Raw genomic sequence first — 142385 nt, forward strand, 5'->3', positions numbered from 1 at the left:
AATTCTTCATTATTAGGTAACAGAAAGCAAATATGCATAGTCTCAGGCTACTCTGTGTGGGACAAGAGGACAGACAGGGCCTGGTGGCCTTTGCCCAAGATCATCAGACTGAACGCAAATTTGGTGGGTGGAAGGGAATTGGAGACATAGTTACCGGCCTATTTTGGTTCATTCATTTATTTATTTTTTCAGTCCAGTTTAAACTGTGAGGCTCCCTTGAAACAGAAAATAGTCTCCAGGGTCAAAAAGGAGCAAAGTGCTCACAGTCCGAGTCCAGCTTCTCTCCCATAATAAGTAACTAGGAAGGCCATTAGTTGATCAATTAATCAATTGATTAGTTCTTGGGAGCATCTATTTTTTTTTTTTTTGCCTAGTCGTCTGCTAAGTGTTGTGAGGAACATGAGACAAATGTAATGCATAATTTCTCAGCGGTGTTTATGTCATCTTCTGCGCCTTACTGTGTGTGCGCGCGTGAGTGTGAGTGTGTGTAGGGGGGAGAGTGTCCTGTTGGGAGCTGCGGGTGGGCAGGGCGTCTAAGGGCGATTGTTAACCATTCTAGTGTAATTGCTTCCCTCTCGCTTTCTGGGCTGTATCAGGCCGATAGAGGCTCAATGCAGCTTCTTTCTTTAGTCCCCTCCCCGCCTCCCCTTCCCCCAGGTGCTTGACACACCTGAGTTCCTTTTATGAAGCATTTCCATTGTCTAAAGATTGGTCCACAGACTGAGCAGCCTGGAGGTGGCGGGTTTGGGTGTCTTGTTCTGAAGGGTGACATTTGTGTGATTTTTTTTTCCTGTTAGCTCTGCCACACCGGGAAGGAAGCCCTTCAGGGCTTGGCATCCATGCAGGTCTGGCAGCCTAGAGCCGGTTGGGGTGCATGGTTATCTACTGGGGACAAAGGTGGGCTCAGGCAGCACAACAGGTTGGGAAGGGTGCCCCTTCCTGAGAGCACTGAACTGACTTCGGAGCACTGGGGGTGGCAGCAGCCCCGGGTTTTTGGGGGGCCAAGCCGCACCCACCCTCCAGCTGCAGCGGGGCTGGGCTGGGCGTTTGAGAGAATGGGAGTCACGTGTCCAGCTGGCTAAGCCTGGGAGACCCCAGCAGGCCTCTGCTTTGGGGCTTATTGATACCCGTGTAGAACTAGATCATCGATAAAAGACATGAGCACTGAGCGTGTGGAAAATGTGAGACTTCTTACCGGGGCGGGAAAGAATTTCGTGCAAAGGAAACTCAAATTCTAGTTTTTGCTCCCTGGGCGCTGGGCAGAGCGACCTCGGACCCAGACTCCTGCGCCTGCAGGGGGTCTGCAAGGGGAGGGCTGGGCTTGTCCGGGACCGGCCTCTAGGGGAGAGAGCGCGACACCTTTCCCACGACCCCACCCTCGGGGCGATTCTCCGAACCTGGGAATCAGAGTCGCGGGAAAAACCACAACGCGGGCGGGACTGACTGCGCGGCTAATTGGTTTTGGGGCGTGGACGCGGATTTTCTGGGCTAGAGGGTACGCCACGAGCACGTGCTCAGGCTGGGTCTGCGTCTCCGGGAGCTCGGCCACCGGGGGAGCCAACCTGCCCGCGGCCTAGGGGGCCGCCGCTGGGGATCCCTCCTCTGCGGGGCGCGGGGCTGCGATTGACCCGGGGGTGCGCGAGGGGCGGAGCTCGGGGGCGCGCGGGGCTGAGCTCAGGGGCGCGCGCGGGGCTGAGGCCGGGGGCGCGCGGGGCTGAGGACGGGGGCGCGCGGAGCTGAGCTCGGGGGCGCGCGGGGCTGTGTCCCGGGGCGCGCGGAGCTGCAATGGGCGCGCGCTGGGCTGTGCCGGGGGCGCGCGGGCTGGGGCGCGGGGACCACGGCGGGAGCGGGGCGTTCCTCTGGCGTAAATTGACTTAACCTGCGGTGGTTTGCGCGGTTTCCTGGGCCGAGGCTGCGGGTCGCCCACAGGGGACAATGGGCTGGGATTCCAGCCACCGGCCGGAGGAGCCCATCCGCCGCGGGGGACACTCTGCACGTGTTGGCCGAGCCCGCTTTTTATGTGTAGCGCACGGTGGCGTCGTTCTGCGCGTTAACCGCTTCCTCCAGGGGGTGTTTGGGGGGGAAGCCTGACCCGTACAGAGAAAGGAAACGCCAGCCCCTCGCCTCCTGCGCTTCCCGCGGACGTCCGTGCGTCTTGAACAAAACCGTACTTTTAGGGGCACGAAGGTGATCCACCGAAAGTGACGAGAAGGGCGGCGCGAGCTGGGCGGGGGACGGTGACCGCGGTGCCCGCTGCCCGCTCCCCCTGCGGGCGGCTGAACCCGCTCCACCCCCTGGAGCCAACCGCCAGGGGGGGCCCCCCCCCCCGCTCCTTTCCGGGGGCAGGGGGTGCGGGCTGCAGGCGCGCGCTGTCATTGCGTCCCGGTTTCCCTGGAACCTAATTTCCTCCAGGAAACCGCATTAGCAAGTGTGTCCAGGTTGCAAAGTGGACGGATAAAGCCCATTTAATCCCCAATGTTCCACATCGCAGCGCACAGGGCCCGGTAATGCGCAGCCCGTCGGCACGTTCCCAGCCCGGGCCTGAGAGCTCCGCGCCCCGGTGGGAAAGTTCCCCGCGAATCCCCGGATCAGCCAAGGAATGCGAGGGGCGGCTGGGGACCCCCTGGCTGACACCCTGTGCTGGGGGGGGGGTGTTTACCTGCAGAGCACCTGCTCTGGTACAAACGCCAGACAGCATTTGAGCTGGCAACTGAGAAAAGCCCCTCCTTGGTTGCAGCGTATAGTTTATGTTTCCTACGGGTTAGAATTTAAAAGGCACATCAAATCTGTTTTCTTCTATCACAGATACGTCTTTATACTTGTACCCGGGGGTATGTACTTCACAGACGGCGTCTGTCATCGGGGTCACCTCTAAAGCTGGTCCTACGATTGTTTTCCTGTCCTGGGATTTTATAGTACTTATTTATTTTTATTAAAACATTAAAAAAATTTGATTTTAGAGAGAGAAACATTGATGGGAGAGAGACACATCCATTCGTTGCCTCCACAGGCGCCCCCACCTGTAACCCAGGTATATATCCTTGACCGGGAATTGAACCCTTGACCCTTGGGTGCTCAGGCCGACGCTCGAACCCCTGAGCCACACGGGCTAGGGCGGCCACCGGGGCAATGTATTTGGAAGGCAAGGAGTCGTGGTCTCCGTCGGATGGATGGCGATTGTCCCCTGAGCATCACGGAGGCGGGCGGGCGCCCCCTAGAAGCCCCGGAGAGCGTCACAGCATGGTCCTGGGTGTTGCCCCCCATCTCTGGCTTACAACTGACAACCGCTGTGCTGGAACTTTCCAGACTGGAGGCCAGGCAGGACGCCCAGGGGCCACCCTCCTGTGACGTCCGCTCTGGCGCCTGCTCTGGGGATCTGGAACGATGCTGCCGCCGGCCTGGGGTACCTGACCAAGGTCTCTGATTATGGACATTAATAATAAACGTTTTGGATTTTTATCGGGCCATTAAAAAATATGTAAGTGCTTGAATACCGAGTCTTTATCGTGGCCATTTCTTGAGAGTACTTACCTCGTTGTTGGTGGTTCACGTAATAAAAAATTAAAAGCACTCGACAATAATGAATACATTACCTCTAATGAATATGTGGAAGGGAGCGATGTTTTCACGAGACAGTTATGACTTGGCGTGGTGTCCGGGTGGAAATAAATGTCCCCGGGCAGATGAAACGGGGCTGCTCCGGGCTCCACCCTATTTCTGGTGGAGGTTTCGTGGTACCATCATCAAAATGGTTCTGGTTCCTCCAGTAAAAACAAAAGTCACTGAGCCCTGGCCGGTGTGGCTCAGTGGGTTGGAGCGGCGTCCGGGGCACTGAAGGGTTCCGGGTTTCGATCCCTGGTTGGGGCTCATACGGGAGGCAACTGGTCGATGTTTCTCTCTCTCCTTCCTTCTTGTCTCTCTACAATCAATAATAATAATAATATAAAAACCAACAAAAAACATGTCCTCTGGGGAAGACTAAAAAATAAATAAGTAAATAAAATAAAGGTTTTGCCAGCACCGGGAGCATCCACAAGGAGCCTCATGCAGAAGGCACGCAGGGAGGGCCCTGTTTGAAGCGGGGACAGGGGCCCGGCTGGGGCCGGGTCTCCCTACCTTCCACCCAGGTCCCCTCCCTCCTTTCTCTACCGCCCCCTAGTGGCCCTCCGTAGGGAGTCCAGCCGCCTTCTGGCTGCTGGGGCGTCTTCAAAGCCGGTTCTCCGAGTTTTCTCTCTTCCCCCTTTTCGGTGGGAAAGTTGGAGGAGTGCTGAACGCAGGGACCTAGAGGGAAGCCAGGATTTCCAGAGCGAAAAAGACCTGGATCCAGTTTCCTCTTCGACTCCCTGCTGGCGACTCTGGAGCAAGTTAACTATCATCTCTGAGCTCCCCCCACCCCCCATTGACAACAATGACAAACTAGTATGACATCTGTAACCGAAGATGGCTGTGAGGAGCAAGCGAGGTAATACGCACAGCCCTGGCCGCCTGGGGAGCGTCAGCCAATCTCGGCTGTTAGGATGTTGACTCGTTTCAGGTTGAGAGACCTAAAAAAAAAAAAAGTGAGACATCGCGGGTGGTGTAGGGCCTGACACGGTTCCTAGGCGCCTGCCCTGCAGAGACAAAGTCACCCTTGCGTCGGGCACAGTGTTTATCGCCGCTTTGTTTGAAGTGGTAGAAGGCTGAGCACCGCCCAAGGCCCACCGGCAGGGAAGGGTCGAGGGGAGCGTGCGTGTTACCTGGTGGAATATTATGCACCCGTTACGAAGAATGCATCATCGCCGCATCCGCTAACCTGCAAAGATGTAGTCTTTAAAGACCAAAGCAAACTGCTGAGACAGGGGTTAGGACCCCACTTTTGTGAAGCTGGATCTCTCTCTCACACACACACATCGACTGTTTAAGGGACCGAGTGACCCTGGAGAACTGTGTGCACAGACCCCGCCCATGCTGTCAGCAGGGATCGCCTTCTGGGGGTGCAGGGAGATACGAAAAAGCCCCGATCAAAGTCTAGAAAAAAACAACAACCCATGATGGAGACATTCAATAAATATGAGGACACAAAAGTTTGACCTCTGGCATCCCTTAAAATGTAAACAATGAAAATGCAAATAAACGAGATTGAGACGGAAACATGAGTGAAATAACAGGCGAGGGGGTGATGAACAGAAAAAAAAATATGGGCGCAGAACAGTGTCATCCCGACAGTCAAACTGACGCAGTGGCGTTGAACACCCAGGGCTCCGTGCCCACGGGTGGCAGGGGGCGGGCGGGAGAGAGCAGGGGCGTCAGAAGGGAATTTAAAGAACGAGAGAGACGGCAGGAGCCTTGCCCAGCGAGCACAAGGCTCCAGGAACCCAGGAGTCCGACGAACTCAATGCTCTGCACCTGTGGTTAAAACGTGACGTCAGGACTTCCCCGGGGTGGCTACGGAAACAGCAATTATTGTAAAAGCTGCACAGAGCAGGAAGTGGCCTGGACGGAGGGTCAGCTGTTCCTCAGGGTTGGCTGTGGCCGTAACCCAAGGGTGACAGCGGTGAGCCGGTCACCAGAGATACAGTAATGGAGGTTCAGGAAGGCGAGACCTCCTGGGTGTCGTGTCAGAATCGGGACCCCCCAGACCTGCCCTCTGGGGACTCGGTGTCGCTACTGTGATGACCTGGGGGGCGGACCGTCAGCCCTCAGTGCTCGCTCTTGCAAACCCTCAGGGGGGTCACTCGGGGGGGTATTAGCTATGAATTTGCTCCCTTAAAGAGCGGCTTTGAACCTTGGCTGGTGTAGCTCAGTGGTCAGAGCTTTGGCGTGCACACCGAGGGGTCGTGGGTTCGATTCCTGGTCAAAGACATGTAGCTGGGTTGCAGGTTCCATGCCCGGCCCTGGTCGGGGCGAGTGCAGGAGGCAGCCGATCGATGTGTGTCTCTCCCATCACTGTTCCTCTCTCTCTCCCTCCCCCTCCCCCTTCCACTCTCTCTAAAAATTATGGAAAAAACATCCTCGGTGAGGGTTCACCAAAAAAAAGAAAAAAAAGAGTGACTTTGAATTTCTGTAATTAAATTAACAGGTGGTCTGAGAGACGCCACGTAACTTCCCCGGCACCGAGGCCTGTTTTCCTGGGACGACTCTGACTTGGCTCTTTGCCCCCTGCTTTGCCCGGCGCGCATCCCCCGGGCCCGACGGCGGGGATCCTCGGAGCGCCGGACCCCGCCCAGTGGGTAAGTCCTTCCATTTCGGTAAACAGCCTCCAGAAACAGATGCAGCTGGGAACAGGCGGTTTGCTTGTGAGGACCCCAGCCTGCGGCCCCTGCGGGCGGACGGTCTCACCGCCCAGCGAGGTAGCTGACTCCCCTCTTTGTCTGCTGTCCCCCGACGCGTCGCATTCCCTCAGGGCAGCGATTTTCCACCCGTGTGCTGCCAGAATTCTTAAGACACGGGGTGACACCTGACAGTTTAGTAAGGGGCACTGACCTTGTTTCCCGGACGTTGTCAGATAAAAAAATGACAACAGCCAACACAGTAGCCGTCTGCTGTGAATGAATCCAAAGGACACCTATTTTTTTGTTTTTTTTGTTAGATGGGCAAAAAATATATTTTTTGGCATGCCACAGAATTTTATTAATTAGTTTATGTGCCATGAGATGGAAAAACTTGCAGATCGCTGCCTCAGGGCACAAGCCAGGTCTTGTGACCAGGCCGCGTTTGGCCGGCCTGATGTGGGAGCCGGGGGACGTCACGCGGGGCGCGGAGCGGGTCTGGTCACGCTCGGGCCCGTACAGCCCGGTGTGGACCAGCCTGGTCCCGAGCCCTCTGGCTGATGGAAACCCTATTACCACAGCGGCCGGGGCTCGGCCGGATCGCGTCCGCTGTGATGGCTCTCATTACAGTTAATGAGCTGTTCGTATTTCCATTAAGGGACTTTTTAAGGGTTTATAACCTGGTCATAACAATAATTCGTGTTAGCCCCAAACGGCAGTAACAGGTGAATGGCCCAGTCACGACTTCTGCTCTTGTTAACGTGACCTGGGCGGGGGCGGTGGGTTCCGCCGTGTTTGTCGCATACAAGAGGAAACACTGAGGAGCTAGAAACCGTCCCCTGTTCTTTCTTCTCTTACAATCAGATTGGGCGACAGCTTCATGTTTGGCCGGAGTGGGCGGCAGGTGATGGGTGTGAGGTCAGAGCGGGTGGGGAGGGGATGTCACCCCCCCACCCCGGGACTGAGGGGCCCCATAGAGACTCCGAGTGACGCTCGGAGCATCACGATCGGCCGTGACGTTATAAAAGCTCACTTGGGCCTGTGGGAAGAATGTGGTGTCCAGGCCGGGCCGGACGTCATGTCAGGAGATTGTTGTAGGAATGCAGGCAGGTGGCTGGGGTTCGGGTCAGATGTCTAGCCAACGAGGTGAGACAGGGGTGCCGAGATCCTAACTCTAGCGCCCTGTTTCTTTGCAAAGCTGTGCCACTGGGCAATGGCTGGGTATGGGGCCCATGCTGTCGAATGTCCCAACCCTAAGAAAATCCATTTCATTATTGCTAATTGATCAATAAAGGAAAGATTACACCCAGGGGTTAAATTACTTGTTGGCCGAAACCTCGGAAGCCAACTGTGACAGTGTTGGCTGTTTGGGGACATTAAACGGCATCATTTCTGACGCCTCCTGTCCCCGCTCCTCCGCGCAGCTTCGGTACCGGGGTCGGAAGCTGGCCGGGGGGAGGCGGAGTGTCCATCACGGCCCATCACGTCTGTAATTAAACTCTCTTCTTATTAAGTCAGACATTCCCAGACTCCTGCCTGCGCGGGCCGGGGGCTATTTATCACGGGATTTCAGTCCGCTTCTCGATAAAAATGCTGCCGTATCGCTGCGTTCACGAGATCCAGGGACTCTGAGTTTTAAAGATCCGTGGTTACGGGCGCGCGGACGTCAGCTTCCTTACTGACCCCGACTTTCGGAGGCGTCTGTGGCCCTGTGTGTGACACCCCGACCTTTCCTCCTTGAGGCGCAGAGGCGTCGTCTCAGCCTCTCAGGGGCGGTTAGTGTGGGGAGCAAACAGTGAGCACTGGGAATCTCCTCGCTGCGGCCAGAGCACCCCCGGGGGCCCCCAACACCCCGACGAAGGCGGCAGCCGCCCGTTAAACACAGAAGCGTTTCGACGGAGGGCCGCAGCCTCGGCGTGGGGACAGCCGCCGCTTTGCTGACGGGGCCTCGCTGGGAATTATCCGTCGAGTTATTAATTTTCCCTCCACGGGGGCGGGGGGCAGTTACTAAGTAACACCTGCGAGACTGAGACAAACACAGGTGACCTGAGTTAACAATGTCTCTTGTGGATAAAAGGATACTAAGTATTTAGTGGTCACTGTCATTGTTGCTTCGACCTTTTAATACAGTGGGATTCAAGTTTTCCATCGTCACTTCGTGTCTGTCCCGGCGGTTGTTTCGTCCCTCTCTTTCCCTGCCTTCTTTTGGGTAAGTGACGTAGCTTTTAATATTGCGTTTTATCTCCTCTGTTGACCTTTATCGCCACGTCAGCGTGTGTGTGGTTGCGGATGCGTTGGGCATTTTAACGTATCCCCGTCTGCCTCCAAATCGTGTTTTACTAACTCACCGTCGCTCCAGTTAATTTTCGATAGGACCACGAGGGAAAAGAGATCGATGCCGGGCCTGTTATATTCAGGGGAAGATTAGCCGTGTTCAGATTTGCATTTTGAAATCAATGCGGACGCGGGGGCCTGCTCTGCCTAATCGCAGAATCGATCGCGCGGCTCGTGGCGAGGGCGCGGCGGCCGGCGGCCGGCTTTCCTGAGCATTTCGTTCCTTCAGAGACAACTCTTGCTTTTCTTCTTTGAAAGAATGAGTGTAAATGGAGAAAGCGAAAGTCAGCGTTTAGCAGAAATCTTTGCATAAAGTGGGGTGGAAGCAGGCCTGGGGGGGGCAACGGCCTTGTTTGACATCGAAGGGGCCGGGACTCGGAGCCTCTAAGACGCGGGTCCCAGCTTATGGAGTCTGAGCTGAGTAACAGTCTGCGAAACCCATTTTCTTGGCTACTAAAGGAACAATTAAAAAAAACCAACAACACTGGGGGGGCCTGGCCAGTGTGGCCAGTTGGTTAGAGCATCGTCTGTGCACCGAAGGGTTGCCGGTGCGACTCCCAGTGAGGACCCGGGGGCTCGGTCCCCAGTAAGGGGCGTGCGGGAGGCAGCCGATCCCTGTTTCTCATCGATGTTTCTCTCTCTCCCTTCCTCTCTCTGAAATCAATAAAAACATTAAAATATATATATTACAAAAAAAAGGAACACGGCATAGCCGGTGTAAACACGTGAAACCTCCTGTGTTGACCAACAAGATTCTTTTTTGTCCCGTTGGCCCAGGTCCCTACCTGGGCCACAGGGTTGGAGGGACTGGGGCCGGCCGGGGAGGGTTGGGGGTGGAGTCTCCTCTCTGCTTGATTTTCTAGCACTGTCACTGGGGGTGCCAGTCAGGGACGGAATATCGCTGTCCTCACGGTCTAAGGCCAGGGGTGGGGAACGTATACGGCCCTCGAAATCCTTTGGTCTGGCCCTGCCAAGGCCTCACCAGGGAGAAGCCGTCCCAGCCATCCCATTAGGGGCGAGTTAATTAAACGTTTGACCGAATAGAGCAGGCAGGTTTTTAAGTTGATAATTTTGTGTGGCTCGAGAACGATGTTATAAATATCCGAATGGCCCTTGGCAGAATAAAGGTTCCCCACCCCCGGAGCGGAGGCAAAAATAAGCATAAGCCAAAGGGAAATTCAGAGGAAAGGCAATTACAACGCTTAGGATTAGGCGAGCTGTTGGTTGACATCACCAATCCTTCATTCAGCCGCTCGGCCGTTCTTCTCAGCAGAAGAGGTGAGTGAGACCGACCGGCCGGGGACCTGGCCGTCGGGGTGAACAGAGCCGTTCATGATGAATGGTGGCTCTTCTCAGAAACTGCTTCATGCTACAGTTTTTAAATTCCTTCCCCGAGGGTTTCAAACAACAAAAAAAAACATGCCCCTTTCTCCGTGTGCTTCGGTCCCGTTTGCTCCTCAATTCACCTGGCCCCTTGCGGGTCACGGAGGTCACTCTGGGAAATAGATTATTGACTCGTCCTAAAATATTACTCCCAGGAACGGTCAGCCTGGGTCAGTCCCGGAGAAATAAAGTTGGTGTTCGTCCCGGTCGCTCGGAAGAGTTTCAGCAAATGCAGAATTTCAACGACGTGGGTGTGTGTTCCGCCCTCGTGAGCACACATATCTGTGCAGCAGAGGGGCTGCTTTCTCCCATTGCCCTGCTCCTCGCACCTGCTGTGGCGTCCTCTGCTCGAGGCAGGTGTGTCCTCAGGGCTCTGAACTGCAGACACAGGGAAGGTTTGCATTTCCTGCTGGGGGGGGGGTCCGTGCACCCCCCTGCAGCTTCAGTCTCGAGCCCGGCGTCTCCTAGAGTCCAGCGGCTTCTGAAATGACGTGTGCACTGTGGACACGCAACAGGAAGATGTGGTATTTCCTGTTTTTATCTCCTCCCCTTTCATTTACCTAATTTTCATTTTTTAAAAATATGTGTTTATTGATTTCAGAGAGAGGAAGGGAGAGGGAGAGAGAGAAACATCAATGATGAGTCATGGGTCGGCTACCTCCTGCTCGCCCCCTGCTGGGGGTCGAGGAGCCTGCAACCCCGGCCTGGGCCCTGCCCTGGAATCAAACCACGACCTTCTGGATCTTAGGCCGACGCTCAACCGCTGAGCCACGCCGGCCGGGCTCCTTTTCATTTTTGCACATGTTTTGTATCACACCTGAGGAGTAAAGGCTCACACTTCCTTACCCACAATCCCGGGGTCCAGAGGCTCAGAAAACCAGACGGTATTTTGCGGTTCTTTTGATGACTCTCCTGAACTGACCTGAATCGTGTGCCCAGGTGTAGCTTTTATCTGGCACCATGGGGACAATCAGACATCTCCCTGCAGAGGTGGGGATGTGTTTCCTCCTGGGGTGCTGCCCTGGGACCCCCCCCCCCCCGCCACGGGAATGTTATGTAACTAACGCTTGCTGTATGCTCCCTATGACTTGGCTAAAATCGGAAAACATCTGAAGCTCGTTTAGCTCTGAGGATTCTGGGAGAGGGTGTGGGGCCTGTGGTTGTATATAGTTTACAGGTGAGAGAATGTACACAGGTAGGGGGTGCAGGCTCAGAAGGCGTGTTCCCAATAAGGGCTGGGGATCAGAGGATGGTGGGGTGAGTCCACCAGGCCGGGACCTGTGACTCTCACATCGACCGTGTCAGGACCAGGGCCTCGTGGGGCGGGGCAGGGCGGGGTCCACCTTCGATGACGTCCACAGAGCCCCGCTGATTACCCACCTGAGGCTGAAGACAGGCTGGGAGAAGTATGGGGTGAGGTGGAAACCAAAGACACGGAAGAACAAAGTCCCACGTACCTTTGTGAGGAAGTCCGGGGACGTTCCTGATCGGACATCTCCCGGGATGGGGAACTCAGGGCTGAAGTCTAGAAATTACAGTTTGTGTCCATGTAAAATAGTATATAATGGTGGTGAAATTTTAAAAATAATTTTTAAGTAATGAATTTTTGACACTTAATGGCAGCAGGTATTCATGGTTTGACTCTGGGGGTCGGGGAGATACATGGGTCTGGATATGAGTCATGTAGAGATTTCAACTCTGGCCTCTTGTGACAATGAAACCACAGTAACAAGAACGAAATGATTAAACACGGGGGGACCCAGTGGCATCCCAGATGTTTTAAATGAGCTTCCCTCGGCTTTTTCATGCCTTGTCACGGTGTTTGTTTTACACTCAGCACCGTAAGAAACAAACTCAGGACAGTGCCGACGGGTCTTGCCGGTAGACTTTGTTGCCGTAACATCAAAGACACAGAGGCCCGAGGGCGTCTGTCAGCTACGGGCTTAAATGTCTGTCCTGGCGTTCACGCCGTGGTGGCCGAGGGGCCGTGCTGCGTTTGCTCCTGGCGTTTTCAGGTGACTCTGGGGACCATGAGTGTCACTCTGACTCCAGTAAGTAATGCCGGACACAGGTAGACGCACCCGACAGGCCTGAGCACCTGCGGCGGCCGCTCGGGGCCTTTCTCCGACGAAGGCGATACATCAGCGCCCGGAATCCGCCGGAGCCGAGAGGTGACAAGGGAATAACATCCCTTTCTCTCCCATCGACAGGAGCAATAACTCCTCGGTCTCAGGGGACAGATTGTAAAAGCCAATAGCCAGGAGCCGTGAAGCAGGGAGCAGGGAGGGCAGGAATACGGAAAATTAAAGAGGGAGTGGAAATTTGGCGTGAGGCTTCAGTGAGATGGAACGAGCCGTCCGACGCCCGTCTTTTAATTGCCGCGGGGTTGGCGCGGGGTTCGCCCGCGTTGGTGTCGGTCGCTTAATTGCTTTAAGCGGGTTGTTAAAATCGTGTACCTCGCATCTGGGTGGGTCTGTGCTGAGCGTATATGTTTTACCCGCGAATGTTGTAAGACGCTGATACTTAATATCTGGGCATCTTGGATGTCATTGTTGCAAAGCCTTTATTGACAATGTATTTTAAAATATTGCTACAAAGACAGACTCCTGAGTCCCTCAGACGACTTAAAACGTTTAACCTGATGTCTGTGTTTCTTTTCCTCTTGCAAACTTGTGTATTTACTGCGTTGGGACAGGAGAGTGTCCAGTTCATGCAAGTCGCAGGCGGGGTTTTTTAACAGTTAGAATCTCTATTTTCAAGTAACCTTCAAGACGACCTACATTTGGGCGACTTCAGTCTTTGAATGACAACCAGTGACACACAGACAGGTCTGTCGTTTTCATGAGAGCCTCACGGTCTCAGCCCCTCCGGGAATCAAGGAGTTTTGAGGGCCTGCGTTGGGCTTTGAATTCAACGTACGGCACAAGGGAGAATTTCCGAGACAGACGCCTTTGAATGCCGCCTGCTTTGGAGAAAAAAAAAAAACACCTCTCTGGTTTTTAAACGGGGCCTGGTGTTTAGTTAAATCTCCTTCGGGCTCAGTTCACTGAAGGTGACAGGAGGACTCACTCGAGCTCCCTGAGCAGTAGACGCGACAGTAAATTTTTCAGGCGGCGGTGACAGGAGATCTTGTTAGAGGAGCGAGCGCCGGGGGTCAGGGCGAGCCTGTTGACGACTGAGGCAAGAGAAGTGAATTCATTCTGCTTCGGGCACTTTGTCAAGTGCCAGGGGCTCCCCATTGAGAACCAGTCACCCGTTCTCAGCTCGCAGCCCTGGAGGTCACTCGGTCGCTATAAATCACCTCCCGCCACACGGGATGAAATAGGAAAGAGGGATGCTGCCCTGGGCACGGGGGTGACGCCGAACATCCCACCACATGTTGCTGGGCAGTGCAAGACCTGCTCCGGTATCGATCCCCCCGGATCAAGTCATTAAAATGTGCAGTTTTTGTTTATTGGAATGAAGCAATTAAATGGTTCAGTTATGCCAGACCTCACCTTTTCTGATGAAAACTATTGATTTCTTGCCACAGCTTTATAAGCGACAATATTTTTGATTACTCTTGACAAACCTCCTTGGAGTGTTAATTAAAATTGTACCAGATGAGCAGGTGCGGGAGATCATTAGACGCCCCGGCCCACCCGTCCGCGCTCACTTTCTGCAGCCTTGCATAATAAACGGGGCGCAGGGGGGATCGATACCTTCATCAGCAGAATTAGCGTCTTTGCTTCCTAAGAAAGCAGGTGACGCTCCAGTCCAGGTACTTGGAGGACATGCTCTGGCATTGCCGGCGCCGTAAAAATGCACTTACTATGTTTGGCTTTAATGTTTTCAGTATCCAAGTGGTCGCTGGTTTTGTCTCCAAGGTGGCAAATATTTCAACACATATTTATACGGAAAATCGAGCAATAAAGGAAAGCTCTTTATGGGCTTATGCAGAGGAAGTCGTGAATATTAATATGAGTCCATTAAATACTTTAAAGAGACGTGCAACATGATTTCAAGAAATTTTACTGCCCTGACCGCTTTGGCTCAGTGGTTAGAGCATCGGCCCTCGGATTGTAGGGTCCCGGGTTCGATTCCGGCCAAGGGCATGGACCTGCGTTGTAGGCTCCATCCCCGGCCCCCGTCAGGGCCTGTGCGGGAGGCGATCAATCAATGTGTCTCTCTCACGTTGATGTTTCTCTCTCCCTCCCCCTTCCATTCTCTCTCTGAAAAGCAATGGGGAAAAAAATGTCCTCAGGTGAGGATTTAAAAAAAAAAAATTTTACCACTTGTCTTTGAGACGTATGTGAAATATGATTATTTGGGAATCTGTTTTCTTAAAGACCACATTCTGTTAATCGGTCGTCGCACTTTTTCTTGTAGCTATGATACGACTGTTACATTTTAAAAATGAAAGATAATGATTGTTTATAAAACAGAGGCAAAGAACATTCATGTTTCTCAGGAACAAATGACCTTTGCATTCATGCTATTTGTCCTGAAAGTCGATTTAATGATTCATTCATTAATAGAGGCATCGAGGGGGGCGTTTTTCATTGTTGTGTGATAAATACATAGGATAGACGTCGCCGAGATTCGGCGGCAAACCCTCTGTGAGCGGCTGACACGCACAGCAAGGCCGCTCGTAATCTCTCAGACTCAGAGGCCCCGAGAAGAACTTTAAAAGGTCATCGGGTCCAATCCCTTGCTGCCGCAGCAGCTGTTTAAAAATGCACGATTTTTCATCAGTTTGGAATTTTAAAAGGGACTAATGAACTTATAAATGCATTATTTACAATGTTCTGGTCACGTGTGTCTAACTGGAGATAACAGACTTTGAAATGATACATTGTTTTTTGTTTTTCTAAAAAAATCTCATCTCCTCAAAGTAGAATGTCTCCTGGCTTACAAAGTCTTGTTCCACTTAATATTCTTTTCTTTTGATTAACAATCAAGTTTTATGTCTCAGGGAAATGTATACCTTTTTTTAAAAAAATATATCTTTATTGATTTCAGAGAGAGGGAGGGAGAGAAACATCAATGATGAGTCACGGATCGGCCACCTCCTGCTCGCCCCCTGCTGGGCATCGAGGAGCCTGCAACCCGGGCCTGTGCCCCGACCGGGAATCGAATCTCGACCTCCTGGGTCCTAGGTCGACGCTCACCCCCTGAGCCTCGCCGGCCGGGCTCTCACCCTTGCCTTCCGTAGGTGAAGGGGAACATGAAGTTCCTAAGAGCTCTGACAGAGTGTGTTCGTACTAAAACCTAATCCACTCTTTCCAACACGTTGCACCGATAGCAACTGTAATGTCACTTAAGCAAAATATTAATAATAAAAAACACAAAACAGCTTCGTAGGACCTTAGAATTCTAGCCTCTCGTGGTCCCAGGAGAGCCAGACTGGCCGCAGGGTGTGTCGGGGCACCCGTGGCGCTCGTGTGAATTGTGCACGTGGTCACGTGGGTTCGTGGAGCCACCTCTGTTTCTGTCACTCCTGAATCGTTGGAGGGGCCCGAGGGGCTTCTTTCCTTAGGAGATGCACACACGAGGCATGGGGAGGAGAGGGTGCTTCCAGGGACTGTGTCTCCTTTCCGTGTGTGGCGAGGGGTCCCGGGCGCTGTGTTAGCGGCTTGTCTGCCAACAAATCCCATGTCCCCTGAGGCCCGTGGCTCTCTCTACCCCGCTCCGTATGAAGACCCCCTCCTGCCAGCAGCCACGCTCTCCAAGCTGCCTCCGAGAACTTTGGCACCGTTTTCCTAACCTTTCCAACAATAAAAGCAAAACCCGCCTTTGATTTAAAAAAAAAAAAAAAAAGCCAGAGGACTCTGGCGCACAGCCACGAAGGATGCAGGCGGCTCGGCTGCGACTGGACGGAATATCCCAGCACACACTGGAACATTCTCCGCGAGGTCCCCAGAGTGGGCCTGGGCCCTTTGCTGGGGACGCGTAACATATATCAACTGTCACCCAGTGGCGGTCCGGTTGAACCGAACACAATGGGACATCCAGATGTCTAAACAAAGCGGCCGAGTGTTCGCTGCTATTAAAAGCCGTTTACATCAACTTCCAGGATTTTATGCCGCAGAGTTTACACGGTGTCACCGCGGAGGCGCTTGGCTCTGGCCACGCTGGAGACCCGCCGGCCTTTTGTAAACTGTTGCCTCACTGTCCGCCCCCCCTCCCCCCGGGGAAAGTGAACTCAGAGACTGAGTTAGCACGTTGAATACTGTTCAGCTAGTCATCCCCTTTCCAACTTCTTTTCTTTAAAAAAACTACATTGATTTCAGAGAGAGATGGAAACATCGATGTTGAGAGTCATTGATCGGCTGCCTCCTGCATGCCCACAACCCAGGGGGCATGTGCCCTGACCGGGAATCGAACCCCGATCGCCTGGATCCTAGGCCGGCCGACGCTCTAACTGCTGAGCCACACCCGGCTGGGCCCTTTCAAACGTTTTAAGTGACCTGCCCCTGGTTCTGTTTTATTGATCCTGAATTTCAGCCTGGGCCCTGGATCCAACAAAGCCTCCCCTCGGGGGGAGTGAGTCGTGGGTGGGAGGGGAGGGAGGGAGAGGACACCCGCTCTCTGCCTCTGCAGAGGGGCCCCCAGCCCCCTTGGCTCCTCGCTGGGGACGTTCATGCCCTGAACGGCTTTGTTTTCTTCCTTCCAGAGGCTCGGTGTCAGGTCCTGTCGCGTTGGGGTCTGACATCCACGAGCGACGGACCCGCATCTCCCAGTCCTCTCCCTCTGGCCCCTTGCTGGCGTCCCCGGTACGAATCCCACAGCCCCTGCTGCCCGCCAGAGCCCTGTGTGTTACCACGGACGGTGAGCCCAGCGTGAGGGACGCCGGCTCACTTCTCCTTAGAGGGGACTCTGGGAAGACTGTGCCTGGGTTCGGCCTTTGGAATCCCCCCAATCTCCTCTGTCTAACACACCTCAAAAGACTAGTAAATTCTACCAGCGCACTGTCTGTTCATTTGCCCTCAAAGTACAACAAGAACAGAAAAGAGCCCCACGCGGGCAAGCTCAATAATTAATTTGAATAATTACTGTCTCTGCAGACAGGTCATTTGGACACGGTTTTATGTCCTATTTGGGTTTTATTTTATGCATTTATAAAATAGTGCAACACCATTGGTGGTCCCCTTTCTAAGTTACCAGCATCACGCTTTCTGGTGTGTTTTTAAAGATGGGTGAGCTCGTAAACGATTAAACTCTGATGCTTAAGAAAATATGATTGGCTGGCCCATCTTCCCCAGAAATAACCATTGTTTTAAGTCAAGATCCAGGTAGGCGTCCGACTATGTCCCACGCCCTGACTCTGAGCTGGATTTTACTGATGATTTGCAGCCTTCCCCCGGGGGACTCCCCTCCGTCGCATGGGGACACTTCCAGTCTCACAATTGTCCTGCAAAATCTGAGCCTTTCATTAAATTTGAGCAGAAACAGTTTTTGAGCGCCTGGGTTTTTACGGGGTTAAGGATCTTCTCTGCACGATCACATGAGATTTGAAGCTTGAGTTCCCGTGTTTATTTTTATTTTTATTATTTTATATATCTTTATTGATTTCAGAGAGAGGAAAGGAGAGGGAGAGAGAGAGATAGAAACATCAATGATGAGAGAGTCATTGATCCGCTGCACCCCGCAACCTGGGCATGTGCCCTGACCGGGAATTGAACCCCGATCTCCTGGATCCTAGGCCGACGCTCAACCGCTGAGCCCCGCCCGGCCGGGCGAGCTCCCGTGTTTAAGTTTAAAAAATATATATTGTCTGTAAAAAGTTGATTGAGAGCAGTTACATTCTGTGTACATGACGGAGCCCCCGGGACCCCCCCTGCCCACGGTTCCGTCCGCTGCTGTGCCCAGCAGGCCGCCTGGGGCACCTCTGTGACCTGGGTCAGGGAGGTCCTGTTCCTGGACGCTGGTGAGCGTGGTATTTTTTTTTTGTAAGTGCCTGGGAGCAACTGGGTGGGATTCTGAGAAAATACGGGTGGTGCAGATGTGAAAAATAAAATCAGCAAAACAGGACCGTCAGCGCCTGCCAAGGGTCAAGCTCCGTGCCCACCGCCGGCCGCCCGGCCGCATGCGAGGGCCGCTTTCCTGTTTACGCCTCTGCAGAGCTCGGCTTCCTGCGAGCCCGCCGTCAGCCCCAGGGTTTTCCGCACACCCCGGGGGGACGTCTTCCTAAAAAGGCTCATTATTTATCGTCGGAGTAAGCCGTCGGAATTCGGCTAATTCCTGTTTTACCTCGCCCGTGCAAACGCTGTCATTATCCGGGGGAGATGGTGCTCCCTCACCTGCGCCCGTTTCCCCGAGCCTCGGGAGGCGACCTGGTCGGGGCGGCTGGGAATGGGCGGATGCCACCGCGGTCACCTCCCAGCTCCGGGGGGCATCACCCGAGGCTGACAACCCTTAACACCTGTCGAGCTATTTGAAGTTCTGGGCACGGTCTGGTTGGGGAATCGGTCAAAACTTAGCAACCTCTGTAGCTTCAGTCAAACACTGAATTCGCTGCAGCTCAGCTGGAGTTACGGTTTTTGGCTGCTTCCAGCCCCTCAGGTGTCACTTCCCCGCGCGGCTCAGAGATTCCTGGAGGGAGAGTGGTTCCCGCTCAGGTAACGCGACAGGTTGCTTTACAGTCAGCCCTTCCCAGGGCTGTTTTTATCCCCCGCCCCCTCTATTTCCTTAAAGAAAATGTTCATGAATTGCCTTCGTTTTCTGTGCTTATGGCTAATTGATTAAAAAGCAGTAAAAATTCGGCGTCTGGGCAGGTTCGGCACAATCAGCGTATTTATAAACACGGCTTCGTGAAACCGGGGCCTGGGATTCCGCTGGCCACGGAACGACTAAACACTCGGTCCTCGGGGGACGGGCCCTGGCTCCGCGACGCATGGGCACTCACGTTTCATCCCTCACCCGGAGGGTGCCCGAGGAGGGCTTCTCCCCGTGGTAATCAAGGCCGCAGCCGGGGAAGAATTACCCCCCTCCGGAGGGTACATCCAGACGAGACGAGCCGTCTCGGAAGACTGCCCCGCTGTCCGTGATAACGTCACTTTAACCAAATTTGACTTTCCTAGCTCCCTGCCAAGACGTTTGTTGACTCTTGAGAAAAATCTTGAGACTTCTAAATAACTTGTGCGTGGACCCAGGAGGACACTTCTGTGAATGTTATGTTATCTTTTTTTCAATTGCTTGGTATAAAGAATGTTATAGGATTTATTTGGTTCACCACTCACAGTTTCGACAGGTTTTGGGGTTGTTTTTTTAGTAATTTTTAAATATGTTCAAAGCTGTAATGGAATTATTAATACTCACAGGTTAAGCCTTGAGAGCGGCCAGTTCCCCTGGTCTCGCTGGTACCTCTCGCCAGAATACTGTGAATGGTCACCTGTTTTTTTTAAGAAAAAACAAAAACAAAAACACTCTGGCCGGTGTGGCTCTGTTGGTTGAGCTTTGTCCCGTGCGCCAGGAGGTCGCTGGTTCGATTCCCGGTCAGGACACATGCCCAGGTTGGGGGCTTGATCCCCAGTCGGGGGGCGTGCAGGAGGCAGCCGATCGATGTTTCTCTCTCTCCCCCTTTCCCTTCCTGGCTTTCTAAAATCAATAACAACATATTCTTAAAAAACAACAACAATCACAAAAAACCAGCTGCTCAATCTCCAGCACCTGTCATTTATACAATATCGATTTACTTTAAATTTTCTAAACGAATGCACATTTATTTCATTTTTATGTATGATACCATCTCTTTTAAAAAATGACGACTCTGCCTTCTACTTTCTCAATGGAAGATGTTTAAGGCCTATCTTCTTGCTGTCCCATTGGAAAGGACACCGGTCCTAGCATTCCCTTTCTCTTCTTCTTATTAAAAAGTGCCGGCCTCACTGACGATGTTTGGATGGTGTGTGCCACTGATTTGCATCGTCTTGCTCTGCGGTGCACACTCCTACCCCATCCACCTGTTCGGAAGCGATTTAACATCACTGGAGCGTCGCACACAAACTCGTAACATTTCTTGCAACTGTGTTTCTGCAGAGATGGGGAGAAGATAGATGTTTCCGATGCCTCTGCCTTAGGACTTTCTCAGTTGCTACACGAACTTTCTTGCTTCCTTGTTGCTGAAATTCAGACTCTCGTTGGATGGAAAACTTCCAAAACGCAGCGGAGACCAAGAGGGAAAGGCGAGGCAGGCGAAAACACTTTCAGAGCAGCCTTATAATTTAGGCTACCGGTAAATTACTAGGAAGTTGTGCAACCGCTATTTAATGGACACAGACTAATTATAGCCCAGAGTGGGGAGCCCCATCCTGCGGATATACAATGTAATTCCTCCCAGAGAAGCAATAACATGCTGTTAATACCATTCCATATTCGCTTATAGACCCTCGATTTCAAAGGGCTTTCTTAAAAAGGGGCGTGGCCAAGGACCTGCCTGTGGCAAACTGAGCTGTGGACTTGTTTTTTTGTTTTTTTTTGGTAAATGGAGCCACATAACTAAAAATTCTGAGTCCCACTTCTCTACTCAGTGATGTTTGTATTTTATAACAGCCACCTTTATTATTAATGACAACAATAGTTACAAAAGCCAGCAATTATTGAACCTCTACTCGTCGCTAAAGGGTTTATACACCTGAGCACTTTGAGCCCACAACCCCTTTTCTTCTGCCCAATTTGCCACAGATGTCCCTTTTTTGATTTGGGGATCCTCGTCACCCTTGCCTTTCTGGCGTGGCTCTGCTGTCCTTCCCCAGGCTTTTCCATCTGCTGATGGAGACTAAGCTGATCCCAAGCCCAGGGCAGGAAGCGCCGGTGCTGAGTCACCATTCCTGCTCTAATCTGTTCTCTGGCAGCCCTTCAGCCCAGAGGAGGAGGAAGGGACAGAAAATTCAGTCCCTAGCCGGGTACTCAGAACGAGCAGGGGCTTTCCTGCCCAGAGTGTGTGTGGGGGGAGGGTGCTCAGAGGGGTGGGTGACATATGCTCCAATACCAGGGACAGAGTAAGAGATGCACCAGTGTAGAAACCAGCTGGTACAGAGCAGGTGGCCCGATGCTTTTACCCTCACAGTGTGGCAACCCCAGAGAGTAACAGTGTAACAGTGTACCTGAGAGTAACAGTGTAACAGTGTACCTGAGAGTAACAGTGTAAGTGTACCTGAGAGTAACAATGTAACAGTGTACCTGAGAGTAACAATGTAACACTGTACCTGAGAGTAACAGTGTAAGTGTACCTGAGAGTAACAGTGTAACACTGTACCTGAGAGTAACAGTGTAAGTGTACCTGAGAGTAACAGTGTAACACTGTACCTGAGAGTAACAATGTAAGTGTACCTGAGAGTAACAATGTAACACTGTACCTGAGAGTAACAGTGTAACACTGTACCTGAGAGTAACAGTGTAAGTGTACCTGAGAGTAACAATGTAACAGTGTACCTGAGAGTAACAGTGTAACAGTGGATCTGAGAAACGTAAGAAACACGCTCCACCTGGGCTGCGGCTCCCTAAATGATGATGATTTTGAAGTTTCTTACAGATTCATTTTTAAATGTTGCATCCAATGGGCTGTGGTTATTAGAATGTCAGGGTTTTTCTACAAAGGCCTGCTTTGGGGTCAGCTCCTTGGCCGCGGTGCTGTGTTCCCCGTGTGTGTATGTGTGTCTGTGTGTGCGTGTGTGTGTGTGTGTGTGTCCATCCAGGCCATTCCCAAGTGAGGGCAACCCTTGTTAGGCAGTCGAGACTCACCATGAGGATCTAGACTAAAAGTTCGCCTGTTATTATTGATACAGGTATTGTCATAATTGGCACAATTATATGGTTCTCTCTTTTTTTCTCTTTCCAATTCTCATTGTGCTAAAAATAGTGGGGATTTGAGATTTAGATTTAAATCCCTCTGACATATTGGGAAAAGCTTCACCTTGTGAACCCGCGTGCAAGTACACAGCCACATGACTACCAGGCGGAGAAGGCAGGACCGCAGGTGGCTCAGGTGGCAAAGCCAACTCACCTGTAACTTTCCTGAAGGACATTTCTGCCCAGATACAGTCTAGGCCCCTTTGGAAAGTTGGCTAGAAAATGCTGGAATTACCCTGGAAAAACGGCTGGTCTGTGACTACGCCGTGGCCACATTAAACCGGAGATCCCGGGGAAACACACAGAATCCTACATTCAGCGGCGATGCTACTTTTTATGAGATCTGGATAAGTTATTTGAGAATGAACCTGAGAGCAGGGCACCTCGTCAACCGTGGAAGAAGAACGCACCAGGAAACCGCTCGACGCCTTTCAGGAGAACTCGCGTCCCGGCCATTCCTGTGAACACATCCTTTATTGTGGAAACTTAAAAAATCGTATTTACCGAGAATAAGTTTTTAAAAACACAAAACTTATCTTGATCTTTCTAGCCATCGCTACGGTTTTGGGCAATACATCATGAAAGGCCCGGCACTCCAATGATGTATGGACGCCATCGATCACCACAGTGCCGTGACTTCGCTGATATATGAACGTCATACATCGTCACGGCGCCATTGGCCTCGTGATGTATTACCCAAAACACTGCCGATTGGTTAGATCAACACACAGGGACCTGTGTGTCCGGGACAGGAAAATGGCAAATGGTTTTGGACCAAAACACAGTTGAACTTCTCGGAGTTGGGTCACCAACAAAAGCAGTCCTGTAAGGTTGGGTGGGTTTCAAAGTCTCACTCAAGAGGGCGGCTTGAACTGCAATGAAGGGGATCAACCATATCACATGCCCGGGGGTCCGCTGTAGACCCGTGCCAGGGCCAGGTTTTCACATGGGGGTTCCACCCGGCACCACTGGAGGGATCAGAATGGAAGAGGGAACATTGAGAAGCACGTGGACCACCCTCGAGTTACGGCAGGTCCTGACTGGACGGGCGCTGGGTTGACACGGGAACGAATCACGCCGATATTTGCTGAGCACCTTCCCTGGGCTGAGTGTTGGGGACTCGGTGGTGACCCAGATTGGAAACCATCTCTGTGCTCTTGGGGTGTGACGTGTAAATTACCTCCCACCTCCGCACATGAAGGACCAGGAGGTGCGTGACGCTGAGCGGGACACGGTGCCGCAGGCAGGGCCCGGGCAGGGTTTTATTTCCTCTGACCACCTCGGCCGTCCTGCCGAGCACAGAGGTGGGCTTTTGAGGGAAGTGACACGAGGGAATGAACGCAGGTGGCCCGATTCCAAACCGCCTGCCCGGTGGCGGACGGCTCAGGCTGCTGTGCGGGGCGGAGAGGAATGCAGAGCAGCCCCGAGAGCAGCACCCCGAGGAGGGGAAGGCGGTGATGGAAGAGAAGACGGGTGGAGAGCGGAGGAAAGGCTCGCCTGGAGTGAGGGAGCGTCTGCCGCGGCGTGAAAACAGGGTCAGCCCTGGCCGGTGTCGCAGTGGTTAGAGCGTTGGCCACTCACTGAAGGGTCTCGGGTTTGATTCTGGGTCAAGGGCACATATCTTGGGAGGTCCTGACTTCTGAGTAGGCTGAGGGAAGCCGAGTGGGTTCAGGGAAACTCCTGTCTTAGGGACCTTTTCTCCAAGTACATTCATGAGAAACTGTGTTTCAGTCAGTTGAATTGTACCTTTGGTTTCAGCTCAGTGCAACTTGGAACGAGCTTATTAAATACCAATAGAAATGCCCTTGCTTTCAGAAGTTAACTTTTTGTGAAAATAATGGCAAATTGGGGTCTTTTAAATGCATATTCGAAAGCACAGATGTCTAAGGAAGAGCTGAGGCTAAGGGTGGATGACGCGGGGAGTGGGGGTGCGGGGGGGTAGGGGGTGCTGCACCCCTCTCCTTGGGTTCTTCTCCTGGATAAAGCGGCAAAGACTGAAGGGCTGCCCTGGGACTGAGGTAACAAAGAGTGTGTCCACCTAGGAAACGCACGGGGCTTTGGCCATGGGTCGGAGGGAGAGGGAGGCACAGAGGCTTCCAGACTTGGGCTCGTTCAGCCAGATGGATGCGCCATTCACTGAGCCCGGGAACCCTTGGGGAGAACTGAGTGTGGACAGGGGGCCTTGTCTATTGGATTTGGGCGGCCTGAGTGTGAGATGGTCAAGAGGCAACACTCAAGAAGGGAACACGTGGGCCTTTGAGGTTGGGACCAGGACGGGGAGAACATTTGAGCCTAGGGAGGAAATCGGAGACGCAGTTGTGGCCGCTTGTGATCTAGGGGGTGACTGAGGAGTCAGTGGCTCCCCTTTACTGTGCAACTATTCATGCTCTCGAGCTCATAGAAACTGATTGTTCTTGAAAAAGGTGCACATTTCACACCCCGAATCAGCCAAGAGCCCGGCTTTCGGTGGTTTTAGAGTTCACGCCCCGACCTCCCCACCCCCACGGCCTGGAACGGAATGAGCTCTGCCGAATCCAGGCCTGATTCTCCAAAACCCCCCGTCACCTTCGGGCCCCCCTGCCGCCCACCTCTGCCCACCTTCCTCCCGCCCCACAGGCACTCGAGTGGCAGTCACCCCGAACAGTTCGCAATTATGAAGGATTTATGAGCCATCAGGGCTGTCTGTGCCCCTGCGCGTCTCCGTCGGGACTGTCTCTCCCTCCGTGACCTCTCTCTTATGTGTATTTTAAGATGAAACTCACGAGCCACCCACCAGGTCCCACCCCACCCTTCCCCCGGGCCCCCAAAGAGCCCGTATCTGCAATAGCATCAAATGTAGATAATTTTTTCTTTTCAATATAAATGACTTCTAAAATAGGCAGACTAGAGTTTTAAAAACATTTTTTTTTTTTTTTTTTACAAATTAGCTTAGAATTGTATACTATTTCAGGAATAGGGTTAAAAATCTGCATGGCGGAATTATTGGAGAAGAAATGAAATTGCATTTCTTTCTGTTATCCACATGGCCTTGCTTTCCAAACCTGAAGGCGAGTGGAATCACCTGGAGATCTTGTTAAACTGCAGGATCCGTCAGCAGGTCTGGGACGCGGCCAACGCTCCGCATTTCTAACCACTCGCAGGTGAGGCTGCCGGTCCGCAGAGCACGCGCCTCAAGGAGCAGGGACCTGTAGCCTAAGAAACAAGGCTAAGAAGACGTCCTTTCTAGAACAAGTTTAGTAAATAGACAGGAACCATTTATTCGAGAAATATTTATCGCACGTCTGTGAAGGATCACGAAGCGTATTGATGTTGGGGTTCGGGGATGGCAGCCAGCGCCAGGTGGGAGGAATCTCCCGGTCGGATGAGGCAGAAGCCACGTAAACAGTTACAGCAGCCACAGGTATGGGGATAGGCTGGCTCTCCGGGGGCCAAGTACTGGTTAGTTTTGGGGGGGAGGTGATGACGCCGTACGATGTGACGACAGGCGGTGGGGAGAGGTGCCCTCCCCTCCCTCCATCTCTGGGAACCTCATGGTTTCTCCAGAATGCCCCCAGATATACACCTGCTGCATGTGCCCCGCACCCCAGGATTGCAAAGCCACGGTCACGCCCTTCCCCGACCTCCACACCCCTAACCCAGCAACCACCGAAGTCAAGGCCCTGAGCAGGCACCGGCCGGATGACTCGAGGCATTTTCCACGCCTGACCCCTCGGAGAAAAACCCTGGTGGGGTGTGTGTGTGGATCTCAGGCCTTTACTCTGCTTATTGGCGACCAAAGAAGCAGAAAGAGATGATTAACCACAAGCATTTTCCTAACCGATTGCACAATTGGCAGGCTTTCAGTTTTCCTGTCCCCCCCCCCCCGCCCCGATGATAGCGAATTGTGCTCGAACGTGTAGAAACACGTGTGGCTGCCGAGCTCCGGGTCCCCGCTCGGATCCTCGGGTCTGCGGGAGGCTTTGTTGAACGTCCGATTATATTTGGGAAAGTTTCCTGCTGCGCCGGAAAAACAGGAAGTTGGCATCTCCGCGGATCGTAAATCAAAGCTGGATGGAAAGCCCCTGATTTTGACTCTCCTGGTGCCATCTGAGCGGCCGCTGAGCCCGTGAAATAAACGCAGGAAGTTCTGAGGATGCTCCAGGGAGCTGAACAAACTATACAAACGTATAAAATCACTTCATATCCAAGCCCCAACATCGGTGCCTTATTTGGCCACAGTTTTCCACAGAATGAGGTGCTACAGTGGCATTTTAATATTAGGGGGGGAGCACACTTCTAATTGTCACCTGGCTGATCCTACATTACAGATTGTTTCTTTTTTCCCCGTGTAACACTTTTTTTTTTTTTTTTTTAATCCACATTTTGAGCTCATACCCTGGGCTTGTCTGCTGGTCTCTATCTGAGCGTCTCCCCCTCCATGGTCCTCTGTTGTTTAGCCTGATGCCGTTGGAAGCCGCACCCGCATTTAAAAACCGCCCCCTCCAAAAAATTCTCTCCGGACACCGACGTTTCAGGCGCCCACCTGGCTGGAAGAGGCGCCTGAGTTTCAGTGTTGAAAACAAACTGGGTTCCGGTTAGAGTTCCGTGGACTTCGAAACGGAACAAAACAAAGAAAATACAGCATCCAGACCAGCGCCCTCAGGAGTGGCCCCGGGGGCGGGAGCCTGGGGGGGCCTCGCTGAAGGCCGGGGAGCCTGGCCCCTGTGGTGTCGCTGGGCTGGGCTGCATCCCGGGAGGTGGGGCTGCAGGACAGGGGGACAGGGGGACAGGGGGACAGGGCCTGGCTGCTGGCCAGGTGAGGCCGGTGCTGTGCTCTGGCCAGTTGAAGGGTTAAATATAAACCAGGTGTCAACACGTCTCCTTGGATAGATGAGTCTGCCTCCCCTTGGCTTCTCCTGACTGATGTGGCCCGAGGACGCCTTAGATCTAGTGTCCCAGGGAGCCTGGCCCGGGACCCGCAGGGCCCAGAGCTCTGTCCCGCGCTGGCCGCAGCTCAGGAGCGGCATGTGGAAAGCCCGGCACCCTTGGGTCTACGGGGTTCTCAGCCTGTCTACACACATCCACCATCGCAGCCCTATCTCAGTCCCCAAGTTATTGACCCTCTAAACACAGAACCAATGCCTTTGAGAACAAGGAATCCCAAGGGTATTTATTCTGAGTGACTTGACTATACACCTCCTGTCTGGGGCTCTAGGAAATGGCCTTTATTATTCCAGGGAAACGTCAAGACCACTGAGTGTCCCGGACGGTGACCTGTGTTAGGCCGAGCACCCTCTCCCCCGGCTTCTCATAAAAACACACATCAGAGGTGGCTTCAGAGAGAACGTCAAACTCAGTTAGAGGGACGGACCCCGTCAGAGTCACTGGGAGCATCAGATGTAACAGTCACTTGCCGTCGGCTGAGCCGGTGTTTTCTCCGGCTGCCTCGTGCAGACGGGTTTAGTGACCTCAGGTGTGTGGTTCTACCTGACCGCGGTCAAGCCCCAGCCCTCGCCACAGTGACCCCTGCTGGAGGCGGGTGGGACTTTGAGAAACGCCCTCTTGACCATAAAAAAAAAAAAATGTATATGACCACTTACAAAATCATTTAAAAAGATTATGTTCTAGCCCGACCGGTGTGGCTCAGTGGTTGATGGGCCCAGGCACCAAGAGGTCCCTGGTTTGATTCCTGGTCAGGGCACGTGCCCAGGTTGCAGGCTCGATCCCCAGCAGCGGGCGTGCAGGAGGCAGCCGATCGATGTTTCTCTCCCTTCCATTCTCTCTAAAAATCAATAAAAAAATTATTTTTTAAAAAGAACTGAAGTTATTAGGGCACAGTAAGCTCTACACAAAAATTAGATTTGGCAAGATTCTTCTGCCCATCAGTTATAAGTGGCATGTTTCCTTTTGTGTGTCCTCGCCGAGTCGCCGAGTTTAACGCTTCAAGTATCGACCAAGGACGACGGATCACCCCACAAAATACCCAGAGAGGAAAAGCATCTATTTGCATGGACTCTTTTTGACTCCACTTTTACTCAAGAGCTTCAGTGTCCAGTAGAATGAGAGCATAAAGACTTTTTTAAATGACCAGGCTGGGTATATCAATATTTATTGAAATACTGAAAAAAAAAAAAAATTCCATGTTGTTGAGATATCCTGGCAAGTACGGACACAGCAACGTGTATTTCACTGATACAGTCAGAAAACGGGAACAGGTAACCGACTTCACACTCTACACATCGCGCGGACGCGGGTCTGAGGAGGCTGGAGGTCAGGGACACAGATACGCAGACTGTACAGGTCGGCCGTTAACACGCACACAGACCAACAGTGACCAAGAGGCTGAGCCAAAACCCCGCCTAGGGGGCCTGCTTTTCCCGACACGTCCCGTCATCACGAGGCCCTTGCTAAGGAGACGTCTGGGTACACAGGTGGACTGGACACATCTTACCTGCCGGCTTCGGATGGGACACACTCTGTGTTGCTCACGGTGTAATTTACTGGGCTAACGACTTACCAATATTTGACATTTCTTAGGTTTTATATGCATTGGGGACTACTGTATATTTAAACTAAGAAGATGTGGTACTTTTTTTTTTTTTTTTTTTTTGCAGTTTCAATAGCTCCCAAATAACTCACCCGGCCCCCAATCTCCGAATTGCGCCCATTGGTGTCCCAGGTATATGATGGGACCATCTCATTCACTGCCGACAGTCTGTGTCTTGCAGCCGACTTGTTCTGGACGGGAGAGCGTGCTTTGGGTACGGGCTCGGACCAGCTCGCTTCCATTGCCCTTTGAGCCACGAAGAGAACAGAGGTGCCCCAGACCCCACATGAGGAGCTGTGGACACTCGGCTTGGCCAATGTGCACCCTCTGCGTGGAAGCGTATTCGAAGTGATTAATAAAAATAATAAAACAACCCTCTTTGGACACACGGACGTGGTAACTAATATCTTTGGTATACACTTTACACTTGGAAAGCAAACCCAGGTAGGACGCCACCCTTGTTCAGTCACTTGAAAACAGGGAGCCACATGTCACATAATTTACAATAGAAACATTAAATAAACTACAGAAATAATTATGAAGATTTACAGACATTTAATCAAGTGAATGATTTTAATTCATTAAGACCCTTCTCCGTCCCTGAACTCATGTTCCACTAACTCGAAGACATGCTACAAGTAAACACATATGTTTGGTTTCTTTAGTCTTGGCTATATCTTATACAGAGGTGAAACCACGGAACAATAAATTAGCATCATAATCGTCTACAGTCGAAACTATGATATACAATATAAATAAACTATTCCAAAGCCAGAAACATTTATGAAAAAAAAAATTAAGGGACTAGGAGATACTTTCATTTTATTATTATTTTTTTTTTACAGTTTCTACAAGTGATTGTGCCGCCAATAATCTCAAAAAAATTTAAAAGTCTAAATGAGATTCCTGGTTCTGATTTTAGTGTCTCACGACATACAATAATTAAGTACAGTTAAAAATAATTACCGATCAGAAAAATAACATTACGGAAATTACTGCTTCAGCTGCTTTGTCCTATCACGGTTCCCTTCCCCGCCCCCCAAACAGGACCTAAGGAATGTAAACACTATATTTTATTTGACTTTAAAGTGTTAATACTTTATTTTAAATGCTGATTCACATCTGCACAGCTACCTTTCGGGATTGTGAAGTAAGGCAAGACTTCCTGCGGCATTCGTTGCATGTTAATAACACTGATAGCGACGTCTGGAGGGTTCCTGGGGCAGTTCTCTGCCCTCCCGTATTTGTTCTACAGACTTTGGTCTATGGGTGGGAAAGGCCAGTGTCACCACTCTTTCCCTTTCCCTTCTGGGGAAGATCTAAATCATTGTAATATCTTTCCAGCCACATGTAAAAAAATAATAATAATCGTTTCCGTTCTGTGTTAGGGGATGTTCGATATCGAGTCGATCAATTTATAGCTCCCCAGGCTTCATTTTGTCTCAGACTCCTTACAACTGTGACTACGAGACATCCCAGCAGAACAGGCCGTGAGTTTTATTTTTCAATGTACTACAAACTCGGGTGCTTACACAGACTGATGGATCCTAACAAGCCTTTGGGCCAGAATTTTTTTTTTTTTTAAATGAATTTCAACCATGCGGAAGCCACATCGCAGTAACAGTAGCAGAAATGAGGTCTCGCCGACCTCAGCCGCGGCCTGTGAGCTTTGAAAGTTTGTAGCCACTTTCCTTAGTGTTCATTAGAGCTCGTATCAGGTCAGAAGAGGGACACTGCCTGCTTTTTTTTTTTTGCTTTTTTTTTTTTAACATTATGAACACATGACAAAACAAACCAGGACGTATTTTAAAATGGCAAGCTAACGTGTTAACAGACTGTTCTTAGAAGCTGTGCGCGGGTCTCGGACACAGGCTTTCAAAATCAGGCGGCTCAGGATTGGGCGGAGCTTCCAGTGGGTGCGGCTGAGTCCTCGGGGTAGGTTCCCCGACGGGTCTCGGGGCGCGGAAGGTGCTGGGTCCCCGGAGGGAAGGGAGGGGGCGAGTCCAGGTGTAGCTGACGGGTTCCGGAGGCTTGTTCCAGGTCCGCTTCCCCGAGGAGGAATGCTGCAAGCTCGGATCCCCCGCGGCGGCGGCCTAATTAACGACACAGATCAGTCCTTCAATTTCTTCATAGCGGAGATCGGTTTAAATATACAAGAATCGCTCAGTCCGTTTTTCACTCTGACGTGGGGTCGGCGTCCGTCGGGGAGCTCGACCCACCCCGTGACAGCGTCTCTCTCGCGTGGACGGACCGCTCTGGGGACTCGGAGCTTTGGATTCACAGTTGACAATACAAATACCCTGATACATCATTTATTTGCTATTAAGTATCCGATTATTATGTCTTTTTTTTTTTTTTTTTTAAATGCAATGCCTTTAAACCAAGTGTTGCATCAGTGTCGCTTGGAGCAGTCCAGAGTTGTCGGTTTTCCTTCCTTCCTTCCTTCCTCCCCCCGCCGGTCGCCGTCGGTCGGAAGGCGGCTCGGCCGGCTCAGGCGCGCTTGGCGTGCAGCATCTCGATGAGGAGGTTGTTGTAGGGCACGTCCCCGTTGAGGTGCTTGTAGTAGAGGTATTCCTCGGCCTGCATGCTGATGGCCCGGATCTCCGGGAGCCGCAGCAGCAGCTGCCCAAACTTCTCCGCCTGCTGCGGGTAGTTACACATGGTGTAGTCCAGCAGGGCCGCATGGACTTGCTCCTGGACCCCTTCCACCAGCTGGAAGTTCTCGAGGTTTTTCACATCTGGATAGAAAGAGAAAGGAGAAAAAAAAAACACACACACTTTCAATGGCGTTTCATTTCTGCTGTGTTTTTTAAATCTTTCCCCGAGGAGTGGGGAATGTGTTTTTCCATTGATTTTAGAGAGAGTGGAAGGCAGGGGGAGAGGGACGGAGAGAGAAAAAGATCGATGTGGGAGAGACACATGATTTTGGTGGCCTCTGGAACATGCCCCTACCAGGGCTGTAGGGGATGGAACCTGCCACCCAGGTGTGTGCCCTTGATGGGGATTCGAACCCATGACCCTTCCGTGTGTGTGGGCTGGCGCTCTAACCACCGACCCACGCCGGCCGGGGCTCAGCGGCGTCTCATTTGTGTTTACTACAGGCAGGGGCTTAATGCGTGGAGGAGGGCCCTCCTCACAGACAGCCCACTGCCTACGCTGCCGAGTGTCCGTGAGCCCCACTTGCCCGGCTTCCCGGGAAAGTGTTCCAAGAAGGGCCCCGGAAGAACATCCGGTCGAAATCCGCCTACACCGCACATCAATTAGACACCAGCGGGTTTCGAGCAAGGTCAACTCTTCTCATATCTTACGACGGGGAGAGGTCGAGGGTTCCAAGAGAAGAGAGATCATTATATCGCCGGCAAATGAGTCCCCGGAGGGAGACCGATCCGAACCCAGTGTATTGCACAATTCATGTAATTTCGTATTAATTTTTCTGACCCAAGGTGAAATCTGTGTCCAGGGTCTGATGCAGTTAATTCTAATAAGAAGTGACAGGGTTCCTGTTTCTGTTTGACACTTTCTAAATGGCTGTGAAGGCCTCTGACTCGCCGAGCCCATGCTAATAGGCCATCTGGTACACTCCAGTGACTGCCCGCCGAGCGCGCGCTGCTGGGGACGCTCGGAACACAGAGCCCGGTGACTAATGATCTTGATCAAATGAGAGCCTGTCCTGTGGGCAGAAGAGTCGCCAGGACGGCCGGCGCCCTTTCACCCGAACGCGGTGTCTGGAGTCTGGGACTTTGCTCTGCTTTCCGCCCTGGGTCACTCGGATAGAGATGAGGACACTGGCCCCCCACTTGGCCTCGCTCCTGGGGACCATCTCGTTGTTTTAAGGCATCTGCTGCCCGAGTGGTCCTTATAAATACAGAGTGACCAGAGACAGAGTCAAGAAAAAGACTGACACACAAACACACACACTGACAGTGAGCTTGGAAAATGGATACATTGTAATTTCTCTTCTGAATTTTATACAATGTATCTATAGAAGCCTCTGGGAAAGAGTGTGTGTGTGTGTGTGTGTTTGCACACATCCTGCTAAGGAAGGAAACCATGGCAGCCACCCCCCGCCCCGCTTCATTTTCTATTTTGACAAAAATCGGAACGATTCTGAAGAAAACCACGGAATACGGTGACTCAAAGGTTGAATGTACCAAACTCAGTTCGCAGTTGCCATAGTAACTCCTGCCCAACAGTTCAGGCTACGAAACAGCGGTTCTCAGGTGCGCGTCCAGCCTGGGATCTCCGGACGCTTTTAGAGTGAGGCCGCCGAGCGCTTGCTGACGGGACGCGCCCACGGTGATTTCCGTGTTTACATCTGAGCCACAAGTCCGGGCTCAACACGCTTCCCCCTGTCCACCCCCAAATCTCTGCCCCAAATTGAAGGCAACGAGGAGCTGGTGTTGAAATAGATACTGTGAGCCTTGGATACCACTTTTATTTCAAGGTGAGATGGGAGAATCAAAAATAGTTGGTAGCTTATGAGTGAAAGGACGCAAAGGCCACACTGTCAGGAACTCTGGCCTTTACATGGGCAGCCAGGTTGTGTCTACCTGGCCTGTTACCACCCGTCCCACCTCCCATGTATCTTACTGAAGATACTTAAGCATTACTATACATTATTTAAAAATACTTACAAGTATTCGTTACACTTGGTTCAGTGCTACAAAATGGAAACAACTGGAAACACCTGGATGCACCGGACCTGGGCCCTTGACAGAAGAACCTGCCTTCACCTTGGCTTTGCCCTCCGCCCCGCCCGCCACCCTTCCACGGGCTCAGCGGGTGACCCACACAGGTCCTTCGTCTGCACCACAGCAGGGAGCCACGTCCCCCCAGTGTTTCGGCGGTGTCTTACGCTGGATCTCAAAGTCGCCTGTGTTTGGCACGGGCCATGTGCTCCTTCGAAATGTACACGAGCCTTGTTTTATAACACGACTTAAACACAGGCTAATGAACCCCATCATTACCCATTCCCGGTTGAAGATGGTAAACAAGACAGACGTTTGCTCAAGCCCTTTCTCGATAGCCTTTAAATTTTGATGACTGGCCAAGCACTTGCTGTTGCTCCTCTAAGTACCCGTCTCTCATCTATTCTATTTTATTCACTCGGGGACTAATTACCAACTTTTCATATGAAGCCGCATTATGAGCAGCTCGCAGTGGGATGCTCAGATGTTTTCCATCCTTATTGGAGAGTAAACCCTTAGGTCTTCTTGAATATATTACATCCCCAGCTTTGCAGGCGGCGTGCGCTGTCAGAAGATGAAGACGCTGGTTTCTTGCCGCCCTGGTACCTGCCACGTGGCACAGCCCTCGAACCCTCCCGTTCAGCACACTTTTCTGTGGCGGGTCCTTTGCTGAGCATGGGGGCCGGGGGGCTGGGAGGCCCCCGTGGAGTGTGCTGTCTTCTGCTGAGAAGACGATTAGCTTTGTTAATTTTCCACACGTGCGATAAAAAAAAAAAATCTCATCTTGCCCTTTAAAAGATCTGAAAGTGGGGAACACGTCTCCTTGAGGTTCTGGGAGGGACGGCCATCCGTGAATTGGTACAGTTTGTCCTCAGGAAAACCTTTGCTTTGATAAGCCGGACAAGGAGAGAGGAAATGAAGTTTCTGTAAGAAATTCATTTTTGAAATTATTTTTAAAGGGCTGCATTGCAATAATTTGCAAAAATGGTTTCTTAAGAACATTTGGAGATCAACATGCCGGTTCTCATTCGCTTACTGGAAGGCGAGGACTGTTTAGGGGTTGGGGACAGATAGGGACGCGGAGTGTTTTTAGTGCCGACGTCTGAGGCTTGCAATTTCCAGCAAAACTTCAAACTCAGGACTTTAAATCTATCACCGTTGAGTCCTTTAAAAATATGTATGTGTGGTGTGTCTGCTTATTAACCTGAGAGCTCTTTTTAGCAACTAGAACATACAATTCAGCGCTCTCGTATGCAAATTACTGATAAGAAAACACAACCCCAGGCAAGAGCTGTGTGTAAAAATGTGTGCATATAGCACATGGGTTATTTATGAACATAGGAATAATGAAACATAGTAATGCCTGCAGTCAGGTGTAAGTTTGTTCTTTCTATGTACATAAATAACACATATGCTACATGCACACATTTTCCACACAGCTCCTGCCAGAGTTACATTTTCATACCTTCATGTGTATACAATGTATCAATTCACTCATGGACTCACTCATTCATTCATCCTGACAGTCCTGGGCCAGGGTCCCGGCGGGCTGGCCATGGGGGTCACAGTCCTTATCACAGAGACTGTCCCCCAGAACGTGAGTGTCCGCTCCCTACAAAGCGGCCCCTCCTTGGAGGAAAGCTTGTCCCTGGCTCCCACGGTCGCACCCTCATGCAGGTTTTGAGTCCTACGTTGGCATCGATCGCCATTCAAACACTTTCGTGTTTCTTTGCAAAGTTCTCTCGTTCTCCGGAATCAGCTATGAGGGTCAGTTCTTGCAGGCGGTGAGTCGGGACTATGAATAAACCAGCGTTACCATATGAAAGAGAATTAAACAGGCGGGTCCAAGTGGGGATACATTAAGCCAAATTTCAGCTCCAGTTGTTGAGTTTTAAGCCCGCGCTAGAGGTCTGGTTTGCCTCGGGATAAATCCAGCTTCCCAGCTAATCGAAAGGGGAAAACCGCCTCAGGTGTGATAAAATTTACAAGAGAGGCTGCGGAACAGCTCTTGTTAAAAATATTAGCTTAAAGGCATTCTTATCGTCTTTGGGATGAAGACTGTATTTGCATTTAATTATTTGATTTCAAACTTTTATGAGCTGGGATCAAATATTAGCTCAGCCAATTAAAATAGGACTCGGCGTGCGTGTGGCTGAGAGCCCGGGATTGCGAGTTACTCGATAGTGTCTGCAACTTTCTGGCTGACTTTCTAAGGGATCAAAAGAGGGAGCATTTGAGAATATAAATGTGCGTTTAGTGGACAAGGTATCACATTCGGACAGTTGACGTGAGACATGTTTCCACGGTGCGGCGTTGGTCCAGGCGATGAACACCGCTGGGCATTTGCACCCACGCGATCAATACTGCTTCATAATTCAGCATTTGAAAGAAATCCCATTCTTTTAAAGGGCTCATGGTTGTCCAGGGGCCACAGCGCAGTTGCAGCGCCCGGAGCAGCTTCCTGTGAGGCTTTGTGCCCCATGGACGGCTGGCTCCAGCCGGCTTAGGCCTTAGAGGTGGCGAGGGATCTGGGCTCCTGCAGAAGGGGGACAGGGAGGAGCAGGGAGGAGGGTCCCCCGGGGAGAGAAGTTTGTGTGCAGCCTCAGAGCAGAACACGCTTCAGAAATCTCCTCAACGTGGAATTGCTGAGGAAAGGCCTCCAACAATCTCTGTGACATCACCGGTTTGTTTGAGAGCCTGTATCCCGCACACCTCGATGCCACAGGGGGCCGGGCAGGAAACCTTGTAAAATCTTTTGTTGGACTCAGTCCTCTGGCTCCAGGGCCAGGACATGGCAGGACTACCCGGTGCCAGGAAGACACAGGTGTCGTCTTCACTGGTCCTCCCCCTCCCAGTTCCCTGGGTCATGTGGCCCTCGGGGCCATCTCTGCAATGAGTTGGCTGCAGTCCCTCCGGTGGACGTGTCTTTAGATGTGAATGAGCCACGAATGTCCTGATCTCAGTTCTCGCCTCATTCACTCGTTTCGACACGAACATAATGTACTTGTCATTTGAAAGAACAAGTATTGATCATTTTAAAAGAATGAAACACGTGATGTTCACATCGATACAAGGATGCGTAACAGGGCAGGGAATTTGGCCTCCCTGGCAGCAAGGAGTATAGGACCCGGAAACCACCACAGTGTCCCACAGCGTTTGCCAATGAGGACTCAGCAGCATGAACTCCACTCCAACACAGGCACTCTACTTGGGTTTCAGTTTTGGTAGGAAGTTGAAAGAATGCCGGTCGGTTTCCTGCTCTGAGCATCTAACGCCTGAGAAATAAATTCCAGCTAAAACCAGCAGCAGAGGCAGAAATGTGGGGTATTAAGGGGATCGTTAATGGTTCGTCTATTTTAAAATTTTAAACGTGGAAGACCTTTCATAAGCTGTTTTCTGAAATGTAGGCTTATTGTATGTATTACAATTTCTGGGGGTGAAACCTGTATCAAAGTCCTTTCCTCTGTTTATCTAACTTCTCCCAGCACCTCTGGCAGGTCTAGTCTTATCTTTCCTGAGAGAGACACACAATGAATTAATGAGAGAACTGGGAGGAAGAGTAGGTATTTATATTTTACATCTGATGCTCCCAAGCTCTTTTAATTGTACCTCATGGTGCCAACTTTAGAGAAAGAGTTGGGTCGGGGTCATCAAAATAGCGTTTAACTACATGTAAATTCAGCCCAGTCGACTTGCTCTGAATTAGCGAGGTTTATTGTCCATTGCATGTTCTGTTTCTACTCATATTAAAAAGTAGCATCACAGTCAGTAAAATTCTTGCAACTTGTTGCCACATAGGGCTGTTATTTATATACGTCTGGGTATTTCTTCAGTTTGTAGTGTTACAATACAACTGTTCTTTAAGAGCTACATCTACTTGTTACTTCTTATTACATTGTTTCCCTTAGCTTATTACAATTCTGCTCAGTAAGATTAGATGTCGAAATAAAGGGGGGGGGGGGAATCATTCCGCTGACCAATGCTTATTCTGGACTGTTTGGGCTGTAAAAAGAAAAGAGAGGTCTTCAGAGTAAAGAAATACGGGGAGAGGAAGCCGATTACCCAACAAGATCATTCGAGCCAAATACTGACCAAATTTTTGCATAACTGAAATTAATAATTCATCCAATGGCTCAGGGATATGTATTTTTATGTGAAAGGCAGAAAATCCATAGCACTAATTTGTTTTTATATTTTTTAACCATGCGGTAGAGAAAAATAACAGGAAAGTTTCATTTAAAAGAGCTTGAAACATTTTGCCAAGGAAGCTATCCTTTAATTTTAAATTTTTTTTTTTTTTTTGGTGTGTACCCACAGATGTTGCTAAAACGAGGTCATAGTGACACTGAAACACCTTATATTGGATCATACTTGCTTTACAAAATGTTACACTCAATTCTAAGCCCTGTACAGGAAGGGACCTAAGGATGGGTGGTCACCACAACCTTTCACACCCAGATATCATTAATTTACAAGCTGGAAAATATTTCTGCTCTGGCGAGTTGCACTGTCGCCAACTCCTGATTATTTAGGGAGTTACTGGTCCATGCATTTGTACAGCTGGGGACAATGAAACAGGTGATTTTAAACCACAGCACTGGCCACGTGACCTTGGAAGGAGGAAGCTGCTCTCGCTCCCAGTTCCCTCATCTTTTACGTTTTAACACTGACGACCACAAGGTAGGACAGGAAAGTCTGGCTATACAGGGCCCTTGGTCATCTCATCTCCCTGCAGTGAGGACCAACCTCTAGCCACCCGGTGTAGTTCTAGGGACGCTCAGACATGGTTCCTTCTGAGCCAGGGTGTCAGCGGCTCCTACAGAGAGTGGCCCTAGTGAGACCTCAGGAACCAAGATAGTGATTCTCTGAGCTGCTGACCTTTCCCTGCGCCTCCCTTGAGGGAGGGTTCAGGTCCATGGACATTTCTGACATGATAGGGAATGAAATAATGGGTGTGTGTTGGATTTCCTACAACCTCTCTCTCCCCCCACCCCCGTTTATTTGTTCCTTTGCGATCGTCTCATTCTCACCACCTTCTCAATTCCTGAATGAAACCCACTCGTTCACTGTATGTATTTTTTAAAAACATATGAAACACCTACTACAGGTGTTGATATCTGACCAGCGGCCGCTCTGGCGGGGAGCCAGATGAGTTGATGGAGATTTTCTGTCATTCTGAATTCCCCACTAATCTGACCCTGCTGGGCATCGAGGGTCTGGCTTGGAAAGCCCCTCCGGTGCCTGATATCCTGCTCCTGGCTGTCCTGCCGAGGACCCGGCGACATTTGGATCAAACATTCTCCCGGGTGGCTCAGGGGGAGGAAGCACCGGTGTGTTTGGTATTAGGGTTCAGTCTGTCTCCGGAAGGTTTCTTTTTAACTAGGGAGATAAAGTACATGAGAAGAACATTCATTTGCTGCCAGATGACAGACTTATTAAAAAGAGGGAAATATGAGCTTAGGTTACACAGACTCTGTAATCCTACCTGGTCAAAAACCTCCCAAATGATACCCCATTGTCCTTAGGGCTCCAGTTATAGTTAGAAAACCACAGCTGAGATAGGTTAAAAAGTAAAGAAAATACGACGTGTAAACAATATGCAAAACGCCAACCGGAAGACAGCAAAAGAAATAAATGAAAGTAAGACCGTAATTAGTGATCGCGAGGGTTAACCAAGCTTTTCTCAATCCTCTATTTAATGTAGTGGCCGGGGCTGAAAGCCAGTTCATTTTGTCATCAGAATGTCAACAGGAAATTTAAAAATTCCCTTTTAAATTTCTGGTTGCGTAGAAACATGGAAGGGGAAAAAAAAAAAAAGAAAAGAAAATCCTCTCTCTGCAAACAAATCAAACCACTTGCTCAGACTCATCAGGATTTTTAAATGGTGTTCGGGGAGGTTGGTCTGCTGAAGGTTTTTGTTGGTTTGTTGTTTGTTTTTTGGTGCTGTGATATTTAAAAATATATATTTTTGTTGCTCTTTAAGACTCGAATGCAAAAAATCAGCACAGGCCAAGTTCCTACCTTCTTGCGAAAAGTGTGCTTTGAGAGAGAATTAAACTTTGCACCTCTGTACGTCTGGGCGCTAAATCCCAAGGGTAAGACGTTGGCAGTGAGGCCACAGTCACGGTTTTCAGAGTCCTTGCTCAGCCGGGTGTTGAGCTCATGACGATTGCGCCATCGACTTCAGGGTGGGGACTATAGTCAACCTAGGAAATATTAACCTGGCGCTCACACCCACCGTCCAGATGAGCTTAAGACAACAGTTGCAAAACAGGACACACGGGGCTTGTGTCTTCATGTCCATTTGGACAAGGCTGCCTTCATTTTGAAAAATCATTACGTCCCGTCTGTGCCCTGTGAGTGGCTTTCCCAGGCTCTCCCTCCTTCCATTCCGAATAAAGCTGTCTATTTTAAACTCCCCACAGCTGATTTGTTGGATTCCGCAGTTTTTCGTCTCATCTGGAGAAACCCGTCACGTGTCACCTTCCTTGGCGGCGAGCACCTAACGAGGCGTGCTCCTGCAGCGCGGGGCTCCCGGCTTGATGTTCACAGTAAAGAAAGCTCGCTATTGATTTTTCTGTAGCTGCTTGTAACTATTATAGTTGATACATCAATAGAAAAGGAAAGCACAATGTTTCACGGGAGGCAGAAAATCAGAGGATTTGTGACGCTCAGGCGGTAAATCATGGCGCAATCTCAGCCACAGACAGATGGTACCTGCTACCTTGGAACCCACAGCTTTCCTTAAAGAGACTGTCCTGTAATCGCCTGATCTGTCCTCATAGAATGGCGCCAAAGGACACGAGACAATGTATCATCCTCTGAAGGAGGCTCTTTCTTCCTCTGTGGGTGGGTGTGTGGGGGGGCCTTTCAGCTCGTTGGTCGGCCACCGGGAGCATCCCTTTCCCCTCCTCTTTCTAGAGCTGAAATGTCACAGACTTCAGCAAAGCTCAGAGCATCGGCCGCTTCTGAGAACAACAAACAATAGGGAGAAGAAAGCTGCCATGAATCCTTAACTCCCGAGGGCCTGGAATGGAAAACACGAGCTCAGAGCCCGTGCCCAGAGTCCCATGACTCCTGGGTGATGCTCTTACGTGATCCGAGATGTGCTCGAAAAATGTTTGGGGCATCAGGGACGCCTGCATTCTGCCTTTACAGAGCCTTTTAAAAACTCCTGAATCAATAACAGACCTCTAAATGGGTGTGCTAGCTTACTCTCTGTCTCCCTCTCTCCTTTTCTCCCTCCCTCCCTCCCTCCATCACCTTCATGAGCATTTATATACACGAGGTTAACTCTAAAACAATTACACCTATGCCGCACTTTCAGTGTTTAAGCCATTTTACAAGTATCTCGCGGTCAGTCCATTAATTACTGGAGCTTTGAGCATCGTCTGAGGCTCGCCCCCATCAGACGTATTAATTATTTAACAAGGAGCCATAGTTTTAAGTGGTGCTGATACTACTCATCCAGGATTTTCCTGCTGTAAACAGAGAGGCATTAAATATAAATGACATTTTCTAGAGCCCAGGATTGTTTCTGTCTTACACCAGGTTGAGGCTGGTGATGGATAAACGGGTTTACCTACTGACTCCTTGTATGAATAAATAGCACAGTTTCCCATTTCCTGTAATAAGTGTCTACCAAAGATGAGGAAATACGAGTTAGGTTCTTGGTTTTCCATTTGATTTGGGTTCCCTTTTATGTGTCATTCTGGTGGTTGAATGAATGGGGCAGCATAAAAGGAAGTGTGTAGAGAGGGCTTCTGGGAATTGCTTGACACGACTTCTAATTAATGACTATTTCATGTATCCAACCATCCATCCACCCATCCATCCATCCATCCATCCACCCACCCACCCATCCACTCATCCATCCATCCATCCACCCATCCACTCATCCATCCATCCATCCATCCATCCATCCATCCATCCATCCATCCATCCATCCACCCATCCACTCATCCATCCATCCATCCATCCACCCACCCACCCATCCACTCATCCATCCATCCATCCATCCATCCATCCATCCATCCATCCATCCATCCATCCATCCACTCATCCATCCATCCATCCATCCATCCATCCATCCATCCATCCATCCATCCATCCATCCACTCATTCATCCACTCATCCATCCATCCATCCATCCATCCATCCATCCATCCATCCATCCATCCACCCACTCATTCATCCACTCATCCATCCATCCATCTACCCACACTCATCCATCCCTCTTCCTCATACTACATGGAAAATAAATTCTGGGCATAGTAAACACCTAAATATGAAAAGCACAGTGTTAACATATTTAGGAAAAAAGCTAAAGGCAAAGGGATTTTATGACTTTAAAGGCAGACAAAGGTTTCTTAGAGAAACTACAAGAAGCGAAAACCATCTAGGAAGATACTGGTGGATATGGCTACATCTGCGAAAGAAAAGATACATGATACGGTGAAAGGAAAAGCCAGTCTAACCTACCCTTATCTAATCTTTTTAAATCTAATCTTATCTACTGAAGAGGGACCTTCAGATCAATAAGGAAAAGCCTAGCTTCCAATGGGCAAAGGACAGGAACAGGTACTTCAGGGAAACAAATAAAATGAGTCCGAGTCAGCGGAATGCAAATGGAAACAGTAACAACAGAGATGCAATTACAGTGCCCAAGATACAGAGAGGCGAGAGTTCCTGGTTACTGTGGCCAGTAACAGCCACCTGGAGGATGATTTGGCAATTTCCAGCATCGAAAAGATCTGCCCAGCCATGTAGTCCGGGAAGACGTGTAGAAAAATGTCCCCTTAGCACTGTTTGTAATAAATGCCCATCAGCTGGAGTCGATAAATTGTGGGGCACGTTAAATAATGAAATACCACAGGGCAGCGAAAACGGTGACCGGGCTGCTGGACCTGGAGCCAAAGGGTCCGTTAAGATGTTTTTAATCCCAGAAGCCTTATTTTTTGGTGAGATAAGGACAGGCTTCTGCAGCTACCTCTTTGGGAGAGGAAGTTCCTTGAAGTTATAATTAGAAATGATACTGTTACAGTATCCACGCTCCAGCCCTTTGAGCCCTTTGGATACAGGCCGTCCTGGACAACGGCCAGCACATGTGGCCATCCCATTTGTCCTGTAATTCCTTGTGGCCACGATAACAACAATAACTTCTTTAAATTTGTGTTGTTGTTTTTTAAAAAGAAATTGCCAATTATTGAAACTCTATCCTGACTGAGAGTATTAGGAATATACTGATGATTTTATGATGAAATTTGTGTTCTGGTGTCCTGAAAATACTTAAACACACACACAAATTCATCATTTCAGCTGCATTTCCTGCTCTCCCACTCGACTCAGTCCAGTCCCTGAAGTCTGAAGCCGGCAATAGGAGGAGGGGAGAATCTGCTAGTATTAGTATACACAGGGTGTCCCCCCAAAATGTATACACACTGTAACAGCTGACAGCTCAATTTTGAAAATGAAATGTATTTTAGTAAACACTGCCTTTATAATTATTCAAAGTGTATACATTTTTTTGGGACACCTTAGTAACTACTGTTAATATAGTTATTAATAGTAACAAGTAGTTACTATTAATAACTATTAATAAGGTAACATAGTATTCAAGCCTTCGGTCTTTGCCACCGAACCACACCTACCACCTCTGGGATGGGAAGCTAATTAGGGAGCCCTCCCCCTTTCCCCCCACCTTCTTGCATTATTCAGACCCAACGCAAGAGGCTCCCTCCCTGCGGGGTACAGACGACGGCCACAGGTCTGAAATTATATGAGTGGCAGTAACAATCATATAAACTGAAACTCTATCCTGACTGTGAGTAACTATGTTCTCACAGGACAAATAGTGGAAAGGACTGTTTCAGATATGCTATCAGTGCTTATAAATATATGGCCAAGACAGAACAGAACGGTACACAAGTAGAATGGGGCCCTTCCCCAGGAGATGAGGCAGAATTGTCCAAATTGAGGTCGGCGTTGTCGCTCGGGTCACCCTGACCTTCACGGACTGCACGGAACTCCCTGTACCCCGGGGACGCTGGGCGAGCCGGAGTGTGTGTGACCGCGGGAGACAGGCCTTCCACCCTGACGATGACATTTTTAGATTCAGTTCGAACGGACGGCCAAGAAATATCTAGACCTCATTTTGAAAATAATGCAGTAACCATGGAAACCCACGTCTGGGCCCTTTTTCTCTACGTGGACCCCAAACGTTTCAGCTCGGACCCTCACTCTGCATGGCGGCGGGGGACACGTCGCCTCGCCGTTCGTCTCAGTTTCCTTGCCTGGAAAGGACCGGGGCTGGCCCCTGGCAACCGAGCAGGTCCTTTTCTAAGGTACAGAGCCAGAGCTCACGGCTGGATGCGCTCGCTGGGCTTTATCAGGAAACCGGAGAGAGGGTTTGACCGATGGCTGGGCCGGGAGTCACGGACTGACCGGCCTGCTCCAGATCGGACTCGGGGCCCAGAGCGAACCAGCGTGTGTGGGATCCGGGCCGACACGCTGACGGCCGAGAGTCAGGCCAGGACAGAACTGGTGCTGAGCTGTTGGCGTCGGGGCCGCCGTCCACCGCGGCGGCTCCCCATTGGTCACCAGACCCGTGCGCCTCTCAAAAGCCATCTCCCTAAACAGTAGCACTTAGAGAGATGACAGTATCAGTATTAACACCTAAAAAAATAATAAATATTTTTAGGCACACGCTGTGCAGAAATATGCCTAAATAAATGCTATTCGGGCCATTATATTCTCGGGCCGGCAGATAACAAACGGCCATCGCCTCTTCTGCGGCTGTAAACACATATCGATTATGTTCAAACTCAGGACTCCATCCAAAATGAGTGATCTCTGGTCCTCGATAAACTGCCTTGCTCACCGCAAGGGAAAAAACCCCACACAACACCTATTACGGTGCATTTAATTAAGACAGGCATCCAGTTTATGTGCCATTATTTGCTTCTGCCAACTCTCCCTGGTGTAAATATTGAGCGGTGGCACCGCCTGAATGCTAATCAATGCCTCCCGCCTCCCCGGGGGCGAGGATGACTCACGCCGGAGGAGCCTTTACCTGCCGCCGCCCGGCACAGATAGGAAGACGTGGGGAGCCCCTGGCCAAGGGTCTGGTGAGGGTTTTTCTAAATTAGAGCGTCACACACGAGGAGGTAAAATGGAGACAGAATGCGAGTTGTAAGAAGAACCCCGGGGGGGGGGGTCTGCGGTGCTTATCTGACTTCATGGGGAACCAGGGAACCAACCCGCATGCTTCCTCCGGCCCCTGAAGCGTCGATTATTTCTCGCTTCTATGAGGGACAACGTCTTCCATTCACAGTTTAGAAACTACCCGAACTTCACTGCCAGTTACGTTTTCCCTGCTCCTTTAAAAATAAATTCTTGGCCAAGGCTATTTACTTCTGATCGGAAGCCACGTGTGTTTTTTCTTTAAACAATAAACAGCCACAGTTTTAAAGGACGTTCAGGCTCCTTGGTCCCTGGTGCCCAGGCTGCCGAGATAGTCAACGTCCGTTACACAGGAGGGTGTGCGGTGGGTGCACAGCCCCAGGGCTCAGGAAGATAATCTGAGGTTCAAAGGCTGAAAGTACTTCAGAGCTAACCCCCCCCCCCCCATGAAGAGAATAATTTAGAAACACGAGGAAGGAAAGATAAATGTGGTGAAAACTAAACATAGCTCCTGGTCCATCTCAACGTCTTCAAGTGACATGCGGTGATTCAATTAATTCAAGATACCCCTGGGGCCCGGCCGGCGAGGCTCAGCGGTTGAGCATTGACCTGGGATCCAGGAGGTCGCGGTTCAATTCCCGGTCAGGGCCCAGGCCCAGGGTGCAGGCTCCTCTATCCCCAGCAGGGGGCGAGCAGGAGGCGGCCGATCAATGACTCTCATCATTGATGTTTCTCTCTCTCCCTCCCTCTCTCTGAAATCAATAAAAACATAATTAAAAAAAAAAACAAAAACCACTGGAGTGAGATAACTCGATTCTATCACCAAGATGCTATAAGATCTCTTTCCCGTATATCACCACATTTTGCATTTAATTACGGATCAAACGCACGCGCTGAGAAGACGAGGCTCTTGCCATAGCCCAGACGAATCTGCACGACTGCAGCGAGCGGGGCCCAGGCTGCCGTCCCTTCATTTTCTAAAGACCCGTCTGGGGTGAGGGACGGAGCTCTGACGTGGCGGTCGGCCCGGAAACCGCCCAGGATTCCGTCCTGGCGCGGTCGACCTTTGAACGCCACGGCTACGAAATGCTGCTCTCTCTTTACATTTGGGGTAACATTTCTCGCCGCTATATTTATCACATTTTCCAAACGGGGAAAATGTTCTTTTCACTCGAAATGTTGACTACACGTGAAGAATTAACTCTGCTTCTATTACTTCAGACTCTGCTTTTATTAGCAACAGTTGTGCGGTGATGTCAAGGAGAATTTTCAGACCAGCGTTCCCAATTTGGAGGGCAGGCACATCTGGTTTACTTTGCCGTTTGTTTTACTTTATTTCTTGGGATATGAATTCGCAGCTATCTTGTAACTGAAGACTAAAGATAAAACATATGTTGGTAAATCTGATTTCTGCGTTTTCGTGTGTGTGTGTGTGTATTTTTTTTTTTCCATTCAAGGGAAGTTGCCTCCCTCAGCCGCCTGCCAATACGTAATAAATGGACTTGGCAAAAAGTTTATTTAAGTTGGCTTTATTAAGCCAACGAAACACAGAAATCAAGGATGGGACAGGCAGAAAAATCTGTTCCTTTGAAGTCAATAAAAATCCATCTCCTTAATCCCCTTTTTATTGCGAACCGTGCTGATTTTTCTCGGCCGACTCGCTGGGAACCTTGATTTAGCTAATCTGTCTTGTGAGTTATCTGTCTTCTCCAAAGCCTCCCCCAAAGAAGCACCCCCCCCCCCGAAAATCGTCATCTTTCACTCGGGCGCAGTGGTGCCTCCGGTGACGCACACCTTCTGGTGAATCCAGAAACAGGTTCCTAATTATTATGTACATTTTACAAGAATAAACTCAGCCCGGGTATCGGGCCGAAAGGAAAAGACACAGAGACAATCGACAGCGAGCGGCGAGACGGCCAAAATCTGATCCCACCGTCTGTCCTAAGCTACGTCCGCTAAATATCACGTTACTGTTGCCTCCTCATGGTGCCTGTTAAGGAAGAAAATTCGGGACTCGGACCAACAGCTCGTCTCCCACATCCCGCCCTGCCCCCGACACAGCTCGGAGCCGCGCAGACAGACATACAAACCCACGCGGGAAGGCCGGACGGTTTGACGAGAAGGGCGCCGTCTCAGCAGAACAAACACGCGTTCGGCCCGGCAGGCGCCCCAGGCCCGCCCGACGCGGGAGAAAGGCCCCTTACCTAAACTAAAGAGCACCAAGAACTTCAGACACACGAACTCCCGCTGGTCAAACTGGAGGGAGCGCAGCTTTGCCACCAACTCCTGGGCGTGGCTCATGAGGTTGTTCAGCGTGGCCCCGGCCTGCGACGCGATCACGGAGTAGTCCACCTGCAACACAGAGTCACGGCGTCGGTGGGTGAGGCCCGGACCCGGGGGCCCAGAGTCCACTGGAGGCCTTTACGACGGACGCGTGGGCAAAACCAGGCGGCCACGCGGATTAATGACCGAGGCGGCCGTCCCCAGGGAAGCAGCCGGAGACACGTTCTGTGATTATAAAATGGACCACAGCCTGGCCTGGGTGGCTCAGCCGTCGGGCATCATCCCATGAACCAGGAGGTCGCTGGTTCGATTCCCGGTCGGGCACATGCCCAGGTTGTGGGCTCGACGCCCAGCAGGGGGCGCACAGGAGGCAGATTCTCTCTCATTGATGTTTCTCCCTCCCTCTCTCTCTCTGTAAAACAAAGACCATAATTATTCTGATAAATCTAATTATTTTGATAGCTTTGTAGGGGACAGGTTTTCACTAAATTTTACAGATACTTAGATGCATGCTCATATATATATATATATATATACCTTTTTTCTATTGTAAAATTTCACTGTCACATACGATGAGGTTTTTAACTCTCAACCATCAAAGAAAAATAGACCGTCCGTTAGGAGTGAGCCAGCCCAGCATTCTGCGTGCTGCTGAGTCGGGCACGAGGAACGTGAAGTGTTTTTCTATTTTTATTTTCTGAAGAGACGGCATTTTAAGGCCCCCACTGGCGTGGAGCACGGGCGTGCCCGCGAGGAGGGAAGCGCGTTTAGGTCCCACGCTGGCTCGCTGCCCACTCGACAGCCACGGCTGCTGCCTCCACGTGGTTATTAATTACGTTTCTCTCCAACGCCAGCCACGACCTTATTTATAAAAAAGCAGCTTCTCGATTGAGAAAGCAAAACAAAAAAAGGCCGATTTCCTTTTTCAGAAAAGGCGACGCACCGATTTCGGTTATTCACGGGGACGCGGAAACTTCCGTTTATAAGAGTAAGACGTCGGGGTGGCTGCCAGAGACCCAGTGCAGCCCGACGGGGGGCCCAGGCGTCCGGCCCTTTTTCACCCGTGAGCTCTCGGGCACGCGCGTGCTTTCGGGGGCGTTTAAAATTGCAGCAGCAGCAAGTCTGCCTGGGAGGCGAGCGCCCCGTGCCCGTCGCCCGAGCTGGCTGTATGAAATTTTTATATTTATTGACATTTCATTACCATAATTGACTGCACTCTCCTCTCCAGAAGGCACAGGGCCGCCTCCCGGGCAGCAGAACTGGTCCCTCGAGTGGAATTTGCAATTAAAAACAAGGCAAGACGGATTTTTTTTTTTTTTAATCGTGTAAATATGATGAGCTGAATTTTTGGCTTTAACTGGGGCATAGCGGGGTGCAAGGAAACCTCCTTCCAGAGCGAGAAAAATCGCACGTCGGCGGGGGGACGGCCCCCGAAGGTGTCAATCAGTTCACGGAGAGGAAACTGCGCGTGAAAGAGCCTGGCTGGCCGCGGCCTCCGGGGCCTGGCCCTGCTGCGTGGCCACCAGCCGGCCTCTGTCCGCCCCGTCTCAGCACCAAGGGTCCTAAGAGCTCCTCTTAGTGAGAAAAACCAAGTACAGGGCGACCTGAGCCTCAGCCGGAAGCCGACGCAGGGCGACCGACTGCCCAGCACACGGGGACATCGGGACGGTCATTTTGCCAGGTTCTCCTCCAAGGAACCTGGAGTTCGTATTACGCAAAGTGGTGCCTGAGCCCTAAATCTTTTATCTTTTTTATTTCAGAGGGAGGGAGGGACATCGATGGGAGACAGACACATCGGCCGGCTGCCTCCCTCCCGGGCCGGGGATGGAACCTGCCACCCAGGCACGTGCCCTTGACCGGGAATCGAACCCAGGACCCTTCGCTGCTCAGGCTGATGCTCTAACCACGGAGCCACGCCGGCCCAGGCACGGGAGGGCGGCGGGTTCGATTCCCGCCCCGGGCGGGGAGGGTGCGGGAGGCAGCCAGTCGATGGGTCTCTCTCACATCGATGTTTCTCTCTCTCTCTCTAAAAATCAGTGGGAAAAAATACCCTCGGGGAAAAAACCGCTTTGTGGAGCTGATTTCACGAAAAGGAGAGGCTCCGCTTGCTCCGTGACGTCCAGCGAGGCGAGCGTCTGGCTGACCGACGCGCCGTCAGTGTGCACCCGGGTTGCGGGGAGAAGGGGGGCAGGCAGGTGACCCACTTTAAAGGGGGCGTAGTCAATGCTGTCGTGAGCGCCAGCTGTGGGGGTGCTGGGCTGCAGTGACCCCCGCGTCAGGGACACACGTCAAATCACCACGTCGCACACCTGAAGCTGACGGAACGTTTTACGTCAGCTGTCACTTTAAAATAATTTTTTGAAAAAAAGTGGGGACGCCCCCGACGGGGCAGCTCTGTTGGCTGGAGGGTCGTCCCCAGACGCCAAGGTTGCGGGTTCGACCCCCGGTCCGGGCACATGTAAGAATAACCAACGATTCATCAATAAGGGGAGCGACAAATCGATGCTTCTCTCTCCCTCCCTCCCTCCCTCTATCTAAAAATCAGTAATTTTTTTTTTTTAAAGTGGGGAAGAGAGAGCTAGAGGAATTGGGGTGCAGGAGGGGTGTGAGGGAGCGACCCGGCCTCCACCGGGAGGTCCCCTCCCTCGGCCGCGATGGCAGAACCCCAGGCGGCGGCGACTGATACCGGGGCCCATAAATACCATCTATTCCTTGACTGTTCTTGGTCCCGAGCATCCGAGAGACAAGAAATGCACCCTCTCTCCTCTTTAAATGGCAATTACGTCTACCCGGGGCAGCACTTAAGGGAAAATGAAACGTGAAATAAGGGATATTTCTGAAGAGCCAGAGTGAGTGCTCTGAGGAGAATGGTACGGCCCTTTTCATTTCTGAAACCCAGAAGGAAATGAAATCACATTAATTTGTGGGCTGAGTCTTGCTTTTCTAATGCAGCTCCCAGCTGGGCAGGGACGGGCGGGCGGGAGGCCGGGAGGGAGGGGCTGGCGGAGAGCCGGCGATTAGGCTCTGGAAATGGGTACATTCCCGCCGAAGACTTGGGTCACCCCGGGCAAAACGCCGGGCGAAACCTGAAAGCACGGACGTCGGGCCCACGGAGACTTTATTGCCTCCCCCAGAGGCTTTTCTCCGGACGGGCACGGAAAGCGGGGGCCGGGTGGTGGTGGAGATGCTCGGACTGACCCAATGTGCAAAAACTCTGACATAGCGCCCGCCTTTCATTGGATCGGGGAAAACGCGATTTATTTAATAACACGGCAAATGGCGTGGAGACGGCCTTTCATGGCGGGTCGGCACTGCCGAGGTTTCACGGCCCATAAACGTTTACGGCCGGACACGGACGGTCCAGGTGCCAGGCGCCACGTGGCCGAAGCGATGCCCACACAGGAGCTGTGCCACCCACTAACAGGGCCGGGGGGGGGGGGCAAGCGTTTATTTTAATGACGCCTCAGCTATAGGGTGGAGGGTAAGAGACAAGAGGACAGGTCTGGCTGGTGTGGCTCACTGGTTGAGCGTCGGCCCGTGAGCCAGGAGGTCGGGGTTCGATTCCCAGTCGGGGCACGTGCCCAGGTCGTGGGCTCGATCCCCAGTCGGGGCTGGCAGGAGGCAGCTGATCGATGACTCTCTCTCTCTCCCCCTCTCCTTTCCTCTCTCTGAAATGAGTCAGAACCTATTTAAAATAAAAATAAAGCACTGTTTTTGGCCTCCGCACTCACTTGCTGCCCGGTGACCAGCGAGATGCAGCCCTCCTTCCCGTGGACCACCTGCCGGTAAATGTGGTCGAGAATCAGGAGCTCGCTCCAGCAGTTCTGCAGCAGCTTCATCTGGTCGTCCACCTGCAGGAGGAACAGAAAGAGCGACACTTACTCACTGCTTTCCTGTTTCTGCGCACGAGAGAGCTCACTACAGGCAAAAGCCATTGTTTTCATCTGGACCGAGACTCCTCCGTCTGCACGGAGACCCTCGGGCTCAGTATCTACGATAATCGATGAGCTGCTAGGAAAGGTCTCCATTACCCGGGTCCATCTAACGTTAAGAGGAGCTATTAGAGTTCGCTTGTGGGAGGCTCGGGCGGCCCGGCCTGTCCTCCGTGGACCCTGTTGGAATGACCCCAAATGGCTCGTGTTTACGCATCTGGAGGCAAATTCATTGAACCGAAGCCGAAGTCGTCTACAGGTGCCAGCAAGCTGCCCGGCCGCGGGGATTTGTATAAAATATGTCAGCGGGACAGTCGGGTGACTTTCAGCGGCCGAGGTGCCTGCCCTTGTTGCCCTTCGGTCCGCGGGCCGAGGCTCTATCCACTGAGCCACACTGGCCAGAGCTCACTTATCTCACTTCTAACAAGTTCGCCTTTAAGCGGCCGTTCCCGTGGGACTCTGGAGAAGGTCGGGCGGCTCTCAGGAAGTCTCCGCTCGAACATCAGCGACCCCGTGGCCGACCGTTTCCACGAGCCTGGACACAGTGACCGTGGCCCACGGCCCTGAACGTGGAGCTGAGGCAAGGACCCGGGGCCAGAGCTGACCACTCTCCACCCGGGAGAGCTCGGCCCAGCCACTGACTTCTCCAAACCGTATTTTCTCCCCAGAAGACACGAGGCTGTTCTTGCTGAGAGGAGGAAATGAGACCGTAGGCAGGACATTCCCTCTGTAGAGGGTAAGAGCCGCGCGAAGTGGAGGAACACGCCCTGCTGATTCCGGCTAGAAGACGAAAGGCGACCGCAGAGATCGGAGGCGCCAGCGTCTCCGTCTGCTGGTCCGTTCCGAGCTCATTCATCGAGCCGACAGGCGCAGAAGGGCCAGACCCAGGATCTCCGCCGTCCCCTCCTGTGAAAACCCCTCCCGTGGGGACAGCGGTCACCCAAACCCTCCGTGACGCTCTAGGGGGAAACCTCCAGCGTGTGGGGCGCCTCAGTCAGGCCGTGGGCAGCAGGGGCAGGGACCCGCCTGGCCGTCCCCGGCAAACGCGTCCTAGCAACGCACCTGCCGCAGGCCCCCGAGCGGGTTCCGGGAACCGCCGCTCAGAGGCTGGGGCTGGTTTGGGAACAAAGGGCGCTCCGTGCTCGATGGGCGTTCTCATGTTCCCACGACAGCGAGTGCCCCGCTGGCATCACAGCTGGTATTTTTCAACCCACGGTGGCGACCGGGCGCCCCGGTACGCTTTTCTCTGAAGCGACGTGGAGCTTCAGTTCCTCACGTGGCTCTCTCTTCAGGTTAATGCTGGAAATAACCTCAGGATGGGTGGGAGGAGGGAGCGTCTTCCAGGGGCATTTAGGGACCCGCGGGGGGCGGGGGGGTGCTAGTGTAGGATGAACCTCTCTGCACAGCAAGGATGTGTCCGGCTCCTGTCTTGCAGGCAGAAGATGAAAGAGCTGAGAGTCCCCGTGGGCCACACACACGAGGAGGAGAGACGAGCGACGGCGAACGGAGCCCGTCTCCTGGGGCCCTCAGGGCCCGGCCCTTCCTCTTTTGTGTTCGCTGAGGGTCCCCTGCCCTGCGTGTGTCCCGACGCCAATACCGCGGATGGTCAGGTAGGAACTGGCTTTTCCCGGCCGCCTTTTCTTCGGGGATGTTGAGAATTACTTGCAGATAAGGATATGGTTTTGTGTCCTGTTCAGAGCAAGACTGGGGCGCGTGGTTTTCGGTTTTTATTCCTGACTCTGTGTGTGGAGACGGAGGGAGGGAGAGAGAGGGGAGAGCCGACCGTCCGGGACGCGCGAGGTTCTGTTTTCCTGCGTCTTCGAGTTCCCTGTTAGAGGCTGACATTCCCGCCCCACCTCTGCCTGGGCCCAGGGCGTAAGGGGATGGACGGGCCTCTAAGACCTGCCTCTTTCCGGCGTCTCCGCTTCTCGGGAGGTGGCAGGAACAGGCGAACACGTCGACTTCCCGAAGTTGGCTGTAGTGTTTGTTCTGTACTCGGTGGGCCCCATGTCATCATTTCTTCCCCAGCCTCCCCCCGAGGGCCCCTGTGATAACCCCCTGTCCGCACACATCCCGTAGCCGCTCGGTCACCTGTCCCTGGTCCCTCAGGGCTGGGGCCGGACTGAGCCGTAGCGTGGGCAGAGCCTGGCATGAGAGGTGCGTTTTATAAATACCTGAGTAGCGATGGGACAAACGGCGGAGCTGTGTTCCCTTCTACCCGTGGGTCCCCCGGGCCCCCCGAGGGAGCAGGTCGCTGCTCCGTGTTTGTGGGTGAGGGACGCTCGGGGCCTGGCAGGCCTGTGCACGTGGCCCACGGGTCTGGACCCACGCGTGGCCCGACTGCAGTTTTACACCCCTCCGGAGCCACGGATTGCCCGCCTGAACGCGGCCCCGAGGAGGTTTTTCCGACCCGACATTCAGCTTCACTATTTTCCACAGCTGATTGCGTCGCAGTTCACGTTACGGGAACCTGGCGAGTGTGCGGCCCTGTGGGGCCCCGGGTGACAGTTTTTACGCGGCTCCGAAGGAAAGGACAGGGTATAAACTTGACACCCGCCTTGTGTCTTATCTGGAGATAAGAAATATTGGTGATTTTGAAGATATTTTTTCTCCATGTGGGGACTTTGGAGTCCATTTTCCAGGTGTGAATGCCGTCGATAAAGGATGCTGGGTGGCATCTGGGAAGGGGGGGGGCGTGGAACTGCTCCGTCGACCCAGACCTCCCCCCTGAACGCAGCAATTCTCGCTCCTGCAGTCCCGCGTTATCAGCTGCAATAAAAGGAAGGCTTATCTCGCGAAGCTCGTTGCTCATGGGGAGCTGTTTATACTGATGTTATAGACGAGCGTGGACAGGAACACAAGCCTCGCATTGTGCGCGCAGCTGACTCCCACAGCCCAGAGGTTAATCATTAGAGACGTGGGCTCTCCCGTCAGAACGGGGGGCTGGGCAAACAGTCGGGGGGGGAGGGTGTAGGTGTTTCTCAAGCCCACGCTGAACTTATCGAAACCTCTCGGCTGCCCCCTCCCTTCCCGTTTTCGCCGCCCGGCCGCGGATCTGGGGCTCACTCTTGCTGGGGCGTTGAGAGTGGGCCTTGAGATTCAGGGCGGCTACGCTTTAAGAAAGACATTTTTAGGAAAAGGTTCCCCTGACGTGGTTGAAAGGGGACATGAACCCATTTCTTTTTTTTTTTTTCTTTTTTTAATATATCTTTATTGATTTCAGAGAGAGGAAAGGAGAGGGAGAGAGAGAGAGAAACATCAATGATGAGAGAGTCATTGATCGAGCCCACAATCCGGGCCTGTGCCCTGACCAGAAATCGAACCCCGATCACCTGGATCCTAGGTCGACGCTCAACCGCTGAGCCATGCCCGGCCGGGCCCCATTTCTTAATTCTGGTCACTGAGCCCCTGGGCCAGGTCTGGGGCGTGAAACTTGGCGAAAAATTGGCAACTAAGACACAGTCCCTGCCTCCAGGCACCAGGCCAGAGCGTAAGCTCTGTATTATCACCCCAGGGGCACTGGAAGTTGGGGTGCTTTTCTCTTAGGGAGACACCCAGGGGCCACAGAAGCTTCTGGGAAGTGGGATTTCACGTATCAGGGCCACTGAGTTAAACTGTTTCTCTCAGTAGCTCCTGTTAGAAATCTTGCAACAAAGTATTCAGAACACGATGTAAAGACTCTTCAGAATCATGACAGAGTCCAGTTACTATTTCATTTTATTATTTACTTTCTGGCAAAAAGAAAACAAAACTTCCCGGAGGGGGACCCCCATTTGTTTTATGCGTCTTTTTCTGACGACGATGACATTGATGAAGGTCGGTGGGAGCAGGGAGAGGAAACTCCCACCCGGACCAGTCAAGACCAGCCTATCAAATCCCAACGAGGACCCGCTCGGGCTGGGCGGACGCTCCGCGGCCCTAGCCCGTCGATGTTTTTAAAAAGCGCCCGGATGACTATCTGCAAACGGCGACAAAGTCCACGAAGAAACGATTCGGTGTTAACAATGATTAAACCGGCTTGGGGAACAATGCTGGGTCGGAGGAACGGCCGGCGAAACTTGGAACTCGCCTGTCAATTGTCGGAATACCTGCTGGATTTATGGCCAGACTTCTCCCTGCCCGTAGATAACAGACGCGCCCTGGGGACTTTGCTGGCGGCCTGTCTGTCAACACCGCCTGGAGCGGGGCCATCCGGGCCCCTCTCTGCAAGTCTCCGGAGCAGGGACACTGGGCGCTTTCTCCCCCTGGGATCTAAACTCCCTCCAGGTGAGGAAAGCAGGGTTCAGCTGGGTGATACCTGCCCGTGTCCATCCCCACAGCACCCCCACCTCCGAGCCGCACCCCCTTCAGCTCCTATCCAGGTCTCGACCAGCAGTCCGGAAACCCTAGGACCTGGGTTCTCGCACCCACGAACCGTCGCTGGAATGATCCATTTCAGTCACACTTCTCCTTTGGACACAAACGTCTTGCCGATTCCCTGTATTTCCCTTCGCAGGTCTCCGCCCAAGCAGACCCCCCTCCCGGGGCAGCCTGGGCCGGAACAGGCCTGGTCAGTGTGCCGGCCGAGCCTGCAGCCCCCGGCGGCCAGAAACCCAGCAAGTGAGGGCGGGAAGGGAGGGTCCTCCCCACGGCTGGTCTCCTGCGTCCCCGAGGACGGGCGGCCACCCTGGTCCGGCCCACACGGCCGGGCGTGAAAGGAAAGAGAGCGGAGGGTGCTGGGAAATCAACCGTCAATCAGACAAGTATTGGTGCTGGGATCTACGGAGACCCGAAGAAATACAAGGGCCCGTTCTTCTGTATGTCACCTACGTGTTAGTGAAAAAAACTAGTCGTTCTCTTCAAGAAGCTAAACAGTGAACGAACAAGACGTAAAACTCGTGTTCAAGGTGACCCATGGTGGTCAAGTCTGTGGACTAATAATCAGAATGTGAATCTCTCTCTATCTTTACATATATAATCTACACCCCTAATAAAGACTTGAAGCAGCTTATCTGTACATCTGATAAAAGATAAATAATAAAAAAAAAAAGAGGAAATGGAAATAAAGAGAAAGAAGGAGACAAGTGAGGCCAAAAATAGGAAAAGTCCCCCAAATGAGACACCTGCTAATGGAAGTTCGACCTAAATCTAAACAAATGAGAGAAGGCAGCACATGGGAGTTGCTAAAGGAAAGGCAAAGGAAAGCATTTCGGGGCCTGGCAAAGGCTGGCAAATGAGAAAAAAAAATGTATTTTCAGGTGGGTTAAAGGGAAGTGTTTTCCAGAGCGCTCTCGGTTTATATCCAAAGCCCCCGATGCCTCATTGAGGTGACCCTCCTCCCGCGTCTGACCGCTGTCCAAGCAACCAAGACGTGCAGCCCAGGCACATGCCCTTGACTAGGAATCGAACCCATGACCCTTTGGTTCCAGGGCTGATGCTCTAACCATGGAGCCAACCTGGCCCCGTTCGGTCTTCGTACAACGTCTTCCTTTGTTGACCGGGTTTCAGAGCCAAGGTTTCCAGAGGCCACGGCGTCCTCTCTGGCCGGCCGCTCCGGTTGGGCAGTTGGCCAGAGGAAGGAGGAAAGGGCCCAAGTGGCCTAAATATCGCTCACCAAAAATACCAGGGAAACCAGGGCAGAGGCCAAGGCGCAGTCCCCGCGGATGGCCCAGTGCTGGGAACTCGCTGGGCACAGAGGCTCCTGGGAGGATTCCCGGCCCACGTCCCCGGCGACGGCGGGGACACGGGCCCTTCGCACGGCTGAAGTTCTCCCTTCGGGTCCCGGGGTGAAGCGGACAGTCAGTCTGTGCTCAGAGACACCCCGAAGGGGACTTACGGAAAGTGGTGGCGACTGAGAACAGGGCCCTGGGAGGCAGAGGCTCGGCTCCACGGTGCAGGGTGGTTACGGGAACGGACCCTGCTCATCCCAGTGCTGAAAACACTGTGCTAAGGACACTAACAGCCCCTACCTGACCCCTATCCCGGGCACTGTGGGTGGCATCCCCTCCGGGTGACGGGAGGGCACCCCCACACTGTGGTACCCCGAATCCCGCCCCTGTCCCGGGCTGACAGTAGGTGCTGGATTAACACTTAATGGATCAGAGCTGAAAGCGCCTAGTGACACCTTTAGTTCGCCGGCTTCTCTGTGAAGAGCCCAGGCAGGTTCGTCTGAGCTCACGGCCTGTGCTTTGCAAAGCGAAGGCACCTGCAGTTCACCCGGGAATCCCGTCACAATGCAGGGTCCAGCTCCACAGGCCTGGGGCTGGGCGTCTGCACGTCCCACACGCTGACCGGGAGGCCAGTGCTGATTAAATACCCCACCCTTTGAACGGGAAGCTCTAGAAAGTTCCGGCACACGGACAGCCCCCTCCGCAGATGCGTGTGTGCACACTCACAGCCCCACACGCAGGCTCACACGCCACCGTTTCAGGCGCAGGAACACGGCGTGCGAATGAGCTGTGACGGCAAAGGGTGAGGGCTCCCGGATCCGACAGGCCCCACGCAAACCAGCTCCACCTGTGAGCCGCACAAGCCCGTGGCCCTGGGCGCCCCACTTAACTCCTCGAGCCTTTACTCCAGCTTTATTTAAATTCTAATTACCACTGAACCCCCACCTTGTCAGGAGGGTTGACTGCACTGAGGTGTGACCAGAACTTAGCACCGGGCCTGGGCTCCACGAACAACAGCTACTATCCGAGCACGAGCTTACAAAACAACCGAGTTCACCCCAAATTGAAACCAAAGCAGCACCTCCAGGCTTCTGCGTGGACGTGGTCTCCCTGCTAATTTTTTACCTGCCCTGGGAGCCGACCAGACAGAAACCTTAGCTGCCCGAGAGGCCCCGGGGGTCGTGGGGGGATCTCGGGAAGGTGGGCGCAGGGCTGCTCAGCTGCCCCTAATGGCACCTCGCATGGCGGAGTCTCAGGGGGAGGGTGAGTGGGGCAGGGGCCCGGGCTGCATGCAGGGAACACCCCACCTGTTTGTCGGTGACCCCCCCACACCTGTGCCGCCCCCACAGCTGCCCAGGAGGCAGCTGGCCCCAGGTGGAGAGGCTCTGTTCCCGGCTCTTAAGGGCCCCACTTGTTGGCTGATTGGAACAGTCCAGTTAAAACTCATCTACGGAGGTCTCTGGGGTCCCCGGTCACTGTCAAGAGGACGACGGGGCCTGAGATGGGAAAGCCTGAGATCCACTGACTTCAATCTCTATCAACCACCTTCGCAGCAACGTCGATGAATTTATGACCAGTGGGTGATTTGGGGGGGCAGCTGCTGAGTTCAAAGTTCTGTGCTCGGGTTTGCGGGGAGGAGACAGTGACAAGTAAGGGGTGGGGACGCGCTGGGGAGACAGCCCCATGTCTACATGGAGACGTGTCACATCAATGGCTGTGAGTTCGGCGGTGGTGGGATATTTACGGTTGTTTGTGTGGGAAATACAATAATGAGTAAATAGTAATGTGAGAATAAACTCTGTTTCGAGTCCTCACGACCGACCGCGACCCGGCCTTGGCCCCGCCTGTTCCCCGAGGAGCTAAAGTGCAGTGAACTCGGGAGAGAGGGTGGTAAGTCCAGCTCGAGATCCTGGGGTCTGGCATTTAAGCATAAAAATTCCTATCCCCTCACCATTCGAATTGGCCTCAAACCCGCGGACGCTCACGTATTTGAATTTTAAATGACTTCGCCATGATGAGAAACTTAGAGGAAACATCAAATGAGAACTGCTGGGGGAGTTATTTGAATTACAAATGAGAATATTTTCTGCGTCAGGAGAGGCAGCGTTAGAATTAATGCCCGAGGATGAGACGAATTGCTTTAAATTTATCAAATGTAGTAAATTAAACGATTGTATACATTTCTTTTAAAAATCCCTCTTAGTCCGTCCTACCGTATCTACGGGTAAACCAATAAAAAATTGCTCCCGTATTGATGACATGCGACAATAAAGTCTCGATACTGTGTTACATTGTCAACAGCTCGATATCAAGTTACAGCTAGAAATCTGAGTTCTGAAAGAAAGGTCTCAACTGGTAGAAAAATGGTAACTTTTTTACCTTTAAATGAAAATCAATGTTATTATTTTTAAAAATAACAGAATTTCATAGTCCCAAACCTTCCAGACTGAAACACTCAGAGGCACATGTACAGTCTGAGTTTCTCTTCTTTGGGCTTATGTCAGAGGGAACATCCTAATTTCAGAAAAAAAAAAACACCAAAAAAACCCCAACAATGCTCTTCAGGTAGCTTGCATGCATTTTTAGATAAAAAACTGATTAATAAATAGAAAAGCTTTGTAGATTCACAGCCAGCGTTTGGGGAGCTTATGTTGAAAGGCTGACAAGTAATTATAAAATCTCGCCCGGACTAATCAATCACTCCGATCAGCACGGGGTGCCTGTTACACAGAAACTGGGGGATTCTATCTCCCCGAAGTAATGCACGGAAATCACGGGGCTGAGACCTCCTCACGTGAACTGTGAGGGCAGAGCGTCCTCATACATTATCAAAACGCCTTCCAAATAACGAATCGACTTTTCTGTGCACATTAGAGACAAAAAAGACCTTCCCCCCCCCCCCATTAAAGTCCTATTTTTGTGCTTTGTTGGATACTTTTCCATGACATATGAGAAACAAATAACTAATACAATGTATCCTGGTGCGAAACAGCTAATGTGGCTTCATAACGACAACAATAAAAAAAAGCATTTTTTGTTCCTTAGGGAACTTTTAGAGTTGTATACATACTCAGGCCCACAATTTCTCGAACGTAAACACATCAGTCTTTTTGAAAGTGTGTCTCGGGCACCCAGGTTTGTGTTCAGCATCTTTCCCCTGCCCAGAGGCTTCCCTAGACTGACGTTTTCTCTTATGGACCAGCTTTTGGGGGGCCGCCCCTTCCCCCCGGGAGGCCTCTCTGTCTCTCTCCGGCGTTTAGGCGGAAAGCAAGCTCGTAAATAGAGTCCGACCACGGGGACACCGGGAATAGACGCAGCCAGACACCTGCTGAGAAGCAGTGACAAATCCCACTGCCACCGCCGTGACCTCCAGTTAGTCAAGATTTAATTAAGGGCATAATTAAGTCAGTGGAACAGAACACTAATGAGTGTGTGTTTTTTAATACGGGTAATTACACCGACAAACACAAAGTGCGGCGGAGACCTAAAGATACCATGAAAAGGAGCAGAGCCGGACGACGGGGCGCTGAGCACGCCTCGCGGACGCCGCTGGAGGGAAAACAGCCGAGGGCTCGCGTCTCAGGTGGACCGGCCTCGGCGGGCGAGTTTACGCCGGCCTCACGCTGGCAGCGTTTGTTATTCTAATTCTGCAACAATAAGCGACGCCGCGTATTGAGATCCTGTTTCCAAAGCTTTGAGATCCTGGCTCCCCCGGTTTTGAAGTCTTCCCGCGTTGAGCATTTTGTGGGGCCCAGAATGGGCACCGAGAGCCTGGTTTTCGGCAGTTGGCGTCCTGCGGCCCGGCTTGGGGAGGGGGGGTCCCTGGGAGCTGGGACGTGGGCAGATGCGAAGGGCTGGGCCCCTCACTCATTCCCACGGAGCTTCCGTTCCGCGGGATCCTTTGGGAGCCAGGCCTTTTAGGCAGTGACGTAACCTGATGGGGACCCACCAGAAAGGAAGGTAAAGACGCCTGAAGTTCAGCTGGTAACTTTCCAAATGTGAAAAGTCACAAGAGGCCCCCATGGCCACAGATGTTCTGTGATCAAGAAGCTCGCCCGTTGGGGTTTGGGACCCGCCCTTGAGCCGGGAAGGTTTTAGCTCCGGTCCCTGCACCGGGGGCTGGACATGTCCAGTCTTTGTATCCAGTTGTCCACCAACAAGCGGAAAAGCAGGTTCTCCTCACCGCGGACCCTGGTCGCTCAGCTCTCTGATGACGCGCAAGTCTGGAGTTTTCCCTAAAGGGTGATGCGGATTTCCTTCCCGCGGGGGGACCGCATGTCTGCCGTCTCCCTGGTCTACCCCGTGCTTTGCCGGATCCCAGAGGCCAAGGGAAAACCGTCCTGAGCATCCCACGCGTCACACCTTGTCCACACACGATTGACCGTCCGGGCAGGGGGCCCGAAGCTGGGCCTCTCCCTGGGGCTGGGCCGGGCCTGCCGGGCCCCTGGGGAAGCGTGTAGCTCGTTGCACAGGTGCCTCTCATTCCAAAGTTCAGTTCCTGCTGGTCCTTGTCGGGTATCAGGTGGGTGGCCCCAGATTAACTTCTCAGGGACACCTCTGCCTCTGTGTGGATCAGGGGACGGTGTCCACCTGAAGACTTTGCCTTGGACAAAGCCATTCGGGATAAAAAAGCCCCCAAATTCTCACATTTTATACGGCGGTGCGAGTGGTCACCCAACGCGAGGGCGTCGGGACACAGGAGGAACCGGAAGGAAAACTCTCCTTCTATTCACTCCGTGAGTTTACAGAGCTCGCTTTTCCTTAGCGCCTCCCGTAAACATCACGGCGTCTCTCTGACGAGGCCGGTCTCCGGGATCAGGAATTACAAAGTCGAAGTTTCACACGGACACGCCCCACGCCGGACGGAGTTAATAACCCGTCTCAGAGCACGTCAGATGGAGGCGCCGGAGGAGCCCTCGTGTGCAGGGAGTCTTGTGAAATCCAGGCGTTGGGAGGCGGCGGGAGGGCACTTTCGCCGCCTTTGCTGTAATTCGGCTTCTTAGAGGCCACACGAGGTTAATTCAAGAGGCCGGTGCCATTAATCTCGTGACCAGTTGGATTCATTTGTAACGTCGGAGCCGTCGGATGTATTTTTTGGTAGCACTTCCCAGGGGTGCCGGCAAATCCATCTCCGATCTCTCTGTAGAAGCATCTTTTCCCAACGGTCCCTTCACCCCTGTTCCCAAATCACTCCAAAGCCATTTGTTCAACGCTTGGGGGGGGGTGTGCAAAACAGGGGTGATGTCAACCCCTCTTCGCGGAATCTGCCTTCCACGTAAGCAATATTTTAAAATTTATTTTTAATTTTTTTTTATTCTTAATTTTTAAAATATTTTATTTTTTAATCCCCACCGGAGGATATTTTTTCCATCACCTTTTCAGCGAGAGTGGAAGGGAGAGAGAGAGAGACATCGATGTGAGAGACACACATCGGCTGGCTGCCTCCCACGTGAGCCCCGACGGGGGCTGGGGATCGGGCCTGAAACTGAGGAACGTGCCCTTGGCCGGAAACCGAACCCGGGACCCTTCAGTCTACGGGCGGACGCTCTAACCACTGAGCCAAACCGGCCACTGCCCACAGGAGCGACTTTCGAAAACCAAAGGCCACTACGGCCCTGAGCCCAAGGTCACCTCGCCGGCCGACACACCTGACTGGCCCCCAGCATCCCTTTCACCCCCGTTTGGGGGGCAAGGCCGCCCTCACCGCGTTACGTGTGAATGAACGGAAATGTCTCCCCCCTCCCCGTGCCTCCTGGTTGAAAGGGAACAGCTAAAACCACAGCCGCCCCCCCCCCCGCCCCCCGCCGCCGGCCGGCCAGCCCGCGCACGTCCCGGTCTTGAGAAAGGTTGGAGAGCTCAGCAAAAATTTTATGTACAGGAGCCGGCCCAAGGAAAACTCACACGCCATAACCGATGGTGGACAGAGGGTCATCCATCAGCAGACAAATGCAGGAACTCCGGAATGTCTCTCCTCAAATGAAATAATATATCTTTGAAAGCCAATGCCCGTTTCGGGCCCGCGGCCCATATATCAAGCCCGAGAGGCTGGTGGAATGGCTGCGGGGCCATTAACCTTCCACCTGTTTCCCTTGTCCTTCAGATGAGACCCTGCCCTTGGCTGTGCTCCCTTCCCCTCTTCATCTTCCGACAGAGGGGAGATGTAAAGCAGCGGACCCGGGAAATAACTCAGAGGCAATGGACCAGGGGCTCGGTTACAAATCTCTGCCACTGGCACTGTGACTTATGCAGGCAGTTTGTCACACGCGAGCCAGGTGACCTCTGTGACATAACAGAAAACTACCGCCCGAGATCAAAGACGGGCTCGGGGGCCGCGAGGGCCGAGGCTCGCGGGCGGAGCGGGCGTCCGGCCTCCCGGGACGTCCCCTCCTTCCAGGAACATCTGTGCTGGCGACTCGGAGCAGGCGGGCGGGGGCGTCCTAATTGAAATCACTCCTGACAGGCACCGGGATCCGCGTTTCTGTCTTCCTGAGGCTGCCCTTTCCGTGCCGGGAATGTCCCCGGGGCGGGCGGCCGATGCGTCCGCTTGAGCCCCAGGACAGAGGCGGGAGCTGAATTCGAACAACGGGGAAGGGAGCCCGGGGCCTTGTCGGTGGGAGACCCGAAAAGCTTCGGTGAGGGGGGTAAAAAGGAAGTTTTACTAAAGCTCATCCATGGGCCAGGGGAAAGGCGGGTTGTTAGATGTTTCTGACACTTGACACTCTCCACGAAGGTGAGTCACACATGTTTAGTTACGTCTCATGTGTAGAAAAAAAAAAATAAAGTGACAGTAAGCACAGGATCAAGTGAGATCGTGGGCGTGAGAGTGTCAAGCCCAACGCTCGCTTCAAATGACGTTAGAATTGAGGAAACCGTAGACTTACCTACGAATGTCTTAAAAAACCCCACAGAAAATAACAACTGGAGGGAAATGACCAGTTTAAATATTCCTCAGTCTGAATTAGAATTAATCTCCAGTTTGTAATTATTACTGAATGCCTACACTCTCCAGTCTTCGTGGGCATCCCGGTATCCGTGTCGGGTGCGGAAAATCAGCAGGGCTTGGCACAGTCATCCCCAAGCTCTTGGGTCGAGGGCACTTAATTCTGAATTTGTCATAAATTAAACACGGCCGCCGCCGCAGTCTGGGTCACTGAGTGCCGGGTGCGCGTGCCCCTGAGTTGACGCGTTTCCTGTCCCCAGCGAGGGCCCCCTGTCGCTGGGACGGCGACGTCCTCGCCCCCCTGCTGCCCCCTGTGTGCTCGCAGAGACTCTTTCAAGTACGTGCTGGTGGCCAACTCCCGTGTCTTCATTCTCCCACCCGTGGAAACGTTAGCAGATAAAAGTAATCAACTTTTAAAAAAATAACTAGAAAGTCTGGATGCTGAGGTGGAATCATTAAAAATGCCCGCGTAGCCCGGCTGGCGTGGCTCAGCGGCTGAGCGTCGACCTGGGATCCAGGCGATCGGGGTTCGATTCCCGGTCGGGGCACAGGCCCGGGTTGCGGGCTCGATCAATGACTCTCTCATCATTGATGTTTCTGTCTCTCTCTCCCTCTCCTTTCCTCTCTCTGAAATCAATAAAGATATTTAAAAAAAAAATAAATGCCCGTGTAGCCCGGCTGGCGCGGCTCAGTGGACTGAGCGTCACCCCATGAACCAGGAGGTCGACTTTGCTTCCCGGTCGGGGCCCATGCCCGGGTGGGGGCTCGATCCCCGGTAGGGGCCGTTCGGGAGGCCGCCGATCAACGGCTCTCTCATCACGGGCGTTTCTCTCTCTCCGTCTCCCTCTCCCTTCCTTTTTCTCTAGAAAAAAAAATCAATAAAAACATATTTTAAAACAACAAAACAACCCAAAAAGCCTGATGAAGTCTTCCCAGAAACGTGAGGGTTCCAGCCTTCTTCCCACAGTCACAGGGCCCTGCCCCTGGGGCCACCCCAGGCTTCACGGGGCCAGCGACGCCCCCGGACGGCAGGCAGACTCTCCCGACGACGCGTGTTGAGACCTGGGAGGGTTGCTCATGTCCTTCACCAGGTACCCAAAGGTGTTTCCATTCGAGGAAGTCGCCGAGGGGGTGCTGCCAAAAAGCAGACTTCGAGGTCCTAAAAGTGATCACCAAACTAGAAGAAAAAAACCGTCCTCACCCGGGAGGGTCCTAGAGGTGCCCCTGCCTGACCCGCGACCTTCCCGAGACCAGGAGGCGGAGCGAGGGGGCCACCCGCTGACCAGCAGCCGGCCAGAGGGGTAGCGGAGGAAGCGGGACCCGGGCTCCTGGCTTCCCAACCTGACACCCCCCCCCCCCCCCCCCCCCCCCCCGTGGCCGCCGCTGCTGAAAAGTGAAACTTTGTTTCAAGCCCCTTAAAAGTAACTTCTCTGCACTACAGAAACCCGAGCGCAGGAAACATCGATGTGTTTGAAAGAGCACAAAACGTTCTCTAACGACCTGTGGCTATGAAAGAAACGTCCCCAAGACGTCCGTCTCTGGACTTAAAATTTTTTTTTTTTTTTTATTAATATAGAAATGGCCGTAGAATGAGGCCTCGCCTTCCCGTCCGGTTTTCTTCCCCGGAAAAGACGGCAGATACGCGCGTGTCCTGGGACACAGCGGGTCTGGCGCGCGGGGGCCTGGCCGTGTTGTCCCTGGCTCGTCGTAAGCACATTTTAAGCTTCTCTAGAAATGAATATTTCATTGGCCCGGGTAAATCCATCGTCTCTTACAGTAAGTGTGGGTTAGTGGACGCCCCTTTGCGACGGTCATAAAAATTTCAAACCAAGACCATCCAGTGCCGCCTGCTGCCAATGCAGATTCCACGTCACGTCTGGGTATTTTGGATTCTGCATCCTCATTAGAGACAAAATAAACATCACTGAGTTATTAACCAAATACCGAGCAGGGCATGTCATCCCTTGATCTGAATTCTCAGGTCCAAGGAAAGGCATTTAACGTTTCCAGTAACCCACGTAAAATACTCCCTCCTTTCAGAAGGAAATGCCGGCCGCCCCCCCCCCCCCCAACGTGGAAAGGATCCTCTTGAAGTCAGTTATCCGAACGTCCTACGATTTAAAACAAATAAAATATGGTTCGCCTGCGGCCAAAAAAGAAAATTCCTGGGCATGAATCACTGCTTACATTCTTTCCCATCCACAAACAATTTCGTTGGGGGGAAGTTGCCACATCGTTTCGACGGTGACAAGAAATGGCATTGTCCCGTGGACATCTGTTTCCGACGCCCACGCTGATGCCGCAGGGGGGCGGCCGGGGGGCGGCCGGCGCTCGCAGGTCGCCCAGCGGCAGAGGAACTGGAAGTCGCTGGTGGGCTGGTTTTATTATTGGAACACAGGAAAACTTTATCACCGTGCTGGGAAGGGCCGTATCTTTTGAAATAGCGGGCCCGGGGTTATGCTAGCGCGTTCGGCCACGCGGGGGCTCCTTCTGAAGAAGAGGGAAGGGGGGGGCGCCTGGTCCGCTCTGTCCTTGGGTGGAGGTGCCCACGCGTCTTCGTCGAAGGTCCTCACCCACCCGCAGCCGAGACGATTTTGTGTGTTTTCAAGGTGTTACGGAGTCAAGTTTCTCGTTTGAATGGAAGGGACCGAGTTCCAAAGACATTCTAAGGCGAACGCGGTAGAAAAACACTATTGTTTCTAACAAAACAGAAAAAATCAAACGAAACCAGAAGAGCTTTTGTATACACTTGTGGGTTTTTTTTCTGTGTGTGTGTTTTTCTTTTTATTTTATTTTTATATATTTTTAAATATATCTTTATTGATTTCAGAGAGAGGAAAGGAGAGGGATAGAGAGAGATAGAAACATCAATGATGAGAGTCATTGATCGGCTGCAGCCTGCAACCCGGGCATGTGCCCTGACCAGGAATCGAACCCTGATCGCCTGGATCCTAGGTCGATGCTCAACCACTGAGCCACGCCCGGCCTGTTTTTTTCTAAATTCAACCTATCAGGCTCCTAATTTTCTGAAGACCTGGCCAGAGGGGACTCAGACTCCCAAATACAGCGCCCCCCGCCCGGCTCCGATGTGATAAAGGGAGGCTGTGGGGAGCTGCTGGGAGAAAGGCCAGTGGCAGGGCTCACGGGGCGGCGGGGCGGCCACAGGGCGCGCGTGGGACTCTCGCCCCCGCCCTTGACCCCGGGCTCCAAATCAAGAACCGCTCAGGCGCGGGGCAGCCGGCGTCCCGCTCTCGCCTGCACCTTTCCTGTGTGTGGCATTTTATTTCCTTCCATCCAAAGCAACGGTGGAAGCGAAAGGTATTCACGATGCCGATTCTACGTCGATGCCCACTGGGGCCGTTAGCCCACCCTGGAGTAGGCTGTGTACCGCCGGAGGATAGAGGCGGCTTCTGTTATTTTAAAAATGGCATCACTTATATTAATGGAAGTGCTGGGGGGGGGCAGGGCAGTCACCATCTGAGTTGCCTGTATTTTTTAAATGTTTCTAAAAAGGACACCGGAGCCTGGTGTCTAACGTATTGTTTACCTTGTCTGACATTGCACGTGGGAGGCACTCAGAAATACCTTGAATAAATCATGAAATGAAATAATCACAGAGCCGTCTGGCCGAACATGAGGAGTAATAAAATTCTGCTGGACAGAGATAATTCTAGTCCTTATGTGGCCTAGAATATGGCCTTTTACCAGAATACACACCTGGTTGGGGAATAAGTCATTTATGGTTTTAAAAAAGTAATCTTTTTACTAAATTTCACATCTTCACATTTCATATCTCAAAAATCACCAAAAACATGACTTTTAAAAATAACTATCTTTACTACTCATGGGGAAACATATCCGAATTTGGAAAGTTACTTTTTTCTTCATTTCATTCTGGTCTTTATTGATTAAAAACACCACAGAAGTACTTGAAATTAGTGTTTCTCTCACTTCTAACTACACTTTTTACATTCAGTTCTCAAGTGACTGCACTGATTGTTATCAAAAAAGAACAAAATTAATACACAGACCATCGGAAATTGGAAACTGTGTAATATTCACGCACCCACTCTTTTGCTATAGAAACGAGATAAAACAGAAGTGTGTTCTCCGTTCCACAGCACAGCAGTATATACAGGGCGTCCCCCCAAAATGCACACACGCCTTGAATGATTATAAACTCAGTGTTTATTAACATACAGTCCATCTTCAGCTGTTAAAGCATGTATGCATTTTGGGGGGACACCCTGTATTGTCGAGGTGTATATTGTCTGCTGTGCTTTTAACTCACTTTGATCGGGCCATTGGCTCCTCCCAAGGGCCTCCTACGATAAGTGAGTTCAAGCATTATCGCCCCTTGTTTAATCCCCGGCATCCTTCAAGACTGAGTTGATTCGAGCGGCACCATCTCTAGTTTTCCCTGGCCCTGTGCCCCCTCCATAGACGGAGGAGCTCTACCGGTATCATCCTGACGATACATTCTTTGTACATTGTAACTATGTGTTCACAAGTCTGTCCCGCAGCTGCACCCCCCCTTCCCCCAAACCTATTTTTATTTACTTTGTATCCCTACTGCTTAGCAGTGAGTGTGCCTGGAATAAAGGGGGCTCCCTGTATGTTGGGTGCAATTGTCCGTCTGGAAAATGGGCTCAGGGATCCATACGCAGCTCTGCCCCGAGGCAACAGAGCTCCCTGGCGGCCCGAGTGAAAAGAGAACCTGACCCTTGGTCCCGGCTGTGCACTCGGCACCACACCCCCTTCAGCCTCCAGCTGCAGCCACTGATCCTCTGCGAATGCAATCTGCTAATAACCAAATAAGCTCACAAAAGGGCGAGCAATCAGTGCTGACTAGAGCAAGGAAGTGCAGATAAAATTCCTCATCACACCTCGTGTCAACCGGAGGAAACATCGGCTGCCAGTGTCACAAACATGCCAGTAAAAGAATTTCCTTGGCAAACACACAGCATGGAAATGTCCTTTTTAACAACCCATTAACCCCCTAAATTCATGAGCTTGCTAGAAACATTTCCTACTCAGTGGAATACAAGGCTCACCAAGATGCTCTCCCCTTTCTATTTCTGGAACCTTCTTTTGTTCACGAAGGCTATTAATAGCGGGGAGGCTGGGGGGTTATTTATAGTCCCCAGGGCGGCCTGACTCCGTGAACACTTATTCATTTATAGTTCCTGTGTTTCTTGTTACCTTACCTTTTCGGTAATTAAAAGTGTTCCTCCAAGGGTTTATTTAGTAACAAATCACCTGTAAATAGCTTTTCTTTTAATATACGAACACCTATATTTAGACTCAATAAAATATTTGACTCCCATTTCCGATGAACCAAAAACAGATTTCAATGGGGGTGGGGGAGGGGCACACAACTAACTGTTTTCTTTCCAAATTTTACATGAAACTTTATTTGACCTTTAGATGTTTTGATGAGAAGACTCCCACTTTTGGGGGGTAGATTTTTGTATTTTCAGATCACTCAGATTTTGTCTTTTGATATTGATACAAAATTGCCATTATAGCTAAACCATGGGGAATGAACCAGTAGGCTATAAGGTAAAAATGTAACAGATTGCTATATAAGACAGTTAGAAAATATGATATTTTAAAATGGCACAGGGGGTAAAGAAGGGAACATCTGTAATACTTTCAACAATAAAGATACATTTGAAATAATGACTCCCCCCCGCCGCAACTGTTGCCTGGAATACGCATCTCTACAGATGGTCCCACCTAGGAATTCCCCGGAGGCCAATGAGTTTTCTGATACAAGAAGCATCCCGAATCCCAGAGATCAATTTTGCTGCACTTGCTTCTGCCACTCTTGTACCTGGATTTGCGATAAGTGAGCTGGACCCCACCCCTTTCTAAGTGTTTCCTTGTGAAGACAGTCACGTCCAAGGTAAATCAGTTTCTTCCCCGTGTCTGAGACGACGCACAGAAATGCACACCTGCTCCCCAGCGCCCACCCCCACGGCGCCCTTCATACCTGGCCGAGGTATTCCATGCATCTACTTTAAAAGTATCACCCTGGCCGGTGTGCTCAGTGGTTAGAGAGTCAGCCCGTGAAGGGTCTCGGGTTTGATTCCCGGTCAAGGGCACGTCCCTGGGTGGCAGGTTCTATCCCTGGCCCTGGCCGGTGTGCGTGTTTCTCCCTCTCTCTCCCCCTCCCCCCTCCCTTTCACTCTCTGTAAAAAAAAAATCAATGGGAAAAGTATCCTCGGGTGAAGATTAACAACAACAACAACAACAAAAGTATCCATTTTTCAGACCTTTAGGGAAAGATGTGCTACATGTTAGCGCTGCCTCCGTCTCAGGGTTGAGATGCTGAGTGACACAGGTGGCCCTGGCTCCTGGGGTCTCTGCTCTGCTTTCCATCCCAACCTCCACATCCACTAGAACGGAGACAATTAGGTTTTTAATCTAAAAGTCTATTGAGATAAATAGCCATTAATTAGAGCATTCAATCTCAAAAGCTCTCTTTTCATACAAATACATCTTCCTCCTCTGCTCTAAAGCTGATCAGACTGAGAGAGTCGGGAAAAGTGGGAGCAATTATGTGAACACTCGCCCACCCTCCATCGGGTCATTTCACAGCTCCGTGGGCCCTGCACGCAGATGGACGGAACAATGGATTTGGGTCACCATTGTTTCGTGTCCTTTCGCTGCGTTTGCACCTACTGTTTTGCTTTAAGAAGGTTGAAGCTAAACAATTAATCCTAACTTCAGAAATGCTTGGAAAATATCACATTTGTGTGGCAAAGTGCTTTCAGACATAAGCCGATGGTTGAGATGTTGGGGTTTTCCCGCCCCCGGCAGCGCCGTGGGGCAGGGCTCAGAGCAGCGGAAAACTGCAAACGCACGTGAAGTCGTATTTTCTGGGTATTGTCTCCTCTCTCAGAGAACACACATTTTTAAAAATTTTCTCTCACCAAGAGCTCCCTAAATGGTATAAGCTCCCAGGTCCGTGAAGCTGGGATCAGTTTCTGCTGTAAGCGGCCACTGAGTTGAGCTAATGAGGGAATTTGCAAAAAAGGTGCTTCAACCACAAGGTAATGGACAAAACAACATCAGTTGTTTGGGGTTTTTTTAGTTTTTTTTTTTTTTGCAATGCCTAGAAGTAAATTACTTAGTAGTGGGAGACGAAGTCCTTCGGGAATTGGGGGGGATTTAAGCATTATCATAGATAAAACACTCATTATTAGCAGAGTTATTGATTCGGGTCTGCATGACATATTCATGCTCATCTATGATTTTGTAGATAAATCCCTGGATTTGTCTTCTGATCCAAACACCGCCCACAGCTCTGCATAGCGGGGAGAGAAGCTCTGGAGAAACCATAGCTCGGATATCCCGTGTTACCATAGGAAAAAAAGTGGAAGAAGTTCTTAAAGGGGCATCCAGGATGACTAAGGGATTGGAGACAAAGCTTAAAAGGGATATTTAAACCAGTCAGGAATTTTCTCCTCATAGAAAGGACTGTGGAGGAAAAAAAACCTGGGTCTGTGTCCAGGCACAGGCTCAAACTTTGGGTCAAATTCTCCTGTAGAATCTATATTGAACTCAGAAAGAGACTTTTAAAGCTGACGTTTGACGCTTTAAAACCAAGGGGTCCTATATTTCCCCTCTTACTTCAGCTCAGAGACAACTTAGATGCGGGAAAGTCCTGGGCGACCAGCTCTAACCGTCCCGGGCCGTGGATTTCCCTGAGCGCCATCGACTCAATTAGCAACCCGGTCAGCTTGTCAGCTGGGGAAGGAAGGGTCAGGTCCGAACGAGACGCCTCGGTCTCAATTCCTGGCCTACGTTGGGATCCCTTCGTGACAGACTATTTCTGGGTTTTCCCGTAGCTGCCACTCAGCGAGTAACCACATGCGAGGTCTGGACCAAGTGGACAGTAACCTCAAGCTTCAGGCTCCCTGGCCGACGCCGAGGGCGTGGCCCACGCTGCTGAAGGGAGGGTTTTGGGTCTCGACTGGTTCCACTCTGAGCCTTGGAGAAGAGCTTGAGGGTTTATCTGCATGGGGCCGTTCAGCTGTGTTCTCTTGAATGAAACCGGGAATCGGGACACATCAGGGGTTCCCTAAGGGGGCATCTCAGGACGAGCGCCGGCAACTGGGCCCATCTGTCCAGGGAGCTTTGTGGGGATTTGCCAGCCTCGCTCCTGGAGATTCTGGTTTCCGTTCTCAACAAAGGGCTCTCAGAGGCTCAAGCTGAAACCTAAGTCTTGCTTGTCCCATCTTTTTATGTCAAAGCCTTCTTTTTTTTTTTTTTTTTAGCAAATTGTGTTGGATTTATATCCACATCTGTCCCGAGTGCGTCCACTTGGGGAGTCTCCACGGCCACACCCTGGCCTGAGCCTCTGGGGCCTCTCCCGGCTGCGCCTCCCGCTCCCCTTTACTTGCTGCCTTTCCACCCATTTCCCACCTGCAGCCAGAGCATTATTTCCTATAAAGAGAATCTGATGAAGTCACCCCATCGCTGAAAACCCGCCTCTGATTTCCTGAAGAAAACCTGAGCCAACGGAGCTGGACCTGGTCAAGCTCTCGCACCTGGTCAGGAGCCTCTGCCCCTCCCCCCTCAGTGATCCCTGTGGGCGCCGGTTTCCACAGTTTCCTGGAGATATGGAGCAAGTTTCCACCCCAGGGCCTTTGCACCTGCTATTTCCGTGTCTCCAGGTTCGGCCAGGCTGGTTCTTTCCTGTTCCTTAGAGTTCAGGTCAAGTGTCTACTCTGCATATCTGTCTTCTGTGAACCCCTCTAGCTCTTCGCCTTCCCTGAACCTTACTCTTTTGTTCTATCAATTCTTTTATTATTATTATTATTATATTGTTATATATGTTCCCCTCCCGCTAGAATGTGAGCCCCAATGAAAGCGGCTCCCTTTTCAATCTGGGTCACTACAGTGCCCCCTGATCTAAACCAGGACGTGGCATAGTTGGGATCGTCTGTGTGCCCGTCCTATGTATGGCACCGAGTAGGGCGGAGCTTGCCACTTAGTGCTGCGCCCGACAGGGAGTTTAGTCTCATGGAGGAAAGGGCCCTGGAGGACCTCACCTGTCTCAGGTAAGCACTGCCTGTCTCAACCCCCGGGAATTTAGCATAGGGACCGACGCACAGTAGGACTTCAAGTGTCGGATGCCACATCTGGTGAGATGCAGGAAAACGCGCTTCGATTCTTTTTAAAAGCTCAAACCTCCAGTGGAGCCACCCAGGTACGACAGGAAGGAAGCGCCGTGTTCATGGCGGCAACATTGCACCGACAGAACCGTAATCGCCGTTCTCGGCGGCCAAAGAAAACGCCCTCGAAGACCGTCAGGGCCACGCGCCCCAAGGCATGGGTGCAGAAAGCAAGTCATGCCCCCCAGAGCGAGGGCTGTGGTTTTCGCGGCAAATACCCGACGTGACTGGAATGTCAGCAGCACATCACTGTCCCCGAGCGCCCTCCCTCCTTAATTTACTTGCCAAGCAGATCTGGAATTTTTCTCCAAAGCTGGAGCAAGAATCAATTAAAATCTGTAACAATGTGTTAACTAGCTAACGCGGCCGCTTGCGTTCCGGCGGGAGGGAGGGGGCTCCTTTCCCGCCTAAGATCTGTAATTGAAAGAACGCCACCGCCTTTCATCAGCTCCGCGAGCCCCCCGCGCTCTGCTACTGCTCGGGGGGCATCTGAGGCACCTCGAGCCACCCGGTTACACTTGATTAGCGAGTCACAACAACAGGACAGCTTTTCAGCGCCCCCCGGAAGGCTTCTGAAGGCTCCGGCTGCCAACACTCCCGCGCAGACCTAATCCATGTCATTATCTTACGAGTGGAAATGTGATATTTAGTAGGTTTTTTGTTAATTAGGTGATAAAGCGAAGCCTCCCGCGCGTCGCTACTTTGTATCAAAAAGCGCAGCCGTGAGCCCGGGGGAGGGGTGTGGCGGGAGCCTCTGTGGGGATTCGGGCAGGACTCGGCCGTCAGAATAAAGCAGCGGCCTCAGGATGCGCCAGCATCTCGGACAGCGCGCCTGGAAACAGGTGGACACGCGCTCAGGACTCTAACCGCGCACGCAGGCGGCCGGGGAGCTCGCCCGGCCGAGACCTCTGTGCCACGTCCCTACTTCCCAGCAAATGCACGTGTGCACGTTTTCTAAAGATGTCCACGCCCACGTTTTGTTGGGAGGATGGACGGCGTTGCCACGTGTTAGCTGCGTGACTTGCGGCCAGTCGGTACCTGTCTCTGGGTCTTAGGACAAGTCCTCACCTGCAAACCATGAGCAACGCCCACGGCACGGGGATCTGTTAGCATTAAATGAGACAACTCAGGGAAAACACGTAACAATTGTCTGACTCACGGCAAAAACTCCACGAAGGCAGCTATTGTCACCTACTGTCTGAGCTCTGGGGTCCAGGGGAGAGTGGAAATGTTGTCTGTTGACCTAAACCCTCACCTATTAAAGTGACTCCCAGCTGGGGGGGGGGGTAAGATTACATCCTGACGCCCCCCCCCCCCTCCAGCTCCCCAGCTTTCTCCTTCCTGCTAATTGGACCTTAGACTGATCCCAATGCCTTGGGTAATTTTGCTGGTGTGAACAGATTGTTTGACTAAAAGGACCAATTTGGTTAAAGAACTAGTTAGCAGCCCAGCTGGCGTGACTCAGGGATTGAGCATCGACCTAGGACCCAGGAGATCGGGGTTTGATTCCGGGTCAGGGCACAGGCCCGGGTTCTGGGCTCGATCCCCAGTGGGGGGCGTGCAGGGGGCAGCCGGTCAGTGACTCTCATCATTGATGTTTCTGTCTCTCTCCCGCTCCCTTCCTCTCTCTGAAATCAATAAAGACATATATTTAAAACAACAACAACAAAAAAACCAAGTATTGAAAGCTTTTGCTAGTCAATTCACAAGGCATCTCTAGGGTCCACTGCAACCCTGCGCGTGAGAAGGGATGGACAGACGCGTCCCCGGGGAAGAGCTTGTCACTTGGCAGCAATGGCCCAGGTCTGCTGCTCTCGCTGTCTCACCAGAGGAGGCCTGAGCTCACTTCACGGGGCTGCCCCGAGCGTCAGCCAGACCACGGCCCGAGAGCGCCCGGCCCGCGGCAGGGAAACCTCGGGCCCCCAGCACATGCCCCTTTCTCGCCCCTTTGCCAGCGGACCTGGAGCAGAGCGAGGAGAACGGCTCCCTGTTCACGTCGAGACACCTGACCACGGCCAGGCCCGGTAAACTCCGGCTTGTGGGGTGTGGCTGGCGGGCCCCAGGCTCTCCCTAGAACCCTAGCTGGTAAGAAATGGATGAATGAGAAGAGGAAGCTCATGGGGGTGTGAACAGCAAGCCCAGGGTGCAGCCGGGGTCACCGCTACTAACACTGCGGCCCAACAGCCAGCTGCGGGCACCCGGCCACCTGACACCGAGCTGCAGGGGAGTGCACCCGAGTCCGCAGCGGGCACGGGTGTCCACCCTGAAGGAGGCACCCGGACGCTTCAGAGTGGGGCTCACTGGTCCTCCCAGCCTGGTGGACTTTCGGGGCATCTCTGTACAGGGTGACGTGATGGAGACAGGTCGGCGAGGCCAGGCGGGCGTTTCTAGCTGCCACCAAGGAACTGCTGCCACCAAGGAACTAGCTGCTGCACCACCGGGCAGTGCCCGAGAAGAGCCGATTCACTCAGTGGATAGTGAGCGAGAAGCTGTAGTCGCGGACCCCCCCCCCCCCCAACAACAGACACGCGTGCGGGAGGCAGGCTCGACTCTCAGATTCTCAACACGACCAGCCAGGCCGGGGCGCCTGTGTCAGGTCTGCCTGGAGGGAGTCCCGGGGGCAGCTGTCTGACACCCGAAGACCCGAGGGACCAGGTCAGACCTGCCGTTGGTTCCAGCCTTGTCTCCAAACCCGCAAGGACGAGAGGCCGTCCGGCCCACCCCCGGGAAGAGAAGCCGAGCCCTCAGGTCCGTGTGAACCTGAGCGGGCTGGGTCTGTGCCCCGTGGCTGTCCTGTGGCCGGGCGGGTGGGGCAGGAATGCGTGTCTCACTCGTCCGCTCTCCCCTCGAGTGGAATCGCTTTAAAGTTTGCTTCCTGCCTCTCGCCGCCTTCCTGGAGTCACCCCTCTGCATCCGGAGAAGCGAGCACGCAGGGCCGCCGTGACCCTGGGTGCCACGTGAGCACGTGGGGTGCTGGGGGTGGACTCAGGATGCGGGATCCCGGTTCTCAGGAGAGCAGGACGGGGTGAGGTGGGGGGACACCGTGAGGACACCTCCCACCCCCCCTCCCCACCCACAGAAAACAAGGCTAAGCCGACTAGAGAAGCCGGCTCACAGTTTGGGGCAGATCCGGTGTCAGACTGTAGCCCTGTGCCGGTTGGCAGAGGTGAACTACAGCGTGGAAAAGGGATCTAGAATGTTCAAAAAAATAAATGAAACTCAGCTCCAAAAGCTTCTATGATGGACCAGAGAAAAAGGGGGGCCCCCTCCAACGTTAGAGAGAACAGAGCTGGGAATGGGCCTCGGTGAGGCTGAACCCCACAACCTCCGAGCCTCAGGCCCGTTTTCCACAGCAACGCGGGTTACGTGTTTCAGGCAGAATTAATTTCACTTTCTGTTATTCGTCGGTGTATCAGAAGCGTTTATCGAGGGGAAGTTCTCTCGCGGTTCCCAGAACCCTCTGAGGACGCCTGGTCTCGTGGGCGATGAAGTGGGGGGAGGCTGCAGGCCCCTTAGTCGGCGGCGGCGTTTGGGGGGTGTGGGGGGGAGAGCCGGCTCCCTGACTCACAGACCGGCTCCCTCAGCAGTGGGGGGAGGCCTGGAATTAGCTCTTATTTCCCCCCAGACAGGGGAAAAAGTCAGGAGGACAGGCCGTCGTCAGACAGATTCGGGTTAACGCTCAGGTGGTGCACAGAAGGTGAGGCGCTGCGTTCATCGTTGCTGTTGAAACATCCCTAATATTTTTACACCTCGCCGCTCATCTGTCACCCGGTGACGATCTATCGTCCTTCTGCCGGTTTTCACAAGCACGTGTAAAACCTAACCCACCTCCCGGGGAGTAAGCTGTGGGCCGAGTCCGGGCTCAGGGGCTGGCGGGGGGGGGGGGGGGGGGAACCCAGTCTACCAACGACCCCCACGGTGGCCAGAAAGAATGACAGTAGCTCCTAAGTGACTGGTGCCCTCCCCAGGGGTGGTCTGGGCTCAGAGAAAATCTGTCCTGCTGATTACAGGTGATTTAGTGATTGATGGAGGTGACGGACTCCTCACAGCCAGAGAGACCGGCTTAGCGTCACTGGCAAAGGTCCGCAGTTTGGAGTCAAAGGTCTCACTGAGTGTGTAAGTGGGACGTGCTTGGTCCACCAAGCTCCAGGGCAAAACACAGTCCCCACTGCAGCCTTGGAGGAGTCCACTGGGTACCCACGTCCCTGGGCCAGCTTCGAACGCCTTGCTCTGCCTTTTGGCAAAGTAACTTTATAAACAGAAGGAAAAGGCCTTTCTCCAAACGGGAAAGCGACCCAGAGACCCTACATTTAAATGATTTCTAAGTTGTTCTGAATTCTACGTTTCCTCCTCTGAAAAATGCTTCCGTTAAATCACTTCTTTCAAATGTGAACCCAAGCGAGGTCAAGTTCCGTCTTCCTTTCCTGGGGGCACCGCCCCCCCCTTGTAGGGATCCCCCCACCGTGGTCTGGACTTTCCTTTGCCTTTTCAAATCCCATGGGAGACGGATCCATGCCTCACACAGCAGTATAGGTGACTAATGATGCTTTAATGTGTTCCTTCCAAAGGTGTTTATATTTTAGCCAAATATTAAACCTCAGGCCCTATAAAAGAATCTCATAGAATTTAGCCACGGGGGAACAAAAGAGAGAATTTGGAGAGAAATAGCGTTCCCCCATCACCCTGAATTCCCACCTGTGGCTCCATGTACATTTCCCCTATAACACCCCCCCCCTTTTTTTTTTTACACAAAACCAAGATGCATGGTTTCTTTCCCTGTGGATCTGTGAAATACACCGTCAGTGTCTGTATTTTTTTTTAATAGTTATTTATGAAACTGTCTTATCACAAAATCCTTGAGAGGAAACATTTCTTCCTACTCAGCTCCGTCTTCACCTTACGCCAGCTCGCTGCCCGGGAGGCCCTCAGCGGGCAGCAGTGAGGGCTGTTTATTACCCATGAGACTCCTCTAAACGCATGTGGCAACATTGTTTCTCAGCAGTGAGGGCTGTTTATTACCCATGAGACTCCTCTAAACGCATGTGGCAACATTGTATCTCTAAGTCCCGCTGGGAACGGGGGCACGCGGGTGGCTTTTCCTGAATAGAGTGTTTTTGTGAAGCCTCCGCACACTGGTCGTAGAACAATAACAATTTCAGAAGGGCGCCCACTTAGTGAGCATTTACTATACGCTGGGATCCCAGCGCCGGGTGCCGTGCCCACATGGATTCATTTATCCCTTTCGAAACCTCGTCAAGGGAAGTATTGCTCCTCCCTCCATCCCTCCGGACCCGTAAACACCACACACAGGATTTTACAGATGAGAAAATGAATCTTCCAGAAAGACAGACAACCTGCCTCCCCCCCCCCCCCCAGGTGCTACATGTAAGGTGGTCAAATCCAGTCCGGCTGACGGCAGGGCTGTGCCTTCCTCACTGTTCCATTTCCCAGCCTTTCCGTCTTATCTAAAAATGGTCATTTTTGTTTTCATTTTCAAAGACTTTACCTGCTCTCTCAAAGACACCGTTGTAAAGGTGAGAACACCAGGCAGGTTTGGTTTGCAATGAAAACGCCCTGAGGAGCACCGACGGGCACAGGCTCAGCTCACCTCTGGCCTGGAGGTGCTAACCGGTGCCCTCTGCTTGCCCTGGGCCCCCCAGTGTCCCACCTCCAGCCACCTACAAATTAGCAAGAAAGGACTGGGTGCATCACTGTCTCAACCACATGCCGCTGGTGCTCTACCAACTTATTTGGATCCGTTCAGACAACTTGTTTCCCTGCACAAATTACAGAGCTAAATGAGGACAGCTGTGGAAGTTCCTCTCCCACTCGCGCGTGGCTCTCGGAGCCCCTGGTCCATCTCCACCGACGATTTTTAACAGAAACCCTTTCACTGAGAAGTCTGCTGTGTGCCGCCCTCCTTTCCTGGATTAAAAAATCCGCTCCCCCAGCTGCGTCCAAGGCGATCAGTGACCAGGGTACTAAAGCAGCAGAGCCCCCCCCCCCTCAGGTCAGCAAAAGGAAGACATTGTTTTCATAACAGATATACTTAGAAATCAAAGCCAGAATTCACTTTTGTTTTTAAAACCGAGAACGTAACCACGGGGCTACCAGGTGGGGTCGGCCGCCACTGTGAGATTCCCGGTGTCTATAGAACTTTCCCATATTAATCTAGTCTTCAGTTTCAGGAAATAAAATAATTATGTAGTTAAACAGAGATCCTTAGGCAAACAAGTCCTGTGTTTACAATGTACCAATCCATTAGCATCAACGACAGACATAGGTTATGGGACCTAAAACCCGAGCCAAGTAGACCAGTTCTCCCCACTGCCCCCCCGGCCCCCCCGCCAAAGACAGCAAACCTCCCAGTGGAGTTTGCTCCAAACACAAAGGCCTTCCCACCCTCAAGTCAAGATAAACAGGTAATAAATAACGATGGGACACCACTAACCTGTGGCGGTATCTGCATTTTTTAGGGTCCAACGCAACTCGATGTTGGCTTTTTTTTTTCTTTTGGAAATGGCTCCATTATAAGCTAGCTCTTGACTTGGTAATTTCTTAAAAGTTTCCTAGGCGCTGTCTGACACTGACTTAACGTGCCCAGCCATATATACCGTCTGAGTTAAAGGGAATCATAAATAAAGACATGCTACTTTTCAGGATAAAAACCTGTTTCCTATATTTTACATTAAATGCCATCCCCACAAATTAAGAGCTACAGGGAAGAGAAAAGCCCCATCAAGTTAAGCCGCGCTAGTCCCGAAGCCAAGGCCATCCAATTCTTCCACTCCGTAAATCATACAAAGCAGGCAGGCCGTAAAACAGAGCCGAACGAAACGCACATCGCGCCGGGCCCAGGTTAATTAGGACGGCGGCGGGTCCCCGGGAGCTGCAGCAGCAGCCGTCGAGGGGGACCGCGGGCCTACCTTAAGCTCGCGGAAGAAGACGCTGCTCCTGGCCCACTCCACGATGGAGAACAGGGTCTGGTCTGCCATCTTGCACATCAGGGCGAAGGTGCTCAGCTTCTCGTGCTTGCTCCGGTTCGCCTGTTCTTGCTGCAGGTAGGCCATGATTTTGGCTTGGACCTGGGGCTCGTCCGGCTCGCACTTCAAAAGTTCCAGGATCAGGTGCGGGATGCTGGCCGGGGAGCTTGTCTGGTAACTGTCCACGTAGGAATAGCCCAGAATGGACTCGGGCGAGCTGGTGTAGGGGTCGGGGTACTCGGACTTGATGGCCCGGCTGGGGAAGTGACCGTAGGTCTGGTAACCTTGCAGGCTGCCGTGAGGGGGCATCGCCATGCTGATGGGGGACGTGACAAAGGGGCTGCGGTCGTAGTCTGTGGGAGGCAAGGCAGCGTGGTTCAGAGGTAGGCCTTTGGAGGCAGAGTGGATGTTCTGGATGGCGGAGGAGATGCTCAGCTCGGACGGCATGGCCTGGATCACCTGAGACATGGCCTCCAGCTTCAGTCCATTGGCTCGGATGAGAGCTTTCTTCTGCTGTTTCAAGGCCCGGTCTCTCTTGTACATGGGCCCAAATTTATTCCTTCCTCCGCGCATTCGGTCGGCCCTCACCGCTGTTGGGAGAAAAAAAAAGAAAGTCAGGGTATAAATAAGATGTAAGTTATTAGCATTCCCCAGATCGCCGGCTATTTAGAAATATTTAAAATTGACCAGAGGTGGTGTGTGCAGTTGTTTTCTTTACAATAGTCCTCAAAGGTCGCCCCCCACAAAGCCCTGTCCTCATCATTCACGAATTGTTTCCTCCAAGTGTGTTTATCATCAAAAACAATATTTTGGATACGGAGGGACTTATTAGCCCTTCTTGGACCGGAGACTTCCTAATTGTTGCCACACATAGAGGATACTTTGTATCGCTCAAAAGCGTGTCAGTTTTTCTAAGAGTATCGGTTTCTATTATGCCAGTTACATTGTGGTTCTCTTTATGGAAACCCAAGCTGCAGAGAGCAACAAAATATCAAATAACCCATTTCTGGATTAAATTGTGAATATTTTCTCTTAGAACAGCTTCCTCCTTCAAAGCCATGTTGGCTAATTGGCTGCAAAAAGGTTGGGAACGGACTTTTCTTAGAAGATGACTTTCACCTGGACTCGATGAACGCACATCAGATCAGCACCAGTCCTTGTTTTTAATTTTAGCAAAACTGGACAGAGTTAAAGCAAATTCATTTCAGACGCTGTCAAGAAAGCTCCCCCGTCCCGGCGCTGGGTGGAGTCTGGGCCACGTCTAATAAGTGAGCCTGTAGTGGCCAACGGCAATTAGAAGCCAGCAGCCCCTGACAACCTGGGACGTGTGAAAAGGCTGGAGGTTATGTTTTTGAGCTTCTTATCTTCGGATTAGTCCAGCATTAAAAATGTATGGTGAATGCTAGATATCCAGACGACTACGCAAGATAATAGAGTTTTTCATGTGGATGATAATCTATTGAATATTCACTTGTTTCATCTCACTGATAGGGAAGGATGAGTGGGCACCCAAGTGACTTACAGTTAAGAAAGCACACACTTCCAGGTAAAGAAATGCAACCTTTTTCTTTTGTTAAGGAAAAAAAATCAAGCGACACCCTAGGAAATCACAACATTTCATTTTTAACATTTTATTTCTCTGTTCTCTTACTATAATAAGCATCTATCACAATATTGGGCCCTCAAAAAAATAAGTGATTACTGATAAAGAAATTAATATACATCAATTGCTCCCTTTCAAGCTCTTCTTAAAAGTAATACAGACATGACAGTTCTCATGATAATCTAAGTGGCCGCTTCTGTTAGGAAGGAATCTATTAGTGATTCAGCAGATTTATGGGGAATTTGGGGGTATTTCTATCGAGTCTGGGTTCCACATAACAGAAAAACTCCAAACACAACTAGGCTGTGCCTCATTGGATCAAAGAAAATGGACCCTTGCCCTGGCCGGTGTGGCTCAGTTCATCGGGCATCCTGCCCTGCACCGAAAGGCTGCTGTTCGATTCCCGGTCGGGGCTCCTGCCCACGCTGCGGGCTCGCTCCCCAGTAGGGGGCATGCAGGAGGCAGCCAACTGATGTTTCATTCTCACACTGATGTTCCTCTCCCCCTCCCTTCCTCTCTCTCTACGAACTCAATAAATAAATCTTAAAAAAGAAAATGCACTCTTGTGCCTGCACATGTCAGTGATGTGTAATTCTCATTATTACTTTGTCATTTTCCTTAATCTGTGGCAAGTCAGTAGGTGAGGATCTGAAGGACAGCGACGTGCCGCAGTCATCCGCGAACTACAAATTACGGCCAGCGGCCACATCTTAACTTTACCGCCTGCCGATCTGCACATTTGAAGCCGTGGCACCGCTCTTTCGATGTAAAGTTTCATGTGGCGTTTGAGGAAGCACTCTCGTGTCCCTGTCTAATATTATTTTTCATGGTTCCTGCTTCTCCACTTTTTAATTTTATTTTGCAGGCTCAGTCATTATCTTAATTTAAAAATGTGCTTTCCCACACCATCCAAAATGACACTCTCCAAGAGAAATGCCTTTAGACAATTAAAGGCTTCAATCCTTGCTCAGGAATCATTCATAGTAATACTTATGACAAGATCACCTATTAAAAAAATCCAATCAAACTTTCACTTGGGCATTTTGACTTGAACACTTAAGGATTATTATTATTTTTTTTGCAAATTAGTTTTATTTGTTCTCAGTTGAATCACTTCAGTCTTGTTTTCATCTAATCTATTTTTAGCATCAAATGCAGCTACACCCCAAACCAAAAAAAATGGGGGGGGGGGGAGGCACAACTCTGATATTAACATTTTTTTTTCCTGGTTGATTTCACAAGAGTTAAAATGAAACTCAGACTATTCTGCCGACAAAGCATAAAGTCTTACATCATTGTCAACAGTGTTAAAAGACCAGGGAAATAATGTTGCTATAAGTACAATGTTGCTTTAAATTCTACGTCCTTGGAGACTTAGCAGGCAGCAATGTTTAGAAGAATCTTACCTTCCAGCTTCATTCCAACACTTAGACATTTTTGAAACCGACAGTAAGGACAACGCTTTCTCTGGGTTTTGTCAATTTGACAGTTCTGGTTTTCTATGCACGTGTACCTTTTATTGTTTTGGACCGTTCGCTTGAAAAATCCCTGGAAGACAGAGACAATAGTGAGATGTATGACAAACCTGACACCCGTCCTTCCCCTTGTTTCATTTTAAGGAAATCAACGGCAAATCTCTCCACTGCACCGTCTGAGCCCTTCGCGGGTCCGTGGCTTGTTTTCCATTTTAGCAAGATCCACCTTCCGCAGTGGTGCCAGGCCCTAGGGGAGACTTCCCTGGCCTCAAAAGTTCTATTCCTACAGAACTGCATCAAATCTTGGGGAGATTTGGCTACACAGCCCATTCAACAGTCAGAGAAAAACACCTTCTATATTAACCAGTGCCCCCCCCATTAACCTTCAAGTCCAGATATCCCCCCCCCCCCATTAACCTTCAAGTCCAGATAGAGGCCGAGCTCACGCCCTGCACTGTCCTCTGAAGGAGGCTGATGCAGTTTCAGGGACAAACTACTGCAAACGGCCAGTGGAAAAACTGACTAGCAGAACATCTCAGATCTTTCACAAATGTCAACATTAGGTAGTTAAAAGCCAAAGGATTTAAAGAGTAAAAATGGGAAAATGCTCATAATTCCACTGGAATGCATTTCAGTATGAGAACTCTGTAAAAAAAAAAAAAAAAGAAAAAAAAGAAAAAAAAAGTGAAACTAATGCGAAAGCATGTGTGGCAGAGAACTAAAGTCGAATACAGAGTGTGTTTGCCTTACTCAAAAATTAATCAAAAATACACTTTGTAGCTTTATAACAGTAACAGTGTTACCAGGATGCTAGGCTCCTTCTGGTTATGCTCCCGGCCATAAAGTGAAACAATTTTACTTTGTTATCCAGAACGAAGGGATTTTCCTGGCAGTGGTTTAAGTAATTGTACGGAGCTTTCTACTTAAAAAAAAAAAAAAATGTTGAAAAACAGCAAGTATCATATTTACTGGGAATCTATAAAAAAAAAAAAAAAAAGGTCTGAGATAAACCCTTAATGTCTAGTTGGTATTAGAAACAATATAGTACATTTCACCTGATTCCTTCCATTTAAATAGGTCATATATTGATGAAAACTACTCTGTTGTAAACCAAGACCTGGCTTTTTGTTGTTTTATGATATAAATTTCCAAGAATCCTCACAATTATTTTTTGGAGTAAATCAGGATAAACGCGTGCAGTTGGGAATTTAGACTTTTATGTCCGTGGATAATGAATGTTTGGACCTGCGCCGCAGAAAGCTCTGGAGGTAAAAGGTATTTGGGAAATACTTTGTCATGGCTCCTCTCGAGAACCACGATGCTTTAAATGTATATAAGTCAAGCAAAATCAATATTTGGGACTGTTAGAAATAGAAGTCTCCCTACAGCAACATCTCTCCACTACAATAAAATATTTTAAAGCCATGAGACTGGCAAAGTTTTCTAAACAGCATCAATGTCTTTGTCCTTTGAATTAAACCAGACACATATTTCTAAGAATCATTTCCCTAGGACAAACTTTCTCTCTCTCTCATTTTTTAATTGAGTCTGAAGAAGACGCCCCCCCCCCCCCCCCAGCTCTAACAAGTGACCCAGCGGGTTATTTGGGCTCCGGACGGCCTCTCTCTCCGGTAGCCACGTGTTGACACACCTTGCAGCTCTCGCAGGTGAGGAGCCCATAGTGGTACCCAGACACTTTATCTCCGCACACGGGACACAGCTCCTCCAGGTCTTCATCGTAGGAGTAATTCACCATCTTAAACTGAGACACTGCAAGAGAAGAGAAATGGACGCGCGGGTCCAATTAATTTCCCAGGTAGGTTCCCATCCCGCAGGATGGCGATTGGTGGGCCAACGCCACCAGGGAAAATACGAAATAAAAATAATCTGTACCCAGGTGCTCTCTAGAGAACTACTCAAGAGTGAAAGCAAAACATCTTTCGGCATCAAGGGGCGCGCAGTTCTTACACTTTTTAAAATTTAAAAGTAATTCCAAAGTCTTCTGTTAAACATTTATACGCTGACCACGGTTACCAGGGGTCTGCAGAGCAACCACCAGACTAGAAACAGGAATTGCCTCAAGTAACAACTTCTCTCTGAAACCTTAAAAGTTCCAAAAATGTCACCTACGCCCGGGGGGACCCAATATCCCCGGCTCCAGAAGGAAGTTTGCAGCCAGCACCTCGCCCAAGGTGGAGCCACAGCGACCAAGCCCTTGGTGGAGAAACTCAAGCCCCTGAAACCCGGGCCTGAGCAGCGCCCCTTTCCCAGCAGCCGGCGCTCCCAAAGTTCAGGTCCGTGGGGTGAATCGAAACCGGGCTCTCCATCCGGAGACGTTCATCTCTGCACATTCGAAAACCTCCCGTAAAAATGAAAGAAAGGAAAGATGCTGGTACAAAAAAATAACATAGGAGGAAAACTGACACGGGAGGGTTTGGCTTCGTCGCCAAGCACCTAAGTCCTGTAATAAACTTCAGGTGTTTTCCATCTTCTCTGCAAAATATACACACCCCGAGACCAACCGGTTAAAGTTAAACCGAAATGGGGCCGCGGGCCTCGGGCCCCAAGGCGGGGACCGAGCGACCTCCGTCCTGGGGCGAAGCCCCGCCGCGCGTCTTCGCTCAGCGACGGTGGACGTCTGTGCGCAGAAGGGCAGAGGCCCCGGGGCCCCGGGTGGTACCTGCTCCGGTCCCTTCCTGCGACGCCTCGTCCACCGGCCCGGTCACGCAGGCAGTGGGGCCACCGCGGGCCCTCGGGCACTGTCCTGTGAACCCCCGGGGCGCACTCGCCTCCCCGCCGGTTGCTCAACCTCGGCTAACACAGGCGCGCAAACACCGACACAGTTTATTTTAAGTTAATCAGTGGCATTTGCAGGGGGCGGGGTGGGGGTGGGGGACGGAGGACCGAGCCTAAGTTTCCTGATTTGTTTACCAAAAAGGAAAGAGACAAGTAGCCGCCCCCATCTCCAAAGTACCCGCCACTCTGTCACCACAGCGGCTTCCCTGCCAGTGGCTTCCCCTAGCTTTGTTTTTTGCTTTTAAAAGTTATATTTTTTTCCCTGCAAGGATTCTGCTGGCCCCGGAAAGGGCCCTTTCCATGGGGAGGGGGTGTCACTGCAGCGCTTGGTGGCTGGGTGCCCAGCCCAGCGGACCCAGAGCCCTGCACGCGGGTTTAACCGGGAGTCAGGCAGACTTTGCGGGGGACCTGGGTTGAAGGTGCCCAGCAGAGCCCGACGCTGGGCCCCAGCACGCCCGGGCCTCCAGCGGCGCCAGCCTGGGCCCCAGCCCTCAGGGGGCCGCGCTCCGGTGTTGAGAACCCCCCGCGTTTGGGCAGGTTGAAGGTTGGAGAACTTCGATTGTAGTCCCACCTCTCCTAAAACTCGAGGCTATTGTTTGAGGCATGTTTTAGGGACCTAAGAAAAGTGTACTTTACCAAGTCTTTGCTTTTCTGCCTTCCTGTCCCCAAACAAAGTAAACTCTAACTTCGCGCCCAAGGGGCACAGAGAGGGCGCGGTTAACAGGCCACTCGGCGCCCACGGAGGGGATCCCACACCGAAAAGACCCAGCTGGGGTGAGGACCTCTTGGAAAATTCAGAGGAGGCCGTGCGGGGAGACAGACGCCGCTGTGGGTGCGACACCCGGGCGTCTTCCAAAGTGTTTCAGGTGCTGTAGGCCACGCAGGCACTGGGAGAAAGGCATCCGCCAGGGCCAAGTCCCCGCCTGGAAAAGTGGAGGGGACCGTGGCGCCTTGGAAAGCTGGGGCCTCCGACGCCGCCGAGAAGTTACCCTTAAGTTGAGAGCCCCGCACTGTCTTGGGACCCAGCAGCCGGCTCTCCCCCCGGGTGGGACTATGGCGCATCCCCAGCTGAGGCCAGAGCAAACGTGGGAATGGGGTCCCCGTTCCCAAGGGCTTCTCTCGGACCGAGTGGCGCTTCCCAAGCTGCTTTCGAGCCCAAGGCTTTCAAGCGCGGGGCCAGGGGCACCCGGAAAGCGGACTTTACTTTGGGGTCCTGTCAAGAACGTCCCTCTCAAACTTTACAAAGAAAACGTTACAATGGAATTTCACTCCCATCTCCCCCCAAAACCCTCCTTCCTGCCTCCCCGACTTCAGGCTCCAGCGTCTCTTGGGTCCTTGGGAAACCCACGCGCCAGGACGAGAGTCGGAAACTTCCCTTTTGGAGCCAAGAATCGCGCCGGCCTCACGGCGCCCAAAGGATCCTCTGTCGCGGCAGCTGGCGGCTGAGGGTCCCCCAAACGGCTTCCCCGACCGGCGCCCCCATTCTCTCACTGAGCGGGGACCCCAGGGACCAGCAAGAAAGGCCTCATTGGGCCAAAGGGGTTCCCTCCGCAGGCAACCCATAAGTTGGTCTCGGGGGCCTCAGCCCAGGGGACGTCCACAGCCCTTCCTGGAGGGTTGGAGAGACCCCAGGATCACCAGGGGTAACCCACCCCCAGGCCTGACGCAGGCCTCTGCCACCCCGGCCCGGGCACCAGCCCTGAACTCTGCTCCCGACACCCTCTGGCCCTTTCAAGTTCGCTTTCGGGGTGGCAGGAAGCTTCTGGGATCACAGGCTCTCCAGCCCGCACATCCTGCGCGCGGGAAGGGGCGAGGGTGGAAGAGCGCCGGCGACTCTTCCTCGCATTGTTCCCTCCCCGGCCCAGGGCCCCTGCGACAAACTTCTGAGGGCTGCGCACAGCCAGCGCGAGAGTGGCTGCTTGGAAATGCGGCGAAAGCACAGCCAGCGAGAGTCGCGGGTTTTGTTAGCAATCGGGAGCTGGGAAAAACACACGAGGCGCTCAAGTGCCCCACGCTCGGGTGGCCAGGAGGCGAGAAGCTACACCGACACCCCCCCCCCCAAAAAAAAATCTCCCTGGGCAGGACCCGCTCAGAGCATGGGGTTGGGGCCACGTTTGCTTTAGCTCTGCCCGCCCTTCCGAACTTGCCGGGGTCGGAGCCAGTTCCCCGGGTGCGCACCTGGGCCTTGGGGTGCCCACCTGCCTTCTAAGACAAGCCTTGCTGGGTCCCTTCCTCTTTCTGCAGGTGACTTCCCCGGGCTGAGTGTCCCTCCGCCACACTGGCGCACTGGTTACCTCCGCACCGACCCGGGGGCCGAGAACCCGCTCGGGTGTCCGGGGCGACCCTCCTTCCCACTCTCAGCCGCCTCCGCCCGCAGCCCGCTCGGCCGGCCGGGAGCGCGGACCCTCCCTCTTCCCACTTAGCAGCGGCCCGTGAGGCTTTGCTTGGAGAGCGTCCGCCCCGCGCGGGTCTAGAGCCATAAACTTCCACGGCCGCGGAGGCAGCCTGGCGCCCGCGCGCGGCCCAGCGCGGCCGCTCCAGGCGCGCGGAGCCCGGGCGCGGTGGCCGCAGGAGCCCGAGCGCCGCGCCCGCTTACCTTGCATGTTTTCCGGCATCTGCCCCTGGTCCCCATGCGATCGAGCCAGTCCCAGGGCTTCCGTCTCCACTTTCGGCAGCATGTCCGGGCGGCCGCGCGTGGGGAGCGGGGCTCGGGGTCCGTCGGGAAGCCCCGCACCTGGACGCGAGCGCACAGACTCAGCTCCGGCGGGAAGAAGGAAGGGGCGCCCGGCGAGGTCCGCCCGCCCGCGCGCTCGCGGGAACGTGCCTCCGCCTCCTCCCGGGCCGCGAGTCCGGACCCCGGGGCCCCGTCCAGCCCCGCGGCTTCGAGCCGCGAGGAGGAGACCGGGGGCTCGGGACCCAGCGGAGACGGCGCCCGGGCGCGCGGGCTCGGCTCGGGGCGGGCGGCGGCGGCGAGGGCTCGGCTGCCCCGGGCGCGGATCCGGACGCGCGGAGCCCCGGCCCGCAGCGCAGGCGGCCGGGGAGAGAGGCGGCCGCGGCGGCGGGGCCGCTGTCGCAGCTGCGGGACGGCGCGGCGACTCCCGCCCTGGGCGCAGCGCGGGGCTGGGGATCCGCCGGCGTCTCCGGCGCTCGCCGCACTTCTCTCCTCTCCGCCCCTTCCCGGCCCCCGCTCCCTGGCGCGAGCAGTCACAAGTGAGGCGGGTGAAGTTCCAGCCGCGCGCTCCCGCCTCCTTCACGCCTCCCGTGGGTCCCGGAGCGGCCCTGGGGCGAGCGGAGGGTGACGGCGCTGGAGGGGCAGAGGGGCCGGGGCAGAGAAGGGAGGTGAGTGGGGCCGGGGCGGGGGAGGCTGGGGTCGGGGCTGGTGACAGGGACTGGGGACGCGGGTTCCGGACTCGGGTCCGACCCCAGCCGCCAGCCAATGAGGAGGCGGCGCACGCCCCAACCCCGCGCCTGCCCCAGCGCCCTCACCCCGCCTCACCCCCTCCCACCGCACCCTGGCCCCGGGCGGGGGACGCGGAGGCCTCCAGGTCTTACCGCGGGCGCGCGGCGACCTCTGTCTGAGCGCAGCGGCGGCGGCGGCTGGAGGCCGGGGCGGCGCTTTCCGCGAGCCCAGGGGCAGCCGCGGGGCGGCCGCGGGCAGGGATGGGGCGCGGGGGGCGCGGCGGCCGAGGAAGGGGCTGAGGGGCTGCAGGGGAGGGGCTCGCACTCCCGCGCCACGCACCTAAGGGGGAAGGATGGTGACACCGTTCAGCGCGCTGCTCTTTTCAGAAGCGCAGCCGCCGCCTCGCCAGGGGCTCCCGGCTCCGTCCCCGAGATACTCGGTCCGCGCGGGCCCGGGCGCCGCGGGGAGGCCGGGCAGCGGGCGCGCCGAGGCCGAGGGGCTCCCTGGCCACCAACGAGGGGAACAGCCATCCCCGTTTCCCTGCTCTCTTTCCACATCCTTGTCGCTTAAAAAACGACGTCCCCCCTCCCCAACCGTCCCAACCCAAGACGATCGAGGCGACACATTTCCTAAGTTTTAGTGAACCGAGTTCCACGCGGAAAGCAAACCGTGCGTCAGGACTCCCCCTTTCACTCTGGTGTCTCCGGGGGGACCTGCCCCGTGAGGCCCAGAGGCCCAGCGCTTTCTAACAAGTTTCCAAGAACCGTCGGTTTCCCGAGCGCCCGGGCCCCCAGCCCAGCCACCTCTCCCGCGTTTTCAGATCTCATCCCCACGGGGTGGAAAACGTCCTGTGCCAGCCTCCCCGGCTGCCCCTGAGGCGCCTCGTTCTCGGCGTCCCCGCGGAGACCGGGTCCTTACCAGAGTCCACGCCAGAGGGGGCGAGTTTCAATGTGGAAGGGTCTGGATTTATTCGACTTGAATGGCACAGAGACCACATTCGGACGGCTGGCGACCAGCCTGGGGTGAGCTGAGGACTCCCCCCTCGCTGCTCTGCGTCATCTGCACCCCGCTAGGAATCGGTTGCTCACCACCCGCCCACGCAACTCCATCGCGTTGGCTTCTGCTTTGACTTGTCGCTTGGCTCCCCCAAATGCATTCAGCGTCTAAGTGATTGAAATCTCACGGAAACATTTAAACTGGGGGTGTGAATGGGGCGGCCGGCCATTAGTTGGCAAGGGGGAGTGGGCTGGAGTGGCCAAAATTAGTTCGGATTAAGATGCTCAGGTTGTCCTGATAGTACAGAGTGACCCTGAGAGTCTCGGGTGACCCTGTCCATCCCTCCTCAGCGGCCCTAGGTGACTAGTGGTTGGCGTAGCTCTGGGAACTGGGGCTGTGTATATATTCCCGAACGGAGTTGGTTCCAGGGCTCGAATCAGGGCTTGGCTTGTGCGTTCAAGTGAACTTTGAAAGGCAGTTTAGCACAAAGCCTTCAAGTGAGGACAGTGCCCCCCCTCCCCTTGCCCTGCGCCCTGTGAGGACTCCGGGCGTCTCCTGGAGCACCCTCCACAGGAGAGCTGGGAGGAGAAGCCCCGCTGCCAGCGGGCCTCAGTTTGTCACCTGGGAATGGATCCAGGTTATGGAGACAGGAGGCCGCTGAAGTGGGGGGGGGGGACTTGGCCTGGGTGGTCCACCTGTTGAGGCTGGCGGTGGGCGGGACTGTCCCACAGATACTCGGACCCTTTGAAATGACAAATGGCCAGGGCGGGCAGAACCCCATCCTCTGCAGGGACGCCAACCCCTTGGTGGGGACAAGCTCAGAAATCCACGCGGATCAGGGAAATGTAACTGGATGTGAGTTTCTTCCCTGTGGTGCTGCTCACTTGGGGCAAACTTCCCTCCCCTGTCCCCCAGACCCCCCACGCCCCCCCCTTTCTGACAAGGTGGGTCTCGGGGGCGCATCCTTGCGGTTTCTCCCGTCTGACAGCGCTGATTGACGGTTGCAATTATACAGGCTGATGGCTCGGGGAGGCTCCCGCAGCCTTGATGAGCGGGGAAGCGCAGTCCTGGCATATTTTATCCGGGCTCCGCTCGGCGTTGCGGGCCAGGCGCCCCATCCACCCGCGGGCTGCAGCCCAGGAGCTCTCCCGCTCCCACCCGTGAGCACCACCCCCGGCTCCCCTCCTGGCCGCCAGCGCCTGGAGCAGCCTGCCTGTGACCCGAGCTACACGGTGCCCGCTGCAAAGAGACGCGAGGTCAAGGTCCTCAGACGGGAGTCAAGTTTCCTGCCTGGGCCAACGCAGGTCCCCAGAAGACCGGCCTGGAAGACCCACTCCTCCTGCGCCTGGGGGGTGGGGAGGGGGCAGAAGCCTCTCAAGACCCCCCTCCCCCGCCACTTGCAAATCTGCATCCTTGGAAACGTTGTCTGAAGCCTTCTCCAGTCCTATTTTTTTTGGTGTTTTTAAGAAACCAGAATAGTTACCATTCTCATAGCACGAGTCTACTTTTCAGCCCCGGAAGAAAGCTAGATCCCCCCCCCCCAAACCTCTGGAAGAAACCCCAGAAGAGGCCACTCGTCAGCCCCCTGGCCTCGGGCTCACCTTTACCCACCCCTCCCACTCGAAAAACCCAGCAGAAGCTCCTGGCCTTTCTCTGAAAGTGAAGTTCAGCAAGAACTCGGATTCCGCCGGCCGTGGGCCCCGCCAGGGCAGCCCCCCTCCAGGCTCCCTACCCTGAATCCCCAGCACTTGATTTTAAATAAAGAGGGATTACTACTCGAACCTATAAATTACAAGGAGCATCCTGTTGGCCGAGGCTTTGAAGAAATAAACTTGGGTAGGTGAGAAGTGCCTTTAAAAAAAAATCCCTTTGGCGTAAATAACCACTTAGGACACATCACAGTGCCACGTGGGGGCACCGCGGTGGCTGTGGTGGTGCCTTCACTTGCGATAGCCCGGTCTTTCCTAGGGCACAAGGCACTTGGATGCCTCCAGGCTCCTCCACTCCCTCCCCACAGACCACCCCCCACCCTTGCCCGGCGGGGAAGGTGGGGTTGGGAGTTTGGCCCTGACTGTGGCAATCTGCAGCTGTCTCGGGAAAGGTTTCACCGCAGAGCTTCTAGACTCTATTTTCTCTGGGGCACACAGTCCCCACCCAGGGGCCCAGGCGTGACCTGCCTTGGGAGAGCCCGTGCCCTTTTGGGTAGACAGGGAGATGGGTGCTGCTGGGGACAGTGTTGGGTAGGTGGTCCAATCCAACCCACTTCTTCCTCTCTCTGATTGAAATGGAGATGAACCTCAGCTCCAGCTCTGAACTCCAACCACTCCTGTCGTCTTTGGGAAGATGAACGGCGCTCTCGAGGACGACCTGGGTGCTAGCAGGGCACCCAGCGCTTAGGAAGCCAGCGGGGCAGTTGAGGGTACCACTCCCCATGTCCCCAAGCCCCCTCAACCTGGACTGCTTAATCTAGGCTGAGTCCCGTCAAACTGGAAGTTTCTGGAGGGAATGCTCCGGAACTCCTGTGCCCTGGCCGCGCTGGGCTGGACCCTGCAGCTCCCCCAGAGGGGTGGCTGGTTCTCAAGATCAAAGAGTTAAGTGTGGAGCTTTGGCGTCGAGCAATTGGAGTCCTCCTCGGACAGCAGAGAAAGTGTGTGTGTGTAAAGGTGGGACCAGGGTAGCACCCTCCCCTGGGCTTGGGGAAGTGTTAGGGTTGGGGGTAGGTATGGGCGACCCCCAATCTACGGATGGACAACTTTTGCAACTAAGAGATGGTGGCCTGCGTGCTCCTAGGTGGGGACATGTTCTTCTGCTTTCCCCTGGGTTTCTGGTCTGGAAAACTGTGGGAAGTCGCTTCAGGGACCTGGCGGGGGGAGGGGGGGTTCCCCCAGGTTTTCTCCTCCATCCTGTAGGGACCGCAGGAGGTAGGGCCCAGGCTGCGGTGCCCAGATCCTGTGACAAATGTGAGCACCAGGCCCAGGATCAGCCTCTCTCTGCCCGAGACACACCTGCATTGGTCTAAAGCACTTGAAGAGGGGGAGGTGCTCACGGGAGCTCCTTCCCTGTCCCATCCCCTGCGGGATCACCGGTGTTTGCTTCTTAGGGGAAAAGTCCTCTCTAAATCCGTCAGTCACGGAGTGGTTTCCCTCCCCTTCTCAGGCCCACTATGACCAGCAGGTGTTCCTAGTTTTCTCCAAATGTCCTCTCACCCTCTAGCAGCAGCCCTAGGAGTTGCCACCATACGAGTGAAACTTCACCCAGACTCTGATCCCCTCCAGGGCCCCTGGAAGTCCCTTCCCACCCTGCCTGGCCCCAGGGCTCCCAGGTGCTGTGTCCCCACCCTCCCACCTGCCAGCCCTTCCCAGGTCTACCAGGATATAAGCCTGATCTCCCCTGTGGACTGAGATCTGTCTTAATCCCCAAATGCCTTTAGAAGGAAGCACGAATCCACCAACTTATTTTACATCATAATTCCTTTATGTCCAGGAGGGCGTGTAGTTAGTTACACCCTCGAGGAAAGAGCTTGGGTTTTGGAAATCAGGCCCCTGGGTTCTGTTTCCAGCTCTCTCTCTGGACAAGGTGAGCGGGCCCCTAGGGTAAAGCCCTGGACCCTTCTGATTGTATTTTCACCGGGAAAACAGGGTTAACAGGTAAACTGTACAGTTGCACCAGACAGAGCCAGCAGAGCAGCTGGGAGCACAGGGCAGTTCTCCTCTGCTGGTCTCTCTGTCCCCCTAACTTCACCCAAACTCATCTCTCCGTAAGGAAACTGACCCGAAGGAAATCAATCACCGGTGATGCCAAGGTCCTGGCTAAGGTGAGGGTCTTGAGTGCTCTGTACAATCCTCAGGGACCAATTGCATCACCCCCAGCTGACACTGCTCAGCAAACCGCTTCTGCTTCTGTCTATTGAGTATCTGGAGTTTAGAAGTTAGATGTGATTTTTCTTATCAATCACACGGAAACACACCTACCGAGCTCCCCGGAATTCTAAGGAAAAGCAGCCTCTAGCATGGGCCTCCAGGTTGGAGCCTTGCCAGGGCCCCTCTCTGGCTCAGCTCAAGTTCAAGGCTGGACCCCAAATAACCCTACACATGGGGCTTGGGTGGAGGGGCCAAGTGAGAAAGCATCGCCAGCCTCTGCTCTCCCTTCCTCCGCGAATCTCTCTGGGTTTATTAAAAGAGGAGGAGCTTAAGGAATCCTTTAACTCCCGTCGGGTCGCAGTTGGGTGGAGGCCTGGGAGAGAGAATCCCAGAGGCACAGTTTTGGGGCTGGGTGGGAAGGAGAGGGGGCAGCTGAGCTCGGCTTCCAACAGCCAGACTCAGAGCTGCGGCCGCCTCTGGGTGACCAAGACGCTGCAGACAGGGGCACCCCACGACCGCGCGTAGGGCTGCAATACCAAGGAACCGGGAGGGGCGTGCCTGGGCCGGGAAGGGGCCGGTGGCTGCACACGAGACCCGGGAAGAGGTCTCCTTTACCAGAAAATCGCCTGGAATTTGACCCGGCGCAGGGAAGCGCATGGACAGGTTTAGGGTGCTGGGGAGGCTGGCTGAGCCCCTCCCTCGGTACTTTGTATCGAGGCGCAGTCCCTCCCGGTAGCGGGGCGGGTTCCCTGCCTCTGCACCCGGCCGACCCCGGTGGGCAGGGGTTCCTTGCGCCCAGGACGGACCCGCCGCAGCGCTGGCGCGGCCCGCGGTAGCAGAGGGAACTGCAAGCGCGCCAGCGCCCACTCCCGCCCCTGTTGTTAACCCACGCGGGGTCTGAGCGCTGCGCTGGGCGATGGGCTTGTGTGGTCTCGGGGCCCCGCGCGCGTCCCCGTGCGCCCTGGCTCGTGCACGCGCTCCCGGCAGAGCTGAGCGCGCCCCTGCCGCGCGCCCCCGTCGCCTCGCCCCTGCTGCGCCCTGGGTCGTGCGCGCGCGGCTCCGTCCCCGTGCGCCCTGGCTCGTGCGCGCGCCCCCCGCGCCCCCCGCGCCCCCGGCAGAGCTGAGCGCGCCCCCGCTGCGCCCCTGGCGGCTGCCGCCTGCAGGGACTTGTCGCCAGCGAAAGCGATTTGGAATCGTTTCGTGCTCCCTTGTCAGCCGCGTCCCCGCGCCCTTATCTTTTATCTGCAGAGCAATCGATCCCCGGCGAACCCTGCGTGCCTTTCCCGGGTGCTCTTTTTCGTGAGTACAGGACGTTTTTTTTTTTGGTCTTTTTTTTTTGGTAACCATTTCCTCAATTGATAATACCTTAGGGTGTAGTGAGCCCATAAAAAAGCAATCACTGCACCCAGTGGGGTCAGCTGGTTATCACTGAGCAAGAGGAAGAGCCGAGCCTTGGTTTTCCTCCTGGTCCCACAGGAGCTGGAGATCCGAGCTCAGGACAGGCCCTGCCACTCGCAGGGGGACCCCGAGAAAGCCCAGGAAACTGCTGCAGGAAAGGCCTGGCCCTCAAGAACTGGGGGACAAGAGGAGGGACAGGTTTCCAGAAGATCAGCCATCGCTGACCTCTGGGCCTCAGTTCCCTCTGGTCCTTTCCTTTCAGGATTAATAGAGTGTATTCTTGATGTGACACGAGCAAGTTTGTGACTCCTTTTTTAAAAGATGAATATTAGTTTTATGCACTTATATTTATAAAAACAAGACATGGTCATTACTTTGGAAAAAAAAAAAGACAGCAACCCTTAACGTCTAACCCTTAACTAATGATGGTATGATTTTTTTTGCATGACTTTTATTTGCCATAAAAACAAAATATCTTTTATCGTTACTGCAATGAATGAGAGGCCGTACTGTGGTGTGGCTTGAAACCTCCCCAAATACTTGAAAACTCTTCTGTAAAGTTTGCCCAATGAACCGTCTCTCCATATGGTTAATTTGTTTCAAGCTGTTCAAATTTCAGCTTGTTATTTCTGATGAAAAATTATCGGAAAATATTAGAGACGAAATGGACACATTTCCAGGCTGCTTTAGGCTCATAGGATGGTGTCCCAAACCCACGGGTATGACAAATAAACTTTGAAATATCCATTTGCTGTTTTGAACGTCAAGGAAGGCGAATGTGTGAGATGCATGTGCTTCTAATCAATACAGTAGGAAAAGCAGTGGCTTACGGTACGAAACACATCACTGAGATGAAATTACGTGTATTCACATAAGAGCGGAAAAATAAACAGATGATACATAGAGCAGCTCCCACTTACACTTACCGACAGGTGGGAGTCCATGCTTCAGAGAGCCTTGTAAATCCCCAGGATCCGAATTAGAAGACATTCTTGATGGAATTATAGGTGGTCCTTTGGCTCAAAGCAGAAATCATTGAGCGTGAGATGAGAGTGCGGCCCGTCAAACGTTGTGGCCTTGGGGAAGGACGCATCGGACCACAGTGACCCGCAGTGAAAGTTATGAAAAGGCAAAAAAAAAAAAAAAAAATCAAAAAAAAAAAAAATCCAAGAATTCAGAAAGTTACAGGCAAGTCTTTCCCTGGACTCTGTACCTTTTCCAACATTAGTGACCTGCTGTAAACCATGGATCCAGTTTCGTGGTGGCGCCTAATCAGAACAAGGGACACTTTTCATAGGCTCCCCGTGGTCACCTGGCTCCGCGCAGGGTGATAAGAGGACCCTGTTATAAAGTGACAGCAAAGGAGATAAGAACTCTTGGCAGATAACAGCAAAGAAATGATTAACTCCGAAGTGGAGAGGTGCCATGCGGCTCAGGGTGGGAGGCTCCGAGACGGAGGGGTCAGGAGATCGCCGTGGGTAAGACTCCAAATGGCTTAAATCCACCGACTCCACCGGGCTGCGACATACTCTCCCGATGTCACCACCTCTTTGCGCAGAGAGGGGCAGACGGAGCTCTTCCAACCTCTGCAAATGTAGTTTAGGCGATACCATGGGCAGGTATTAGTGCCCTAAGCGATGCCCAGAGATGTGACGGACACACTGAGACGCTGCGGGTGGCAGTGCCCAGCCCATGGCCCTGTTTTACTCCGTGTCTTGTCCGGCGGTGTTTCCGTCCCATCTATTCACGAGCCGAGGCCTTCACCCGGCCTGGCTGGTCTGCCACTCACTTGATCGAAAGGGCCGCCTATTGCCTTTGCACCCCACAGAGGAAAACTTACACTTCGAGGTTCGTGCCCGCAAAACGGGAAATGTGTGACATGTTTTCCGTAACCGGAAAGTTATTCTTTGATGAAGTCCATGGGGCTCCTGCTCGGAGGTGAGCTGGACGCTCACCACGGGAGCCGCGATTTGGCTGCTCTTACAGTGACACAAATGTCAAGATTATTTAAAAACGTTCCTCCGTCACCTCGGGGACACATCGTCCGTCGGGTAGAAGGCTGGTTTCTGGATAAACCGTGAAGGGAGGGGGTTTAACGCTGGTGCTGGGGTGACCCTGGCTGTGGGTGGCGGGGCCTGGGATGGACACGCTGGTTTCCCTTTGAACTCTTCAGTTCTCGTGGGCACGTCACCGGCCCAACCGACTTTGCGTTAACACCGCAGTAGGTACTGTTTACTTAGATTATTTTTTTCTTTTAAACATATAGTGGATTTCAAAATATGATTTTAAAAAATCGAAACCAATGATTTCTTCTCTAATTCTAGATGGAAACTCGGGAGGGACATGTATTTTTGCCGGCACATTTTTATACCTGCGTTTGCTTTGGCGCATGTGGGTCTTTCTTCCGCGCCTGCCGAGGGGTTGGGTACACGTTCGTCAAGGTTTCACGTCTCAGCCAAACTGTGGACTAGCCTTGTCCATCGCGTCGCCTCGGCGCCGATGGGCGTCCTCGAGAAGCCGGGTGGGGCTTGGTTGGGGAATGCGACCTACGGGCGACCTGTCTGGGCCCGAGCGCACTCGATCGTGGCGGGAGCGATGGTGGCCGTGAAGAGCGTGGGATTTGAAATCAGAAAGTTCTCGGCTCCCGTCCCGGCTCTGCCCCTCCTCAGGGGCAAAGTCACGCGTGGCCTCTTTGAGCCTTGAATTCGTCGTAATAAAAATGACAGGAGTCATGGGCTCCGATAGTGGTTTTTGTGAGAAATAAATGGGAGACTGTGTAGACAGTGCTCAGTGTCGTGACTGACAGTGTTCGATACACGCGTCGGTGTCATTAAAGGCCAGTGTGGCCGTGAGACGTGGGTCTTAGAGACACGCCTTCCGCAATAGGATTTTGCGAGACACAAAATCTATGTTTTGTCTTAGTCACAGGTACTAGTTGACACCCTGTGGAAGATCTCGTAGGAGTCTTATAATTCAGTAACATTAGGTAGTGACTTGTTTTGATTCCCTTTGCATATATACGGCTAATAAAACGTGGAACAACAAGAACGACCGAATTTCGTGCCCCAATCTAGGCTTCCAGTCAGACGGAATTATCTTACAAAATGTGCCAACGACGTCGAGGGCCGATAGATAGCATCCCTAGGTTCCTAATACCCCCCCCCCAACCGTTTGGAAACGGGAGTCCTCTCCCCCTCGTTTCCCCGCAGAGCTGACCGGCACGCGGAGGAAACGGCCCATTAATGAGTGACTTTGGGCTTTTGAAGCTTATCTGTTGGGCTCACAGCCGTAGATACTCAGTGCTTGTGAGAAATGAACATATTTTTGTGAAAGAGGAGCCGGAGTGACGTTCCCACGTGACACAAATAACAGGTGCTCGGAACCCAGCGCCGGCGACAGCCAGTGAGGCGTTGACCTTCCCGCCGAGCTGGGGCAAAGACTCAAACAGGACAGCTCGACCTCCGCGCTCAGGAAGGGTTTTCCGCGTCCGAGCGAGCCTGGCCATCTCCTGGGGCAAACGTGGGCCCTTCCATTCCCGCCTTCTGGTTTTTTCCTTTTTTTAAAAAAATCTATCTTTCTTGTTGAAAGCATTTCAGGTGTCCCCTTTGGTCCCCCCAAAGGCATCCGAGCACTTTTATGGTGACTTACGCTCACAAGGACCCGCGTTTACGGCCCCACAACAGTCTTTGCCTGCTGGTTTCAGAAGGCTTTGTAAATGATTGACAGATAACTAATGACTCCAAGGCATCTCTGCCAAAACCCGAAAGGCCTTCAACACTGTCACCTGAACCGCGTTGCGTGATGATGTTGAGTTCGGTTAATGAGTTACCGTCTCCGTAAACTTCCTGAAGACGCTCGTCCGGGACGTTGTGACATGTCAGTGGGGGCCTGATATTCTGGTAACGCCGGGCTGCTGGTGGGCACGGCACACGAGTGGGCGCCAGAGGGGCCCTTTAAGTAGGCTTATAATTTGGGTTTATTAAGAACAGGCGCCCAAATGCCTCTTTGTGCGAATGGGCGCACTGCACCAGCTATTGGGGAGTTTGCAGAAAACTTGTAAACAAACACCGAGCCAGTTAGTTCCCGCCAAGCCATTGCTTCATGGTGCATTTAAACGTGTTCCCTAACCTAGCAGGCCTTTGGCACTGATTTTATTTAGGTCCTGGGCTAGTTGGCACTTTATTAAAAAAAAAAAAAAATCAGCTTCCTTAACAACCCCCCTAGCCCCCAAAGTCTATACGGTGCTCGGATGGCAGGTTTGGGCAAGGAGTGACCCAGTCAAGTTTTCCTCTCATTTGTTTCAGTCCCTGTGAGAAAGGTGGCACCTGGCTGGAAAGATAAGTGGCTCTGACACAGGGCTGCTCTGGCCAGGTAAATATGACTCACCGTTTATAGCTCTAATAATTAAACAGCCCTGGGCAGTGTGTTGGCCATCGCAGTGGCGAAGACTTGGCTCCCCCGGAGGCCTGTGCAGGGCTCCCCACGGTCGTCACAATCTGCGACCCGCGTCTGATGACCCGTGGCTTTATTCAGAGCTTTATTTAGAGCAAAGGAAGTAAACTCGGGACCATTTTGTTTTCATTTAAGACCTTTTAAAATAGTGGGGCAAATAAATTACCTTCGGAGCATCCGACTTGATTTCCCCAGGAATCACGCAGTCATTTTTGTGTTTTTTTTATAGTAAGTATTTAAAAAACAGGGACCCGCAAAATAGGTGTCGGACGTTTTTAGTTCATGAAATAGGATGTGATATATGACCTCACATTACCCGGGAGAGCACCTGAGTAAAATGTTCTCTTGGACCCTGCGTTCCTCTCGAGTGAAATACTATGTACAGGCCGACCTTACGTGGGGCCGTATAACTTAGTGTTAATGTGCTTCGGTTATTTAAGAGGCGTTGTTTCTGCCCTCTCAGTCCTTATTGAACAAAGGAAATGTTTCATCAAAAACGACAAAAAGGTAGAATTAAAAATATCTGTTCCTTACACGACTTCTCAACGCACAGCCGTCTGATTGGTCAAAACATCGGTCTACTGGCGGTAAAAAAAATAAAGGCTTAAGTACGTTATAGTTCCCCGTTATATTTTGAGAAAGATAAAACCCAAAGAGAGAGGATTAGTTGAAAAAAAATCCCAACAAATGATACCCTCAAGCAGGGTTTATTTAGGTACTAATGCATTTTATAGGTTTTTAAAGTCCTTTTGCTGTGAGTATTAAAAGACGTCTTCCAAGCGGCTGACGTGGCATCGGGCACGTGGCCGGTCCTCAGCCCGCTCTCCCTGGGTCCCGGTGGTCCCCAGCCTCCGAATTGTCCTTTCTCGGCTCACGCGGTGCCCGCGTCTCAGGCTACGGGGGGACCTACCTCTCCGTATCGGGGTGGCTTCTACTCTCTTACCTGTTTGCTGAGATGCGTGCCCAGCGCCCAGCACAGTGGCTCAGGGGGACAGTAGTGAGAGAAAGAAGTTGTTTGAGGGAACAGAGTGGAAAACCACACGGGAAAAATGAGCGTTAAGAATGGGAGACAGAGACAGAAAGGAAGATGCTGTGGAGATAAGGGGAGGGGTCTCTGTGGTGTGAACCGGGCTGATCCCTCGGGGGAACGGGGTGAGGGGACTGTAGCCCCGGCTGGCACCGGGTGCAGGGCGGGTCGGGCCTGCGGAGCAGCGAGCAGCTAACTTCCGAGGCCCCGCCGCGGGGCAGGCCGCAGGCTGGCTTCAGCTGTGGCTCCTCTCACTTAATCATGGCAAGCACCCGTGTTAGGTAAATGCCGTTAATCCTTCCGGGGGACAGATGCCTCCAGAACTGCTTTAAGGATGAGACCAGTGGAGACCTGCGAAGCCCAATTATCCGCCCAAGGTCCATCGGCCCGTGAGGAGGGAGTGGTGGGCGATTCACGGGCCTGTCGGGTTCGGCGCCTCAGTGCCCGTCGCTCTGCTGCCCGGATCCCCGATGGAGCTGGGACCAGGCCCGGCTTCAGCGTCCGCCCCTGAGCCAGGAGGTCACAGTTGGATCCCGGCCAGGGCGCAGGCCCGGGTTGCAGGCTCCATCCCCAGTCGGGGGCATACAGGAGGCAGCTGATGGCTGATTCTCTCTCATCATTAATGTTTCTCTCTCTCCCTTTCCCTTCCTCTCTCTGAAGTCAATAAAAACATATTCTTAAAAAAAAATAAATAAGGTCAAGTGTGTCCCATCAGTCGCCATGGTGAAGGGCACAGTCAGCCCGGCTCCCGAGCCTGCTCCTTTGGTAGCTGGGCGCACGGTCACTGACATTCTCACGGCTCTGAAAAGAGACGAGGTCCTGAGGACGGAAGCCAGAGCCGGGTCAGGGTGTCCCCGAGAGGCCGCAGCGAACGAGCTGAAGGTCGGCGGTGGTCGTGCCCTTTACATCCAGCGTCGTGCGGCGCGGACTCCCGGCCGAGTCTCGCCCGTCATCTCGCCGCGTCTGAGTCATCGCGGAGAGAGAACCGGGGACCAGAGGTGGACACAGGACAAGAGGTGGCCGTTTCCCGTGCTCCGCGGTGGATGGGCAGCCCGGCGTTGGCTGAAGGGGCAGAGACATCACCACGGCCCACGGCCGGACCAGCAGCTGAGCCTGTGAGAGGAAAGACGAGGCTCCCAGATGTGACTCCACCTGTGACCCCAGAGGAGGCCGGTCCCGGGGAGTCGAGTCAGGAAACCTCTGCTTCGACGTCCAGTTGGAATTTGGGGCAAGGTTTGGGGCTAATGGGGGTACCAGGAGAGCTGTCTGCCAGACTTTTTTTTTTTTTTTTTTAATCAATCAGACACATTGTTTGTTCCCCTGGGGTTGACAGACGTGTTGTAATAGGTCCTGAACTGCGCCCGCCTCTTTATGTACCTTCTGTCTAAAGGCTCGTTGCTGCCGTGACCCACATTCACGCGGCCACAAACAGCAGGTTTAACCATTAACTCTCACACCGCCTCTAAACGAATTCTTTTATAAGACGAGACTTACGTGGGCGGCCGCCGGTTGCTTCGAGGGAAGAAAGCAGCAGGTTGAAGTGGGCGATAGAGGAACTGGGAGGGGATGGTCGGGATGCCCCTGGCTGGGCCCAGCGGAGAATGAGCCTTGACCCGGCCACGTCAGATAACACTGTTTCATTGACATTCCACCGTCCCTGAAAAAACAGCAGGCTTCCTAAAGCTGGTTGGGCTGCGAATAAAATTAAATTGTGGCAATATCTTGTATTCATTGAACACCTCCCCCTCCCCCCGAAATCTATGCTAATACTTAGAGTCTATTAAGGCATCACATGATGTTAGGTAGCAATTTTCACGGCCTTCCTGGTGGGCCTTGGAAAGTCACAGACTAAAACAAGATACATTGTTGTTGTATTTTTTAAAAAATATATATATATTTTGATTTCAGAGAGAGGGAGATAGAAACATCAATAATGAGTCATCCATTAGCGGCCTCCTGCACACCCTCTACCGGGGGTTGAGCCCGAAACCTGGGCATGTGCCCTGACCGGGAATCGAACCCTGACCTCCTGGTTCATGGGTTGACGCTGAACCACTGAGCCACGCTGGCCGGGCGATACATTGTTTTTTTTTCAAGTGATACAAAAGACTGGAAAGAATGACTGAAATCCCGCCCCCTCAGATTCATAATTATCTCTATGAATCTTTTCTCTTTTTAATTGAGCAACAATTCTAAATAAAAGGGTAGTTTTCCAGAAAACGATACAATCAGGTAATGCCCAAGTGCTTAATTAATTTTAATAATATTTCATGCAAAATAAAGGGACCATCCCCTTGGAGTGGCGAGCTTGGCCTTGTTTAGGTTGCGGATGAAATTCCGCTCATTAGCAACACCGGAGCCCGTTGGGGGTCTTCCATTGCTTCCACTTTTTAATGGGGTTTAATTTCCACATGCTGCTTGGAACCATTTGAACTCTTACCATAGTGTAAATTTTTTTTTTCTGTAACATGAGAAAAGCTGTTTCCTATTTCTCCGGTAGACTGATTATTTTTCAGAGTCTGTCTCTAGGCTGCTTTAACCTCTTGGCCCTGATGTTCAGATCAAGAAGGAGAGACACACAGAGACGGGGTGAGGGTCCCGTGCTGCCCGGGAGTCAGCAGAAGCCACAGCCTCTGGGCCCCAGCCCTGACTTCACTTTCTGGGTCACCAGGCAGTTCCCGCGTGATTCCTTGTGGGGCAAGTTCTCTGATTCACAAATGGGCCAGCAGCTTTCCATGAAGGGATTTAATCTGCTTCAATGAGGTTTTTACTTATTTTTAATTTTAATGTTTTTTATTGATTTCAGAGAGAGAAATGGAGAGGGGGGGAGAGAGAGAAACATCAATGATGAGAGAGCCATTGATGGGCTGCCTCCTGCAAGCCCCCGACTGGGTATCGAGCCCCCAACCCGGACGTGTGACTTTTTGCGTCACAGGGAGCAGCTAGAGAAAGGCCAGGAACTTTCCATGGGGCCCCTCGTCTCTCTCCTTCACTCCCTTTCCCTTTGTCTTGTGATTTTTAAGACGAGAAATGAGACCCAGAGGTTTGCGATTAAGGACAGAATAGGAACCGGCGTGGAAGACGAATATTATAACTCCACTCACGTTCATTTCAACCAAAGATCGTCGGAGTGAGTTCCTTGAGGCGGCGTCTGAAAGGCGCCTCTGCTCCCCTTGGACATGCGTGGAGATGAACCAGGTCAGGTCCTCTGGTCTCGTCTCTCTTTTTCCTGCATCAGTCCAGATTCAGCAAACTCTTAAATATACGTCAAGCAGAACCAAGTGCTGTGGTCTCGCTCTTGCCTTCTGATGGCCAGGTCGGGACTCCGGGGACCCTGCTGCCTGGGACATAGGGACATTCTGGCTGGAAAGCTCGGGGACATTTCTACATGCAAGCCACACGCAGCAAGCTGGCTCCGAGTGAAACTTTGGGGTTAGCTGGCCGTCACAGAGGGACACTCGGAGGATTTTTTTTTTTTTTCCTTTCTGGAATATTCTTTCCTAAATAGTCCTTCTGGCATTGCTCTCATCAAACCGTAATTGGCGTTCACGGAGGAATTTTCTGACTTAAACTGGTTGCAATGCTCCAGTTTGCTACTCTTTCGGGGCGTAACCAGGACAACCCATGAGAGAGGGGGGAAAAGATTTGCAACGAAAGGCTGTTGTTGCCCTGTCGTTCCTTCATTTATATAAAAAATATATTATTGGGCCCGGCCAGTGTGGCTCAGTTGGTTGAGCACCAAGAGGTCGCCGGTTTGATTCCCGGTCGGGGCACATGCCCAGGTCGTGGGCTCGATCCCCAGCAGGGGGCGTGCAAGAGGCAGCCGATCAATGACTCTCATCATTGATGTTCTCTCTCTGTCTCTGAAATCAATAAAAATATATATGTATACATGTTCGACACCAGTGTGCTGGCTCAGGGGCTACCGCGGCAGACAAAGAGCACACCCTGATTTTTCTAGTCCCTGTCTTATCTCCCTTTTCCCATCCAGTTATCTCGGGATCTCAGCACCATTTAAAACCAGTTTTCGCTGTCCCCCGTCTTGGGGTGACCTATTTTTCTCACGTTACCTTCTGAGCCGGTTCTAATCGGTAACGGGCTGTGATGGGGCCATTTCGTGAGGTCCCCGGGGCGAGTGCGTGGTGGCCAGGAATGTTCACTGTCTTGGCCGAGTGTGGCGTTTACAAGGAAACCTGGTCCCCTCGCTCGGTGTCCCAGGTAATTGAGGGGAGCGCACAAGAGTTGGGTCTTACTTGGAAGCTATAAATCTTATCTTAGTAAATAAAATAAATCTGGCTAATGATCACCAGCCATATTTTCTTTGCTTCTAAGGGATGGGCTTAAAAAAAAGGCATGTGGGGGGAGGGTTTCTTCTTACAACGGCACTAAAACAGCTTTTAGGCAGAAAGCAGCCTTATGTCAACGGAGACGGGCTGTTCTCATTACAGACACCCCTTCCCCGTGCAGGCCTTTAGTGTGACCCCTGTTTCCACAGCGAGGATCGTGCTGAGAAAATGTATTCGTTTGTCCAGAAACATCGTTCACGGGCCCCGTTTTGCAGGAGGCCCGGGAGCTGGCGCTCACGCAGGCAGGTCAGGGCAGGCTGGTTTCAGGGGGCATGCGACTAGTGCTAGTAATTGGCCCGTTGCGTACAATCCAGCTACCTGGGACGGCGTTTCCTTTAAGGGGAGAAGGGAGTGCCCTCGTGGTTTAGTTTTTTATAATTCAATTGCGGCGACGAGACCTATGCACATGAAAGCAACTTGCAGTAAAAATCACGTTGGACTCCCAGGGGCGCCCTTGGCGAGGAGACGGGGGAGTCAGGCCCTGGGGTGCTAAGGGCTGGGCGCCCAGAACCATGGCAGACGTGGGCTCCTTACTGTTTTGCGTGTGTGCCTTTGGTTCATCTCAACTCCCCAGTTCACCGAGTTCAGAGATTTGGAGTGAGACCTGGGAGGTGGTGAAGGGCCACATCTGTTTATTTTGCCTACCTGTTCTGCATCACAAAATTCTCTCCTCTCGTATTTCTTATAAACATTTTGACGTTCCGTCGAAGTCTCCTGAAATGCCTTCCATCTGGAGACGTGGGGTACACACCAGGCACCCTGTCTACCTGCAAATCCCGGCCGTGCGGTTGCCGACCCTAGAAAAAAACCACCACCTACTTGCTGAGTGGGGTCACGCGGGCTTTCTATTTTGAAAGAACATTAAAAAACAAACAAAAAAAGGGTGGAAAGCGATACTCGTGGAATTACAAAGAGGGATGATTATTTCCATCATCGGCTGTCAGAATTATTTTTGCAGTTTGTAAACTCTCAGTCTTCCAGAGGACGGTCCATAATCGCGCCGTGAGGTCACGCGGCGTCAACAGGGGGCAGAGGGAACTACCGATTAGGAGCCAAACCTTGTCACTCAGGCTGAGGTGCCGAGTGGACAGGACGCCCCAGCTGGGAGGCAGTGCGTTGAGAGCAGAGCCATTCCGGGTCCAATAAAACCTGCACACGTGTCCCCAATTCTTCAGTGCGTCATTCGTTTGAAATTCCCTAATTGTGGAGAAACGGAAAAGCCCAGTGCCCGCTCTCTCAGCAGAAAAGAGGGTGTTTATGGCCGTATTTATGCATAAAAGTCAAGTCCAGAACCGAAGGAACTAGATACATCTACCTTCCCTTGAAATGGACATTTGAGGTCAAAGTGGGCTTTTTACACCTGAATTCTCTGGATAATTGTCACAACCCCTGCTTATGAGGATTTAATGCATTGAAAGGAGCAATTGGAAGAATGATGTTGAGAGGGGAGGCGCTGGGACCCCCCTTCCCCCATCATTCAGGTGGAGCCTCGGCCCTGGGAGAGTCTGGGTGTAGTGGGCCCCGTCCTGGGCCCCGGCCCCGCTGTGGAGACCCAGACGGGCTGGGAGCTTGTCAAGAAGGAGAGAAAAACACGACCAAGGAAGACCCTTTCCCAGCTGCTGGGCGGCTGATCACCGTGGGGGGCGGCGGGACCACATTACCAGGGACTGTCGGGGGAAGTGAGAGCGTCCCCAGCTCCGGTGAGAAGCAGCCAGCTAAGTAAACACCCGGTAACGGGTTTCAGGCCGAGGGAACACCAGGTACTTAGGGCCGAGACCAGAAGTGTTGGCTGGAATCTACCGGTTTCCTCCCATTACTTACCCCCCTGTTTGTTTACCTGGGCAGGTGGGATGGGATTGGAGACTGTGGACAGTGTCTGCCGCAGACCTTGTCGTTGATCGGCTGCCTCCTGCTGGGGACGGAGCCCGAAACCCTGACCGGGAATCGAACCCGTGACCTCCTGGTTCCTGCGTCGATGCTCGACTGCTGAGCCGCTCCGGCTGGGCCAGCTGTGGTCTTATGTCCTGTGAGTCCCTCGGGGCCAGAGGAGGAATTAGGGGACATGGGACACAGAGCCTGTTGTCACTCTGTCCTCTGACGTTTCTCCCCCGACGGCGGCTTCCTCCAACGAGCCGGGGAGGAGTCACGTCCACTCCAGAGAGCTCGTTGTCCGCGACGTCTCCTGGGCTATCTCACTGGTGGCTTCCGACGGCCACAGAGAGAAAACAGACACAGCGACTGACAGCAGGGGAGGGACTCTGCTCTCTGGATGACGAATGTGTGCACAGTGGTTTGGACGGGGTCTTGGAAAATTCTGCCGAGTCCCAGGAACGGTTTATTTTTTGACGGCCTGTTATTACGGATCATCTACAAAATGTAAATTGAAAAAATACGAGAGGGCCAGGGTAGGGGTGTCGCCATGCCCCCAGCTATTTCCCCCGGATGCCTCGCAGGCTCCCCACTACCACCAAATGCAATCCCATATCTTTTGGTGTCTACAGATGTTACCCCCCAGTTCCAGGGACGTGATGACGCACCTTTAAACCTCCACGTATTTCCTTGTGTAGGGTGATAGTTTGAAGAACCTTAAGGGCTCTGTGGGCTTGATCTATTTAGATCCTCGGGTCCTAGCGGACCTCACCTAACCGGCCACATCCCAACTCCATCCTCAGGTTGTATGGACATTTTGTGGGACACTTGGGTTTTCACGATGGCCCAGGAAAATGTGCCCTCAAAGGGCTCGCTTTGGGGGTCAGAAGGAGCCGTGAGCTCTGTTTCTTGAGCTCCTCAAGAGAAGAACAGATCCCCGAGACTTTCCAACACATACTAGCTTCTCAGATGCTTAAACCGGCAGCTTGGCTCAAACCTGAGCCCGTCGGGTCCTCCGAGCCCCGATCCAGACAGAGGTGGAAATGGCCTTCTCTCTACCATATTCATAAATGCCGGGTCCCCTTCCCGTCGGGAAACAGCCAGAGTCACTGTGACAGGACTTTGTTTTGAGCACCGTTGGCTCTTTGATTTTTGGAGCCCAGAGCAAGCAATACATCGGTCGCCCTGAGAAATCAGGTTGTGACCTGGAGGAAGGAGCCAACTGTGACTTTAGGTAAAAAAGAGCCACCTACCAGGGAGCATAATTCATCACAAGGGGCTGCCGCCCTCTGGACCAGCCGGGAGGATGGCACAGTCGGGATGGAGCGTCCAAAGTTATGATCTGACCCATCGGCAGCCCCGGGCCAGGCGCCAAACCCCCTCACCGGCCGAGGCAGCTCACGGCCCACCTGGTTTGTAAAAGGCGGAAACCAAGAGCTTTGTTTACTCCTGTTAAAAAAAAGTCACGTCTCAACCACAGGCATTCTCCGTTGTCCTCGGATGAAAAATATTCCCCGGGGACTGAAGTGAGAATTCTCGATTTCTATGGGGAGGCGGGACGTAATGTTACCTGGAAATGCTTCAGGTGTGGGTGTCAATGTTTCACTTGAGGGGGAAAAAAAAAGAAACAATTATTTGTAAGTGATTTTGCCCCACTTTGGGTCTGCAAACCGGGGCACCTCTTGTTCCATGGCAAGAACAGCAGGGGTCTGTGGAAGACGGGTGGCTTCGAGGAAGCTGGGATGGTCCGCGCGTGGGAATTGGGGAGTCATACGTTTCTTTCCCAGTATCCGTTTGCCAGGAACTTGAACCGAGTTGAACCGGGAGCCCAGACCTGGGGCTGGCCGACCCGCTTCTGTTTCAGAATCAATAAATGAGCTGGTTAACCACAAACCAGCGGAGACATGTTTCAGTTTTACTTCTCCAACCTCCTCAAACCAGAAGCGGTCCCGAGGCGTGTTTTTCTTTTTTTTCTTTCTTTCTTCCTAAAACCACGGAACCATAACACCAGAATGTTTTCAGATCAAACCTGAATTACGTTTGGCTTCAGTCCTTCAGCTGCGAGAGGGGAGACGCTCTGGTGTCGCTCCCCGGGCTCAGCAGGGAGGAGACTTTGCCCTCTGATGGTATCTGCTGTCCGAAGGCCATGGACGTGTTGCCCAAGTTTAGAAACATTATTTCAAATATATCTGAACGGTGTAAACTGGAAATCCTGGCATAGACCTGACCAGCCAGGGGAGAAGCTGAGCGCGTCCGGGCAGCAACCTCTTTACATGTGTGTTCATTGGCTACTGAGCCCAATTGGCAACATTTGTATCTTTTTTTCCTGTTGTATCCATTGTAGAAGGAAATAATGGATCTGCCCTCTGGTTCTCATACTAGTTGCTACATTGTACTACTGCTGAGTAGGCCCCGAGATAATTTAAATTTATTGAGGAGCACGATTCTGCGGAGCTTAGGGGAACCTCCATCCCTGTCTCATAGGCAGAGGGTGCGGTCCTGCGGCTGAAAACGGGGGCGCGGAGGTTCAAGCCCAGCTCTGTTTTCATTCACGGTGGGGGGGGGGGGTGCTAACCACAGGGCCCCAGCCTTCTGGAAAGAAGTCTGGGGGTTAAAGAGAGGAGTGACGTTCAGGTTGGTCACTTTCTGGCGGACGCGAGGACGGTTGGCGGTTAACTTGGAGAAGGCACCGGGGAGGCGTGAAGGAAGGCAGAGGGAATGGGGAGCAGGGGACCTCCTGGGGGACACTGGGGAATAGAGCTGCAGTGTTGACAGGGGTCACGGGAGGGGAAGGGAGGGGAAACTGCCTTCGGTCCTGAGACGTTGCCCGCCGATGCCGGCTAATTCCCACATTTCCTTCTGTTCTGATGGAATTAGCTAAAGGCCCAGCTGACGACTCTCACGCATTGTTAGCACCTTAGTGAATTAAGTTTTCTTTTAAAATTCCACTATCTCTTCGGAAAGCAAGAGCTGGGCATTTGGAACAGAGAGAGAGAGAGAACCAGGGATGGCCTGGCCTCGCCCTCAGTGGGGGCTGGAGACTCATGGCTGGACCATTTGGGCTCCGAGCCCCTCCCGGGCTGGTTCTATGGACCGAAGTCCGGTGAACACCAGCCAGTGAGCAACCACAGCCTGACCGGCCTCGGGACAGGCATCTGCTCCGAAATGAGCCCCTTCAGTCCGTCTCCCATTAGCGGATTGTTTTAAGACATATTCCCGGGGAGGACTCCTCCAGGTTTCCTCGGCCTCCGATTGCCCTAACTGCAGGCTGGCATCTCCCGGAGAATGTCGGTGGGTGGGGAAGCCGGGCCGAGCGCATTAGCAGATGTGGCCGCGCAGCTAAGTAACCGGGCCGAGCAACCGCGTCGTGCGCGGCCCGCATCCGAGGGCCCATTTCAGCTATTGCTGTAATTAGTTCTGATTCAAGTATTCCACAGAGAATGCGCCTTCCAGGTCGAAAGTGGCCGGACCCAGGGTCGCTGTGGGCGCGGGATGCGGCGGAGCCGGGAGGAGAGACCAGAGATGCGTCTGTATGCCTCAATTTGTAGCATTTCTGATTTTTACGTGGACATAAACTTGGCCCAGCTGAAGTGCCATTTGCTCGGAGAGAGGATAATGCACACTCGTCCCTGCGGATCCTGAAGGGCAGGCTGCCGCCGGAAGTGGCCGCCCGCGGGACAGCTTGTGGTGACATCTGCCTGACAGAATGCCTGTCATATGGGGCTTGCACATCGGAAGGCAACAAGCATACGGTGCCCGCATGGTCCCAGGTAAAATTATTTGGGCCCTGCGCTGATGATGAAGATCGCAGACCTCAGGTCTGGAAGCGACCCAAGGGAGGGTGAAGTGTTGCTTAAATTGCAAGCGTGACAGTTTTTATTCACGAGTCAGCAGACCATGGACCACAGGCCAGGGACGACGCCCGGCATACGGAGGGATGAGACACGTTACGCACAGGACCCCGTCGCTCGAGGAGTTCGCGGGACACAGGAGGAGATAACGCCCAAGTCCTTTTTCGTTTGTTTGTTTTTACGATTTTTATTGATTTTTTTTAGAGAGAGGGGATGGGAGACGGAGAAACACTAATGTGGGAGCGAAACGTGGACCGGCTGCCTCCTGCAACCCGGGCACGTGCCCCGACCGGGAATCGAACCGGTGACGCCTTGGTTCATGGGTCGATGCTCCACCACTGAGCCACACAGGCCGGGTTATTCTAGCGACTTTAAAAATCTAACATTTATCCGAGATTATAGTCTCAGGAACCCTGCTCAGTGCTAGAGACACAAAAAGGGCTGGAGGCGGGCGGAGACGGGCGGTAAGGCTAGAATGGCCGTTGAGGAGCAGGGCGGGGTTAGCTCCTCCCTGGAGTCGGGGAGGGCTTCCCGGAGGAGGTGAGTTTTAAAATGGGTTTTGACCAAAACAGAAACAGACTCACAGGTAAGGAAATGAGACTGGTGGTTGCCCGAGGGGAGGTGCGTGGGGGGGGGCTGGGTGACAAAGGGGAAGGACTGAGAAGTGCCGACTGGCGGTTACAGAGCAGCCACCGGGAGGTGACGCACAGCCCAGGGAGGACAGTCAGTAATATTCTAACGACTGTGCACGGTGCCGGGTGCCTACTGGACCTGCCGGGGGGACCGCTTTGTAAAGCAGGTGACTGTCTAACCCCTAGGCTGTGCACCTGAGACTAGCACAGAATAATATTGAATGTAAACTATATTTGAAAAATAAAAAAATACTGAGATTTGATGAAAAAAGAAAAAGAAAAATGGGCTTTGACAGATGATGATGGAGGTGCCAGACCCAAGAAACGGTCTGAGCGAGAAGCTCGGCGAAGGCTCTAAAGACAGGACGGTAAAAGTCGGGACATTTAAAAATAGCACGTCATTGACGGATTTCTAGAAAATAGTGGTGAAATGATTGATTTCGTGAAAAATGCATATGATACCCATGAGCCTGGAGGTCAACCTAACAGCGGGGCTTGGACGCGGGTGCCGGGAACTCCCTGCTGGGGGACGTCCCTTTGGCTACAGAGAAATAAGCACCGAGCAGCTGCTTATATCACACACTGTGAATATGCCTGAGAAGAGTAGTTAAAAACTCTAAACCACTAATGCATTGACTTAAAAAAAAAAAAAAAAAAATCCCCCTATTTTTAGAACCCAAACCGGCTTTCAGCGCGCGGCCTGGACCGGCCAGCAGACCATCCATCTCGGCCAGGTAACCGGCATCAGCGATATTGCTTTGCAAGGTATATGGCCTGATTTATGCCGGCGGATCGTTGTTTATGGTGCCTTCAAAACATTTGTGATGGGATCAGGCTTTTATAACCGAGCGCCCGAGAGAAAGCCATTGTCTTATTTATTTATTTACACGACCCACGTTTGTCCTTGTGCCGATTACATTTAAATGCTGGGCGGGGTTGTTTGTCAGTCGCCGCGGGTCGTATCATTTATAAAAAAAACGAATGCTCCCCGCTGGCGTGAGACTGAGAACCGACGGTCGGTCGCTGCAGACTCGTGGTTGGTTTCGGGAGTCAGGCGTCTCCCGTTTCGCCTCTAAAACTTGCCTTTTTCCCCAGACTTCCCACCACCGTCTAAGGCTGGAGGGTTGGGAGGGTCGCTGTGATTCGCCCGCTTTCACGGGTGAGAGGAGCATGTGTGACGATCCCCAAACATGGTTCTTCCCTTTAGTGGCTTCGCTGGGTGTGGCAAGTCCCTGTGCAGACAAATACTTGTATTTTGCAAATCAGTCTGTGAGGGGAATAAATGGTGATGGGAAAAATAAAATAAAATAAAATAAAATTTTAAAAAATTAACGCGTGGAGGTGCTGGCAGTTTACTTCTCTCCAAGTTTATTTCTCCATTACGTCTCGTGCCCCGTGGTCCCCGAGGCCACCTCGCTCTTGCGCCTCCTGCTGCGGAGGGCAAATGGGGGCCGCCCTCCAGTTTCCAGTGCAGTGATGTCGGTTTTGTAGCCGGCCTCTGCTGGGGTGTAGGCGCGAGGCCTGCTTTTTAATCGCAGGGTCAAATGTGGGGCCAAGTTCACGGTAAAGAGTCCTTTCTCGTTGGTTCAATGGCCACTGTCTGCTCCTGTGAGGCCCCAGCAGGCAGATGGGGAACTTCAAAGAGTTAAAAAGAGAGAGACAGCGAGAGAGGGAAAAGATGACATTTTATTTTTACCCTTAGATATCCAAATAACTCCGTCAACCAGAAATAGGCACGGTGTTGACATTCCCGAGAGCCACCGTGGTCTCACCAGGGCCTCTCCTGTTTCCCACTGTGACGTAGGGGAGATATCCTAACTCCAAATATTGTGAGTTCTTTCCCAGTCTGGGTTTATCGCTAATACACGACCTGCCCTTTGGCTGCTTGCGTTGGTCGGTCCTGATGAGCCCCGTGTCCTAAACAGATGCAAACAATTACGGAATCACTTCTCTAAACAGCCAGGTTCTAGGAAAGGAAAATCACCGCTGTGATAAGCGGGAGAGCAGGCCGGCGGCCTTCAGCCTCCCAGCAGCAGGCCAGGGCCCGGGCGCGTGTTGTGAGAGTAACGCTCGCTCTCCGAGCCCCGCGGGGGGAGCCGGCCGTGTGTGCCCCAGGAGCCCGTGTCCTTTCCCAAGGATGGGCTGCGAAAACATCGGCGCCCGTATCTTTTTCTAAACACGGTGCAGGGCTCAGGCGAATGTGACCTCGGCGTCACCTCCTGCAACTCCGTTGCGCTTGTGGGATCCTAGAGTCAGCCGGCGGGGGCTCATCTGCACGGGACCCTGGCGGCACCTGCGTCTCGCGTTGGGCCCGCCCGGCGTCGCCTCACAGGAGGCTGCTTTCCCACCTTAGCGACGGAGAAGGGGTCAGTGGTGACAGACGGCAGGGCTATTTCGAAGGGCGAGCAATAGGCCTCTGCCAGGGGCCCCTCAGCTCTGTTTTCCGCCCGGCTCTGAATTTCTCCCTCGGCGCTGGCCCAGCTGGGTCACCTGCCCTGGAACACAGCTTTAGAGTTTCAGGATAGTCTCGCTCCACAATCTTCAAGCTTATCTAATAAAAATATTATGCCTTCTGCTGAGAACAGAGTAAGACCCGGTATCTCATATTTAAAGAACAGGCTGGGATGGAGGCAGCCACATTCTGGGCGATTAAGACGGTGTCTGGAAAAGGCAGCCCCCCCCCCCCAATGTTTTGGTGTCGTTATGATAACTGAAGTCTCTCCTTCTTTGCTGCCAAGAGCTCTTTAGGAACATGGGTGTCTGTGCTGGTGGGGTCCGAAACAGACTAAACAAGAATTATTCCTATTTTAAAATCATGCTTTTAAAAGCGTAGACTACTTTGAGAAACATATCACAAAAATACACAAGGGTATGAAAGTTTTACAGAAACTTTGTTTTGTTAAATTACCCAGACTTTTTTTTTATTTTAATTTTTCAATTTTTAATTTTTTACAAAGGGAAGCCTCCCAGTGTTCTCTACTCAAATAAGTCCTTGCTCGAAAGCCTGGCTAGAAGGGAGTTTTTAGGTCATTCTTGACCAATGGGGTTGTCAGGTGAAAATGCAGAATTTAAATTTCACAGAAACAACAAATATTTTTTCTTGTATACTATGTCCCAGGTATTGCACAGACATATTTATAGTAACCAACGTATTGATGGTTTGTCTGAAGTTCAGATTTCAGTGGGTGTCTTGCCTGTAGCTGGACACGCCCTGGCGGGTGGGAGCTCCTGCGAGTTATGAGCGTTAAGCTCAGCTTGGCTTGTCCGCCGCCAGGAGCCTGCCCCATGTCCTGAACAGTTCCCCGCACGCGGATGGGAGGCTGGGCCTCGGCCCTCAGGCCCTCAGCCCGCAGCCCAAGGCCGGGTTCATTACCCAGCCTCGTTAGCATAGCCCGGGGCTCTAGACGCAAACGCCGGCTTTAATCCATTCACATTTCCAAAGGGACCGTTTGGGAGGGGACCTCTCAGGACTGCCCAGCACCAGTCACCACAGAGCTCCTGATACGACCTCTGACAGTCCTAGCGTCCCAGGCCTTGTCCACGCGTGAAACAGGTGGCTCAAGCGGCTAATGAACTGAGCAGCCTCGATAGGGGACCCCGCCTTCCCTTAGGAGTTCACAGAAACGCTCTGGGCGTTTTACAACCGGCATCAGCGGGGAGAACCTGGGGGGATGGGGTGGGTTTCAGGCCTCTCCTTGCCTCTCTCTTTCCCAAATGCCTTCCCACCAACAGCTCAGCCTGCTTGTCAGCTCCTATCTGCGTTCGGGCGGCCCCCGGGCCTGCCGGAGGAGGCATTCTTCTTAAACGGCTCCAAACGGAGTCGGTTATTGCCTATTATTTATTTACTTGATCTCGGAGTCACAAGGAATTACACGGGCCGAGATCTGAGGCTTCTCCCTCGCTCCGGCCTGGGCCGTCTCGTCCTTGGGGCGCAGTGGGGGCTGTTCCCTTCGCTGGGAGCTGCATTTTTAACTCGTTCTTTCCAGAGGCCTCAGTTTCTGCCTCCCATGCGGCCGAACCTGTGGGAGCTTTTTCCATTGTGGACCCTTAGGAGCCCCCCCCCCCCGGGACACCTCGGCCCTCGCGGTTGTTTCAATGTATATGTGTCTGGTGTACAGTGTCTTTCCTTCTGCCCGTTTGATACTGTGTATCAGGTAAGCAGGCAAGTCTGCCCCCGAGACACACGATTTAGGAATTAGGGAGAGTTGAAGAATCAAGGTCACTGTGTACATCTCAGGGCTTCTCTTCTGTTGCCAAACAGCTGAGAAAAGGGTGCGTCTTTCCCTGGACGGCTCTGAGGAAGGCGACCGCGGGCTACCCAAGGGCCCTCATTTCTGTGTTTTCTGCAAGTTTTATGTTCAGCAGGGATCACTGTAAATCGGGGCCTCCCAGCCTCTTTCACGGGCCGGTGTGACCACAGAACCGGCTCAAAATGGTCCTGTTTAAGGAAACGCTGAGCTGCTTTTCAGAGACCACGGACCGAAACGGAAGGTCAAGCGGCCAAAGGGTGCGGGAACCAAAGCCTCGGCCCCATTCCCACTCCCTGCGCGGAGCTGAAGGTGCGGAAGAGACAGGGACTTGAACACAGGGCTCTTCCGGAAGCAGGGGGTGGGGGGGTCCACTGCCCAGGAACATGGGTGCTGACACCCTTTACCGCAGACGCCCAGCTCCCAGGTCCCCCAGTGAGAACTCGCCCGCCAGCACCTCCACATCCCTGTTCCCCCAAAACCCTAAAAACCCTCGGCCTGGTTCAGCGGGCAAGGCGGATGTGAGGCACCACTAAGTCTCCCATCTTCTCCGTTGGTGGCTTTTCGAGCAATAGAACTTTCTTTGCTCCAAATTCTGATGTTTTCGGTTTCAGCTTTTCAAGGTGTTGGGTGTGGAAACCTGGGTCCGGTAACAACCACACACACACAGAAAAATGACATTTGTCCTGCACACTGGAATGAACTCAAGGGGGCCTGAGGTGTCTCTCTGCAGCCTGGGGAAAAATTCATTATCATTTCTTGTATTAAGTGATTAGGAGGCGACGTTCCAAAGCATTAGGGGAGATGCTGCCTATAAAACCAACAAATAAAATATTTACGAAAACGTCAACGGAATCGCAACTTTCTTCCTCTCAATCCTCACCGGAGGATATGTTTATTGATTTATGTTGAGAGAGAGAGACGTCCACGTGAGAGAGTAACACTGGCCGATTGCCTCCCGTAGGCACCCCGAAGGGGGATCCAACCCGCAGCCTTCCTGGGACACGAGAGGAAGCTCCAGGCATCTGAGCCACTTGGCGGGGGGGGGGGGGGGGTCCCCGCTTTTTGATGACAGTGAAAATCTATCAAGGAAAGAAACATCTGAGGCAAAATACATGGTTAAAGTGCTATTTCTCAGAGCAGGACATTTAAAACTCATCCCGTCTTTCAAATAACACCCTCGATTTTTCGGTTTTACCTGTGGCGATGGGCAGAATCGAGGCCCCCAGTATGTTTACATCTCGGTGCCCGGAAACTGGGACCATGTTGCCAGGGCGCCGCTCAGTTAAGGCAACGGATGGAGTTCAAGTGCTTAAAGCTGCCTCTCAGGTAACGAGAGGCACCTGGGTAACCAGGTGGGCCCGGGGCGGCCTCCAGCCTGTTGTGTGTCCGAGGGAGGCCTAGGCCCCAGGCAGCAGCGATGTGTCGTGATGTCTCTGGATTTGCGGCCGGAGTCTAGAGGCTGGAGAAAGTAAGAAAGCAGAGGTTTTTTTTTCCTCTAGGAAGGAACCCAGACCTGCTGCACGCTGGAAATTTAAGAAAACTTTCCTTTTTTCCATCCTAGAACCTCCAGGGGAGAACACGGACCTGCTGCCCACTTTCGGTTTTCGCCCAACAAGACCCACTTTGGACTTCGGGCCTCCAGAACCGTAAGATACCGAGTTTATATTTATTTCAGCTGCTCGGCTTGTGCTAGTTGGCTTCACGAGCAATAGGAGATTAAAGCAGACGTCACGAGCGCGGTCCAGTTCTTCCAGCAGGGATATAGCGCAACGTTGGCTATTTTTAAATTCAGGGCTTAGATTTTTTGGGGGGAGGAGAGTGGGGGTTCTTCACACTTTTCACCAGGAAACCGTTTGACGTCTCGGGCAAATGCTCATTTTCGCTGTAGGAACTGGTGTGGCTGTTGCCTGCTTTGTTTTGGAAATGCCGGTGGCTTCCTGAGAAAGGCCACAGGAGGAATACTCTTTTGGCACCTGGAGCGTGAGGCCGCCCTCAGATTTGAGGGACGTTTGGCTGGGTATAGAATTCTACATCGGAGGAAGTTTTTCATGACTCTGAGTGCGTTGCTCAGCTTGCTCTGGCCGCGGCGTTTGTCGTCACTTGTCCGTCTCCTTTTCAATAACGACCCGGCAGATAGCCGTAGAAAGGAATAGAGAGCGTTCGTGTGTCGTGTTAACGAAGGGTCTTAAAGCGATGGAGTCACCACAGTCGGGTGAATAAATAGGACGTGGCTGGCTCGTTGTGATTTTACTGCCTCCCCTTTAAAGGAATCACCCCCCCCCCCCGATATTCTTATTAGTCACTTCGTCACGGCCCGTGAATGCCTCTCCGAGCAAGGTGTTCGTTTCGCCCCCTTTCTGAGTTTGACACCAACAGAAGTAATGACGCACAACCACCTGGGCCGCACTTTGCCGAGTGCGACGGTCCTTGTGTTTATCTGCGTTGTGAGCGGCCGCCGGCCACCTTGACCGCTGGGTCGCCCCGGTGGTTGGGCCACCCCTGACCTCGCTGCTGTTACTGACGGGCCTTTTGGATTTTCCCCGTTTTCCTGCCTTTTTGCCTCCAGATGCTGTTCATTTCTGTTTCTACTGCCGACGGCTCTTTACTCCCTTAGACTATCTGAAAAAGAAAACCCCGTGTGCCCCTTTTTTCTTCGTAATGTTTTCTAATTTCCTTTTCGTGGGTGGGGCCTGGGGAAAGGGCGGGGAGGCTGGGAGGTGAGCTCCGTGCGTAAAGGAAGCAGATTTGTTATATTAAGATATTTCTGGCCCAGTAGCTACGGAGATTACTCTCGATGGGCATTGTACACCCGGGTTTTTTTTTTTGCTGTGATAAAAAACCGAAGAACTCACCTGAGCGCCGTGGGGTCCTGTCGAAGGTAAGTTTTGTAAAAACCTAAAGTTATGACTTGGTCTCGGGAGAGATCTGTGCCTATGATGTGGGGTTTCCGCCCGACAGAGGATGTGAGCCGCTGTGTCCGCAAGAGGCAGGTCCCCCCAAGCCACCCAACCCTCGGAAACGCAAAACTGCATTCTCACCGTTACCCAGTGGCCGGGGCCCCTTCGCCCTGGCACCTCCTGCGCCCTGTTCAACATTTTCTCTCAGTCAAACCTGTCATCGCCCAGAACAAGTTCCCTCCACACTTACTTAAATCACAAAACCTCTGATTCGAACCAACCTCCTGCGGAAACTCAATGTACCCCCACCGGGGCGGGGGCGCAGGGCGCGGCCCCTTCGCTGCGATCCAGCCCCACACAGGCCTCAGCAATAAACTCGCCCCGACAGGCTCCACCCACTTATTTCCTCAACAATTACCCGCTGCGAGCCTCGGAAAATGACTGCTTAGCCGCCCGCGCTCATTTCCAAGGGTATTAGGGGCAGGAAATAAAGTGGAATCAGACGCTGACAGCCAGGGAAGCTATTTGTGCTTTGTCTCCTAAACATTGTTTTTCTGGGGCTTTTAATCGGACCGCAGGCGAGAAGGCGGTCATTACCGCGAGGGGGGATCTTTGTTTCTCGATGTTCCGTCGCTCGCTGGCCCTGGAATAAAGCGGGTGGCACTGGGGTCAGGACGGCGGCGGGGCTGGGAGACTCTGGCCCCAGGAGCAGCCGGCGGGGCTGGGGGGGGGGGTGGTCAGAATTCAGGGCGAGACCAGGACACTTGCCGCCCTGAGCCCCACGGCGAACCTCAGGGGCCCCTCAGTTTTCTGAAAGGTGCAAAATGGGGACAGTGGTCTTGGTTCTGCCTCCTTCCCAGGGTGGGGCGGGTGTGTCAGGACTCGGTCCCCTAAGACGGGGCTCGAGGGACATAACGTACGTAGAGTGTTTTATATGGAGGCGCTTGAAAGATACGTGTGGGCGAGAGACACAAGATCACTGCGTGAAGGTGCGACTGGCCTTTAAGCTAACTGACCGCTGTTGTTTTTAACTGTCATTTGCTGAAATGCTCTACGTTTTAGCCACACGGATTCAGACGGTCCCACTGAGGCCTGAGGTGCTGGGTCAGTCCTGCCTGGGGGACCTGGGAGGGACGTTGGTGGTGGGGTTCCCAGGGAGGAGCCCCCGGGGGAGTCAGGCCGGGGGAACCACAGGCAGACGCTGTGTGTCTGCTCCTGGGGACCAGGCCTTCCACTCCTGCCTCCCCGACTCTGGGCCCGGCTGCGTCTGGTCCCCGTCAGAGGCGTGGCGAGGTCCCGCGCTAATCGCTCCCGGGCACCGGCTTGGCCCCTCGGGGACTGTGTTTTATTGGACACCGATGCTTAGGGCTGAATCGGGGTCTCTCCCAAAGTTCGTAGACACTCCCCCCGGGCTGCCCTGCACCCACCTCGCCCCCCGGGCCCTTCTGGACAGTTCTGAGGCCAGCGCTTGACCCAGAGCCAGGGGCCGGGTGCAAGGCCGGGGTGGGGCACAGGCGGCAAGTGCCGTGTATTAAAGTCACCGCTTCAAAACAACGTTTCAATAGTCACGGCAGTATTTTTACCGCCCCCCCAAATAGGCCTTTAAAAAGAATGAGCCTCCTGCGTTCCTTGCAAACTTATTTCACTCGCCCGCCGTGGCTTTTCTTTGTTGAGAAAATAAAAACAAAAAAAACAGTTTCTGCTCCATCTCGGTCTCACTCAGACAGATGGTCTCAGCCCCGCACAGTGGCTTCCGTCCTCTGTTGCTAAGCAACCGACCGCATCCCGGCAGCATCCTTTCTCCCTCGAACCCCCGTTTCCGCTCAGCGACGGGGAGTCGCTGGCCGGCGGCTCCCACCGGCGGCTCTGTCCCTCGGGCGGGGTTGACCGTCCGTCGAGGGCCTTCCCGGGCCCTGTCTCTTCCTGTTACAAATGGCTTTTGCTGATCACTTCCTGCGGCCCCAGCCACTCGGGGCGCGGGCCAGGCACCCCCGGCCGGGCTGCGGCTGTGGGGCGGCCACTGGGGGGGAGCAGGAGCTTGGGGCTGGGGTCAGGTGCGGGGCCGGGGCCGTCCCTGCTCCCAGCAGACGCTCAGGTGTAAAAAAATAACAAAACCAACCAGCTCGAACCAAACGCCTCTTGTTTCTGGGCTTAAGGAACAGAATGTTAGATTTAATAACGTTGACAGTTGTCATCCAATAAGAGGCCAGCAGAGGACGTGGAATCATAGGGACGTGGGTATTAAAAGTAATTAAAACCCCTCAGCACAGTTTTAGCTCATTCCTTCAACAGGTGCATCTAATACTAGCTCACATTTCATTTTTGTTTTGTGTGAGGTTATAAAGTAAAATAACTCAATTTTTTTTCACTAGATATTTATAGTCAGATATATGCTGAAAGGGTTGTAATCCTATGAATATCATCCGATCTCTGGATCTTTTTTTTAAAAAAGTCTTGTTGCCAAGAGCGTGTTCCTCTGATTCATAGGAGACTCAGGAAAAATAAACAGACACATTCTGCTGTGAGGGCTCCGGGACGTTCAGTCCCCGTCATCACCCCCTTGGCACATCGTGTAGACCACGAGTGTGACCGGGGTGCATTCCCGGCGAGATAGGGAGGCCGCAGCGGGCAGAGCTCACCGCCCCCCACATGTAGGCGGAGCAGCCGGGAGTCGTCACCGTGGACTTGGGGTGAAGCAGCCTCGGCTCCGCCTTCCAGCAGAGGCGACCTCGAGATGAGCATCAGGGGGACTCTCCCCCTCCCCAGTTAAATAAATTTATTTCCCTTCACCCTTGAAGGGTAGAGCGTTCGTGTAGAAATTTGAAGGACGTGGCCGGTGAGCCAGCCCCGGGGCCTCGCGGTGCATCCCCCCCTCCCGGCCTCCCTCTCCTGGATTCTGACCGTCCGGCCCCCGGTTTTCCAGCTGTGTGTTCCCCGCTTACGAGTGGTTCTCCGCGCGCCCAGTATTTTAAGTTCTGAGGGACAGTAACTGCACATATATTCCGTATACAGTAACACTGGTGGTTTGTCCAAAGGGTACATTCATTCTGCTTTTAAAAAGAGCCACAGGTTTTATTAGGAGCAAATGCAAAACTGTGCGAAGGCGGTGCACCTGGGGCGGGAACCGGCCCACCCCTCCCCGCTTCCTGCGTCTCCCCGGGTCGCTCTGCCCCCCCCGCCCCCCGCCGGCCTCTCCCGGAACAAGCCCCACACACCTGAGCTCAGGCGAGGCCTTCACTTCGGGACCCGCCGCAGGAATTCTGCCCTTTCCCTGATGTTTTAAGAGGAGGCCGAGAGCCGAGGAGCGAACCTCTCAGAACCTGCCCTCAGCCTCTGTGCGGCCGCAGAGGGGCCGCGACTGCCCCCGTCCTTCCGTCGTCCTGGGACCCGTCTCCCCAGCAAAGCCGGCAGGGGCCTCGGCCCAGGCCCAGGAAGGAAAACGTTTCTTGCTCCTGCTCAGAGCTGAGCACGGTCCTGGGCGTGTTGCGAGTAGTAATAACGGTTAGTTTTGGAAATAAGTTTCCTTCACCGGGGCCGGGAGACAGGGCCCTGAGGTCCTGAATGTGGTCGGGGTCCCCCCCCCCCCCCAGGCAGCGGTCACACGGACGGTGGCTGGAGGAGGAACGTTCGGCAAACTTGCCCAACGAGAGAGAGACTGGGCGACACTGGGCGGCGGGGCTGGGCTCACGTCCGGGGTTAGAACGTTTTGAGAACATCTAGTAACGGCTGAGATATGGTGTCGATACAGTATCTCAGAGTCACACCGTGGTCAGAATTTCTAATGGGCGTGACGTTCTCTCTTGAAACACATCCAGCCAGACAGATAACCCCGGTTATCAGCGGCGCCCTCCGCGGCCGGGGGCGAGCAAGGCCCTCCCTTCGTAGTGGACGCGGGACCAGCCCTGCCCTTGTCACCAACGCCCCTCCCTGCAAAGTATTCTTTGTTTCCTTTCCCCAACGGGCTTGTATTCATCCTTCAAGACCCAGTTCCAATATTCCTCCCAACACTTCCTGCGGCCCCGAGCCTGACTCTGCCCTAGGGACCCATTTCCCACCCCTGCGACTGGGCAGGCCCCTGGCGCGGAGGCCGCTCTCTCCTCTGCAAACCAGTACCTGTGTTTGCATAGAAAAGAACATTTCCCAGCAGCTTGTGTCTTGGCCTCCTAGGCCTGCGGCGGCAAACGACCACAGACTGGGCCATTTCAAACAACAGAACTTCCTTCCCCGCAGTTCTTGGGGCTAGAAGTTTGACTCCAAGGCCGTGCTCCCCTCGGAGGCTCTGAAGGAGACCCGGCCCCGAGTCAGGTCGTTGCTGGCTGCGTAGGTGTCCCTTTGTGCGTGTTTCCTATTAGACGGCGGTCACCGTCCTAGTCCAGCACAAACTCACTTTAATTTGACAACATCTCCAAAGGCCCTCCTTCCAAATAAGGTCCCGTTCAGAAGCCCTGGGGTTAGGACTGGGACGTATCTTTTGGAGGGACGCGCTCCCAGCCCCCAACGGCTGTCACCGTTTTCCGTGGGAAGACCGTAAAGGACACCGTCTCGTCGCAGCCTGGAGGCAATCTGCTGGCTGTGGCCAGTTATCATTAGAAGAGACTCGCGTCCGTCCGTCCACATGGAGCCTACGGGTGGCCACTGGCTGGCTCGGGGGAGCCGGGAGAGACACCGGAGTCAGCATCCCCCAGCGGGGAAGGAAGGAAGGAAGGCAGGCACCCCATTGTTAGGATTCTTGTTATCTCGGCTGCAGTACCTTTTCCCGGCTTCTCGCAGCCTGTGCTAAGTCCGGAGACCGGCGCTTCTGTGATTCAAATTCAGCAGTTTCCTCCCCTCCGGAGCAGGATTTCTTCCCTGCAGACACGTGTGGGTGGGACGGCCTAGGAAACACCGCCGGCTGCTTCGCGTTAGAGCCGACGTGGGTGCTCACCGTCGCCGAGCACCACTCCCAGGGTGAAAAAAACGGGAGCGTTTCACCAGGGCAGGAAGTCAAGTCAGGAGCCCGCAGCACATTCCTGGAGAAATCTGTTCAGGAAGGAAGTTCCCCGAGGGTTTTTTAATCCTCAAGCACAGCACTTTTTTTTTTTTTTTTGAGGGTCATTTAAAAAAAAAAAAAAAACCTGGCCTGGCCGATGTGGCTCAGTAGTTGAGCGTCAGCCTGTGAGCCTGGAGGTCAGGATTCGATTCCGGGTCAGGGCACAGGCCCGGGGTGCAGGCTCCTCGATCCCCAGCAGGGGGCGAGCAGGAGGCGGCCGATCCATGACTCTCATCACAGACGTTTCTCTCCCTCCCTCTCCCTTCCTCTCTTGAAATCAATAAAAATATTTAAAATAATTATCGAATTAAAAAATCTGTACGCAACGCCCCGGGGGCTGGGCGCTCCTGACCGCTCAGGGAGCATTTGTCCTGGGGCCCCAGGATTCCACTGCAGGCCCCACCGTCCTGCTGAGCAGGGACAGTCACCCGGGGACGTGGCAGGTGCCGGGCGTTGGGGCCCCTTAGACAGTGGACAGTGACCGGAGACAACGTAATCCCAAAGCTCTAAGGGGACCGACCCAAAGAGAGCAACCTGGGGTGGAGCCGGGCAGCAGGGCTCTTCTTTCCTAAGGAAACTGTCTCCTTGTTAATTTCAGGAGCCCAGCGACCCCAGACCCTGCGTCCCCGCCGGGTTTCCTGCTGCTATTCGGTGGCCGGGGGTGGGGGGTGGCGAAGGTGCTCCTCTCGTCACCGCAGGGAAGCAAGCGGAGCCGCTCATCACGTCGCCCCAGCTGACGGCTTTGCGAGGTTAGGAGACCGGAGCATGAAGCTGCTGTTATTAACCCAAGACGGGGCCTCCCGGTCGGCTCAGGTGACCGCGAGGTGGTGCAATGAGGTGAAGGTGTTGGGTTCATTCCCACTGAGCGAGGTCTCACCCCCCCCCCCCCCGTGACCTGGAGTGGACACTGCAGCATCTCCCAGTGGCTTAGAGGCGGGATCGTGGGGTCCTGCATGGGGACCGGAGGCAGGGACACAGAGATCCTCGAGGAGGCGGGACCCAGGCGGCTCTGTCGGTGGCGGGTGCGCACAGCACGGGGGGAGACCGTGCGTTTCCAGCTCCATTCGCTGGCTAAATGCGGGTGGCGTCCGTCAGGCCAGGACCTGTACCCAGCATGCACTTACCTCACCCCAGTTGGAAGCGCAGGTGTGTTGTACTTAAAACCCGTCTCATTAAATTCACTTATTTGTAAAGACAAGATTCAGAAACAATCGTCTGTCTCTTAGAAACACTTTTTTTTTTATCACCTGGGATACTAGAGTGATAGCAGACATACGTCTTTTTAAATATGTTTTTATTGATTTCAGAGAGAGAGAAACATCAGTGATGAGAGTCATCGATCGGCTGCCTCCTGGGCGCCCCCTGCTGGGGGTCGAGCCCCCAACCCCGGCCTGTGCCCCGACCGGGAATCGAACTGTCACCTCCTGGTTCTTAGGTCAACGCTCAACCGCGGAGCCACGCCGGCCAGACAGACAGACATTTTTTTATTGTCTGTCCCTGACCATCCAGCTCCCTCTCCACCCCCTTTAGAGGCCAGCTTCAGTCCTTTGTTGCCCAGGTTGCCGGTTACGATCACAGCTCACGTTTAATTAATTTTTTCCAGCACGTGGCCCTTCAAACGGGTACAGATTGGTACCGATGTCACTGTGCGCCTTACGGACGGAAGTCAAGTTCTCTCCGTTTGAGTGCAAACCTGCGCGTCGCCGAGATCAATCGCTAGTGACCGTAGTTGCCGCCTGCGTTACAAGGTCAATGACCAAGTCGGCGCCCCTTATGGAACCCGTCAGCGGAATGACATCTGTTTTTAAAACCTGGTCGGACAAACTTCCTGTCCTCTCCTAGTTATGCTGGTGTTGAAAATAACTGGGGAGGCGCTGAGAACGAGCCATATGGGCCGTAAATGGTCCGGGGGGTCCCCTCGGGCACGGCCTGAGCTTGGAGAGAAGCGGGTGATGAGTGCAGCCGACTATCCAGTTTCCACGGGGATCAAAGGGCTCCAGACGCAAGTTCTCCTCACCTCGAGCGCGCTGTTGACGGACGCGCGCGGCTGGTGCTCGTTACCGCGGAGCATAAAAGCGCAGGACGTGTGTGCGCTGAGCTGGTGCCGCCGAGGGGCCGGGTGGCGGGCGAGGGGCCCGGCCAGGTTGGCTTCCTCTGCGTGCTCACGGCCCCGTCCGCGTGCTTCTCCGGTTGTTTAGAAGGAAGAGACCAGAAGACGTTCCCTGGGTCGTGCGCTGAACAATCCCTGTTGATATTGATGCCAAAAAGGCCGAGAATGGGAAGGCAGATCCGTAGAGCTGGTTACACGCGACACGTCCACTCACTGGTCAGTCACTTATTCCGCTTACAGGCGAAAGGTCTCGGGCGATGGCCCATCTTCGGACATCCTTCCGTCTTTTTTTGGGCTTGTTAAAAGAGTTGCCTGTTAATATTTAGTTTAAAAGTATTTTTATCCTATTTCAAAACATTAGTACGGTAGAGTTTTTCTGTTCTTTAACTTTATTTCACATTCAGTGTCTTGAATTTGTTCTTCGAGGCCCTGGACTCAACGCATCAACGTGCGGAGTCGAAGCAGCATCCGGATCCTTCCGAACAACACGCTTCAGCCTAAATTTCTCAGCTGGGAGTCTCCTTTCGGACTCTCCAAAAGGGGTCTGCGTTTTGCCCGACCAACACAGTCAATCGCACGGCCATCTCCTTATGTACCCTTTTTTTTTTTTTTTTTTAGGAGCTTAAAATACATCCCACGCCCTGCTGTTTCTAATCTCGGGAACCCCGGGGTCCTGCGGGATTAGCTTGGTTTATGGATTTTTTTTCATGAGAAAAATCAGAGGAGTCGTTCCCTAGCCTGGGTAGGAACCAAGGTCCCTGCCGCTCACTTTTTGTTCACGTGGACGTGGCTTTGGGGAGTTCTCCGCATCCCAGAAAATACTTGGCTTTCTAGATCTCCTCGTATCTGTAAAAGATGCGCGTAGGCTGTGCCTGTGTAACCCCTACTTCATCACTGGGCGCGTCTACAACGTGTCCCTGTCCCCCCCTCACGCTTAACACGCTGACAGCTACACGCCCGTTTACAAAGTCCCCCCCCCCCCAGTGATGCACCTGAGCGAGGAGGGGACCCTGTCCCCAGTAGACAAAAGCCGACACTTTTGCTTGAGTCCGAGCATGAAAGAGCTATAACCCCCGGCCTCACGTTGCAGTTCTCAGGGATAAACAAAATACAGTTCAATATAATAAGACAGTCAAGTTAATTAGAGCGTGTGGCAAAACTATTGTGTCATTTCTTTGCTTCGGGAAGCCTGGATTTTGTAAGGGGACTGAATTATTTTTTTTTAAATCAAAATCGTATAGCAGTAAAAGTTGTACACATTTCATATTTGTCTCAGTTAAAAAAAAATGCTGCAGTTAATTCTTATTCAAGACTGACTACTATACATCAATACTATTTTCAGTTCTCCAATCGATAGCCCGGATGGTTTTGGAAAAAAATATAATTAGTCCCATGGAAGGGTCCCCTTGAAAGGCAGGGGGAGGCCCCACCGGTCCAGGTATTGAGCAGATGGAGCCCTTTGCAGGGGCTTCTCTGAGCCGGAGCGAGTGCCCCGGGCCCTTCGTGGGAACCCAGGGAGCTTTCGAGGCAACTTCTGTTCCTCCGCCCGGCGTGGTGAACACCATTCTGTCTACATTTGGTAAAACGTACATCGCACTTTGGGAGCTGGATTCCTATAGGTGGGATGATGTCACCCAGACAGACAGGAATGATCTGCGAGCAAAGCAGAAATGTCCCGGCGCAGATCCTGGGGGGAGACTGGGGCCGGTGACAAGGGAAGTGACGCCGGCTGTCAAGTCTGAAGCTCAGCGTGCGGTGGCTCCGCCCGTGTCTCAGGTCCTCACCGTCCTTCTCGTGACAGTGACAACGGGAATAACTGAGGGATCTGTGGGCCTTTCCCGCGTCCTCGGCGGAGCAGCCTAATCACGCGTCTGCTCTACGGCCTCCGACGCTGTGAAGTCGCACAGTCCTTGCCTTTTGTGTATTTGCCCTCCGAGCCTAAGCCGGGAACTTCTGAGTTTCACCTCACGCTCTAGCTCATGGGCCTGAAGACGTCGCGAAACGTGTGGGAGAATGAGAACAACTCCGTCCCCTGCGGCCCGCAGCTCAGATGGGCGGCTGGGAGGCAGCGGAGAGATGGGTGCAGATTTATTAACGAGAGAAACTTAGTGAGCAGCGCGTCTCACGTTCATCGCTCCGTGAAACCAGGTCATTAAAGGGAGGGCGGGTTCCCGCGACAATACGGTTCCCAGGTGCGTGATTTGTGTGGTTTGTGGCGCCTCTGGCCTGGGAGCTCAGGGAGGCCGGGGCTGTGATCCCCCCCCCCCCCCCCCCCGTGTCCCGCACCTGATACATAGTAGCTGCTGAAATAAATCTTTGCTGATGGCTGAGGGAGTGATCGCGATTGGACACTATGTATAAAAACTCAAGTACACTTTCATAATATAAATGGCCTCCGCACGGAACCTGGAAAGATTGTGTTTCAAAACCGTTACTGTCCATTAAAAGCAAGTAGTCCCAGAAGAGTTTCGGCTGCATCAACGTTGCCCATTTTTCTTTAATTGGGGCCCGGGAGCTAAAAGTCCTGTTGTTTTGTCTCTGCCCGGATGTTTGCTACGGGTCCTCCTCTGGGCCTCCCTGAAGTGGACGGCGCAGCGGCAACGCCCCATCGCTTCAATATATTGATTGGAAGACTGGATACTTTATATCACTTTTATCTTTTCACTAAGATTGTCTTAAAGGTTATGTTCCCGTGCAGGGCGCATTTGTCGAAGTTTTGAGGAGCACTGTTCTCCGGTGGGGATGGGAGAGAAATTTCTTAGCCCCCTAGGAATTAATACAAAAGAGACTCTACGCTAGTGCCATGGATAATTGAATAATAATATTGTGTTTTGATCAATATCTTGACCCTGGGGGAGAAAAATCTTTATATGGCAAGTTAAAAATATTCTAAACATGAAAATATTGAAGGGCGAAAAAAAGTCTCAAAAGTTTATATATTCAGAAAATCCACACAGAAGGTTTTATTGGCATTTCCTTTTTTTACTACTCTATGAATTTTTAAATGAATAAAAACGATACACTTATTAAGCTTTTATAAGGAGATTATGTCTCTTAAACTCAAGGGAAAAAACCTAAATTTGAGTTAGAAAGCACGTCTTTATGCTGAAATACTTTGTCATTCTTAAAAATGAAATTCCTTGAAATATATTTAAAAGCACATCCTTACAAAGGAGAGTGTTAAGATAATTCAAGCAGGAGAAATTCAACAGCTGTTTTAAGTTCATTCCCTTAGTATTAAATCGGAAAATGCAAGTACTTTAAAAGCATTTGAATTTTTATCAACTTTATAATATGAAATGGTTGCTCTCGAGAAACTGAAAAAAATGGAACCATAAAGAAATAAAAGTAAATGGCTGTTATATCCTGTCCCAAACATACAAAAAATCCCATCTTACAGTGTCGTGGTTTTATTAGTATTTTCTTCTAAAATGTGGGCAGAGACGGGGAGGTGTGGGGCCAGTCACTGCGCCCCGTGTGGCCCAGACTTTTGCGTCTGGAGGAGCCTCGGCAGGTCCCCAGGGGCGCAGCCGGGCAGGGCGGTGTCCCCCGCGGGCGGCCAGCAGATGCCCACCGTGAGCTCACTGACGGACGAGTCTCAGCTCACCCGCGAGGGGCCGGAAACTTCGGGGTGGCCTCTTTGATGGGGTCCCCAGGGCAGAGGGGGAGGGCGGGCCCCTCCCTGGCCCCGGGCGGTGATGATTGGCCAGTAAGGCTGCTGTGTAATCCAATATATGTTTACGAGGCCCTCGGGGTAGTTTTAGATGTGGTTAAAGAGCCACCTCCAGGCTCAAGGGGTGAAGGGGAAGGGCCCCGCTTCCTGCCACGAGCAGCGCTCCCCACCCGCCTGCACCCCGCTCCGGGCCCCACAGCTCTGCTCTGGGTGCTGACCAGGGAGAGCAGATGAGACTCAAAAATTCTTGCTTTGTGCCTGGAAAATGCCACCTGGTTAGTTTAAAAGTGACAACATCAGCTCCTCGATGGACTGTTTTGTCTGTGTCCCAGGCCCTCAAAGTTCCGTCCGTCCACATGTGGTCCCCAGGCCGGTGACGCCCCAGGGAAGGAAGGGGCCGGACGTGGGACTGGGCAGCCCCAGGGGCGGCAAAGGGAACATGCAGCTCAGGCCCGGCGGGGACTCCCGGCCGAGAGGAGCGTGTGGGCCGCTGAGCTCACACTCGCCTTTGCCAGGGCCTGTGCCTCGTGACCCCTCATTCCCTTCCTTTGTCCCTTTAAAATCCCTCCCATTGATATGTCGAGGTTCGAGGGACAGCTCGTGGGAAACGATGTCATTATTTACAGGTGGTTTTATTTCACACATGTAATGTATAGGCTTGAAAGAGAGAAAGGAGAGAGAAGCGCCTGGGTTTCCACGGCTCCGGAAAAGCGATCGGCTATTGTCTCAGCTGGTAACGTCAGAGTCCCCCAGAAAAACAGGGTCTTCAACCCTCACTGTGGACTTCGGTGGTTTTAAAAGATCTTCCATAGTGATTATCAAGAAGAGCTCCCAATGAGTAGCATTTTCTGTCCAGAAGAACATACGTGTTTGTGGAGACTGGTGTCCAGAAATCTTAGCCTGTTTCTATCGCCCGCGAGACACGTGTTTTTGGAAAGTCTCTTTACTGTGATACCTACTTTCCTAATTTTCCAAATTACAGGGAGCCCCTAGTCACGTCTAAGGTCTCTTTAACCTCTTGACCGTCTGTGAATAGAATAACTCTGTTTTAAAAAAATACATTTTTATTGATTTTAGAGAGAGGGAAAGGGAGAGAGAAACATCAATGATGAGAGTCATTGATCAACTGCCTCCTGCACGCCCCCTATTGGGTATCGAACCCCAACCCGGGCATGTGCCCTGACCGGGAATTGAACTGTCACCTCCTGGTTCCTGGGACGACTCTCAACCGCTGAGCCACACCGGCTGGGCCCAACGGCATTTCTTAGACTCACCATCTCAACACAGCCTGAAAAAACCCCCATACTTCTCAAGTTACCTGATTTTTATTGTAGCTATAGGTGCAAATAGCCAACTCTGTAACAAGGGTCTTCCTTGGTCGATTTTATATTAAACGAACAACTAAATAACAAATATTAGCGAAGCCCTATGCCGTGTGCCTCCCACCCCCACCTCAGACACCAGCTGCAGGCCCGGGGTGTCGCCCGGACTCCTTTGGAGACTTGGGTCTGAATCTCGACGGCGCCACTTGCTTCAGACTTTGGAGAAGGGACTCAATGCGCCTGCGACGACTCGGTTTCCCACCTGCAGGGCAGGGCCCACGGGAGTATGTCAGGGAGGTGCTGTCAGGGCTGAGTGGCCCAACGCCGACGAAGCCCCCAGAGCCCAGAGTCCGATGTGTTACGTGCTCAGTACTTACCCGCTAAATTATTTTTATTTACAAAATAAGAACTTGCAATTGCGTGTCTTTTGCAGCTACGTGGGGAATATATATATATATTTATATTCAAGCAATGTGGATGGACAGAGATACCCTCAAATATCTTGTCTTCCCTGTGGAGGCCAAGGGCAGAGAAACAGACACGTATGATATTATGTCTGAGGGAGCCAGCGGCCTGGGCAAGCGCGGCCGACCGATGTGTGTTCACCGGTTGCGACAATGCGGTTGCCGCTTGGGGCCAAGGCCGGGACTCACTGAGACGAAACTGAGTCTTAAGGAGCCAGGTTTTCAGCTCCTAGTCTATAGGGATACAACCGCCCTGTTGCATGAATACCCAAAGCTTAAAAAAAACACACACACAAAAAACTTAATACAAATCCATCTCCTTGTTTCATTTTTTTTTTGTTTTTTTGCATGAGCAGGGAGACTATTATCACCGGTCTTCATAGAACATTACATTGTAAAGACTCTCTGTGCATGTCCACCGGCGTCCTTAGGCGAGAATGAATCTATTTGAATGAAACCAGCCATCGGAAGGTAATTAAAGTCGTTTCGGAAGGTGCAATAAACCTCCATTGTTGGGCCCGCCGCGCGTTCGTTTGTGTAATTGTGGAGATGTGTTTCTAGGCCCTGAGCGGTTTTGAAAAATTTCAGAGGCCACACGTCTGGAAAAACACACACAAGGACAAGATAATGACTGGAGACAATGCGTCCCGGTGCCCCGCGCAGCACAAACTGTTACGGCGAGCGGAGCGGAGGCCGCGCGGGGTTATAGACAGAGAAGTGAATGCGTGGTCTTCGCGGAGGAAAATAAAACACTTAAGCGAAGCTGACGAGACGGAGGGGAGGCTCAGGCGCCGAGCAGGTGAAATAGCGTGGGGCACACATTGTGTTCTAAGAAAGGGAAAACGAATTTCTCGTTGGTGGCAAACGTGAAGGGAAATGTGTCTGCAAAGACAAGATTGCGTTTAGGTGACAGCACCTTTGTTCCCTGGGACGTGACCTCAGTCGGGGCTGGGGTGGGGGGTCCCCCGGGTTTCAAAGCCTGTGCGACATCACGTCCCAGGCGCCTGGCTCGAAGCCCTCGCCCAACACCTCCAGGCCGCACCTGACGGGGGGCCTGGGGGAGACCGTTGGGGGCCTCCCTGAAGCGCGACCCTTACCTGGCGGCAGCTCCCGGGCATCCCGTAGATTTAACAAAACACCAGCCAAGGAAGAGCAACAGCAAAGCAGAATCCCCGCTTACGCTTGAACATCAGGTGAATCCTGTTTGTCTTTAGGGTTTGTCCGGGCCGTGCAATAGGAGGGACACAGTCACACTAGAAAGATTCGCTGTTCATCCAAAAATTCGAGTTGAGCCGAGTACCCGGGACTGGGCCTGGCAGGCCTGCCTGGGAGCCAGGCCGGGAGACCGTCCCCCTCTCCCAGGCGAGTCCTGGAGGCCTCGAGGGTAAATGGCTTTGCTGACGCGCAGCTGAGCCGTGTGGCTGCGGATTCCAGCGCCGGGAGGCGGTCAGGCGGTCACGTTCACTCTCGCACAGTCTTTTCTATACCATTTTTATTTATTGATCTTAGATAGCGAGAGGGGGAGAGAGAGCGAGAGAAACATGGATGTGTTTTGCACTTGTCTGTGAGTCACTGGTTATTCTCATACGTACCCTGAGCGGGGCTCAAACCCACAACCTTGGCCTATCGGGACGAAGCTCTAACCCACCGAGCCACCTGGCCGGGGCCCTCACACTCTCTTCATCGCTCTGAATTTTCCGTCCTTGGTCGGCCATACCCGCCACGTACATACGCGTTCAGATACCTGTGCGTCGTAGAGGCTCTTACGTTATTTTGCAGGAGCACCTTGAAAATGCACTTGACCCAGAATGGGGGCCGTCGCGGGGGAGCGTCCAGAGGATATGAAGACTCGGCTGTGTCCTGATGGACCCAGGCAGCAGAGGGAGGTGTGCAGCGGGCAGGGGGCTCTGCGAAGTGGGGGGGGGCGGGAGAAAGGAAACAGCTTTGCAAGGAGCCCGGTGTTGACAGGTGAGGCTAGAGAGGAGGGGCAGGTAGGTTAACAGGCTTTTAGATTAAGGTCAGGGAGACTTGGTAACCTGCAGCCACACGGACGCGGGATGAGCAGTCGCGGGCCACCGGTTCTTTCTGTGCCCATTTTGATAAACTAAAAAGAGCCCCAGCTTGTTGCCTTAAGCATGTGTTTCCTCCTCAAAACGGGGCTCACGGCGACTGTAAGACGTCTCATTGTGAGATTTCCTGAAAAGAAAAAGACACTGACTGGGTACCAGGCCGCCCACAGGAGCGGGGAGATTTGAGTCCCCCCCTAGAGTCCATAACTGCTGACCCCGCCATCCTGAAATTAACCTCTCAGGAAATGCAAGATTTATAAGTGCTGGGCTTTTTTTTTTTTTTTCCCCCTTCTTTTGAAAAAAGGTCTTAATAATTCAAAGAACTTTTTAATGATTTTAAAAGTGCATGTTAAGTACTTGATGGATTGGATCAATCCGGCCTTTGTAGTGCAGGGCTGACATCCTCTCTCCACACGTGGAGATTCCGCAGATGTGCCGAGACGCAGCCGCCCCGGACGGGACGCTTCCTTGTGACATTTCCTGTGCATCTTGCTGCAGAAAAGAGACGCGAGCGTGCTCTGCTTAGTCAGTCATTAACTATAGAAACAAGCCCAAACCCGCTTTGATCTGAATTCCCCGCCATTTATCTTAGCATGCTCTCAACTCCCGAGTGATATGAACTCCCCAAATATTTACATCCCTGCAGATAATCAATGCTTATCGCCGTCGATACAGATGCTACGAGACCCTGGAAGAAATAGGATGTCAGCATAATAACATTTTAATTAGTGGAGCGCGTGGTTCCAGCTGTATCTTTTGTTAATAGCATCAGCGAACGCAGCTCCTGGATGTATCCGATTCACGGGAAGTATTAACATGATTGAACATGTAAATGATAGCGTTTCCCCCGCCAAAGACGACAGGCAGCAGCGGGCAACTGCTGAAGGTATCAATGCTCGTTTAATTAATTTAAATCACGCTGCTGAGGCTGGGTTTTCACTGTCGTGTCCCCCCCCCCCCCCCTCCCGGGGGTTGCACTCTCTGCAGCTTGCACTCAACTGTTACATAAAACAAATCTGCTCCCGGGCGTTCTAATGCTACAAAGTATCTGAAATGAGCCAACCCAGCCCTTCCGCCTAATGCTACAAAGTATCTGATCTGAGCAGGCCCAGCCCTTCCGCCATCGAATCGCAAGGTGGGCGACTGTGAGGAAGACATAATTCAGCTTTAAAGTCTCTGTTGGGGAAACTGTTTGATTTGCAAATTTTATTTTCAGCTTGGCTCTGCCGAGAATGAAAACCGGCCGAGTTCTGTGGGACTTGGGGGAGACGACTCAAGGGAAACCGATCTGGGGAGAAAAGGGAAACCATCTGGTGACAGGAAGTGTCCTTAGCTGTTGAGAATGCAAGAGGACTGGAAAATGATTTAGCAAACGTGGGATCTCAGTTCTCCAGCTTTGGTTTGTTGGGTGGAAAGAGGCCGAGCGGCCAGCCATGCTCGTCCCAGGGACCATCCTGCGTCGGGAGGCAGAGGCTCCGTCCACCGGACGCAACCCCGCCGGCTTCAACCCGGACTTTCCGCGGCGCCTCTGACCCTCGCTGTTCTCCGAGTGGCTCAGAGTGAAGCTTGGTTTTGTCAGGAGATACTCCAGTTCCCAAGCGCCCCGATTTGCTTGCCAGCGTGAAGAAAATTATTGTCTGATTGCCTGCGTTCATGATCTTTGTCCTGTCAGCCTTCATGGGCAACAGCGGATAAAAAGCCACGTTTTATCCCTTGGAATGCCACGCGCTGAACGGCTTTCGGGACTGTTCTCGGACGTTGTGAAATGCAGCCCACGGTGTTTTGGGTTCCGCACCGGACGCGGATTTAAAAAAATAATAAAATAGAGCGTCGGAAATCAATTCAGATGTTAAATACAAAGGCCGGCCTTGGCTCATTAAGTAAAAATATCTCATTTAATGAGCAGGAGAGCACCCAAGCACAGTGAGCCCTGACACAAAACAAATTACTTGGGTGATAAATTACACTTTATGGGGAGTGTAAAAGTTAATAATACTCAGGGGCACGGTCGTAAACGCTGAGGTGTAGCTAACCCCATCGACTCCTTACAAGCGTCATATGCACTCAGTTACCGGAGAAGGTGACCATAAAGACAAGGGACACGCACGTCCATGAGGGGGCCTGCGTGTGGCCGCCTCCCAGGCACCCTTTACCTATTGCTTTATGAAATCCTCGCTCTCTCTCTCTTTTTCCGGCCGTTTGCAATATTCTGCTTCCTTCGCTTTTGTTTTCACTTTTGGTCGAGTATTTGACCTTGTGCAGTTGGAGCTGCAGCGGCTCTTTATCTCTGGGCGAGTCTCATAAACTCCGCAGGGCATTCATGCTCCGGGGTGGCCCACGGATGACCTCAGGCCGAACTTCAGGAGACCCGCGTGTGGCATGGGGAGGTGGGCGGCGGGCGGGCCCTGCGCGGGCACCACCTTGGCTCTTTCCCAAGCAGACGTTTCTGGGCGGTGCTGGGCAGGGCGTCACCGGGTGCCGTCCACAACCCCCTGCAGGGAGGCAGCAGTTATCTGGGCAGTTAATGGCTTAGATTGAGAGTGAAGGGAAAGGAAAGGACTGCTTTAAAAAAAAAAAAAAAAAAATTGAAATGAGCCCGACCAGTGTGGCTCAACCTGAGCATCGATCTAGGATCCAGGAGATCGAGGTTCATTCCCGGTCGGGGCACAGGCCCGGGTTGTGGCTGGATCCCCAGTGGGGGGCGTGAGGGACGCAGCCGACCAATGACTCTCATCATTGATGTTTCTCTCTCTCTCTCCTTTCCTCTCTCTGAAATCAATAAAAAAAATTTGAAATATGTATTTTTTCTTTTTTCTGCTTTGCCTTTGCTTTGAATAAAATGTGTTCCCCTTTTTGCCTGATCCCCGCCTGGCTTGGAACCGTGAGCAAGTTCTAATGCCATAGAATTTTAGAGCGTTGCCCCTGCGGAGGCAGACGAATGGAAGTGCTTTAAGTTTAGGTACCCACGTGGTCAGTGGCTCCTCGGTTGGACAGTGAATTTCTGCCGCAATCCTATGTTATTGTAAGAAGAGCTTGTGCGACCCGATGTAGTTCCTTACTGGTGGTCCCACCAACGTTCCTTTAGAGACGGGGAAGGCGTCTTTATCGCCGGGGCAGTGCCAGACAGAACGGCTGGCGACGGAGCTTCAAGGACACGCGGAGGCCCTGGGATTAGGGGAAATCGCGCCGCGTCACTTCACCTGCGGGGCAGTGGGCCTCCTCCTGTTTAAGCCATATTCTTTAGGGTTTTATTTTTCCCCCCTGCCACTGATAAGTGCACCTCCATCCCGTCTTTTTCTACCTAAAATAAGTCCCTTCAGGATAAATTACGTTATTGTAAGTCAGTAAAAATGGAGAGAATCGTGATAGGGTGAGAAAGCTGCCTTTAGAATGCATCACCTTTAAAAAACAAAGTCCTTATCAAAAATAAATTTTCAAATAAAATTATTAATATATTTAAATAGGAGGGGGTAATAGTGTCCCGTGTCCCCCCCCCCGCCCCCCCCCCCTGTCTCTTTCATTCCTCTCATTAGCCCCGCAAGTCAAGAAGGGCGGGCGTGACTTCTGCTTTATAGATGCAAATATTGTGGCTTCAGAGAAATTCGAGTCGCTCAGGACTTGAATCGGAAAGATTCTACTCTTCGCCTGTTCTTTTCCCCAATATGCTAGTTATACTAGTTAAAGAAGTCACCGGATTTTAAAAACGGATAACTAACCGGTTCTCTCAGCATCTTCAAGACACCACAACTTCAGGCGCCGGTGGCCTTCCCCCCGATAACCCCTACCCTTCGGAAGGGAGAGAGCTTCGATTCCTGCGGGTTGTTTACAATTAATGGCGCGCTCATATTTTATTTAATAAATATTAATGGTTGGGTTTGGCGGAGGGCGGGGGCTATTTTAGACCTTTCCTGTAAAGAGGATCATTATCGCCCCCCCAAATTTGATCTCCGGAGTGCTTACCTGTCGATATGTATCAGACGTTTCGGTTGGGCCTCCTCCTGCCTCCTAATTCGCCCTCGAAACACCTGCCAGGCGGGGCCGCTCGGCTAAGTGTGATCCGAGCGCACTGAGCTCCCGTCTGCCCTTCACAGAGGTGTCTTCCGTCTCCGAGACACAACTCCATGGTTGCTTTGTCTGTCGGCACAGGACACAACAGGACCCCTAAGTCAATACCGCTCTTCACACCAGCACCGCCGAGGCACCACAGCCTCCTTCGCGTCGAGGCTGAAGGTGCTGTGATTAATTATCTGGGATGAACACAGGCCAGGGGACCTTGGTGTGTCCGGGGTGCGGCGCTGAAGGGCCGGTTCTCCGCCCCCCTCTTGGCGTTTCTTCCGTCCCTTGTACGGTGTCTGCAGCGAGCTCCCCGGAGGGTCGTCGATGCCCCTGTGGGGATGGAGAGAGAGAGCACAATTTGCTTTTCCATACATTTGCTAAATTATTTGCTGCAAGAACATGTTTATTTGTAACACATGTTGTACATTTCATCCCTTTTTAAAATTGGAATTTTAAAAATGTTTTCATTGATGTTTTTAGAGAGAGAGGAAGGGAGACGGAGAGAGAGAGAGAAACATCATCGATCAGCTGCCCCCTGCACGCCCCCTACTGGGGGCCGAGGGCATGTGCCCCGACCAGGAATCGAACCCGTGACCTCCTGGTGCAGGAGTCGACGCCCAACCACTGAGCCACGCTGGCCGGGCTAAAATTGGAGTTTGATGTCTCTAAAGTGAACATACACATTTTCTCTTCATTCGGAGCAGTGGCTAAAAGATCTGTGGAAATCCATGTGGGTTTTGCTACCTACCACTCCCTCCCGGAAACAAGGGCCCTTGTTTATTTCCCGGAATTCAGTTCAGGAAAAGATAACTCCATCCACCTCGCCATCTCCCCGCGGGCGCAGCGGCGGCCCCGTTTCCGACCATCTAACGTCGGGTACTGCAGGGTAGATTTTCCATCCGAAGGAGAGCAATTAAAAAGCAGGGGCTCGCTAAGTTTTAGAGTACTTGATTTTCTATTTTCTTTAAAATAGGGACGGGAGAGGCAAACTCCATTAGAGCTCCGGTGGGAGCCCAGCTATTAGTAGCTATAGAAACGAGGTAGCCAGGTACCGACGGGAGAGAGAGGGACAGGGAAACAGGCTGTGAGTGAGGGAAAGAGCCGGGGGCCCAGCTGCCACACTTCAGCCCTGACATCGCGATTTAGGGACCCGTGAGCTGGGGAGTGGACTGGCCAGTGTCCCTGCCCATCTGTCCACACGCTTCGTTGTCACTGCCTGATTTCTCGGGGACTTGGGCACGTAATGAGGCACCCAAAGGAGATGAACACAGCCAGAGGCGTTCAAGGCAGAGGTGGTGCGAAACGGGGACATGTACGCCCAACGCCACCCTGCGGGGCGCACCCGGGCAGCTCCAGGGTTTCCAGCAGAAGCCCAATGAGGAAACTTTTAATTTCATTTTCATTTTTATTTATCTATTTTTAAAATACGTTTTTATTGATTTCAGAGAGAGGAAGGGAGAGGGAGGGAGAGAAATAGAAACATCAATGATGAAAGTCATGGACCGGCTGCCTCCTGCTCGCCCCCTGCTGGGGATCGAACCCGCAACCTGGGCCTGTGCCCCGACTGGGAATCGAACCAGCACCTCCAGGTGCATAGGTCGGAGGTCAACTGCTGAGTCATTGGGCCTGACCCAAGGAGGAAGTACTTTAAACAGCTGAGGAAAAGATATTCACCCAAAAGAGCATTTTCTCTCTCTTTTTTTAAACCATTTTAATGAGGAACCGTTAAGATAAGCTAATGTATCCCTAAGTGCTAACTGTCCAAAGTGCTCCCTCCCTCCCCAAAGCCATCGATCCTGCCTCGAGGGCACTCGCGCTAAATGGAGACTCTGAGACACCCTTTTAACTGTTCCCCTCCTAGGAGAGGCTGGGGCTGAATGTGTCAGAGCAGAGCTGTGTCGTTTTTCTTGAGCGTGTGTTTGTCTTGTGTCAGGAGCGGTCGGGTGACAGTTCCCGGCCACCACTTCTGATGGGTCCCCCGTGATGTTGGATACGGTAACCGTCCAGAGTGCGCGTGCGAGGCCGTCCTTCCTCACCAGTTGTGTGCAGGGGTCACGCACACCTGTCCCCAGGTGCGGATTTCACGAGCATCTTCGGGTTGGGCCGCGTCCTGTTAGGCCAAGGTGAGCAGCCCATGAACAGACCGTGTGCGCCACCCCAGGGTGAGCGCCAGGGAGGCAGAGGTGACCTAACGGTGACTCAGAAGGAGCTGATAGGTCCCCCCCTCCCGCCCCCTGATTTTGAAGAGAAAGAACGTGAACTTGTCAATAATAAATGAGTAACCCTCATGCCAGGGAGTTGTCAATGCGAGAGACTGTTTTCCATGCTCAGGAATCGAGCTCCCTATTATTTTGGTAAGAAATGCCTAAACTGAAATTCCAAAGGGCATTAAAAAGGTAATGGGTTTTCTAATAAGCCCTGGGTCAAGATGTATTAGCAAACTATTCCCCACAGGGCATAGAATATACCAGCTGCCTCTTAGTCACGCCCGGCCCGGCCCGGCCCGGCCCGGCCCGGCTCCCCGCTGAGGCTGCTGGTCCGTATGTTTCCCGCCAGCCCCGAGCCGGCAACTCCTCGGCCCGGGAAACACGTTACACGGCACCGCCTCCCGCAGAACCTGTTCCGGGCAGAGGCAGGTTCGATCTGGGCCTGGAGACCCTGCTTTGGGAAGGAGCCGATCAGATCAATACTGTCCGGGCGTAAGCCACGGAGGGAGATATTATGACAAATTAGGCAAATCGTGAGACCGCAGGCTCGTTCCGCGTGTTTGTTCTCGCCGAGGACCAGCTGAGGGTAATTCTACGGCTTGGAAATCCAGGGGGCTTTTAAAAAAACACCCAGTTTTAATTATATGATCCATTTATTAGTCATGAAAGCACTAGCCCGCGCGTCCTGGAAGCTGCAGAGCTTAGGCAACCCTGTGAAAGTGCTGGGCATAGTCCGAGTCATCGGCAAGCCTTCCCCTTTTCTGATTTATGGTTCGGGTCCAAAGCCAGAGTTATGTCTTTCTGTCACTCCCAGTTGTCTGCCCTGCTGTCCTCTGGGATCCCGCCTCTGATAGAGGGGTCCCCTGCACCCCACCCCTGCTTTCTTACGTCTCTGCTGGGATGGGGGCAGGGACACTTCTCTGTGTAGCGATGCAGAAAAAAACGGGGGTAGATCTATTGACAGCAGGGTAGACGAACCTTCCCGAAGTCAGTGATTGTAAGTGATTAGGGGCAAATAAATGGACAAAAACCCTGCTTCGTTCCTGTTTGGACACCTACGGTTAGGGGAGCGTTAGCGTGGGACACGGGCGTGGCTGTGTTCACGGCCGCACTGATTTTAGACGGTTTGAGATCAGCGGGGAAAATTTCCTTGTGAAGTAGTTTGCTCCGGGGAAGCATTCGGTCCCTTGTTACAAACTGTCCCCTGTTTTCTCTCTCCCATAAAACAAAGCCGGTGGTGAGATAAAAGGCCTCCCTCTTTCGTGGTGACCATGTGGCGAGACAGAGAGGGGATCTGGAAAACAGATTGATGCCTTTTCTGGAGACGGGAACCCCCCATAAAACACTTCAGGAGTTCAAGGCCCCCTCGCTGTCATCTGGCCCCCTGTCCCCCTACCGACTGCGACAGCCCAGGGGTGGCGGGGACAGGACATGCCGTCGGACGGACCCGCCTCAGCGCTGAAGAATTCACGGAAACTCCAAAGGACAGACAGGCACGTGCGTTTCCCTTTTCGTAGGGGCAAGATGGATGTTCGGCAACCACGGGCGTCGTGACCGAGAGGAGTAAAGCAGATGGTGCGCGCGGATCTGGACGGAGCCCTGAAAGTCTGCGGCAGATCTTAGGAATTGTGCTCGGAGGCGGGAAGCCGGTCCGGGGTCCCCGCGGGCACCGGCATTTCCATGCGTGTCATGAACCCGTTTACCAGCCGCGTGGATGGGGGATGTTTGCGGGGCTCCCTCTGCGCATCGCTGCGTCCGATCCGCCCTCATTAATTCTGGATGGCATTTCGAACGGCGCTCAAGGAACACTTCCAATTAGTAGCCGATGTTAGTTGTGTGGGGTGTTGGTGTGCAGAGCTCATTGCAGCAGCCCCCCCGTGGGTGACTGTGATTCCGAAAGTGGTCCCAGTAAGAGAAACACTGCGTGATGCCCGAGGGTCCCAGTGGGCCTCTGACGCAGTTCGCAGTCTGCTCCTCGGCCTTGGGCTGAGCTCTGCCCCCCCCCCCCCCGGTCCAAGTTCTGTTCTCATCTCTAACCTTCAGACCTTGGACAAACCCACTGGCTTCATTTTCTCTAATTTGTCAGTTTGTATTTTTACTGTCAGAACAGTAGCTGGTTTACATCTGTGCTAACGTCCCCCCAGTGGAGTCCATGGTAATTTTTCGAGTGGGTTGGCTTAGGGTTGGGGGCGGGGGGGACGACTCTGTAGTTTGGATGCCGAGTGCAGGAAGCTGTGGGGAAAGAAAATAAACAAGCACATAAGTTATAAAGAGACAGTTGCTGACCATTTTTATGTTTCCGGGAGGCCGCCTGGACTTGAGAAGAGGAACGAGGGTTCCCAGCGCACCCATGCGGGGACGGCTGCCAGGGAGGGAATTATTGCGAGTCCAGGGTGGGCAACGAGGCCCGAGGAGTAAGAGAATAGTTGGGAGTCAGGGAGCGAGTCACAAGTCTTGCTGCTGCCCTCCCCCCTGGGACATGAAGGTGACAACGTTTTATTTTCAAGCCTCCCCTGGACTAGGGCACACTGACCTCCAGATATCTACCTTCCAACGTCTATTCCGAGCTACCGTCCCTCCAACCCCGGGGGGTGCAGCGCCAGGTCCTACAGAGCGAGAGGCGAGAGTCTGCGCCCCTTTCGCCCCTCGCTGCTGCTCACGGGGCCTCCTCATCACCCACGACCAACGCAGGGGAAACTTTTGCTTTCCCCCTGAAATCCCACAAAAATCAGTTGTGAAAGTACAGCTCGTGTTCTAGAAGAAGTTTAGAGGCCTGTGAAATGCTGGGTCAACCAGAAACCCCACAGATGTCCGGGCACTGGGTCCGCTCACCAAGGCTGTGGCCTCAAAAGATAAACTCCTGGCTGATGGAATGTGGGGCCTTCAAAGTTCAGGTGCTCTTTACGCTGGAGATCTGTGATTCTTTTTATTATTATTATTTTAAAATTTTTATTTATTTTTTTAATTCTCTCTCGAGGATCTTTTATCCATCACTGTTCAGAGAGAGGGGAAAGGAGAGAGAGAGAGAGAGAGAGAGACATCGGTGTGAGAGAGACTCATCGGTTGGCTGCCTCTTACACGTGCCCCGACCGGGGCCAGCATTGAGCCTGCGACAGAGGCACATGCCCTCGCCTGGAACCGAACCCGGAACCCTTTAGTCCATGAGACGATGCTCTAACCACTGAGCCAAACTGGACCAGGCTTGTGATTCTTCTTTTTAAAAATCCTCTTGAGTGTTGAGAATTCCCTGAGTTTCCTGATCCTAGACCGAGCCCACGGGGCAATCCAGGCTCCAGCCTTTCCCCCATCAATGTTAAATTTATAACAATGTTACGTGGCCGGTGCGTCTATGAATAACGTCCTTTGGGGATTCTGAATTTATGAATGAACAGGCAGCTCGGAGCTCCCTACGGGAGCAGACGCCATATGTCATTCAAAGG

At 52.8% G+C, this 142385-nt stretch overlaps 1 protein-coding gene across 6 annotated transcripts; it reads right to left on the reverse strand.

Annotated features, from left to right (window-relative positions):
* Positions 1-30774: 30774 nt before the first annotated feature.
* On the reverse strand, positions 30775-95783 carry NR5A2 (nuclear receptor subfamily 5 group A member 2). Of its 6 annotated transcripts, XM_081123926.1 has the most exons (8): positions 95618-95783; positions 87634-87771; positions 83893-84011; positions 82173-82314; positions 79107-79753; positions 50207-50326; positions 46397-46544; positions 30775-31061 (listed from the first exon to the last, which is right to left on the reverse strand). In XM_081123926.1, exons 1-8 carry the CDS (start codon positions 95679-95681, stop codon positions 30814-30816), a joined length of 1626 nt encoding a protein of 541 aa, XP_080980052.1. In that variant the 5' UTR covers positions 95682-95783; the 3' UTR covers positions 30775-30813. The 6 variants fall into 6 exon arrangements, with proteins under 6 accessions (XP_080980052.1, XP_080980047.1, XP_080980051.1 ...); XM_081123921.1 differs by lacking the exon at positions 87634-87771; XM_081123925.1 differs by lacking the exon at positions 95618-95783 and having other exon boundaries at positions 87634-87957.
* Positions 95784-142385: the final 46602 nt, after the last annotated feature.

Source organism: Miniopterus schreibersii (assembly GCF_964146895.1).
Source record: "Miniopterus schreibersii genome assembly, chromosome: 21".
Lineage (NCBI taxonomy): Eukaryota > Metazoa > Chordata > Mammalia > Chiroptera > Miniopteridae > Miniopterus > Miniopterus schreibersii.

Excerpts from the sequence above, each read along its gene's own strand:
- NR5A2 (XM_081123926.1), bottom strand. The coding sequence starts at position 95,681 with ATGTCTTCTAATTCGGATCCTGGGGATTTACAAGGCTCTCTGAAGCAT. Across the intron at positions 82,315-83,892 it reads TCACCTGCGAGAGCTGCAAG|GGATTTTTCAAGCGAACGGT; the intron begins GTGTGTCAACAC and ends TCTGTCTTCCAG. Across the intron at positions 46,545-50,206 it reads CGCTGGTCACCGGGCAGCAA|GTGGACTACTCCGTGATCGC; the intron begins GTGAGTGCGGAG and ends TCTGTGTTGCAG.